The following is a 144179-nucleotide window of genomic DNA, read 5'->3' on the forward strand; positions in this document are numbered from 1 at the left end:
GCACTCCATAAGTCGCCTTCAGATGAAGCAGACAAACGTATATTCTCAACTGAAAAATGTAACATTAAGTGACAAATAAATGGAAGGTAAACCTACATGTTAGAACTTCAAGCATGGAAGAATTAACACTTGCAATTGTAAATTGCAGGCCACCAAATCCAAGTTAAGGTTTTAGGCCATGCATTGTTCTGTATTACCGTAAATGAGACAGGATATGATATGGTAATGCTTTGTGGTTATAAAGCATTTCAAGGATAACAATATGGGCATTTTTGGCTCAGCCTCAACCCAGTTTTGGAGAAGAGACATGAGTTGGTTATAAGCTTGAGAAAGCCTTCCACTTTTTTAATCTGTAGTTTTTCTGTTTGATTGCTTTGGGAACAGTAAGAACACCGGGAGGGGATATCCCTGAGGGTAATTTCCTTCTTCTTCTCAAAGTGCAGATACATCTCAAAAAATGAATATATCTATATATAATGCTTTTTCACCTTTGAGCTTCTCTTGAGATGTGATTGATGTTAGCCACACTCAAAGTAATGTAAGAGCTGATCATCTTATTTGCTGTATATGTTTTGCAGAATATTTTTCCTTCCTTTCTTAGTTTGTCCAATTGTACGTTTGACCAATTCTTAGTTTGTCCAATTAGTGTGGGGCAAAAGGACCCTCCAGGAATAGAATATTTTGGTCAAAAATGCATAAATAATTTGTTTTGTATGTAAATGGAATCAATGTTAATTTTCTAATGTATTATCATGCTGCTAAAGGTCTACACTTGTTTATTTTGTAAAAATTGTTTGATCTGCTATGCTGTACTTGTTAAGAGTTTCCATGCCTACTGAAAACTTTCAAAGGCAAACTCCTTCTGTGTGGCTGCAGCTGGAAAGGGTTGAGCATCTCTGTATACAACATGGCGTCACACAAGTTAGGCGTACAGAAAAGGAAGATAAAAAGAAGGGAGGAAGAGAGAGTGATTTCAAGGAGCCTAATGGCAAAAGATGGAGCGGAGGGTGAGGCAGGCATAGCTGACTGAAGCTGATCCTTTCATCCACAACGGCTAGCTAGTCAGCTATCATAGACTCTGTTTAGTGTTTGCACATTATCGACCGGGTGGACCTATCATTGACCGAGTTTGTGTGAAAAAACTAAAATGTGAACATATTTGCAATCGTCTATAAAAAGGCAAACTATTGGTAACACACAGTAAAATGTTCAGTGTTAAATCAACTTTCAGCCTGCAGAGTAGCCTACATATGGTCCCAATTGGAAACATTATGTACTCTGTTAGAGTAGAATTAACACTGGGCATTTTACTGTGCACCCTGTACTATTTATGTAGAAAACATGTCCCTGTTATCATCCGGAGGCTTATACCACCAATAAGATGCCTGGGTTTAAAAATAGCATTCTCTTAAATTATTGCTTTCATTGGTCACTGATTCAAGGTGCACTACTGTAACACCTACGCCTATATGGACTGTTTGATTATTTTAAGATGATCATCAGATGATAAATGTTACACAAGCATAAACATTCCAATGTTATGCCAGTAACCTAGATAAAATGCTGTAGCATCATAAAAATGTGTTTTCATATTTTATCAACAGTTGCTAGTGTTCTTCATTACTTACTATTTAAACAGCATGGACGCTGGATGGGAAAATGACAACTGCGTCGGTCTGAAACTAGTAAAGTCACTTGCGCTTGGGTTGAGAGAGAGAGAGAGCTTTTGAGGAGTTGCGCTTTGGGAAAATGTTGTGCTTATTGATTCCTATAAAGAACAATGGGTAAATGTACTGAAAAAACTCCAGACTATCCTTATTCAAATGCTCAACCTAGTGAATCATTTATTTCCAGTATATCTTTTGTTTTTCATTGCAATGAAGCTGAAACAATGCCAATGTCTATTCTCTGAACACTTGATTGAATTACATTCATTTGCATTCTGCTTTATTTTTAACTCAGTCAGTGCACAACAACAACAGAATATTTTACATCTCGTTAAATTACATTTTTTGCTATTTATTAATCTGCTAGTATGCAAAAATGATAAAGTAAATATGTATGCCATGATCCATAGCCATGTGTGCCATAGGGATTTCAGTTCTTCATAATAAAACAAATTTGTTTTGTGTTTTTCAGAAAAGACATTCAAGCAGTTGCTTGAAAAAAATACAATGAATAAATGAAAAAAAAAAGTTTATAAACAGCAGAATTGCTTATATAAATTTAAAGAAGATAAATGTTTCTATTTTATTACTGTATTTGTTTAATTTCATAGGTATACCTCTTTAGTGTTAACTAAACAAGGATAAGATACAGGCTGGTGCATTTCTTGAGCCAAAAAAAAACTCAAGTCAAACTTCAGGACTACTGTATTGTAGCAATGCTCATATAAAATGTGGTATCAAATTACTGGGGAAACTATGTTCCATTCTGTGGTATGCAGCACATATGCAACATCTGTACATGGTTGTGATGTCGTTCACAACCATGCATGATCCAGTGAAGTCTGGAGCCACCGTGGGTTCACGACATTTGGATAGGGTGCATCACGACTTCATGCATACTCCAAATGTGATGACATTACTTTGCAGCAAGCACTGCGAATAGTCGGTGTACTGTCAATATCAATATTATTGCATAGTTAATTAGCCATTAATGAACACTAAGGGCTCTACTTTCTGGCTGGGACATGGTGTGTTTTCAGCTGTCGCACTGGCAAAGTGGTGTTTTCATCAAGAATTCTGATGTGCCAGAGCAGTTAGGTAATTTCCTGACTCGTTGGGTGCCCGTGCATCGGTTTTTATGAGCGCGCACAAGAGGTAAACTACAAGGCATCACTAAGGCAATGTTTTGTGTCTAGGAGATTCAGTAACACTCCCTGCATCTGCACCCTACACCTTTTCCACCTGCAGTGTCATTATTATATAAAAATCCCCTGCCTTTCCACTGAGTCTAACACTGCTCTAATCTAGCAGTCCGCAACCTTGTCCTGGACAGCCAAAGGGTTTGCAGGTTTAAGCTATTATTCAGCACTTAATTGATGAATTAAAGCAGTTGATTACACAGTTAGCTCCCCTTGCCTGGTTTCTTGGAACTGATGTGTTTTCTGGTTTTAAGAGGAAAATAAAAGTCTGCAGATCCTGTGGCTCTCCGGGGCCACGCTTGCAGACCTCTGCTTTAATCAATGATTATTTATCTTTAGACAGAATGAGTACAGCAGGTCTGTTCCCTTCATGCTGGATCTGCTGTCTTGTTGTATGGGAACTGATTTGGAGAAGATGATGTCCATATCCTGCACAGGGGTGGCTATCCCTGATTGCCTGAGTCATTGCCATTGATGAATTGAACCATGCTGAACATAGTGTCACTGCAGCTGTGGCATTGTCAGCTGATGCTTACCAACATCTCTGGCAACCATGGACATTAATATCCCTGCCCTCCATGGCCTCTCCCATTCTACTGCCTGTCAGTGGCCTGAAAGAGCTTGTTTTGTGCATAAATGATTCAGGTTGTTGAAAAAAATCTGGCTAAGCACACATAACTCAATGAATAGCCAACCACATCAGTGAAAAGGAAATTCACTTTCAACTGCTTGAATGCCAGCCAGCAGGCAGATGGGCAGCATACTGCTATGCCTCTAGTGTGCTGCCTTTTTCAGGGATTCGTATGCGTTACTCTGGGTGAGGTTCGTAAAGAGTCACTAAGGATGCCTGTAGCCTGAGATGTAAAAAATTACACAAGGAGCCAGTGAGAATCGCAGCTATCCCATAAGTAGGAACAGACCATAAACTGCTGTCATATTATGCCCTAGATTAAATCATTTGTTTTAAACATAATTTGCCGAATTCAGTGATCACTAAAACAAATGAAAACTTCCATTTAATTGGGAGTCAAAGTTCACTACAAATGCTGATACATCTGGGCCTATGTTTTCTGGTGGTGACACAAAAGAGAATAATTGGTTTGCCTCTTTGTCGTAAAACAAGCTCTCCACAGCAAGTTATGGCTCTCCATAGCAATGCTATCCTCAGCTTTCCAAAGAAAGTTCTACCTGGAAACTCTCAACCTTCTCCACCTCTCTGGTGACTCTCCCCAACAAGAAAAAGTTCTAGAAGTAGTGCAGAGCCATACCTATTCATATCAGATCATATTCTACAGATGTGGCCTTCATTGTCATTAATAATAATGTTATTTCACGTATAATTTGTACCAATTGATAATTCCATCCAATCTTTTTTTTTTTTTTTAAATACAACAAATAATGACAAAGGCACTGTACTGTAACTATTTTACTTGAGAGTCTGAAATATAAACACAGCATGATACAATAATAAAAATCTATGAATTTTCCCCTTCACTGCTGAACTTCAGGACAGATTACTAAAAATAGTGCTTCTTGCATGCGCTGTTCTCCTTGCTCAGAAGTATACTCTTCTTCACCTTTTCAATTCCCTTTCTGTCAAGCAAAGTAATGCGTGATCACAAGGCACTGTTCTGTAGCAATATGATTAATATTTGATGATATCAGGCACGGAAATGTTTTCCGAACGGCGGTGACACGTTCTGTGACATCTCAACTGTGTCAATGAGTGTCTCTGAATCTCTCTTCAGCATGATTGTGCAGATGAGGAATGGGGTGAAGGGATTGGACTGTATGGGACTGTCATTGTCATGCTCCATTGAGCTTTACCAAGCGCACTGTCTTCAGTTGCCTAAGAAACAGAGGAATTGGACAATGAAATGTTGGGTACATGGCCATATTCAGGGATAAAAAAAATAGTAGTAGGATTTTGACATTGTCACGTTTCTAAGTACCTCTCATTGAGTACACTGGTAAGAAGAAGCAAAACAAAGGCAACAGTACTTGGTGGATGCCCTCTGACTGGAGGTGTGTTTTGGGCTAGAAATGAGCAGGCCAAGCCTGCCTAAGCCTGATGTCTCTATGGCCCAACCTGAAGCAGCCCGGGGCAGAGCAGACTACGTAATAGTCAGAGGTGGATCCCTATCCGGAAGCCAAGTTCCAATGGCTGTAGTTCTAACGGAAAAAAAAATGTGAGGAACACAGACTACTATGTGTGGCTGACACTTGTTGTTTGGTGTTCTTTCACTGTAAAATGGCACATGAACATATAGAAAAGATGCAAGAGTGGCAGGTCAGTTGAATTATCTTTTTTTTTTCTTTCTGATTTTTTTCTTTCTGATTCTTTGCGGCAGATCCATTTAGCGTCAAACCAATATGTTAATACGTGAGTTGTCCTGATTGAACTCTACTTCTCCTTCAGTTGCTGCTTCGAGCTCTTTGAACTGCAATTACAGTAGGAAACACCCCAGACTTAAGAATTTGGTGATATTATGATATTGCGATACCCATTTGTTTTCTTTTTTATTTTTTATTCAGGCAATATGCACATAATTTCACAAACAGTGACATCACATGTCAATATTTTAAGCACTCTCCTTCAAAGTTCAGGGCCTACCTGAACTGTTATTTAGGTTTGAGGTCTGGTGCATACGGTGAAATCTCCTGACAATTTCTTATGGAAAATATTGGCATCAAAATTCTGCCCCCAGGCTATGCAGTTTAAATAAAGTTCATAGCTAAACTATACAAGTCAAACATGTCACGCAGATTCTTAGAAATAAAGTTCCTTCACAGGAAATGCAAATGTCCAATATTTACATATGAATTCAGACAGCTCTTGAATAGCAATATTGTTCTTGAAAGCAATATGGCAGCTGGAGTGAAACAGTTTTTTAGGAATTTGGTGGCTGGGTTTTAGAACATTTCTGTCATTAAGAGCATTCTGGTCTCTAGAAGAGTATTTTCGCTGGTTTCTCTGATTATTAATTTAATTAAAGTCTGGAGAATAAAAACCACAGTGTGATGCGTAAGAGAAACTTGTTGTGGTCCACTAAATTAATTTGATTAGAGCCATTTTCAAAACCTGTTCTCACTTCAGGAGAACATCACTGTAGGCAGGTATATATTTTTATCTTTTTCCCCTCAGATATTGAAACATTGGGCCTCCTATATTCCTCACTAGAAATGTGCACAGATAGGCCTCTATGTGTCTTGAAGAATATATCCCCTGCCCTAAGAGAAAAAAGTGTCCTCTTGCCTGTCACCTCCCCCCCCGAAACCCTGTCAGTGATCAAAATCTCTCCCCCTCCCCAATTTCCCATCCAGGCAAGTTAAATAACATTGGTGTTAATTCCATATGAAAAGCAAAAGCTGGTTGTGGCACGTAGCCAATCACTCCTGTTTCCTAGGAGGTGATTCTGTGCAACGAGACAGTCTAATTAGACCTTAATGAACTCACCATATTATACAGCAGCTTAATCTTAGTACTTTAATTAAATAAGTAGAGGAAAATTTATGACACACTTGATATTAGTCATTGGCCTACTTTCACAAAAGTATATCTCATGTACAATTATTTGATTTTCCAGGAGTATTACTTCTCAAGTACTTAAATATTCTATAAACATATTTATTTTATGGTTGATGGCTGTACACATTTTTTTATGGTTTATTTCTAGAAGTTGAATTGTTTAAGAATATTTTGAAAAATGAACATAGTAGTAAGTATAACAGCAAGGTCATTTATGTTGGAGAACCAGTGACAATGCATAAACCATAAGTGCATAAATCACAATTTATCATATATGAGTAAAATTTCTGTTGTTTCACAATTAGGCTGCATGCCTTGGAAAGTACCTATTGGTTAAATAATAATAAAATAATATTTTATTTCTAGCAACAAACACTCTGCTCTGTAGCCACACCCACCCTTCCCCACACTGAAAGGAGTGCCACACCAAGAAACATCCCAAACACATTTTAGAATAACAAATACAGGTAGAGGTACACACATTTGAGATTGCCAGGGCATCATAGATATACCTTTTTATTTTATTATATGTTCAAGGTAGAAATCCTGCATAATATGCCTTTCAAAGAAGCTAGATTGAAACTGCTTGATCAACTGGTCTTCATGTTTTGATGAAGTCAAGTCCCTGGGGCCCAACAAAGATGACAAGGTGAGACAGGACTTCCTCATACTGAGTATAAGACAGAGGGATTTGCAGCAAGATACGTATATAAAAAAATATTCATAAGGAATTTTTTTTATTTAATTTTGTTTCTCATAACTTGCTGGCCAATTATACCGAAATCCTATTCAATTCCCCCCTGTACTGCTGAAAATTTGCTGCTATACAACCCCATCAGTCGGCGAAAGGAATGAGTTATCTACGCCTCCTATGCGTGGCTCCTCATGCCTCTGACCATGATCTCGATGTCTAACAAGGCCGCTTTGTGCGTGATAATTCTGCCCACCGAATCCTTCTACCCTCCGCGGAAGCAGCCGGCCATAGCACCATCACTACACCAACCATAGTTGGATCTGGCAGGACCTGGGCTCAAACCCAGGTCCTCAGTGTCAAACTACATTGACTCTAAAACCAATGGTGCACCACGTTTGCTGTGGTCCTTTTATTTCTATTTTATCTCTGTTTATCTTTGTGACAATAGTACCTTATTGAAAAGGTATGTTTCCAATCCATCCTTTCAATAATGACAATCCTGTTGTTTCTGCCCATTGATTGGGGATTTAAACTTACTCAGTGGCCACTTCATGAGGTGCATCTGCTCATTAACACAAGTAGCATGTCCCTCTAAATAAATCTTTTGGCAACAACTTGTTTTTGACCAAATATTAGAATAGCCAATACATGGGACTTTGACTACAGCACAGCTGTTCGTGCCATAGATAGTGTTGTTCCATGAAGTATGTTTCTCATGTGAAACGGGCCCAAAAATTTCAGTCCGCGTTTTATTACGGTTGGAATGAAAACCTACAGGACAATAGATCTCCAGCAACAGGATTAATAGATAAGTGTACAAGTGGTGAGAGTATGTGCAGTACATACAGCTGCCACCACAATTATTGGCACCCTTGACAAAAATGGACAAAAAAGCTGTATAAAATGAACAGCACAAGTACAGAGAGCAATACCACATGCTCAGAAATTGGGGAAATTTTTTACAAAATTATATAAATACAAAGTTCTCAGAAAACTGCTGCAAGTTGTTTAAATACTGTAAGTTATTTTTATAATTCATCCTTGTGAAGGTAAGGTGCACAAAGTGCTGAAAACAGGGGTGTCAATTTGAAGCATATCTTTTTTGGAAATAAAATGATTACTTCTTTTGCTTGGTCAAATTTATACAGCCTTTTGTGCTCATCATTATTTGCAGCATATCTGCAAATATTAAATACCAATACATGGGACTTTGACTACAGCACAGCTGTCATTTAGATAGTGTGTTCATAATATGTTTTTTGACCCAAAATTTCATCAGTTTTGTTACTGAATGAACCGGCTAGATTGGATTAAAGATAAGTGTACATGGTGAGTATGTGCAGTCACAGCTGCCCACAATTATTCACTGACAAAAATGACAAAAAAGCTGTATAAAATGAAAGCACAAGTACGAAGCATACCACATGTCTAGAAATGGAATTTTTACAATATATAATACAAATTTCAGAATGCCATTTGTTTTATACTGTAAGTTATTTTAATAAAATTATAAGGAAAACATTGGACCTGTTTCAGTAGTTGTGTCCCTATTGCTGATTACATACATCGAATCATGAGCTAATAAACAAGAATGGAAAGATTCTCATAGCTAAGAGATACGTTGTTATTTAAGTATGCACAACTAAAACAGTTCAATTTACTATCTTTTGAAATAAAATGATTACTTCTTTAGCATGGTCAAATTTATACAGCCTTTTGTGCTCATCATTACCAATGGTGCCAATAATAGGACACTATGTATGTGTGTGCGTGTGTGTGTGTGTGTCTGTCAGTCTGTATGCATGTATGTATAATAACCAGGACATGAAAATCCTACTGAGAAGAAAGCCATGATACATATGTCCATATATATTTAATTTTGAAATGATGATGGCAAAATTTAATTAATTGAAAGTTGCAGGTATTCCTATTTCTGGCTGCCAGTCTTTTTGAAAATAATTGCTCATCTATGAATCTTGAATGATATTTTTGTCAACAGATTGACTTCAGATAAGCAATGCTGAAGTCAATCTGTTTTCTCTAAGATGAGGCTGATAGCTGCTTAACAATTCAGATGTGAGACTGAGCATATCTGCAAATATTTCTCCACCACATAATCAGTTGACTTCTTCTAGATGAAGTCATTTAGAATTCACTGTTTCAATATTTTTTTTTTTCCAAATTGTCACTCAGTTTTGCTTCTGAAGGCGCAGATTGGTATTTAAAAACACACTGTTCTCTGACTTGTCATTGCAGTCCACACTCCACAGCTTTTCAGATAGCATAAGAACAAAACACACCTATAGAGGAAAGAAATATTACTGAACGTATATTCTCTGTCTAGAGGATACTGAATTCTCTTTGACAATTTCAGTGCCATTTGTTCCATGAAACGATTCTCTGTAATTTAAGGAAACATTATAGTTTATTCTTTCCAAGCTAGCTGAATTACATTCAGTTGAAAGGCGATGGTTAACAGATGAAAGGTTCTATAGCTAAGAGTCTATGTGTATTAAATATGCATGAAACATAAATACTATACTGTATAAAACATATATTGCACTGGGGGGGGGGGGGGGGGGTGATGGGTGCTGTTGGAAAATCCTTTACCAAAGGTGCCAATAATAGGACACTATGTGTGTGTCTGTGTGTGCGTGTGTGTGTGAAAAATATTTTTGAAAAGTTTGTCGTCCAAGACACTTGTATTAAACACTTTTTGAAAGACAAATCTTTCAGCATCTCAGGAGGATATACTACATGGTAGGCTGCATGCGTGTCTATACTGTTTGTGATTTTATTTTTATGAATAAAAGGGGAGTCCAAAAACATCCCACTCTTTTCTTCAGAAATGGCACCCTGCTGATAAGGGCTTGGGCCTGCGCCAGCTTTGGTGGTGACAGGCCTCTGTGGCAATCATCTTTCAGTCTGAGGTATCTTTCATCTTTGAGTCCAAATGGTTGGCAGCCTCTCTTGAGTTGCTCAGAAATAGACTTCTCGCCCTCAGCCATGCCGTCAGGTAACATGCTTTTTTCTCGGCCTTCAGCTCGAAATGCCTTAATGCGGGTGTGGCAAACACGCCTGCCACAGGCCACCGAAGTGGCTTTCTTTGGGGCCCTCCAGCACAGAGACACAGGGAGAAGATGTTAAAACAGTCCACATTTATTCCACGAGGGTTTGGCAAGATGGTATAGCCAAATGAGCAGATCTCAAACACTGTCATGACAGAGAAGCTCCTGATGTGGGTGGGGATGGCAGATTTAACCTGTGCGCAGTGATTACCTCACTACGCACAGGTGCAGCCACTCCTGTTCCTGGGTCCAATTAGCCTGGCCAATTATCTAATTATTAACCAATTATCCAATTGGCCAGGTCTAATTAGCTTGACCCAGGGCAGGTGTGGCTGCTTAAACCAGCCATCCCCACACCACATACCCCCAACGCCAAACTGAGGCCAGGGAGAATCCCTGGCCGAAGCCTACTCCCCCCCACCCCCCACCCCCACACTCCCAACAAAGCCAAAGACAAACAAAAAACACTCCAAACACGCTAAAAAATTTAAAAAAAAGTCAGGGTGGGTGGCCCCGGAACAGTCCAGTACATGCGGTGACCCTCCTTCGTACGACAAGGCAGCCCTTCTTCCTCCTCCCTCCTGGAGCACGGGAAGTCCTGGGCTGCTCTGCTGGCTGGTGGGGGCGTCACCGGCTTGGGCTGTTCCAGGGGCTGTGGTGGGGTGGCTGGGCTGGTGGGCTGGTGGACTGGCCTTGTGGTGCTGGGGCCCAGGAACCCTCGTGGCGGTGGTGGCCGCCAGTCGGCTCTGCTGGCAGGCGGCTGCAGGCTTATCCCCTCATGGGCTCCGGGCAAACCAACCAGGCCAAAACAAAGAACGAAAAACAACCAAACGGACGAGAAAGGAAGCAAAACGGCGCGGCCACCGCTCGTGCGCCGCCCGTGGCTGACCCGCCTTCCCGGCCAAGTCCAGCTCACGGCGCGACCACCTCTCGTGCACCGCCCGTCGCTGACCTGCCTCCTCGGCCAGGTGCAGCTCCTCAGCGTCCCAGCTGAGGATTGCCTCCTTCCCCTCCCTGGTCATCTTCCGCTCCCCATTCTTGGCCCGGAGGATCCGCCCGAAGCCCTGTCGGGAACACCTCAGCCGCCCCTCGTCCAGTGTGCTTCCTGGCTGGCCCTCCTGTGCCTCTTTGCTGTGCCGGAGGAGCCCCACGTTGGGCGCCACTGTGGCAAACACGCCTGCCACAGGCCACCGAAGTGGCTTTCTTTGGGGCCCTCCAGCACAGAGACACAGGGAGAAGATGTTAAAACAGTCCACATTTATTCCACGAGGGTTTGGCAAGATGGTATAGCCAAATGAGCAGATCTCAAACACTGTCATGACAGAGAAGCTCCTGATGTGGGTGGGGATGGCAGATTTAACCTGTGCGCAGTGATTACCTCACTACGCACAGGTGCAGCCACTCCTGTTCCTGGGTCCAATTAGCCTGGCCAATTATCTAATTATTAACCAATTATCCAATTGGCCAGGTCTAATTAGCTTGACCCAGGGCAGGTGTGGCTGCTTAAACCAGCCATCCCCACACCACAGCGGGATATAAATCCGTAGTCTCCATTTGGTGTGCTGTTGCTTTGGCCTGAATGTGTGAGCAACCAGCAATCTTGTCTGAACCAGATCTGCCTGTGTTGGCTAATACGTGACCACACAATGAAATAAAAATGTCATGAAATTTAAAGTCTGGCCATGAAATGAGAAAAGAGCTACTTGAATATGTGCTTTGGAAAAGTACCGTTATGAAATAAATTTATTGGTGTCATTTACAATAGTTATCCTGCCTCTTGCTTAGTCAGTTTTTCCCGGTAATACTGTAGCATCCGGTTTTTTTTGAGTGTATACTTTACAACATTAGAGATGAATTGGAAAGCGGATGGCCCATCACTCAATATTTAATTTGATTTTAAATAATAAATAGATGTGCTAATATGTGCCCTCGTATCATAGTCTTTTCATAAAAAGTCAATCGACTGAAAATTCAGAGTTACTTACAAGCTGGCAAACTGCAGCTAGATAACAAAGTCAGTTGACAGGTAACTAGTCTCTTGTGAATTATGTATATTTAATTCGGTTTGTTAGAAGGAGCTACAGTATGTTGTTAATATCATGATTCTTTTTCTCTTGATCACTAGATCCTTAGGGACTACAAAGACCATGCTGATTTAATTCTCTCACCTCAAAACTTTTTCTGTTAATGGGGCAATAGTGGGCAGAAGACTATATTGCACAATCTCTGCTAATCTAATCTGAAATTATTATTGTAAGTACTTTAATGACAATCATCTTGTGTTTGGCAAATTAAAATGTGTAGGGACATATTTTGATAAATAAATCAAACCACTGAGACAGGAGCCCTGTGTGTCTGCTGTTGGCAGATACATTTGGTCTAATAGGCTCACATTTTGGGGAAATGATTTAAAAAATGGCCAACCTGGGTGCACTGTAATTTTAAAAAAGGTATTGTTCTATTTCAGCAATGCAACCTTTCAGCAATGCATCCACAAACTTTCAGTTTAATCAGGGGGCCACAAAAGCTTTTATTCTGCAGTAGTCTTTGAAGATTTCTATCATACGGTTCAGAGTTTAGTTCTACTACAGAACAGCTGTCATCAGCAGCTTTTATCACTCATTTTAGCTTTTTCAGCCTTCCTTTCATTCCTCATAAAATTAATTAGGATTCAATCAACAGATGTCCTTAACTTTCACATAATAGGAAGTAAGTCAAAGTCATTGCAATGGTAGAACAAGACAAGTTCCATTGCCTACAAAGTGAGGCATTTCCACTACCAAAGGTGATAAAAGTGCAGATGAGAAGATGTTATTTTTGGAATGAATGGAGGGTTAGACCTCCTATTTCTTGTCTGAATATTTGTTTATTTATTTAAAATATCTTTTAATGATTTTCACTAATTGTTAAGATATATATTTTCTTTCTCTATGTATTTTCTTGGTCACTCAAAATATTGACATTGTCTCTTAGTTTTTATGTTGCAGGCACATCAGTGAGGGAGCATAGTTCTCTGGTTGCAATTACCAATTCAAAAGAATGACCTTTAAAACACCGAGATGTGTGGGCTATTACCTTGTTTGCAGTTTTCTATCTTGCATGAATGGAATGCATTTTTGTTAGCATTTATCTATTTATATTATTAATGTCGTAATAGTATTAGTTCTTGCATTCTTGCTTGGTTTTTTTATCTTACAAAAACGATGTAGGATTGTTTCTCAGTTAACCAAGCCTGACTGGTCTAGACATTTATTCAATACCCTTTATTTAAACTATATTAGTGTTGCCTTTCACAACCGTGAATATCCTCCCATGACTGTAAATTTGTGCTCAGTCAATAAACTACTTCACTATGAATCAGACCTTAAACCTTATCCAGTTGAATGATTGAAAACTGTTTGATGAGTTATACAGAAGGTAATGGTGTTAACAAAGATTGGTCACTGTACTATGGGAAAATTATCTTCTAGCTTCAGATCTCTGAATATTGAATCTTTCAGCCTTATCTCAGACTTGTCACTCAGTTTTTTCTCTGCTCAAGGTCATTATAATGTATGTATATATTTAACAGCAGTCTGCGCTTGTTATTCTCAAAATATTAGATAAGCAAAGGGAGCTAGCTGCTTTGCATACCAAGTATTCCCTACTTGGCATGCAATATGTTCACACAGATATTGCTGGCTTAGAGTTCTGAACTGAAATGCACTTTGAAGCAGCATAATTTTATACGTATAAAAGTGAAACTGTTCAACAGACTGCAAGTCACTAATTAGTCAGCACTCAGTGTGTAATGTATGTGTAACATCGAGGGATAGTAAATGTCAGAGGCATTTTTCAGAAAAGGCACAATTTCTCCATTCCCCCCTTTCCCTTGGATACATTTGTAAATTCCTTACGTATAAAAACAAAGCCATGAAACAAGCTTTTCCATCCCCATTCAAGAGATTTATCTGGTCTATCTGTCGGTAGGTCCTCGCATTAGGCACCATCCCTACTGTGTATGCATCAACAGTGCAGTCTGTAAGTATTTGGACAGTGACACAATTTTTTTTTTTGTTTTGGTTTTGTACTCCAGCACATTATATTTGAAATGAAACAATGAATATAGGGTTAAAGTGCGGACTCTTGAACTTGAATTTAAGGGTACATTAACATCCAATGATTTGTGTAGGAATTACGGCCCTTTATATACATAGTCCCCCATTTTAAGGGAAAATTGGACAATTAGCTGCTCAGCTATATCTTGGCCAGTTGCATGTTGTTGGACTGGTGACGACTGTTGCGATATTGTGTTCTTGTTTTATTAACCTGTTACTCTGTGAAAACTCAGTGACCAAGTTAAACCTTCTTTTTTCTTTTTCCCCTTCACAAGGCATCAGAGGCAAATAACAGAATGGGAAGCAGAAATGTTTGACCACTGCAAATATTTTTTTCAAAGCTTCTACATGCAACCCTTGGACAATAATAACTGAACCCTTTCTGAGTACGTTTTCTGTAGCTAGGAAGCACTGCTCATGCCTGTAAATGAATGTACATTCTAGAAGCACTGAGGACATTTGTGTTGTACACACAAGCAAAAATTCTAATCGCACACATTGCATAGGGAATTTCTCTCAGCAGATAAATGTATTTAGCATTTCTTGCACAGTTTAAAGTACCTGCAAGATCCAGTACAGTTTCTCCAGTAAGAAAGCAAAAACATCATTCATGAATAATTAAAAGTAAGCTTCTCTGAAAAGAAGTGTGCTGAACAGACAACAAACTAGCAGTGTGTCGAAAGCATCAACAGCCTGGCTGGTTTGCATGTAAATTTGTGTAAATGCAGTTATGTGGTATTAAATAGGGATGGGCATTTGGATGATTTTCAGCACTCAAATACCAGGGGGAATTTCAATAGAGCACTTTTTTTTGGGTGGGCGGGTTCCATGATTATTGCCATTTTTGGCAGTTCCATTATTCTCTTAATTTCCCATTTGCCATTTCTGCAATTTCCTCCTTAACATGGCCTATAGTGTGGCTTGTAGCCTATAGGCAGAGAACTGTATAGGGTTCGAGCAGTCCTTGTGTATTGAGGACTTGAGTCCTCGAGTACTCATACCCATCCTTAGTACTTAATAATAGAAAGAATATATTTCAGAATTTGAATATGAAATATATAGTCACTTGACATGTAAGAACATATATTGCAACATAGGATTTTAGTTATGTGTATCATGTTTTTTTTTTTTAATTAGTGTGAACACAGTTATGTCCCTGTATATAGGTTTGTAGCTAGTGTGATTTAATAAATAATATGGTCTCACAATGGAAATGAGAAGTGGGACCAAAAATTGTGGGAGTGAAATATTTGTATTGTAGCTGAGAGAAATAACTAGTGAAGAACAAGTGCATGCCACAAGTGTGTCACAAAAAATGTAAGTTATAAGTTTAATACATAAGTTATCCATGGGATATGTTTGGTATGCCCATCAAGCCTCATCTGTCATGTTTGCTTTAGTCCTGTACTGCTCACATCTTCCAGAGGTAAGGAATGTGCCAGCTGGACCAGACAGCACACGAATGGGGAGGATTGGAAACTGGACCAGCTGCTGATAGGCATCTCCGGAGAGCTTTTTCCCTTTGAGGTTCCTGCCTCCCAACACCTGGCTTCCTCTCTGGAGATACAGAAAAATTTATCTTCAAATAGGTTTTGGCTGTCTACCTACACGGCATGGCCTCAAGTTTCTCGGTCTTATTAACTAACTTAAATCTTCATGCACAGCATTACTCCAATCAGCATCTAATTTGACTGATTAATTAGGCTGTCTCTTAGTGTCTTGTTCCTGCATTGCATTTCATTTGAATTTAAATTGTGCTCATTTTCTGTTATCTGTCTTAAGAATGAATCTATTTAAAGTTATCTTATTATTGTGTGTATCTCATCTGTTAAGGACAAAATCAATGTTTAAATTAGACTTCCAATTAGAATAAATCTTAGTTCCCTTGATAACAACAAAAGTAACTCCAGAGAGACAGGTGTCTAAGCATTTGAGGGGGGTAAAATATTATTTTTTTTGAGGGCCTATTGATCATTGTGTGATAAAATACCTATCAATAATTACTAAACAATATTTAGTATGTGGTTTAAACAACAGGTCTTAACTTTGGATATCTTAACCTTGCTTATTATTTCTAGCTTGCAAGCTCACAGGGTAGCTGAAATCTCAAGGTCAGATTTTTTTTCAGTGTGCTGTCTCATGCTTTGAAATGAATCTACCATGAAATGATTTTCTATGGTAGTTAGTATGTTTTCACCACACACAAAATTGGATTTTAATCGTGGTAGCAAAATTAAAATACATTTTGAGGCTGTGCTCATTTACATAATTCCATTTAGTAAATGCCATGAAAAATAAACAACTTAAAGTAATTTGTAGCATTCGTAGTGAATTCTTGTATGTGACTCTAATTAGCACACCCATAAAACATACAAAAATCTGGGTTGTAAAACCCACAATTAACTTTGTTCCAAAAGGTGAAGCCTGGTTTAAATGGTAAATGGACTGCATTTATATAGCGCTTTTATCCAAAGCACTTTAAAATTGATGCCTCTCATTCACCAGAGCAGTTAGGAGTTAGGTGTCTTGCTGAGGGACGCTTTGACACACCCAGGGCGGGGTTCGAACCGGCAAACCTTCGACTGCCAGACAACCGCTCTTACCTCCTGAGCTATGTCACCATATGCTTATATTCTAAGAAACCTGAAAGAGAGAAAAATACAATTCTTTGCAGATTATCAACAAAACAATGGTTATGACACTCAAACAGCTAGCTGCTGGGAAGCAGACAACATATTACTTGATACAAATGTTACCCACCTACACAAAATGAAGTGTTGCAGAATGGCAAATACACTGAGTAACTAATTCTTTATCCAGATACTGAAACAAGTGTAACTAATTTTCATTTACTTATTTCATGTGCTATATAATTTGGTACTTAGGGATTTATATATAAACCATCTTTAGCCCTATTCACACAGAATAACATCCTGGTTGAAATGTTCAGGTGACCCCCTCCCCAGAAAGACGTACTGCACATGCACACACACCGTCATACACATACCATCTGTTATACTGTTACATGTGTGTATCCCTTGATATGATTGAAGTTGAGGTTTTTCAGGTCCACCCAGTTGATATTCTTTTCCTGTTTTTACAAAGTCTTATAAGAAGGGTTGCAAAATTATTTCACAGTAAAACTTTAGAACAACAGAAATCTACATGAATGACATTTGCATTTAAAACCTTTGTCTTTCAAAATTTGCTTCTTCTACCCACTTCTATTACGCTTTCATTTTTTCATTTTTGTTTTCTTGGAACAATAACTCTTTCAATTTTTTTACTTTCAGTCCCTTCATTGTTGTTGTTCCTTTCAATGTTTTGGCAGACTTATGCAGTGGGTCAAGCTCATGCTGACCCACAGTATAAGCTCATGAGAAGCACTACTAACAGCCACCATATACCACTCCACAAAGGCTTTTTCACAGTGCTGTGTAGATACTATCAAAATGGAAATTTCTTTACTGTTTGTGGATCTTGTTGGCTGAAAAAAACAGATTATTCTGGATTTTTAAATCCACTTTTAACAATAAATACATAAATAAATAAATAAATAAATAAACATGAAGGAGACAGGCGATTACATGAGTTACTAAAGGAAAAATACAAAGATTACTGAGCATGCATTTTCGCCAGTTGCTTCTCATTAGTTTGATTGGTGAATAGAAATTGAACATATAAAGGTGTTAATTAGTTTGCCTATGTGTGTGCGTGTGTGTGTGCATGCATGTGGTGGAGAACTCATTTTCATTTTATAACATCAATTATTTCTGAATTTGTGGTGCAAAAATATTTGACAAGCAGCTAAATGGATTACCTTGGGAATGTTGGTCAAAATGGATTTCAGAATACAACAACTGCGACAGCTTTAATTAACAGACATTTATTTTGTATTGGACCATCCATACTTGTACTTTACAGCACTTCCTTGATTACCATCAAAGTTCCTCACACAGATCATTTATCATCAAATTACTTTGCTGGTTGGATCCGTGTTGTAGAATATAGAATTTAGCATTTTTGGAATACAGCAGAATCACTGGATCTAGTCAAATGCATGGCAGTTCTTCCTTTTAGGTCTTAACGAAGCTTCTGCTTGACACAAGACCTGTCCTGTTGAAAGGTCACCATGACGATACACTCTCATACAATGTCAGTCAAATGTAACTGACACCCAAAGCCTGATTTACTTTACATTAGCACAGTAAATTCAGCACATCTCACTTCCTGCACCACTGAAATACTCCCAAGACTGTCCCATCACATCTCCAGCAGCGTGACACTGTAATAAGCACTGTAAACACAAACCTGCCGAGGCAACATTCACTAATAATTTACCACACCAGGTGAGGTTGTATGAGCAAAGAAGTTACATACCATTGTCAGCTTTTGGTCACTCTTGGACTTCCTGCTTCCAGAATTACAGTGTACCCTTCTTCCCCAGGAAAGTTACTGACTAAGTGGATGAATAAATGCTTAAAAAAGCTCTTTAAATTAACTTCCTAAACTTTGAGACAGCCACAATATGGTAGATTCACATGTGCATTATGCAAAATGAAGGGGTAAGTGCAAGGGAAAGGATGCAAGTCTCACATTCAGAATTGACCTATGTCTCAGAGGGAATTATACTTTTAAGTAATAATAAATGACATCCTAAACATGATGCCAACTTTCAGAATGAAATTACAGTTTGTTCTGTGCTAAATAAAATTATATAAATAAGAACTATTTCATAAATAAGAAATGGCTTATGAAACAGTATCATTATTAAATATCCAGTATCCATGTTTTTATATTTATTATTTTTTAGACATCATACCAACTGTCAAATTGTCTGTTTTTTTTTTTTTTTCTTCTTCATTGGTCCTGTATATTGAGCCTGTAATGCACTGACATTACCTGCCTGATCTGGGGGTCTCAGTTTATGGAAGTCAACTGTCACATGTCAAAGGTCTACATATTTTACAACAGACCATTTGGTACTCTTGTTGGCTGTTGTAAGTTGTGTCCACATGCATCTCAGGACAGGCTGTGCTCTACAGTGCACCTAAATTAGCAGATGAAAAAGTATGTATGGTGGATACCAAACACACACACATCCAACCTTGGTATTAATTAGCTGCACTTTCAGAAACATCATAATATCAAAATCCACTTCACTCAACACTTCAAACATTTATTTTTCATCTGATAGTGTTAGACTATGTCCAAGTACTCAATATTTTATGCATAATGTCTTTTAATTAAACATAATGAACAATGGTTTTAGGGGAATATAAGATGTTAATTGTTATACAGACATTAATTCAACATGTACAATTTAAAGAGTATTTACAATCAATGAAAGTCAGTATTTTCTTTTTTTTCATGTCTACCAGACAAGCTGTATTAAATATATACAAAAAATATCAACCATTAAAATTTTTCCACATCTCAATTAACCACCATTGACAATTGTGTAGGGCTTATGCAGTAATGCACAATGAATGTTAACGTCTTTAGACTTGGCAAGGCATTTGTATCCTCAGTTTATCTTGATTGTGAAGCGGAGTGCTGAGGTAAAGGAAGAGTCTTTTAAATGAAGTATTCCTTTTGGTGTTCACTCAATACGTTCTGTGAGTTGGGATCGTTGTTGAAAGGAAAATCTGGGCTATCGTCAGACTTGTCTCCCTTGGCTTCTCTGCTCTGAAAGGACTCCTTTCGTCGATAGAGAAATCTTGCTATTATTGCCAGGACGCAGAGAATGATAAATATCATGACCGCAATAACACCTGCAAATGAGATGCATGCAGTTAACAGCTCAAACACACTCACATTTTCTAAAACTTAAGTGGCATCTTGCTTAATACTTTTCACATCATTACACTTGAATTCAGAAGGCTTAATTAGTGCCGACAACATATGGAACCTGAAGATAATTTCAGAATGCACCATATGCCTTCAAAAGATCCTTCACAAAAATTTTCCTAAAAAATTCTAAATACGGTGCTACGTAAATGTCTGAAAAACATTTCTAGTTCTAGATTTTTCCAGTTTCGAAGTTAATGTACTTTGACTCTACTCCTGCATGTCTCAGAAAAGAACGTTGGCATTTATGAGAAGCAAAGCGTTCAGTGAAAACAACAAACTATATTTCAGTTATCCACTTTAATGGTGATGTGAATTTTTACATTGCAACCCCTCAGAAACCACAGATGTGGTCCTGGAATGCAGTTGCGATGGTCCCCTGCCAAACCAGTACCTGTACCTGTCTCTTGGCAACTGGTTACAGCTAAGCAAAGCTGAAGGTTAGTTTTGCTATTTGTGGTGTCAGTGGGCCACGAGGTCATGCTTTGTTCTTGGGCAAATAGCAACATGAGTGCAATTACTTGATAGTGATACTATTAAATATGATGACAACACAAAGGGTACCATACACTAAATGATTTCTCTAGTTTTCACTTCGACATTACCGTATAATTAACAAATCCTTACTGTAGAACCTGCATACAATATGTAGCTGTAGATCTGCAAAGCATTCTGGTCAAAATTTGATGGCAAGTAAAATTTACAATAAAAATTAAGGCAATTAAGGCGTTAAGGCAATAACTACACGTGTAGGCTCATGCATCTTACACCATGGGGTCAAACCAAACACCGCAAAAGCCTACTTTCTCCTTTTCTTTTTTTTTCAGTGCTAAATAAACTAAAGCTAAATAAACTAAAACAATATCAGGGATGTCCATCTGTCAAAGTTTATACTCCTTTTCCAAGATATTGTTTTTGTGTTTTTTTTTTCTTTTGGTGTCAATTTCATGTTTTCTGATCACAACCACAGAATCTGAATCTGCGCCCTCCACTAACGTAAACAAAACGTTTAAAGCCTCAATGAATATACACAGATTGTGTGTGGCACCATATTTGGCAGTGCTTAAATTTTGGCTGAGTTCTCCTTCTTATCAATTATACTCCTAGCAATTAGCTTGTAAATTGCTTTAATTTTACTGCAGTAATAATTTCAGTACTGGAATTGTTATTACATTTAACATACTGTGAAATGTATTGCCACAACCTACAAGCTAATTGCACCTAAGCACCTTCTCACAACTGATGGGAATACAACATAACCTAGTTGGTTTGCTAACTAGGGAGTGGAAAATCTCATTGAGGCATTATTACTAATAAATGCATATTTGTTAATTATGCTATTTTTCAAAATATGTACATTTATCTAAATATGTATAAATATGTTTTTATAGTTAATTGAGATGATCCGAAAAATAAAATATGATTGTTTTTTCTTTGAGAGTTTTTGGTTGTATGTGATATCTGATACTTCCCATGTGATTTCTGTCTGTCATGCTCTCCTTTCCTTTAAACAACTTGACAATAAAGGGATGTACTATGAATTTTCATGATTGCCTTAAGTAGTAAACTGACAGTGATTACACACTCATTTGACATTTGAAGCCATTCCAATCCTTTTAAGTGTGAGTGCTGCTGACATTTTACAAGCATTATACTTAGGGGTTCAAATGCAATAAAACATTAACAACAGTATTGCATTGCACAGAACACAGACTCCTTTGAGATAGCAGAACTGCATTTCTACCCCCAAAGAAGACCTGTTTCTAGTGAGAAGAAAGAATACATTTCATTAATTTTCACATTGCGCAACCCCCCCCCCATTTCCCTAAGATAGGACATAATTAAGCAGGAACACATGGGGAATATTTACATACATGTTCCAGCTGTACATTCTGGGTTGAATCTAAAGAACTTAAGATGGTTAAAGGTCTTTACTCTCTTGTTTTTTTGGTCACGGAAGTTTCTCTCTGCGTGTGTGCGCATGGAGGATTTGCCTACTTCATGCAGCCCTTAACTGAACACAGAGTCAAGTGTCTCGACTTCAGGGAACAGCCACGGGTGGGGTGGGCTTGGGTCAAGATCGCTCTGCACTTCAAAAGAGTCCCTACACCTAGAGAATTAACAATTGAAACAAAGCTGGTGGGAGGGTGGCTACCCATCAAAAGACAAGAGCCAAAAGTAAAGCCAAGACAAAAGAGTGCTGGAAAGATTTAGGAATTAAGCTGCAAAGCTTTAACTGAATATTAATAATAATATTTAACCAGATAGTGACAATTAAATGACATTTTTTCCCCCTACACAAATGGTCTGAATTTAAATCTAATCCTCTGGTGACAAGTGCGGGGATTAAACAATAATAATAAATTCAGTGCACAGCATATTGGAATTATTCACAAAGATCCAGTGTGAGTTTTTTGAGCAAAACCAACATCAGCATTTAGATTATATATTCTATTGTTATTATGACTAGGAAAGATTTAAAAAAAAAATGATTACATTAAGCATTTGACACCTTTAGTGCTGGCTTGAACAAAATATAGTCCGCAATTAAAGATGAAGGCATATGCTGAGATGGTCCAAATAATCATCTACAATGGAATGTTTGCAGGAATAAACACAATACAGTTATTCCTATCACACTGAACATATTAGATACTTCAGAATAGTTCTGCTCAGAGCTGACACATGGCACATTTAGATCTTGAGCTATATTTATTAGACTACAATGTCTTATAACTTGATATTTTCTTGCTAGCTTTTTCAAAGGCCCAGTACATAACATAGCTACCCAATCCCATACAGTTGTAACTAAGCCGCTTGGCTACTTCTTTGGTAGCTTAGTCTTCCCATGCAATTATACAGTCATGTCACCTAATCCATATGCTTTAAAATCAGTCAATATGTCATTTATTTATTTATTCAGACATTATCTTGGCTTGTGAAACCTGTTTACTGAAAGTCTGGAATACAAACTCAAAAATGTCGACAGAATGTTGATTTGCAATGCGTCGGTGTTCTCCCATAGTAATTTCTTTAAAGAAGAAAAAATTATTTTGTAACTTTGCTTGAACTAAGTGTATGGAACTTGACAGCCATTGACAGGCATACATTGTGACTAAAACCATACTGAGTACTCTAGTCAAGTGGTTTTCATACTTTATGTAGAAAATATAATCATTACTATGTCATTATCTAGCATCCCCAACTTGGCAAGTCACCTTAGACAGAACAAAAGTCTTAGATGGCTAATGCGAGCAACATTCACTTTAACATTAAGAATATTTTGAAAGGGGTAACGGACAAGGGTATGGATGCCACATTTCCCAACTGTACTGTAATTTGTCCATAGGTGTCATAAAGAGTTGAACACATTGTATAAAGCAATGATGAGACGGCCAAATACAGGCCAAAATGTCAATTAGAGTGCAACCACCCTCTCTCCAATCAGTGTGAATTCCCCCCTCCCAATTCTTCTCTGACTCTGGCAGTCACTGAATATTGGTGCCACCCACAGCGAGCATCTTAAAAAAACAAAACAAAAAACTTGAAACTTAAAAATCTGTACCACTTTTTAAAGGTCTTCTGAAAGTCAGTCATAAAGTCTTAGCCAGTGGACATATCGTTCTTGCTTTACTTTTGAGAGATCTACAGTAATTTAATACAACAACTGAGGAAAAAGCTGCCCAGCCTAGAATCATCTTATATTTTGAAACCACATCACTGTTTCTTTTGAGGGTATAACACATAACGTATGCTGATGTAATGTGATACCTGTATGTTTTTCTGCAGTTACTGGAAGGTTTGCAGTATTTGAAAAGTCAGTGAATTTGGAGTCTGAGTTAAGAATTTGCATGAACAGCAATATTGAAAAACAAAAATGAAATGGACATTCAAATAGAATTGAAGGATTCAAGGATATTCAAGAACATTCAAGAAATGTTCTGCATTTTTCTGAGAAAAGGATGCATAATTTCAGAGTCCTAGCACAATTTAAGTCAATTAACTGGTAAATTTCATTTGAACTGCAATAAAAGCTTTTGATCATAATTTAAAACATAGTTTTTATGTCCTTGGTTTGTTCAGAGTTCTGAATACATCTCATAGTGTAGAGGAACATGCAAAGCATTAAAAACCAATCTGTAAACAGATACCTGCTTTAGATGATTAAATTGGCCAATAGTTGTGTAAGTACCTTTACATTTTCTCAATAGGGGAGGGAAGTTGCTTATTATATTAAAAGAGGTTTTATTGAAAATGGAGGATATTGCTTGTTCCCAAATTTCCTAATTATTTTCAATTTCTGTAAAAAAGACTACTGTCCCTGTTACCTCCGATCAGAGCTGAGTCACTCCTGACTGCATTGACTATCGGCTCACCGGTATCTATTGTACCAGATTGATCTACAGCAAAAACAGAGAGAAAGACAGAAAAGATCAAGTCAGCATGGCCCATGGAATAGTCTATTTAATATGCAGCATCAAACATATAGATCTGTTTTCATGTAAACCAAATGTGTCAATGATAAATTTATTATGAATAATCACAGGAGGTACTTGAAGTTACTGAATTACGCAAGTGTATTCAATGAGCCTTTAGTAAGTTTGTAAAGCCATTCCGTATGAAAAAGAGGAAAATGAAATTTAAGAAAAAGATAGCAGAGTAAGACAAGGACATTGAATAGATATGAAATATCAAGAAAAGAAATCAACACTTCTAGCCAATCATCAACCATCATTCTCCCTTGTCTGGAACCTCTGCCTCTGAAGTACCACTTCTCTGTCTCCTTTGTCTAATGAAAACACACTGATAGGACAGTATTGGCACTTCTAGTTTAATGAATGAATGTGGTAATTAATACATTTGTTATTATCATTATTTAATGTTTCACATATAATTTGCAATTAGCCATTTTGTCATTTGTCATTTGTAACATGTAAATATGTAATATGTGATTTAGATTGAGAATTACATTTTATATGCACCAGTTTTGTGGTGCCATGTTATGACAAAATGTGTTAGGTGAAATTAAATTAAATTTCTTGTTTTATTCATTCTTTTTGACTACTGCATAGCAATTTATCAGAGACTATCCCAGAAAAACATGAATCTTATTTGAACAAGTCTCCTCTTACCTGAGAGTGAGTGTGTGGTCTCCACTGCGAAAGGATTGGATGGCGAGGAGGCCCCGCAATGTGATTCTCCGAGTTGCCCCTTAACAATCACAGGGCTGCTGCTAGGGTAGAGCAGGGCGGCTTTCAGAGGGGTGATGCTGTTGAACTGCACTGCTGAGAGGCAGCCACTGAAGCCCAGCGAGTTGACCCTGGCTACCTCTGGGTCCAGCTCACCACTCTCTGCAAGCACAAGGTGCAGCACAGAAGGCGCACGACATGGGGTGATAATTCCACTCATAAACAGTCGGGCTGGAGTGATATCATTAACCTCAGCTTTACTCGCCTCACCTTTCCATGGGCTAAATGTATGGCTGTTATTGTTTACAAACACAGTCAAAGAACCACTATTTCAACAGTTCAGCATTCAGGAGATTTATGTGGTACTTTGTGCGAATTTGGCCACATCCTGAATCCTTTGAAAACTTCAGAGGATACTTTCAGGAACAGCAGACAGTACATAATATCATGTGACATTCATTCTTCTGCAATTTTTGCAGAAAATCTGGACAGCCACCTCACTGACTATTGTACTTCAATAGATAAGTAAGATATTGTCCAGCATGTTCTGTACCTGCTTAATAATTTAAAAATACCGGGTATTATACTGTAGTCCAATACACATTCTCAAAGTTCAAGAATTTCCTGAAAAAATGATCTGAAATGCACATCGACACTTGTGCGCAATGTGGCAAATTAAGTTAGCCTTAGGGATGAGGAAATTCAGCTGAAAAGGCTGGATGAATGCCATGTGTTCTTTTCTCTCAATAGGCACATGCCAGGGATCTTGGCTTATTTGTGTACAAATGCTGTACTTTATCTGACCCGTGTACCTTGCCTTAGTGTGGCTACAGGTTCTCTCTCGTGTATTTTGCTACAAATGTTCACAGAAGAGCAAACCTTTGTTTCAAAGTTCTTTTTATACACAATCTTTTCTCAGATCAAGCTTTCTGAAATGAGCCAATGTCTGACATTTCAGCTTTTAAACAGTACATACATTTTGTAGTCTAGACCTCCACAGAATTTACTTGGCTCTAGCTTCATTCAGGTTAAATATTTTTACTTTTACTTTTTATATATCGTGTCTTTCATTTAATTTATTTTCCTATCCAGGTCTTTTTTCTTGATTACAATGCTAGAAAAAATATACACTAACAGTGTAAAAATATATTTTTAGATGGTAATGCAATAGTGTATAATTGAGTGAGTCTTTCTTCAAGCTTGCAACAGATCCAGAATTTCTTGCAGGATCTGTTTTGAACTGAAAAGTCAGATGTAACAAACAGGCACACTGGAAGCACAGTTTGTGTGCCATCTACATGAGTTATCGCAAGGTGCGCTTCTCACCTTAATGCATATCGTACAAATAACGTGCGGATATATTGTAGCTGATTATTTATTCCCTTTAAATTACTATGGTTCACGCAATTAATGAGGGTTAATTTTTGCACACAATTTCTCCACTTCTAAGGAGCAGGTGTAAATCAGTGGAGGCTGAAAAAAGGAGTGCTGTTGTGGGGATGACATCCTCAAACAGGCTGCAGTATTTGAAGCAAGACAGAGAAACAGGTATAGGCCTCAAAGACGCACTGAGAGAATCTGTGCATTCCCATCCCATCCTGGAACTAGTCAAGCTCCTCGCAACATCTGGCATCTTCATCAGTTCAATTTCTACCACAACTGGAATATCGCAGTCCCCATTTTGTCATACGCTGTCCATAGTGCTGGATATGCTTTTTCAGTGATCAGTGGATACATCAATTTCCCTACATCCAAAGAAGATATTCAATGCACTAAACAGGAGATTTTTGGAAATAGCTGAATTCTCCCACGTTATTGCCATAGATTGCACACTCATAACAGTTACATCAAACAAAAATTTTAAAGAAGCATGGTTCATTGGTCAACACATTAAAAAAAAGCTACACAGCATTAATGCAGTACCATGTGTTACCAGTAATGTGTGATGTATTGATTTATTTTGTCGTGCTGAAGGTGACAGAGGTTATCCTCTGCAACCCTGGATTATGACTCCGGTCATCAATCCAACAACAGTGGGCCAACACAACTATAACCAGTCCCACATCGCAGGTTACCAGGGGAGTAATTGTGCTCGTGCATCCGCAAAATGCGATTAGTAGGCAGTCACATTCACAGACTGCGTAGTTAGCTGCAGCCATGGTAAATAAAATGTTAATTTCACACAGATTGCATACGCACCAACATACCATCGCCAGGCCACTATTAGTGCGACGGGTTTTATGCACATGCATCTGACTCCGAGTATAACTGAACATCAAGAGATTGGCCCCCCGCCGATGCCTTCTCTCTCCTCATCTCCCAGGATCAGCATGCAAGCCAGACAATGAAACACTACGCTCTTGTCTTCAATCTGACCTGCTTCACTCAAAGACATCAAACACACATCCTCATTCAGAATGAGTGAGGCCTGAAGCCGTCGTAACACTGTCAGGATCTGTCAGTTTAAAATCAACACCCTTCTCCATCTGAGGAGCAGAAATGTGCCACAAAGAGACTGACAGCCAGGAAAGCACCAGCCAATCGCATATGCTCCATTGTTGTGAGTCTTGCGGATTATATTTTTGAGCAATCAGTTGACATCCTTGCTTGACACATGGAGCTCAATTTAAACTGTGCTCTGTCAGAATAGATCTAGCTTAAAATGTGAGCCAATATTACTGCCACCAACTCAACAAAAGGCTATGATATCAGAGACTACGCAAGGAACCTTACTCAACATTGGGAAACTATAATGTACCCACTTCCCAGATTTCCAAAAGTAGAACAACAACAGAGAAATAAATAAATAAATAAATAAGCACAACGGCAATAGGCATAGGAATACATTATAAACCAGATTACCTGATTTGTATTCATGGAAATAAGGATCTAAATCTTTAAATGTGTCTGATGAGTATGGCGTATGACATTATGTGTTGCATTTCATAAGCACTGCTGAGTGTGCAAAACATTTTGAAGTTCTCCAAACCATATTTTCAACTGGAATCTGCAGATGTAATATAAACCTGATATCCCCGTTTTTCATTGAATGTGGCTATAATTGAATCTTATGATACATTGATTCTCTTTTTTCAGGTTGATATAAAAAGTGAACTCTTCCACTACTGTGTATGGGTTGGATGCATTTAGGTTCTTAGGTGCAGGATGTTTTGTCTTTCCTTTCAAATTGAGAAAGATTAGTCCTTCAAAAATCTATGATCTATAAATAGCTAAAAAAATAAATAAATAAATAAAAAAGCGAAAAATTGAAAAAGGGGAAAAATACTTTAATGGTAGCTACTCAAAGAAAGCAATATTGCTTAACATATAAATCACGTCTTGACCCCATAGTTTCTCCCCTTTACAAAAAAAACACCCTCTTCACTAACATTACATGACAAAAAGTATCTGAACACCCCTTGATCTGGGGTGCTTAGTTCCAGTGAATGCAAATCTTAATGCCCCTGGCCACACAGTGAAGTCCATATAGAAATCATCTTGTTAAGAACCGTGTGGAAGAACTTGACTGGTCTGCACAGAACTCTGACCTCAACCCCATCACACACCGTTGGGATTAATTGGAAAGCCAACTGCGAGCCAGGCCTAATCACCCAATCAGTTCCCGTCCTCACTTATGCTCTTCTGGCTGAATGGAAGCAAGTCCCTGCAGCAATGCTCCAGCATCTAGTACAAAGCCTTCCCAGAAAAGTGGAGATTGCCATAGCAGCAAAGGGTGGACCAACTCCATATTAATGCCAACAATTTTGAATAAGATGTTGGAGGTCAGATGTCCACATACTTTTGGCCAAGTAGGGTACATGTTCATCAGGGGCACATAATTTATTGAATTATGATACCACTATTATCATGAAATTAAATATTTTTTGATTAAGAGCTATATAGAAATTCCAGTGGTATTATGCATGCTAAACTAAGAAGCATCACTGTGCAATCATATAGGCAGCTCGTATGGAAAGGGAGGTTATTATCATTAGTAAAAATCTGCTCAATAATTCAGAATTGCATTTTGCTAGATGCATTCATTGCTTGCTAACAAATAATTTAAGCTAATGTTATCTTAATAGCTCAGAAATAGCAGAAGCAGGACATAATACATTTATGAAACTGCAGGTTTTGCTGTCAATATAACACATCAGTTTCTATGGATGTAACACATGATGTATTGACATTAGGCTATAGTTGTTCCCATTAGAATATACAGTATAAGACTTTTCCCTCCCATCCAAGGGTTGCTGGTTTCGAGTTTCAACACGCTGTTAATACCAGCTGACATATAGTGGAATGAAGTGGAACACTGTACTTCATGCCAGATAAATGTCTCAAAGTCTATCAGGATCTGGGCATTATGCCGTAACAATGACATGAGGTCAATAGGATGCTGGAATATATAGCTAATAAGTCAATGGAGGATATAGTACAGTGCCTTTGTCAGATCACACCTCGAGTGCTGTGTATTATTCTTGACACCACACAACAAGAAAGACACAGCTGCTCTTGAAAGGGCAACTAAATTGGTTATAATTTCTGGGGGAAAAGGGTTAAGATATTCAGGGAAAACACATTTTGCATTTGGGATTTGTTTGAGGTTTTTAAATTCATTAAAGTAACACACAAGATTAAGACAAAAGTAAATGACAAAAGACTTTTAAGCGTAGTCCTTTTAGTATAACAATAGGCCACAGGCGAAAACTAGCTCAAGGAAATATTGCAGGATGTCAGGAGGTTTTCTTCTGTCAATGCATGGGACAACTTGCCAGTCTGCAGGTAAATAATGATCCTAGATTGATTGATGTCATTACGTATTATGTTCTCACATTCTACATAGTGTTAAAATCACAGAATAATTATACTTTCTTATTTTTGATGATGAAAGTTCAATTATCAGTAATGGAAAGTATAATATGTAAAGCAATGACGTTATGCTTTTTTGCCATATTTCCCTAAGCCATGGGCCTGGTCATTTCCTGTGTTCCCATTTATAGTTTCAGCCATCCTGTTTCTGCTTTTGTCTTATCTGCATTCCATTCAAGATAAGAACTCCTTCGACCCCTATTATTATAGGTAAAATATTTTATTTGAAATGCTGTCATTGCACAGCAAAAATACTGCATTGTGTATGGCTGGGAGAAAGCAACTTCATCATGAGTACTTCATTAAAGATTGATCTGCTATCTTCTACAAATAAAGATTTCATGCATTTTATATGAATTTAGAGCGAGTTCAGTCGCATTCGATAGAAAGATGACTGTTTAAGAAGAGAGGGAAAATTGGTGCTCTAAGGAATAATAAGGGTGTTTGATGTGTTAGAAAGAATTGTCAAATAAGTGAAGGCGAAGGCACTAATTTATGAGGTTTAAGGGCCTTGAGCAGAAAGTGTTGGTGATGTGGAAATCAATCTGTGGTATTGAGAAAGCATTAGTGTAACCAGTGGTACCTGCTGCAAAGATCATTTTCTATTTCCAATTCTGATGTCCCTAAATGTTTGATTATGTGCTAATTATTTTCATGCCATGCATCAAAGTGAACGATCCTTGGTAGGGGAGAGGGGGGAAATAATGGTTTGCGTATCTGTCTCAGTTCTGAAAACATTACTAGAGATAGATTGATCCTTTAAAAAAAAATGCAAACACAATGCATTTTCTGGGACATTCACTAGCAATCTGACCAAAAGTATCCAAATGTTACATTTAACCCAGAGTTTGAAGTAAAAACTAGCATGGCGGGGGGTACACCTAACAGTCTTAATAGCCTCAAAAATTAACACAAAGTGAGGCAATTCAATACAATTCAATATGATTTTCCCTATATTGGTGAAAACCTATCACGACTGCACATTATTCTCCGGTTCCCATCTAATGTCTGTTCAATCCAAACAGCTGTATCAGTCGATGTCACATGTCACCCTTCCATCAGGTACAGGTCTCTGACCTGGAAACGGGCCCGTTTTAAAAAGAGCTTTGTCCCCTCTGCTATCGAGGCACCGAACAAACTGCCTCGCTGAATGTCAGGTGTGTTATATGTATATACTGTATGTATCTATGTATTTATTACTGTATGTATCTATGTATTTATGTGTGTTATATGTATATACTGTATGTATCCATGTATTTATTATATGTGTGTTATATGTATATACTGTATGTATCTATGTATTTGTTATATGTATATACTGTATGTATCTATGTATTTATTACTGTATGTATCTATGTATTTATTATATGTGTGTTATATGTATATACTGTATGTATCTATGTATTTATTATATGTGTGTTATATGTATATACTGTATGTATCTATGTATTTATTATATGTGTGTTATATGTATATACTGTATGTATCTATGTATTTATTATATGTGTGTTATATGTATATACTGTATGTATCTATGTATTTATGTGAGGCCGCAAAGCAAAGCTGTGAAAACAAATTTCCCCTGGGGGACAATAAAGTATTGTATTGTACCCCGTATCCTAATGTTAAAGTTAAATAAATGTTAATTAATAGTCAACTGACAACAGGCCAACAACCCTACTCAGTTTAATCCTGCAGCGGGGTGTTTGCATGTTTACCTGGCTAGAAATCCCAGCAAGCTAGCATGCAATATTAAAACTATTGGATCTGTTTGTGACTAAAAGACTGCTTACAATTACATACATTTGGATGACATACGCACACAATACAGTAGCCAAAGAACACTTCCCGTAAAAAAATTATCTTGCATAAACTGTAGGCAAAACAGACTTTTGGCAATATCTCCCAAAACATTTGTGAAACTCTCTCGCCCTTAGTTGAAGACAAAGAGATGGTAATTATGTGTGAAATAAGTTGTTCAAGCTTGATGCATCTACCTAAAAAGTCAGCGTTACATTTTATCCCCCTAGGTGTCCACCGCCCTGCCCTTTATTGGCCTTGTTTTATAGGTAGACGAACTTGCAAACCTTAACATCAGACCATGTAAATATTATTAAACAAATAATTTTATTTTATTTTTACAGCTCTAGCCGTAATACAAAACAAATATTTAAATACAAGAATACCCTAAGATAATAAAATTGTCCTGCATTCATTTGTATTTGCTTCATTGAACAAACTATAATACATTTGCATTTCACAGTCATTTCATTATCACATGTGACAGTAAAATGTATGACAATGCACAGTGGATACTTATATGAACAATTCTTCAAACCATAAATATTTAAGGCAGTCCTAATGTCGCAATTTAAATTTTATTTTAACATCAGCCAAATGACAATAATTAACAATAATCAGAAATACATCCTCAAAGGTGTTGTTCAAAATGTGTTCCAGAACATTGAGATATGTACCTAGATGTGTTGAATTTCAAAGTATTCTTACTTACCATAAACTTTTCCGAGAATGACAGACTTTATTGCATTGAATTCCATGTCGGATGTCAAATTGAATTCCTCTCTCGCATACTGGTCAACCTAATTTAAAGTTTAGTAAATATGGAAATACTTAGTAGGAAAAAAAATCAACTGACACATGCTTTCAAATTATTCAAAATTTATTCTTCCACAGAGAGATTTTTAATTAAACCTGTTCTTCAAACTACTTTAAACACATCATTGCTTCACTGTTGAGCCAATGCCATTCAATTAAACAGAAAGAAGTACTAGAGTCTGGACAGATTTCCTCCTTGAGTCTACATATTCAAAATATGATTATCATGAAAGCTTAGCGTAATTGGCATGGCTATTTTATGCATGACAGTCTTGAAGAGACAACTTCTGCTTAATAAACTTTAGCCTCTTTACTAACAAGTGCATGCTATAAAGTGAAGTATTCAAATGGATACTCAACAGTTTACAGACACAATGAGCCTCATTCACAAAACGTGTACAATCACATTTGATCGTAAACTGCGCATAAGAGCATTTCAAAGAACATTTTGGCATTAATCATTTTTTTCTTATCTGTATTTGTTCATGGCTGTTTCCTTATGCAAATCACATGAATGGGACTGCGCATACAATTTACAAACGGCCAGCATTCATCATCTCAAAAGTAGTAGTAATTTAAGAAAAGTTTTGTGAATGAGGCCCAATCAGTATGACAGTAAGCCAGAGGTAATATAATGCATTACCTGAACATGGAGAATGTCCGCTTGCCTCTTAATGTTCACTTTATGGAGCTGGCCATTGGCCAGGTTTCTCATATTCATCCTGAATACCTCTGCATCTTTGTTATTCTGCAATTTGTACTTGACGTCCAAATGACCTTGAAAAAGGAAGCACCTTGCTATTATATTCAACTGTAGTTACACACTATAAATGGTTATTTTCTTGAAAACTAAAGATTATTATAGTTTCTTACAAGCATAGCTTTCAAGCTTTTCTAAAGATGAATAAAACATAGAGCTTGTCATTTTATTTCTGCCATAGGCCAAATAAAGAATTTTAAATGAAATCAAAGCATCAGAATTTTTTTTTTTTTTCAATTTAAGTAATCTCTTTGCATAACAATCATGTAAATATGCAGAAATGTATACTGTGTGTGCGAACCGCTGCTCAAATAAGATTCCATGAACAGGCACTATGGAAAGCCAATTACTATTTCTCACATTTCGTATAGAACAGGACAAAACAGCAGGCATGAAATAGCACAAAACTCTGAAATATGTCATCTGCTTTCGGTGGAGCTGTTGACCTTCAGGAAAGATTAGGGAGTCAGGAAGTCACAGGTGAATGTACTGTACAGCAGGACTTTCTAGAACAAGCTAGCTTTATATTCATTATGTTCATCACACTGTCTGTCAAAATCTGCTACTTCATTTCCTGCCACCTTTCCGAAGGGGTTGTACACCATCACAAATGATTACTGTCAGCAAATGAAGTTCAAATAAGGAAATGCAGGCCTTTTCAGGAAAAGAAAAAGAAAAACGTCTGGACTCCCACAAGGCCAAGTGCCTTTGAGGTATCTTGTATTTTAATGGCCAAAGTGCAAATAGCTGGAAAGTGTGTAGTGCCAATGTGTCGCATCTGTCAAATGTTGTATTTCTAACTACAGAACAAACAAAATTTGTGTGTGGTTTGAGTGTACTAGTGTGTGTCTGAGTCCTTATAAGAACAGATTCACAAGTAAACCAAATATAAGCCATGGTCTTCTGGAATGCACATTATGCTGTCTTAACACTTATTATTCACATGAGTTCAGATGCAGTGGCATCTGACGGTAAGCAGCATCTGCACTGAGATCCAGGATCTCAGCAGAATCCAAATTAATCAGCTTAAGCCACAGCAATTCTAACAAATCTAAGTTGCATTATCAACTCACCGTTTCTGTTGAGAAGGACTGCAAGGTACTCCCTATAGTAGGAGTTAGCATACAGGAGCAGCGCTGGAGCCTGGGATGTGCGGAAGCTAAACGCAATGTGCTCGCCTCGAAGTGTTACGTCAGAGTACATGGAGGATGACTGAACACTTGCATTTTTAGTCAGTTCATATGGCTCCTTAAAAGTGTACGCCACGGACGTCCCAGGTTTAAAGTAAGCAGACACCTCTGTAATGAAATTGTAAAAGTTATATGAAAAACAACTCACTGCATTGCTGTAATTCATGCACTGTATACCAGTTTAAAAGGCCTCGAAAATGACCCCCTACACATTCCTTATGATTGTTCCTACACATACGCAAATACATGCATGCATACACGCGCACGCGCACACACGCTTGCTCACTTGCTTGATCATTCGTTCGTTCATTCTTTCATTCTGACCTCTCACATGCCTAATTTGCCATTCCCTACATTGCTTGTGACACTCAACATGTGGCCCAGACTGAAATAGCTGACTGCTGCATACTCTTGGACATCTTTGCTCAGTATAGCACAAATCAGGATTAGTGTGACAAAGCCACCAGGCAAAAAGCTCACGGCAGAACTACCAAAAACCTTCTATTAGGTGTTCCAAAGAATGTTAAAACATTAATATTAGTTTTGCCTTGAAGTAATTATTTTAAGATTGTTCCGATTGATCGGCCACAGATCATTATTGCCCAATAACACTGAAATTGGCCAATGGTCAGCTGCGATTATGCCCTGTCAATCGAAAATAAAAAATAGTTAATTGTTTATTTGTAATTTTTTATTTGTAAGTGGTGTTTTTTTTTTTTTTTTTTTGCCTGTCAGATAAAAAATAATTGCACTTTGTTTTCCATATTCTGTGTTTCCCCTATAATTGTACAACAAACCTGGTGGGCTGCCAGGCAACAAAATGCTTTTTCATTTGGAAATAAATAATCATTTTGTTTGGGAGCCTCTGCGGGGCACTGTTCCAAAATATGAGTCAACCTCTGTGTTGTTGCCTGGGAAACTTGACACGATAAGAGTGCCATCGTTGTGTTCTATCAATGAATGTGTTCTTTGTGTTCTATGCTGCTGTCAGTCCCACTGAACTGTGGTCAGTCCCTTTACTTAACTTATCCCTGCGGAGCGAAGTTAAAGTAAGTTTCTGATATTTACTATTTTCTCGTGGAAGCTCAATCTCACTGTATGGCTCTTGTTTGCACTGTCAACCTAACATTAATGAAGTGTGTCGGTATGGTTGAATGTTGTTGTAAAATGTCTTCTTACAGTGCAGAATTCCTTAATTGTTTACATTCTGGACAGATGTGACTGTGAGCAAATCTAATGCCGTTGTCTCTCGCAGCACTTTCGACACAAGCAATGCCGGAAGGCTTGTGACAGCATATAGCTTTTTTTACGAAATGGCATTTCCCGATATAATAGTGCTGCCATGGTAACACATTTCTTGTACTTGTGGGTCCGGTACTCTTTATGGTACGAAGAAATTTTAGGACAGCGCTTCCAGCATTGCTTGTGTCGAATGTGCTGCGTTGCATTCACCTCTGCCCGGCATGTAAACTAGTCAGGTATTATTCACGGTAAGAAGAAATTTTGACCTTCTGACCTTGTGTAAACATATGGAATTCGCAAACAACTTCACACATCCACACAATAAAGCCCCAAACTTTTGCATTTCTTCCTTCTTCTTTTTCCTGCCAATTCCATTACCACAAATGATCCAGTACCACTATTAATAATTCTTCCCACTGGACATTTAGCTACATCTGCCAATGACAACATCTCGTCTTGGAACCAGCCAATCACAGGACAGTCGATACCAAGCAAAAGGATGTTGTAGAAACTTTGTGGTAGCCATCTTGGTTTTATATAGCCTGCTCACTAATAATTGCCAAAAAGATGTTGATTTTACAGCTGTATAATGTTTGTGGGAAGCTCATTTATATTTCATTTAAATGCATTCTATATCATTTCACATGCAAACCACATTTAATATCATTTCATGACTCAGACAGCTATAGACAGGAGGGGTGGGTGAATGAATAAATACAAATAGAAATTACAAACTCAGAAAAGAAAATATTGCTTATTTTAAACACTGTCGAACACTGTAAACATTATAAGACACATTACCTTTTGAGGACAGTAATCAAGAGTTAAAGCCATATGAATGTTAATTGTGGCACCACATTTAAGCATGCAATGGACCTTTTTACCTTTTTGGCAGAAGGGTCCCATAAAAGCAGACAAGCTGCAGTCGCATGAGAATCCATTGTATTTCTCCACACATCTCCCCCCATTCTGACAAAGGCTGCCATAGCTGCTGCAGTGCCCGGGGCAACCTGGTTTGACTCCAGGGGTGATTTTGGCCCGCTCTTCAAGATCCAGTGTTATCCCATTTAGTTCTAAAGAACGAATGCATCCAAGAAAGCCTTTCTGTCTTGAAGCAGTGCCTCCTGCAAGAACAAAAAGAGGCTTTTTTTCTCTCTCTCTCCTAATTATTATTCGTTTCCATGGTAAGCATGGTCCTGTGATTTATGCACCATTAACCCTCTCACAAGACCATAATTTTTTACAACCCTTTAGAGCCTGCAAAGGGCACTTTCATTACAATGCTATAAAGACACACTAGGATTCAATCAACAATAACATAAAAAAATACTAGTATAGTGTTATACAGTTTGCCATGTTAATTCCAACGATTTCTGAAATCAGCAAACTGTCTATGATGTCAAACTTGACATGATATCATGAAATCATCAGTCACAAACAAATGTTGATTCTTGCCAGTTTTTTTTTTTTCAGAATCTGACATTTTCTTTTCTATTTCTGCCAGTTTGCCACCCATTTCTCTGTCTCACAATCTAGCCCTGGCAACAAGTCAGCAGCAAGAATTCCAAAGTAGAAGTCTTTCAAAACACAACATCAATGGGTCATTGATGTTGCATGCAATTTGTGATAATAATAATAATAATAATAAGAAGAAGAATAATAATAATAAGAAGAAGAATACATTCTTCACAATAATTTCAAAAGCATTACTGAGTGGCTATGTTGGTTAAGGTTTTGAATATGAGCTGGGTCTTGTAGTCACACATTCACACAGCAAGGATACTATCTGGCTATCCATGGAGGTGGGATACAGCAGGGGCAGGGTGAGCATACATCAGGCAGGAGTCCACAGGCTGCTCTTACATTTCTACCTCCCAGTGACAAGGCAGGCTGACAGTTAGTGTCACGGAGAAATGCACCTTTTCTAGATTGGTACACTGTCCTCATTGCTGTGTGTCAATTTTCAATCAGGTTGCATTGATGACTAGTTAGCTACAAAAGTATGGCATCACATCTCTATATTAAATAAATAGCAGGCTTATTAGTAGAAAATGAAATCTAATGACATTTCAATAGTACAAAGTTATATCGCTTCCTGATTGAATATATTTAGATGGGAATAATCTCTTTTATTCGCCCGGTCAATTCTGTGAAACTATAGACAGGATAAATACAGGGAGAGTGAACCAAAATTGGAAAGAACAAATAAATTTCGACCAAATAGGCCGTTTCTCAGACATTCTGGTTTTAATGCCTAATAAAGATACATGCAAACACTATATAAACCAAATGGTAAGAAAAGAGTGTGCGATGCAGGCATTCGCTTTGCTGCAGGTGCTCAAGTCATGCATTCTAATCAGGGAAACCATCTCCTACCTACAAATAATTGGCTGTTGAGCTGCAGATGAATATGTCCATCTGTAGGAGCCTTCTGTGTCCTACTCGGCAGCCGATCCACCCGCAGCATGGCTTCCTTTACGTTCCGCTCCGCTTTCACAGAGTGCCACTGGTTGTTGTTTAGTGGCGTGGGCGCCTCCACTCTCACTTCAAAAGGCCCATTTCCCACATCATAAGAAAACACCACTTCAGATGGGGCTGCAAGTCAAAAAGATTTAGAGTCATAGGTACCTCCCACACTTTACCAGTGCAACATGAGCTGCATTTCTGCTCACTTCACAAATAAATAAATAAATAAATAAATAAATAAATAAATAAAACAACGTGATTTTTCTGTTCTGCTTAAACAAGTACCACATTTATTTCAACTTATCAAAACTTCAGGCTTTGAAATTTCAAGGGCACTGATCAGTGCAATACATGAGTATGTTTTTCAAAACAAGGCCATCATTTGGGATAATTTGACTATAAACAGTATTTTTAGATGAATAATTTAATAATGAATTATTGTTATTAATGTAATTGCTGATTTTATTATTAATTTTAAAATGTTTAATGTTTAACAGTTTTAATGCAAGTATTTCAACCAGTGTCAGAATGTACTTAAAATGTATTTAATTTAAACAAAGCAAGCCACCCAACTTGGAACAGAGCCTTTTTATTAAATCTGACTGGAAAAACAATCCAGTAATGATGATAATCTGACCACATTAATATTCAAAGCACATTCCATCTTCCCACTTATGCCACAAACCCTTGATGTCAAGTTTTTTTGTAGGACTGGCAGAGTTTATTTAGGCTAAGTAGAGAATACCAACTAAATATCACAGGTTCACAGGTTTTTCTAAATTAATTCCTTCTTACATTTTGCAAAAAATAGGCAGTTAAATAATAGTAGATGAATATAAAAAGTGCATGGACAAGATAGGCTACATATTGATTTATATAGGGGAAATGTTAAATAATGATATATTCCATAACATGGTCCCCAAACTCGCTTTAATATCTGTCCCTTTAAAAAGTTAAAGATTTTGTTTTTAGTAAACATCTCTATAGTACCCTGAACTTCAGAAGCACTCTTTTTCAGTGAGTGCTAGAATTACTAGTGTTATCACACACACAGCATGTAGCCCCATACTTTAAGGAATAACTGAGTAGCTGTCATTTCTAATCATTTCTGGGATACATTGGAACTATTATATAGAGCACAAAATAGAAGACTGATAAATTATTTTAAATAGAAATGGATGCTGCTTAAGGTGACACAGGCATATGCCTAATATACAATGCCTGACAAAGCATAGACACTTAACAATAATGCTCATGTAAAATAAAATTGACATCAATATATCAGTTAAAAAATGAAGTCTCATCCATGTGGAATGACAGTATCATTAAGCTATAAAAGTGCTGTGCAATACTGATAATACAGTACATATTAAGTCACTTCATATAAACTTCACCGGTTATCATTTACTTACAGCTGAGTTCAATCCGTATGAAATCTTTAATTCCCAGATTTTCCATGAAGACACCAGATGTTGCTGTGGTCTTGAATAAAAAGGATATGTCAGCACTCAGCTCTCCCTGGAACGTAGGGAAGTGGAGATAGGAGGTCTCCTTGTTGAAAAAGGCTGCATTCCAAAAATTCTCTAGTCAAAGAAATAGATAACATAAATAAGACATGATATATGAAATCATCAAACTGTAGTGTTTGTTTGAAGATTGCCCTCGGTTCTTATCAACCCCCCCAAAAAAAAGGAAAAAAAAGGAAACTGGATAAGCTGTATTAATTAAAAAACCTCTGATGAAAGACACAATCCTGGTTTTAAGAATGGACTATAACATACATTTGTATTATAAATGTATTACTTACTGTCACCATAGCACTGTAGATGGCCAACTTTGTAAGCTGCCTCTGATTCCGCTCTGTTTATGTCACCGAAAGATATTTCAGTGACAGGCAAATGGTCTTTAAATGACAGTGGGCCTGAATCATTTGTCCTGCGACAGAAATAATATGTATTACTAGTAGCCTGTGGTTCTCTATCATGCAACCAGTACACTGAGACCTGTGATTTCTCAAAACATTCGCAAATTACCACATTTACACATTTATTATTAAGCTGAAGTCAACACAGCAAGGAAATGTATCAGTGGTTGATAGATTTGATTCAACAGAGGGAGAAGAGAAGCTAAATATCCACAGTTGCACAAAATTGCATGCAGGCTTTTTCTATTCATCAGTCATATGGGTGAAAATGAGCAGTGCACCATTCTCTCCTGTCCGCATCACAGTTGCAGTAGTGACTGGAGTCAATGCAGCTCTCCTCCAGTCCGCAGGAGCATTTCTGAGTTCCGGGCTTTGCTCCGCCCCAGTAGGCGTGTGCCTCGCCTGTCCTGCCCACCCACCAGGTGAACGGATCACCATCTAATATAAGTACATGTTCATTCATAAACTAAATTAGACAAACCACGGCTATATGTATGTACATTATTACATATATGTATACATACATACATTTTATACAGCTACTCTTAATATAATCTGTGAACCAACATGTTTTACAATTTTCTTCCCTGGAATCTCTACAGCAGTGTAATCAATCACAACATTTGCATTGCTATAATAGAGCCCATATTGTTAAACATAAACATGCAAACACATGCACAAAAAACATCCATTTGCACATATTATTACAACAGCACATGCATATGGACACGCACATACACACTCCTACATTTTTACGCACAAAATAAAACGATTTAAGACATCATACCCATGAATTCCCTGGCTACAGTAATAATGTGCAAATGTACGGATTGCTAAATTGTACAAAAAAAAATTCAATAAGTCTTTGTAGAACTTCTACTTCCAAAGAATTAATGAATTTGCTAGAAATAGTATATAGTCTATTTAAGATGCTTACTGAAGCTCCATCTGTATAGTCCACACATGTCAAATTGGACAGGGGCTTAATAAAACTGACCTTCATTGAGAGGGGGATCAATAGTGTTAATAAAAAAGAGCTTACCTGGTGTGTTTAAGAGCCGTGACTTTTTGCAGTGGTAGGAGACTTCCTGTTCGCAGTGCTGTGCTTGGTTAATTATCGCCTGGAGCTGCTCCGTGTTAGCGGAATAGTTAAAATAAGCTAAGTGCTGATCTTTCCCACCAGATGATTTTAGTTTGGTCAGCTCCGTGTTATTGTGCTGAATCACCATCCACGTCTTTTCTGAAAAGACATTGGAAAATCATATTGCAATTGTGATTATGCCTACAAGAACTAGTGATATAAATGCAACATACCAATGAGTTACAAGGAAACAGCAAAAGGCATGAGAGGTCAATAAGAAGAATGCCCTGCAATTCCCCACAGTGTATTTAGGGGTAGTCACAAGTTCAGAGCAAGCCCCACTGATAACCCTCATCCCAAAAATCCATTTGTGATCAATTGTCCGAAAGCAGGTGGCCTATGAGGTTATATGTGGGTGTTAAAACTGAAAGGTTAACTGTGATACCAAATTCCATTTCCATCAGTCACCACCTACATTTCTGGTAAGGAAAACTAACAATACAAAGGAACCATATACACTCTTTTTTCCATGGCACGTTAACACACATCTCACATAAAATGCCTCTTGCATGACTGTGGCTTGGTGTTTCAACTGAGTTCATGTGGTTTTTTAGGGCCGATTCACCCATACTAGCTGTCAAATATTCGGCGCACTTCCTAACATGGGAATGGTCTGGATTTGACAGATCTGGAAAGACCAAATCACGATACAAGCTGATTTCCTGTCAGACAGGAAATCAACGGTTCAAACTATATTTCCTTGGCGTTCGTGTAAACAGCTGAAAACAAAAGTGTAACACCGGATTTAAAACCCTGTCTTTGGCTCTACGCAACACTACTTCACATCACGCCCTGCTGCCGCCGTATCTGAAGCGTGCAGTGTGATCAGAGAGAAATGTCTAGGGAAAAATACAAAGTGTAGGAAGGAAAGAGAAGTCCTTGGTTTGCTTATCCCTGGGAGAAGCCCAGCCTCGCCCTGTGATGAGGCTGGCTGCCTTTCATAAGTAACACCGGACTTTTCTTTGCAGAAATAGCTGTCATAACATCAATATTGTCAATATTTAACGTGCTGCAAAGGTGCTAATTTGATTGTTTTCAAAGGAGACGCTACACCAGGGATACTCAAATTTGGCTCTTGATGACAGTAGCACTGTTGGTTTTCATTCATCCCCTCTAGTCTGGACTGATTTAATTAAACCTGAGACACCAACTGAGTCTCTGACTCATCAGTGGCATTAATCGACCAATCAACTATTGGGTAGAAAAGAAAACCAGCGGTAACACTAGGCCACCATTGAGTATCCCGCATCACACCAACCAAGCAATTCCTCAAGCAGTCAAATATATTGCTGTCACCAAACTATTAGTTATGAGTGTCTGAAGTTTTGTTAGTGGCTATACTGTTAGCTTCTGCAACCGCAGCAGATGGCATGAATGTTCTGTTAATTGTTCTCCTTTGTGATGTTGTGTTCATGATGCAGCTGTGCTTTCTGAAATTAATTGAAAGTCAGAATCAGTTACTTTCTGAATTACACTGAAGCAGAGCATAACAGAAGAGAAAGAGACCATTGATGCTGACAGTGGCTGCGTTTATGGGCTGCAACAACAGCATCTGTAGTGATATAACAGGTGGCAGTGTGGAATAATGGTGAGGGAATTGGGCTTGTGAGTCCCTCTGAATTAATTTTCTTATTTATCCTTTATTTCTACAGGTTATCTCTCTGATACTAAAATCACTTCTACAAGAGGCCGCAGTCACACATGCATTTCCCTTGAATAAGACTGTCTGATCAATTTGTAAGTGCAATGTCTAAATTCCAAATATGATATAATGACAGTAACAGGTGTAGTTGAATGACTATGACATGCTTTGCACATTCATGCCAGATTTCACCAACGATAATAATGTTATGAGGCTTAATATAAAAGAAGATTTAGTGCAAGACTGACACCGATCAGTCATTAGGCCTTTGAACAGTATAGTGTAGGGACAGTACACAGTACAATAGATTGTCATGTGTGAGTGAGATAATTGCATCTCAAGTGAAGATAAGGGTGCATGGCCAAACCTAATTAGAGAATGTGGAAAGCATCCTCACACCTATACAATAACCCATTACTGTCTCCTTGCTTACTGTGACAAACACATTACCTAAATTAAAATACCTAAATTAATTTGAACACATCTTTTTGATTGGTGCTAGTGCTTGCGCTTGCATTTGCACACTTAGCACCAGGGCCTGAAGGCCTGGAACCAATCTGCATTTTTTCTTAAATTTGAATCTCAGTTTAATTCAAGTGATAATATTTATTTATTCATTCTTGTGAAGAAAAGCCAACACTTGCAGTCAAAGTTAAGAGCAAACGTTGATTGAATTGAGGCCAAGGTTTCAGTAACGCTAACTGAATTCTGTTCTACATATCAAAGAACCTTTCGAGAATGTGTAATTTACAGAGGAAATTATAGGCCTCCTTTATCTAATGAACTAATAATTTGAAGATGCTGCTGTGGTGGCACCTCATCAGAAATTCATATTATGTTAAAATGCATATCATGCCGAAATGAAACATTTTCAGCAAGCTAATCACATTCATTAAGAACAACACCCAAATGTACAGCACACAGCTCAGATAGTTAATTGGAAAGCTACCACAGAGGTTAAGGAATGACTGAGTATCCAGAGACAAGTACAGATCTTAAGCATGTGGACAGCACACGGTCAAATGGTGAATTGTTTATGTCGTGTGTGTGTAGAAGTTGTGTGTCATGAATAGGCAGGCATGATGATGCAGTGATAGTTTTCAATATGCATATGCATGCATGTAAGCTTGAAATACATTCGAAAGTGATAGCAATCAACATTTAAGGAGAAAATAATGAATGTGGACTGTTTTGAAGTTGTTGATATAATGTGCACATTTGTCAAATTTATTGTCTAAGCAATGTATTGTTGGCAGTTAAAACCAATCTGACAAGTGTTACATATGAAGGCATTAAGGATTTTTTTTTCAGATTTAATGTTGAATTCAAAATTTCATGGTCTCATAATTTCTGGAATTCATTCTTGGTATCCATGACAAAAGCATAGTCTCAGTTATTATATCTGTGATGTGTTTAAAGGCACACTTCTTGTCTGGATCTGTAGTTTTTTTTTAATCATTTTTTTTTCCTGAACATGTCCTGTATGTTACCTGCAAATATTAATGAACCAATGAAAGATGTTGATTTGTTCCTCTAATGGGCAGAAAACACAAAATACCTTTGTGTACTTGATGGAAGATAGATGGACAAACCATCACCAAATTCCATTTTTATACAGTGTCCTCCAAGATTATTCACACCCTTGATAGGAATGTGCAAAAGTAGCTGTATAAAGTCAGCCAGGCTGAACACATCGTGTTCCATTGCACAATTTTTCTATGGCAGGCTTATGTTAGAACATCTTTTAAGCCCAGGGAATGTGCATTGCTGTAAACTGGACATTTAGCATCATGTCAGTACGCATAAGGTAAGGCTTTGCTTTGACCTCAGAGCTGCTGTTTTACTGAGCGCGAGCTGATATATCTGTCAGTTTTGGCAGGGGTGGTCAAGCATGGCTGTCTTGGCTGTTGTCGGTCATGAGTCTGTACTGTGTCAGCGCGCCACAAATACAGTCAGGCATAATATTGTTGAGCAGCGCACAGAAAAGTGTCCGGCTCTAAGCATCCCGGTTGCCTCCCGTCTGCCACCCTGTGACAGTCATGGCATTTTTATAAAGCTGTTTTTCAGGTGAAGTTTCTTCATCATGCTTCCTTAGAAACGGGAACAGTTCTATGACTTGGTATGAATGTGCACATTACCGAAAAGAGTTGTTCTTGAAATTAACATTGATTGGTGAGGATTGTGCATTTTTTAGTATTTCACTTGTGAAAAAAGTATACTCAAGAAATACGAGACAATTTCTATTTTGACAAAATGTCTGTGCGCATGCACCTGAATGCATGTGTGCATACATGTGTATTTATTGTTTACAGCTCCTCTGTAAAAAAGACCTTGGTCTCAGTAGGACTACCCTGGTTAAATAAAGGTTAAATAAATAAAAAATAAATAAATGACTAAAATGTGTGAGTGTGAGAATAACCACACTATAAATCTGGTCCGGCATCACTTTACTGGCCGACTTTAAAATTACAGAATGCTTTTTTGAGGATTACTCAAAAAAAAAAGAAAACTCGTCTTTTGTCTGGCCTGCCTAACAGGCTGCTTAATCCTTATAACCAAGGGTCCTGTCGTCTCAAGAACCTGAACATCATGCCCTTCCAAAAACTGTTCAGGACTAACTAAATTAATTAAATAAATAAATAAATAAATATGTATTGCTGTATCAACAACAATTTGTGTGGAGCCCTTATGTAAATAAATGAATAATGAATTTATGAAAATATATGGGCATACAGTATGTCCACGGAAAATGTTTGCTTTAATATGCAAACATATTTTGATTAAATAATCAATTTGAAACTGCCAGTCAAGGAGTTTGTGCACCATTGAAACAGCTCAAGCTTGACTCAGCATGTTAGTGATCCATAGCCAAGTTGCCTGTCTAAGTTAATGAAATAATATGATGATATTGAACAATTAATGGTTGCAGGATAAATAGATGTGAGCCTTCAGATAATAGTATCACAGGCTGACTGCACACCAGTGCATTTCTGCTCTCAGGAATAAAATGGTTTTTTTTTTCTCCAGATTAATAAGTCATGATTTCATGAAATTAGAGGAAATTTGCAGGCAACAGATATGATTGTCATTTTTGTTTGCTTTCCAGCAGGCTCAATATGACAATTTTTTTTTCTTGATAGATTCATTCAATATGTGTTGGAATTTGATGGAGAGTTCATTACAATCTGTTATTTTTCTAACCATGATTGGCACTGTCATTGAACAAAGTGGATCTCTTTAAAAAAATGAGTCATAATTATGTACCGTGGACATGGAGAAATGTATCTTGTGCTTGGCCAAAATTGATTAAGCTTTCTTAATCTCATAGCAACATTTGCAGAGAAGCTTGTCAAGAGCGGAAAGCTAGCGGGCGGTTGGAAAAACAACTGCCACAGACGGAACAGAGGGCTCCGGTAGCCTGTGTTAATTTTCACAAAAGCAATGGTGCCTCATGAGGATGATGTCTCAAGGGAGAGTGGCAGCAGGCTTTTCCATTTCTCAAAGGATTATTTCATTGTTTGCAATGCCGGGAGGCTGTTAGGCCTGCTAATATTATAACAATTCCAGTTGTGGCATTGATACATTTCGCCCAGCAACCCACGGTCCCTCAATGTGCATGGAATGTCCAGGAATGTTCTTGTCAATGCTGTCCCATCCGCTTGGTCAGTATAATTCGAAAGAGACAAAGCGCTCTTATTCTAATGCGGATGACACCCATTTCATCTATCGCATCTGCCCCACAAACACGCTGACTTACGAGTCGTCTCTCCGATAGAAACGTGAACAATGGCCTGCGTGCGACAGCATCTGTGAGGCTCCACAGTGGAATTGACAGCGATGACATCATGTTGCCAGAAAGACATGATCATTACAGTGGACTAAAGCGCTCAACATACCTGTCATGTTGCACTTGACTAGCAGTGGGCTGAGGGGGCCACTTCCATCCAGGTCGATGTAATAAAGCCCAGATGCATTACCCTTATGTTTGTAAGCTTCGCAGGACCGCTCATAAATTGCTAGGAAACAAAACAAATAAGAAGGAAATCACAGGTATTGATATTTGATTCTTAGGAAACAATATCCATGCGGTCAAGCCGGTCCACAATTTCATGTGCATTTGAATGGTGACGTGTGTTTTAAGTACAGAATTTGATACACGTTTTTATGTTTTGCTCCTTTTTTCCATCATTCTGAAAGGTAAACACCTTTGCTATCGATACCAGACAGCGCAGATAAGTATGTGCTCTCAAGCATGTGATGTCAGCTGCTGCTTCTTATCACACCGCAGTTTATATGATGAGATGCTATCCAATCCCATCCCAGCGTGACGCTAGAATAGGCTGACCAGATGTCCTCTTTTCTTTTCTTTTTTTCCTTCCTTTTCGTACCAAAAATATCTGCCCAGGCAGTATTTGCAAATCTGAAAAATATCCAGTTAAGTTTTGCTAATTCTATAGATCTTATAAAAACAAATAGCGTTGTAATGTCTTCCAGCCCCAGTCCTCTTTATCTGAAGTTCACTATGCGTTGCCCCTCTGCTAGACCAATTGCATTGCCCTGTGGGACTGTGGGGAATTTGAATTATTAGGTACTGTGAGATATTAAGGGAGAGTGACAACTCCTGCTGGGATGAATTTATTAAATAAGCAGCCCCATTTATTTATTTATTTATTTATTTATTTTACAGAATCATCCCCAGATTTCTTCTTTGCCTGAAGTGAAATCGCATTTGTCATCTCTGTATCAGCCCCGACTGTAACATGCACATGCAGAAATAACACATCCAAATGTACGACGCTGAAACAACGGAAGCCACCTGAGGCACACTGGCTTTTCAATCAGCGAGTATGACAGAAAGCACTGAGGCATGCTCCGTCTGGAGCAGTGGAACAGCTTTCCACCAACAGCCCGTGAATGCAACACGACTGCATTATTAATGTAGAACATTATTGCATATGTGAGAGACAGGGTATTGAGAAAAAGCACGCATTCTAGCTTAAAGGTTGATGGTTTCTCCAGGGGCTGTGACTGTGTGATCCATTCAGTTACTGTTCATTCTGAGATACTCCAGTTTATGTTCTTTGGTTTTAAATGGTTTTAGGTCTCAATGGTAAATAATGTACAGGCGTATAAGCCCTTCATATTGCAGCTGTATATCCAGGCTATTATTTCTCGCCAACTCAGTGGGGGATATTGTAGAACAGATTTCTTTTCTGACGCCTTCATAATATTGTATTTTTTAACCGACAGACTAGTGTCACAGGCAAAGCGGAAATCTTTCCCATTTCTAAAAGCACTAATTTTACTGATCAAGCTCTAAGTAAAATCTAATTATGCAAAGAAAATTACTCTGTGAAGCCTTTTCTGTGTTCCTTACTCTTAGCAACTCATGTGTGAAAGTGTTAAATAGGCTAGCTATTATATTTGACTGACAACAGCTTAGTTTCATGTGAACCTTCTGCACAATTTATGATGACTGTGGACTCAGATAGGCTTTTCAGATCATTAAAAGCTCCTGCTTAATCCCTATCAGTGTTGAAGCTTTCTCAAGTGGACTGCTCGAACAGGAATTGCTGTATCAGAGGTAAGCATTTGACCTTGAATCAAATCAGTCTTTTGTTCAGTGACCTTTGTATAAGGGTTAGCTTATACACTTACAGCTGTGACATGTTGCTCCAATGTAGCCTGAGTTGGAGCAATTGCAGTAGAATGTGTTCCAGGACTGTGTGCATTTTCCTCCATGTTCGCAGTAGCTGGGAGAGCATCTGAAATGACAAGGTCGTTCATATCATTAGAAGAAAAATGTACTTACTTGTTTAAAAGCAGTTCCTGGTCATTCATACCTGGAAATTTGCTAGGCAGAAAAATGTCTTTGAATGGCCACAATATTTTTGAATGGATCCAACACTTACACAAAATTCCCTTGACCTTAAAAGGCAGTCCACCGATTGTTTCTTACCAATGAAAGAGGACTTATTTTCCTTTGTTATGAATGAATTCTAATTAACTCCCAACCTAACCACATCATCTACTACCACTGGAAACATGTGATATCATTTTTCACAAATCGTTCATAAAATTGCAGACAATTTCTTAAATGCTAAGTCCAGTTTAAATCACATACACTTTATTTCCAAATAATGGCTGTATTACACATTTAAAGATCTACTTGCAGAGGGGCTTGGTCTGGTGGAGGGAGGCGGGGCAGTCTGGAGCCACACATAATTTTTGCATGGGCACATACACCTGGGTTGTATTTAAAGGTTTGCTTTAAGCATGAGGCAGCTGGTTATAGCCTCTACCTTAAACTTGTTTATTCTTAAGCAAACATATATTTTCAGAATACTCCTGTTGCAAGAGATAATGCCAATTTCAAGTGAGACCTGGCTGAAGACATAATTTTATCAGTCCTGAAATTACCCTCATGGATTCTCAGCATGAATGGGTTTGGCTTGGTTATATATTAAAAAGACCTTCACCTAGACATCACTATGTATTGCTCGCTAATGTTAATAATAAATACTGATATATGCTCAACAGGGAAGTCATTCATGTAAAGAACATTACATATTTATATGTTAAATGAAAATACAGAAGCAAAGCCGGCGGATCATTGTGTTTGCAACACAAAATAACAAATAGCACAGGAGACAAAAGGCTCTGCATCAAATGACTGCCGTTCATACAGCTCCCACTTCTCAGACAGTTTCAAAATGGCCTTTCTGAATAGGGAGTTTAGCATCCCTAACAGAGCTTGAAATCATTCACTTTTGGCAGCGACACATGGAGACTATTGAGCTGCATCGTTGGAGCCCAGAACTGACTGCTGTTAGACGGAAAGCTTTGTTCTCCATTAATGTATCTGTTTTATTGATGCCAAGCATACGCTTTACATCAGTCGGCCATCAAAGGCCTACGCTGCCACTCTCCTCATGCCACACTGCTGCTCCCTACAATGCCCCAGTCCACAGATTTATCCCATCTATGGCAGTGGAATGCAGGGTATGAACATGTTCATACTAACAGATGCCGTATGAGATGCATAGCTTCACTAATTGAATATGAGACTCTCGATGGGGGAATCTCTGGGGTGCAGTTATTTTATCTCCAGCTTCCCTTCCACATGCTAATTCTAATGACAAGGATTACCTATCGCATCGCCAGGGTGCTATGGCCTGACCAATGCACTGCTCATTAATCCCTACTTGGGATGTTGGTGATTTACAAATTGGGGCCTTTTCTTCATTTGCACTCTTTGTAAGTCACCCTGTCTGAAAGCGTCAGTTAAATGCCTACAATTTAAATGAAAACTGTTAGCACCAATATAATAATTCCAAAAAGTGGTTGTTGGGGTTGGGTGAGAAAGATTAGAGATAAAATATGGTTTGGATTAATAACTGTTGTGTCAATGGACAGCCACAATGTAGTCTATATTCAATCTAATAGGACCCACGTTTGCCACCAGAACAGCTTGAAGTCTTCATGGCACTGATTCAAAACGTGCTGGAAACATTCCCTCATGATTTTGGTCCATGCTGACTTGGTAGCGTCATGCAGTTCCTGCTGATTTTTTGGCCACACATTCATACTGCAAAGCTCTCGTTCCACCTCATGTCCAGCCAATTCATATTTTTGGTCGTATAAAAATTAAACCTCTACACCACGTCTGTATACTTTATATATTCCGTTTCAGGCACATCATTTGGGGAACAAGCAGGTGTACCTAATAAAGTGGTCACTGAGTGTATATAACACACACACACACCTCACATTGCTGACAGGGAGAGCAAAAAATAACATTATCCATTCAACAGATTAATCAATTCTGTCACCAGGACTATATAATTAGAAAAATAATGATGCTCTGTGCCAGGACCCAGGCCTGTTTCAATGAATGATAAGAGATTGGCAGAGGTGCTTCCCACCTCCCACCTCTGAAGGTCTGAGCAAAATGACCCCGATCACAGAGGTGTAAGACATAGACATGTCATCATAGTGCAGCCAGTAACTGAGAGGCAGTCGCGGCAGGCCACAGAATGGACATCTAGCTGTTTGCAGGGCCTCCATAAATGGAATGTCACTGAGGTCCATGCTTTAAGTCGCATCAGTGGGAGATATTGGACCCAATTCTGTAGCAGCCAGCATACCACAGCTAACAGCATGGCCTCGACGATTTAAGCAGTATTATGCATGTGTCTGTTCAACACTGGAAAATAACTGTTTTGACTTAATCCAAAAAACGTGTATAATGCCAAGAAAACATTAAAATCTGGCCCAACGCCATTGCCTTGGTCTTTTTATTGTTCCTTATTTTTTAAGCCAGTGAGTAATCTTGTATATCCTCATAAGACAAAATAAAAACATCAATGCAATGGTTTCTGGTGGGTAACTGTTGAAAATGAAAAATATAAGAATGCGGAGGGAGTAGAGGGGCATATGCAAATCCCAACAGCCCAACAGTCAAGCAATAAACAGGAAGTTCAATCTGACTTGGCAGGACCTTGAAGGCCTTTCAATTTGTTCCCACCCCTTGTTAGAAATCTTAAACTTAAATATCATTATAACAAAAAGGGTACAGAATGCATCTCTAGTATTTTACAGTTGTAAATAGCATCTCCTTCTCAAAAACATTTCAGCACTGCTAGCAGATGTTGTGCTCCTTACTCCTGTCCATCCTTTGGACATCTTTTGTTGTCTTGTAGAAAGAGATGTAGAAGAAAATGTTCTCAGAGCAACATCTCTCCTGTACCGAAACAACAATCCTTGTCAAAATGAGATTCTTTTGAAGGCATTTGAAGCAAATCCCCTGACAAAGGGGGGTGGGTTGTATTAATGTCTAAACTTACGTACAAGCAAGAGGTGCTGTGCCTCCTAGCGGACAAAACATTCTACAGGCCAGTGGTAACCAACCCTGTTCCAGGAGATCTACCATACTGTAGGTTTTCTTTTCAACCCTAATTTGGCACACCTGCCTCTACCAATTAGTAGCTCAGCAAGATATCTAGCTGCTGAATGAGGTGTGCTTTATTAGGGTTGAAATGAACTGCTTGGTTACCACTTCTATAGGCCATTACCAGCTGATCCTAGAGCGCAGTTAAACACTGATATTGATAAGGTCCTTACAGATGTACATGCTAGATCTTTGATTTCTGACGATGAGTTTAAATATTTGACAAATGACAGTTCTACTAAGCCAATTTTTTTTTACATTCTTCATAAGGTACACAACTCCCTGTCTAACCCCCCTGGTCACCCATTGTGACAGGCAATAATTATTTGACAGAGCCTACAGTATGTGAAACATTTTGATTTATTTTTGTGGCCCATAGTGGAAAATTTGTCTCGCTACACAACTGGTCACCCAAAGAATACACTACTTGTTACTTTTGATGTCTCAAGCCTCTGTACTAATATCCCAGATACAGAGGGTTTGACTGCTTTAGAATACTTTTTGATTCGTGCTGATGCATCAGATCCCCCACTGAACTTTTCCTCACTAAAAACTAGAGCACAAGTATTATTTGCAGATCAATGGCACTGCTATGGGAGCAACAATGGCTCCAGATGATGCTAATTTATATTTGGGGTATCAAAGATTTATATCTCTGGAACAACATGCTTTTTCCTCCAATTTGATTTAATGGAGGAGATATATAGATGGCATTATTGTAATTTAGAAGGGCTCAACTAGCTGGAAGACTTTTTGCTATATATGAACAGTTGGCATGACTCAATTAAATCGACCTATCACATTGATCTAGTTAAAGTCAGCTTTCTTGACACACTAGTTTATTTAAAAAAAGACAGTTTAAGATAAGATTTGCTACTTTTTCAAAGAAAGAAACTGCAAAAAACAGCCGCCGGTGTGCCAAAAGATTTCATCCAGTCCCTTTGAAAAAGGGTGGCCAATTTTTACATTTACATTTTATCAGAAGCTGTCGTTCAATCTAATCATCTGTATTCCAGTTTTTTTTACAGCGTGGCTATCCTGATACCTGGTTACGCTCAGCTGTTTACAATTGCTATGAGACCCCAAAGTCAGATTTATGCACTAAACTAAAAAAAAAAAACCTTCTAAATTGTTTTCCCGTATATTTAAAACAACATATAATCCAGTGTGTCATCAAATCAGGCAGATAGTCAATGCACACTGGCATATTTTAAGCAGTGACCAGCATTTTAATAATTTGTTTGAACATTCTCCTTTAATAGTTTATTTGAGGGTGCAAAATCTTAGAGACAGACTTGTCAGAGCAGTTCTCTTTTATATGTAGGGAAAACCAAGCTCTGAACATACAATAAGAGCTCTATTTGCAGGGAAGACACCAAGTCTCCAATATTTCATAAATTCAAGGAGGATCAACATTCTCAGTCTGACTTCAAGTTTGTATGGAAAGGGTTTTGTCTCATCGAAAGGGTAGTGACCAGGATAGTAAACTATTACAAAGAGAAGTGTTTTAAATTTTTTAACGAAACACTCCCTTTCCCAATGGAATGAAAAAAGAATTGGGCTTATGTTTTCTTTAGAAATACCTCCTGTCATGTACAGGTATTGTTTTTTTCTTTACATACATGATGTTTTTGTATATAAATGGTACAGAAACTGGGAATTATGCTGTGGAGAAAGAAAAAAAAAACAAAAAACTTAAATTAGGTTTTTTTTGGGTGAGGGTACGATCTCTTGCAGCTTTTCACATTTATTGGGGCCTCTGTGTGTCAATTGCCTTATTAATGAGCAGTTGGCTTAACTGAGGACCAACAGGTCATTATTTAACTAATCTGAGAACTGGCATGTTCCTTTAAAAAAAAGTGCTCGTGACTTTCCAGGTGAGACCACTGAGGAAAGCTATAAACTGAAACATTCGCAGCTCCTTTTAATAAACTGAACACTTTATTCTTTTTTCCCCAGGTTATTCTGCAAATAAACTGCTGCTGAAGCAAATCTTGACTTTGGTCTTTTTTTAAAACAGTGTGTGAACAGCATGTTCTACTATTTTGAATTTTCTCCTGCTCCACACACCTGTCGCTCAAGATAGTGTTACTGTATGTTCATCAAGTGTAACAATTTCTATCCTTATTTTAAATGTTGAAAATGTAAATAAGCACAACAGCCAAGTCACGTCATCCTTATTTTATACTGCCATAAATGATAATTCATTCAACAATTTAGAATTTGTATTTACCATTAGGATGACCAATAAAATGAGCCCTCCAAGCTGAACGCCTGTATTATACAGTACATGCTTCACTCCATGCTCCACTTCTTCAAAATCACAGCTGAATATGACACAAGCGTCACCTGTTTAAGTGTGCCTGACAACCAAAGATATGCTACCTAATGGGTGAAATGACTTTCCTTGAACAAGAGTGCTTTAATCTCCAACCGCAGACTCTGCTGGATTACAAAGACACTGTAGCTGTACTGTACCAAACAGGGCAGAGTATACTTTGTATCCCTATTCATAAAGGAAAAAAATCCCCCAAAAATTGAGGATGGGATTTAGCCAATCTTCCTACTACAGGCCAGCTTATAACATATTGAAATTTGGCACTTCTGCAACTGTGAAATATAGGACATACGACAACTTGTAAAAGTTTTCAGCTGATTTGTAAAGTTTATGAATACGCAGTTAATGTGACTTGGATTAATGTCTTATAATCTCAATGCATAGGTGCATTTCTGAGAAGTAAATCTTCTCACATCCACGAGAGCAATGGTAATGTTTAGGTCTCATTTTACTAGCCTTCATAATTCATAAATTTAAGAACATTTTCCATAACAAGAGCTGTGAGACTTTCTTTTTTTTTAATTTTTTTTTTTACAATGAACAATAACTATAGCTATGTTTCCCATAGAAATTATGCTTGTTGTGAGGAAAAGTTATCACATAGTTTGAGCTGGCCCAAACCGTTATCGCAAGAATGACCACCTTTTTATTGCAGCCACTAAGAAAAAGTTATTAGTTTCTCTTAAGGTGCATTTAGGCCGCTTATCATTTGTGCCTTTACAAATTGTATATACATTTGTTTTCTCATTCCGTTCATGATCAGTCTCATCTTGCATCTCTTCTAAACCAATGCCTCATGTGGGTGTACAAGAACGTCATTAACAAACTATCCTGTGCAATAAATGTAATCATATTTTCATGGTGATATATGAAATCAAATGATATAATATTAAGCCTATGCTATCCAGGTGGGAATTTATCTTAGTTCTCATGATTCCTCATGACAGGAAGATTTGGTGCTTGATCATTCAGAGACCATGTTGCTTTTTTTAAAGTTGTGCATCAATTTACATCCCAGAAAAACTACCTGCTTAGTGGGTAGCCAGTTATATGTGAACTATCCATTACAGACTGATTTGGAAAATAAAACATAAAATTAAAAAAAAAAAAAAAACAGGTGTATATCTGGCTTAATGAACACTACACATGGAAGATGTGACCACACAGGGCCCTTAACCAATAAAAACATTCATGTCTTTAAACTGTGCTAGATCACAACAAACAGAAACACTGAGGTTGACCGAGTCTGAAAATGCCTCACATAGTCACCAGCTTATTTCACTAGCATGAGCAAACCATTATGCTTGTATCTTTATATGTGACCTATTCTTAAATGCTGTTGATTCCAAATGATGAATTGTTGTGCAACAGCCTATTTCTTGTATTCCAATGCATTCTTTTCAACACTGTAAATATTTGCCCGACACGTCTCAATGATACAGCTTGACTGGGGTCTGTCTGACACTTCAGTACCTGGGGACCGTGTACAGTAATTGCTGTGACCAGATAATTGTAATGCTCGGGAGGCAGAGGCTTGGCATATTTTCGTTAAGCTGCAATCGATTAAAATTTAATGGCCCTTATCCTAGCATTGTCCCTAAGGGACTAATCTCTAAGAGCTCAGGTAACATGGCAGCATTACTATTGGGCAGATCATGTTCAGGAATCTTTAAAGACGTCTGAGGCAAGTACTGTACAACATATATTATGGCCCCAGCATGTACCAAAATGGATTTTAAAACCAGAATGCATCCATCATCCTTTTAATTCAAAAGGCTTAATGTCATCATCGTAATGTGTATTTATACACATGACAGGCATGTTTCTTTTTGTAATACACTCAAAAAGTAATTCAGAATAGGAAGCATTGTGAGATATTCAAGAACAGTAGCAACTAAAAATTCAATGCATCTACAGTGTATTATACAGACAATACTTTTTTGTTTTTAAAATTAAAATAAATAAATAAATACTCTGTGCAACCTTTAAGATAGATTATACTGGGAATTACAAGAAAATATGCAGACAATCCTTTATTTTCAATATCACAAGGGTCATTGTTGAAGTTTAATTTACATCCTTTACATTTAATTCAAACACCAGTGACTTATTTATTTTTTATTTTTTGGTTTTCTGAGGGATCCCATGCTTAACAGTATACAATGATCACACCTTAGAGGTATGTGTACACATTTCAGAATGACCTTCCTTATCTATAACATAGGCCCAAAGCTGTTGAAATGGTCACACCCTACAGGTATGTGTACACATTTCAGAATGACCTTCCTTATCTATAACATAGGCCCAAAGCTGTTGAAACATGCGAAAGCATCTACTAACAATGTCATTTTCCTGCCAGATTCTAGATGACTGATTGGCCTTTCAAATTCAATAATTGGTCATAAAATGTACCAAATTTAACAAGTTTTGGAGCAGTAGAACCTAGCCACCAAAATGAGCAGTGCATATCAGGGAGTAGCAAAAAATTTTAGCAAAACTGTTTGTGTGTGAAAAAAAAAAATGTTCCGCATTTTCCAAGAATACATCAAGGAGCTCATGTTTATGGACACTGAAATTAAAATTACATGAAGGGAGATTCAAGCACATCGGTTGCCAGATGCAAAATTGCAGAGTAGCCAGTGCAGAGTATGCAGCGCTTTAGGATGCTTTTTTCTCAGAACGGCTCCGTTAATATAACAGTTAGTCGGCAGCTGTGCCATACATTTATATATTTTTATTCCAAATGCTTTCTGCACAACCACTGAATCACCTTCCAGGGGGTAGCTGCTCCTATGGAAAGTCTGCTGCTTGAAATTGGCAGTTTATCCAATTTACAAAGAACTGGGAGTTTAACCATTTACAAAATGCCTATGTGGATGGATTAGAACACGCCCTAGGAGAAAATTGTTCTGGGATCATTATATGTGAACAAATAATGAAACATCCACCATGCGAGTATGTTGCTCACATATCATTTATAAACTAAGCGCATTCACAAAAGTTTGTTCAATTCAGTGGCTGTCAACATCATGTTTTGTTTTATATTAACAAGGTTTTATCTCCTGTTGTATCTCTCTTATCCCACTTCGGAATACTGAATGTAATTTGCAGTCCTGTCCCATCACTGTGGCATCCTCTGTAAATTGAAGAACAGTGCAGACCAGTATGTGCGCTTCTTTTCCCTTTGCAACCCACCACCAGGCTGTGCAATCATAGCAGCAGACATCACTTATGCAGACAGAGCAGATAGAATAGAAGACTGCAGTAGGCAATGAATTCCTAGTCTCCTGAAACCCACCCAACCTGGGAGATGATATGGCAAATTGTGTATCTACACGGCTGCCGGCCAGACGGTGCAGCTTTGTTCAGGATTAAATTTCGGATGTTGGAGCACATTACTGCACAAAGGTCTGGAGCAGGGGTGCATTGACTCCAGTCCCAGAAGGCCGTTGTGTATGCTGGTATTCGGTGTTTCAGCACTTAACTGCTTAATTTAAGTCAAAGTTTGACCAAAGAGTCCACATACATTGTTTCAAGGCCTAAATTGCCTCCTGATTGATAGGAAACCACAGAATCTGCAGACACTGAGACCCTCCAAGACTGGAGTTGTTCACCCTGATGTAGTGCTTTCATAAGCCACTCGACAGCCCAGTGAAACTATGTTTTCTGAAAATTTCTTGATAAAATTAAGGATGAAGTACACCGCAGTTAGATTGAACAGAAGCTACAGTCTCTTTGATCTGAAGCATAGCCCACTAATGCAGGTTATCTGTGATCACGATACAATGGATACCTTGTCCAGAACAAGATGGGAAAACAACACCAAAAAAAATAAATAATAATACCCTAAAATCCACAGACAATTTGAAACACACCAGCACTGTGAGATGTAACAAATCTCATACAGGGGTGGTCTCACAATGTTATTTTCAAAGTATGGCTTCCACTGAACAATAACTCTAAATTTCATATGCTCCACTGCCTGTGTTTTCTGCTGATTTGTCTTCTGTGTGATTTGCCTGACCACAGTAATCTTATCTGCTTTTTTTCCACTGTCGCCCTCGGTAGATAAATTGCGTTTTCAAAAGGTACATCTCTCTCCCACAAGTTTCCTCAAAGTAACGAAGTTCAGAGGGAAAAATTACTTTTAAGACACAAGTAGAAGTCAAGAACCATCAAGCGCTCAGCTCACAGCTCATTCATCCTGTCATTAATGCAAAAAGAACTCTGTTAAATACTTGGTAATTGCAGCAATGTAACAGTAACATCAGAATAATGACTATTTTGTCAATATTTAATCAGACATTTTAAGATAAGCAGGCACTGGTTGTGCTTGGCAGTTTTACAGCTCTGTTGCCACTTGATTGAAGAGCAATTGTTGCTTTACTTTTTGATTCTGAGTAGGGAGCTTTACCACTCAGAGGGAAATTCAGGTCACTGCAAGTAAACATTGCTAACTTACTACAATTACCACATTATTACTCCTTTATTCTCAGCAGTGGAGGAAAATAAATGCACTCATATTTTAGAGGCAAATTACACCTTTTAAATATATAAATACTATATACAACAATAATAAATGCACACACAAACACATACATTATCTGACAGACACCACAGATTAAACAAATTGCAAATATATGAAACACTGTATATGGAAACTCAAGATTCAGACTACTTACCTATCAATGATCCCACATAAGTCCATTTGCAAGTCACTGAAATTACCCATGATTCTCTGTTGCACCTTGATTAAGTCCACAGCAATATTGTCGACATATATTAGCTGCATACATCCTTGAAAACTGTTGAATGGGTTTCTACAATTTTGGTTATTTTTGTTTTCAGGACAACCTGTAAATGCCAAAAATAAAAATAAGCCTTCAATATGGCATAAGAAATACATTCATGAACTCAATACAATATTTTTTTGTTCATGTAATGCAGCATGTAGGATATAAATCACATGCTGTACATACACAAGAATAAATGGCACAGCAGGGGTGGTGTGTGTAGAAAGCTGAGGGCTGTTAACCAGCCCTGAAGTGCGATATATTCTTGTATATAGGCCGTCCATTTAGAGCTACCAGCTGTCCTTCCTTTATTATATACAGTTAAAAGCTATAAACTGCACAGTAAATCTCTTAGAGTTGATTTTACATTGAACATTTTGCGGTTTGGAATTGTTCTTGCAGCTATTTACGGCAGAAATCTTTGTATAATGTGTTGAAGTGAAGGACACACAGCAGTACTTAAATATTCTGTCAGACCAAGCAAATTACCAATCTCTTGAAGCTACAGTATGTGGTCAGCACCCTATAATTGTACCGTGCAACCCACATGCGACAATCAGCATCCATCCTTGACAACTTTAATCTTGAAAGAAATATACCGTTGTGCATTCAAATAAATGGAGCTGAGAGAATGGATGCTTTTTTTTCATACATACTGCATACAGTGTTATCGAAGTTACAGTATAGTACTCAAAGTAGTACACAAGAAATAGAGTAAGAACATGGTACAGCATTTACAGTAGCTGCAATAGCTATAGTATTGTAGTACTTCAGTCGTGTCTGTACATAATAAATTTAAGAATTTATTAATAAACTGAGTAAATCAACTTATTTAAAAGTATTTGGAAATTTGGATAGGATTTGAATATACCCTAGTCTTTCATCATTACATCTGGGTTATTTCTTCATCTGGAATGCTTACAAGTAGGTTACACTGTATATATATCCATTTGACACCATTTATCCATTTGTTTTATTACATGGCAGCTGAGACCACTTAAACCCACTGTTTTACTATCTCCAGATGCATGCATACTCACATATTCATATTATCACAGCTCCAAGCTCATGCCATTATCGAGTTTGCTATATATTTTCTGCTGAACATTAGGTTAGGGTGCTATAATTGGAACTTGAATTGGCCTATTTTGTGTACTTTCAAGTGTCACCTAATGGGGACATTGCAGCAACCCTGCTAACATTTGACACATTTAGTCACAAGCAGGGTGTAAATCCAGGGGACAAGTCTGCCTATGTATGATGCAAAAGACTAAGTTTCAAGTATACAGTAAGTTTCAAAGTATCTTTTAAGGCAATGAATTATGATCAAAATCAATCATGATCAGGAATTGTAGTATATCACATTAATTTAGATGATTTTTCTCCCATTTTCATTGTACAGTGAAAAACTATAGCACAAGGAAAAAAAATAAAATAATGAAAAGTGACAGATGACAGCATCTACAGTATATGCAAAAAGATCCCATCTGAACCCTCTTACCCAAATGCAGAGATAAACGCATTTCAAGTTACTTCTTTTCAATAGAACCTGCCCGTTATTTTGTTAACTCTATAGACCTTGAAAAGGCTACATTAATTGCATTAAACTCCTGTTATTTAATCACGTATTTACAATTCAAGATACATTGTTTAAATTGAAAATACTAATTTGATTAGTACAGAGGAAAAAAAAAAAATTAGATAACTGTCCCAATACTTTTGCATTTAACTGTATTAAATGGTGTTCAACATTGTCCCATGCCAACATACAACATTCATTGTCACAAGGATGCATCATTGTCCAAATGAACACTCTTGCCCTCTCAATAAATTTGTAGGATTTATACAAAAGACTACAATAATGGTATTCCTGCTGAACAATACACACAGTGCCCAATAGCTGTCCACTAATGGCCCACTGTCAGCACAGCTGTTGGTCTGCCAACATTTTGCAAATCAGCACTGCAGCAGACTGCTAGCAGGCAATCGAGATGGGGCTCATCCATTAAGAGCAGGCTCTGCTCTGTTCTCTGCTGAATGGTCCTGTATCTAGGAGACTGCTGGAGTACCAATTTTCAAAACACTGGCTGTGGCCGGTGGCTGTCCAAGGGTTCTTACTTGCTTCGTTCTATGTATTATTTTATTATTATTTTATGACCATTCAAAGCGAGTAATGTAGACCTGTCTGAAAATGTGAGATTGAGGTCAAAGGTATAAGTCTATACCAAGATGTTTGAGACATGAATCTGATGCTAAATGACTCCACAGCCCTTAGAAAGTCATAGAGGTGGAAAAATAGAAAACTGCTTTCTCTACATTAGCTTCATTTTGAGATGGCTTATTACAGTGTCTGTTCTCTCCTTGGCCTTGGGAGGACTCATACAGTATGTTGTACATTCGCTGTAGCGAAATGACTGTGGGAAACCTTCAGGATACAAAATAATTAGACATCAGTGCTTTGACCATATTCAATCTTGTATGATGAATAGTACAAATCCTTACCTCCAAAAAATAAATTGTTGCCAGAAGCAACATGGAAAGGTGAACTTGCATGTGCAGCAGACCCTGCCTCTTTGTCCACGGTTAAGCTTACACGTCCTCTCTTTGCATTTAGTTCCAGAGAATGCCATTGTCCGTCATTTAAGCCAGACCCTGAGAAGATTGAAATGTACGTTTTTAAAGATGGAGAAAATCCCACAGAACTACACATTCTATCAAAATTGACTCTTGCATGACATTTTTTACTTCTGATGTGGCCATAAATGACAGTGATGTTTTATTTCGAAGAATACAAAATGTCAAGGAACAAATGCAGTCTCATTTTTAATATGTACCAAGTTATTAAAAAAGGATATGCTTGCAGATGAATTCCTCCCACTTGTTCCCTATGTCACAATTATAACAATACACTGAAGTATTCACCTTAATGAGATACATTGGCTGCTACACACACTTTGAGCCGAATACATTTCAAATATCTGGGTAAAATAATTTCTCATAAATTTTGAAATGAGAAGCATGTGGATGATATTACCTGTTGTAGCATCGGCCAAAATTCTCCCAGCCTTAGAAATTTGTAATTTGACTTTGCCCTCACTGAGGTAAAGCCACAAGCTTCCTGCATGCTGATGCATTTCAGTAGTCATCAGAAGACCTGCTTTGTTCCAAGTCCTGAAATGCAGGCTGACTGACAAACTCTCCTTCTGAAGAGGCCCTGGCAACTGCAGGTAGCTCTCAGAGCCTAGGAATGTCACTGGAACGTCAGCAGGCTCAGAGCAAGCAAATGTAACATTTCCCTGAAAGTACACATATTAATTATTTCCAATAAACAGGTGCATTGAGTACAAATTTGTCTTGACAGCTCATGGAGGTGAGGGTGTGGGGTAGGAGTGGTAGGTGTTCTCACTAGCTAACGGATATCCTGAAGAAGGACAATTAATATCACAGTAATGACATTAATCAACCTTGTGGAAATGAGATCCACATGGCCATGCCTCATTTGAATGTAATGCTGTTGTGAGCACCAAATCGGGTAAAATCTGAACTAATGACTATGGCCATGTGTCAGTAACTGTACCATCTGTACCAAGCTGAAGTATACACTACACCTCGCTTATACAATTAGGTCTTAATTGTAAAGGCCAGAGTCACTCAAGTGGTTTAAACATCATGTGCAAAGGTACGACTGCTGTAACCTACCTTGGTTGAACCTGTGACCTTCTTCTCAATGAGTTAAGCATGCACTTAGCTAATAGACACTACCAATCCAGTGAATGTCAATAGAACTGTTTTGATTTCAATTATCTTTGCTCACCTCTTTCATTGAATGGTCCCTATCATATATCTAGGACATCAGTGTCTACTATAATTTCAGAGAATATGATATTCAGAAAACACAAAAACCTTGTGAAATGTTAAAAAAAAATGTATGTGTTTTTGACTCTCACCCATCATTTTTGAGACCTTTCCAGACTGAAACCTCTAATTAAGGAAGTGCTGATGCATATCTTGAATTGAATTATTCATGCTCATTATGAACTAAAAGGAAGAATAATTATAAGGCAACCAAAATGAAAGTCTTCATTTGTACTGCAACTGATTGTGGACTTCACTAGAACAGAACCAAGGAATTCTGACATTTTGTCAGTGCAGTGCAGCACAGTGCCATTTTCAAACTGGTGCTTCAAACCGAAGTGATTATCTGTGCAGTAAAGGTCAAATATTTCATACATTTTTGGAAGGTCAAGAACCCATAAAGTCAGCTAAACTGAATACCTGTGATAAAATAGAAACTATAATAAAAAAGCTATTAGAGAAGCGGTTTAAAGACTGCTTTTCTCACTATTTTTATCTTTGTCTTTTAAGGTCTACTTGTACCAATAAAGTGACTTCCACTGATAGCAGGTGACTTATTGATTACCAACTTTAAAAACGTGTGCTGTGGAAAAAAAAAAAAAGTCACTAATTATATGTGTTATTTTTTACTCTGAACAGGATATATCTTCGTATTTAAAGACAAAAGAATAACTGCATCACTTTAGAAACAGCTAGCAATCTGAGCTCAGAGTTGTTCAATCTCAATGTGCTTTTGAAATGAAAAATAGTTTGGTTAAATAAATTAGTTTCCAAATACTATGATTTTAATCTGAGAAAAAAATACAATAAAGACATTGTTTTTTTGCAAATAGTAAAAAGATACTTCTCTCAAAATTAGTACACTGGCTGTGATGTATACATGGCATATGACCTAATCTCCAATGTGCCTTTCTAACCTTTTCTGCCACCAGCTCATGCAGTTCTGTTGTCCTGGCAGTATATGCCGAGGGTATAGCCATGCAATATAGTGTTGGAATTTGTACTCCATTTCATTGCAGTGAAAGTTTAAAATATTTAATGAAGCTAATATTATTTGCTTACCTATGGAAGATACTACAAACACATCAACCTCAGAGTTATGACCAATCAAAGGCGGTATTAAACTTAAAGTGGCAAATGCACTTATAGCCAAATATTTAACTGAGCAGCATGGACTGGGCACTGTTTGAATGGACTCCTGAATATTTTTCCCACAAGACTTCTTGGGTAAATGGCTAAAATATACAGGTCTGCTGGGCTACTCATCTCATTAAGGCACCGGGGGGCTTGGCTGTAGAGCCTGGTATCAAATCCAGACAGTTTGAGGCAAGAATCCCCACATGCAGTTGGACGTGCTGTAATTTGCCACTATCCTATTGCCACAATTGTGCCTTGACTGTGAAATCAGGGTGCAATGTTTAGAAGGTCGATCAGAAAAGGATAGGATGCCTTTGAATTGCATTATATATGCGCATCAGTCTAAGGAAATAACTACCTAGCATAAAGAAAACAGCACAGTGGAAGAATTCACTGGTCAGCAAAAAATGAAAAGGGTTTTTCACTTGAGGTCTAACTATAGATCACTTTGACAAAAATAGTTATTTTGAAAACATACCGAGGCTGTTACGTGGTGCTTGAGTTTTGCAAGATCTATCACATTGACATCATTATAGAGCAAGTTCTCCAGGCACCCATGGAAGTTTCTCTTAGAAAATGTTCTTGATTTCCCATGGCCTGGGACGCCTCCAAAGCTAAGCTTAGGAAATAAGATTATTGCAAAGTTAAATTTCACAACACATCCTTTTTAACATAATAAATGTGCTAAATGTTTAGAATCGTTTTACATTTTTAATAAAATGCCAGTAAATGTAGTATACATTATTTTAAAGTGACTGTAAAGGTACATTTGTGAAAAATTGTATGGGGTTACTATGGTAATGTATTAAGCATCAACAACAGTATGAGGAATCAATTGTATTGCAATATCGACTCATCAGCCTAAACCTTTTCATATGTGTGGACTGAATGGGTGGAGTTCAATTTATTACTGGACTCTGAGCTATTGGGTCCAGGTCCTTCATGATGTCATGAAGGACCTGATATAACAACCAATAAATGTTTTAGTCTTATTGCATATCTCCTCCCATAGTTTGAGGCAAATTGAAGTATTCTCTCCCGCTAAAACAGCCTCTTTGAGTCTGAACTTTACGATAGAGAATCGTTGTCCACTTTAGCAACATAGATAGAATATTCTGCCCTCTTCACAAATTAATTTGTATGAGTTCACAGATAGCAAACAGCACTGAAGTTCAGGTACTTTGTCTGAGGTGTGTTTGTTCAGCCACGTGTTTGTTTACTTGTGGGTGGGACCGTTTTGTAGGAGTTCAGTGGGGAGGTGGGCTAGCGGGCCACTCCCAACCATGGCCATTCAATCCTGAGGTATTTTACCCCCCAATACAGATTTTATGCCTGATTTGAAATGTGTGTTATAATAGTTATTGACATTATTTTGAATAGATATTTTGTGGATGTGGATGTGTAATGGATCCATCCCTCTTGGATAATTTATGGTTATTTAAACTATTTTCAGCCACTTTACAATCACTTTAAATAATGTACTGTTGAGACACCCATATATAAAATCAAAACAGTATATTAAACCTTAATGGATTTTATGACTGTAGCAACCTTGACCTTATTTGCTTATGTTTAAGTTAAACAGACATCATGTGGTTTACATCAAGTGGATGATGTCACGATGATGTGGATGTGTATTTTATTATACTGTAGATTCTTCATCAACTGTATTTAAAGTAGGATTAAACAATTAAAAATATATATTTTTTAAAATCATTTTAAATATCCTATCCCAATTATAGCATAGATATTCCACTAAGATCATTCTGAAATGTAGTTTCATGACATTGATGCCATGAAAAGACTAATTTTGGTACAGCTACATTAAGTAATTTTGACAACTTAATTTGCCTACTTTAAGCAGTGTATTAGCATTCAATCTTTACAATAACTGAAGACAATAAATCGCGGATCAAGAGTTCACCAGTTGACTGAAGTAAACAGAAAACAGGAGAGCAAATGTTTACCTCTTGACCCATTTATAGACTCTGTGTGTGAGACAGAAAAATGTCATAGCAATATAAATGAACGCATTACAAATTATACTAAACTGGACAACACACCTCATTATCAATATCAGAGTGACTGAAGTCTCCATTTATTTCAAACTGACGTGTGCTCTTGTCCACAGTGAAGTTAATGTGTCTGTGAACTCGTTCAATAACCACAGAGTGCCAGTGTTGGTCATCAAGCAGGCTTCCCAGTGTCACCACGTTTTGGTTCTCCGGAAACATGGACCTTGTTTTGCCTGCAAGAATATACATTAAAATGGTAAGAATACCATTATGGCAATTTTATGGACATGACTGGATTTGCATGCAAACATTTCACTGAATTACCCAGTGCAACATACCTACAGGCAAAGATAATACAGCAGGAGAGAACATGATAGACAATATTTTGATCTCAGTGTAGGCATTGTTACATCAGCAAGCTACAGTAGTGTGTAAATCAGTTGTACAGTATTTCTTTGCAACTAAGCATTTACACCAGGGAATAGTGGCATTTCATCAGCCACCAGAATCCTTACAAATATCAAAAAAGACAGCTGATACTAAGACATTGCACAAGCACCCAGCTCACTAACCACAAAATGCAAACCGATGATTGAAGAGAGTCCTGCGTCATTTTCATTTTAAGTTATAAGAAGAGTCTCTTCTACCCAGACATCAGTTGACAGAAAATGATGTTTGTGAGTAAAATCATGAGTCAAAAATATGGAAAACATATTAATTTAATTGTGGCGAATGGTAATGATAGCCTTTATCTTTCGCACACTAAAAAAAAGAAAACATTTAAAATATTTTTTACTCTATCAAATTTTCTGTCCTGTTCCAAGACTGGAAAACAAAATCAGGAAAGGGAGCAGCAGAGAAGTGATCCTGTGACAGAAGATGAGCACTGTGATTTTGTAGATGGAAATGGATGCATGGATGACAGCGTTTCTTGCACCCTAGTGCAAGTGCTGCCAAAAAAAAAATTCTTCCCACATTGTGTGTACATTTTCATTTGGACGATTTAATGTTTCCTCTCGTCAGATAAATTTAGAGGGCTGAGGGAAATGCTGACCAGCTGCCTGTGTTCCACATCTCTCCCACAAGAATTAAATATCAGCACTGAAAATACCCCCTCCTTGTACAGCAGTGAAATTCTCACAGCTAATATGAATTCAAAAATGATGACAGTCATGCACATGGTTGGAATATTTTTGAGAGGATATTTCCATCTGTGCTTTCATGCAGGTTTGTTACTACATTTAATAATGCATTAATCATTTATAGAAAGGTTCCCAAATGAATGGAGTATGATGTTATATAACTGCAAATTTGAATGTCAAATCTGAACATAAATAAATTGTTTGCTTTACATAAATTCCAGATAAAACATACTAATGATTTCCATGGTTTGTCTCTAACTGGGAATCTTCCTGTTTCGTGAATACTGACTTTTTAAATGCAAAACATGCCTTACCAGACAGTGTAAGGTGTCCTTCTGTAGAACCAAGGCTTGGTGAAAACCTTTTGAATCTCACTGTTTTAATAGTCTGATGACTAGTGAAAAGGCAGTGGCCATCTTTGAAATCAACTGTCACTTTCTTAAGTACTTTTTTTGTTAAAGTGCCAAATGTTTAGAATGTTTTTGGCATTTCCCATGGATAAATGCCACAGATATTAACTTGTATAGGGTGACGCAAAAAAGCACTTTCAACGTTCAGTTGAAAGCCTAAAATTGAATACACTTTGAACACAAGGGGTACTCATCCTCATAATGTCCCCTTCCGCTAATTTCACTCTAAAACCATTGTTAGGTCAAAAAACAAATCACTTTGGGCCTATTAGTAAATGAAAGCTATTATGAAGCGTATGAAATAAGTTCCATTTGTCTTTTTTTTTCCAATATAGTGCTTCAGAGAAGTATTCAATTAAGTCAAATTATCATGATATAATAATGGATGCAATTCACTAAAAAACTGATTGGTGAACACATCGGTGGCATTTTTGTGAAAATGTGATCTGCACATCAGAATTCTAGAAATCTTACATTTCCCCATCACAAAAAAAGAGATAAAGAATAAAACCTTACTGCAACCTGTATGTGATGTTTGAACATATTAGATCAAGATCTAGAATGAGATTTTATAAGGGAATTTAAGGAAATTGATTTAAGGAAGACATCAACCTTTCAAGTGCATGTAATGAGGTTGTAAATGACGATGCATTGTTAGTTAGTTGGCTTAATATATACAATTGATAAACAAACCATTGTGAATCATTTCACATAAGCTGTATTCCACTTGCTAATTGTGATGGGCATTATTTACTTCTCTCTCATGGAAATCATTTGTTCACAACGGACACTAAAATATAAATACACGTCTCAATGGAAGCATGGTGTTGTAGCTAAATGCACCCATTTATCACTGCGTAGTGGGCTCATTGCTGCTTTCTCTCTGGGGCTCTGTAATTGTAGATGAACCATAGGGACGTTCAAGCATTCACTGGAGCACTGGAGCATCCCGGCTCCGATACTGCATCAAGAGTATACTGAAGATCTGGATTATGAAGCACTTGGCTCATTGTGTGCATTAACTAAAGATGACAAACAATTAAGTACAGTTGCATACCCTAAATTATTTCAGCCACATGTGTATTGCTCCAAATTATCAGAAGTGGCAGTACTACTGCCCATAGTTCAACAGTGAGAGCGAAATGCTTTCATATCTCTTTACACATTGGAAATCAAGGGCATGGCCTGATGGCTGGACTAGGTTAATGCAGCCAGCATTTCTGTCAAGCGAAAACATTTTTTTTTTTTGTTAAATGTACTGTATCCTCAGAGCTGTATTTTCACTTCAAGGGGCTACAGTCAAAATGATCTATGCAGCTGAATCTAAGATGGTTGCCTGCTACCCCCACCCCCTTTCATTAGGTATGCTACACATTTAGGTATCTACTGTTGGCTCTCAAAATGCAGTTATAAAATGTGTACAGCTGACCCCCCAGCTCGTACATTCACATAAATAATTTAGTGATCCCACATGAGAAATTCAGCATTGGAAGTGGTCCCAACACCCCTTGAAGGTACCTGCAAATCCATGCAGAGCACGAAAGAGTGTAAAAAGGAGGAGAGAGCAGTACCTGTTTTGATATGAAGTAAGAGCTTTCCTTTGTGTAGCTCAAGTGTCAGGCTGTGTCCTCCATGTCCTTCGCCATGCATGATAATTCCAGAGTTCTGCAGTGCTTTGAACTGCATGGATATCACATCTTTGGCTGTTTGACTTGAATTTTGACTGAACCTGTAGAGCAATGAGCTGCTGCCATCAAAACTTGCCACATCAGACTCTGCAAACAACATATTACAAGTAAAAACTCTATAAGGCATTTAAAGGTTTCCATTTTATGCAAAACAAGATTTATGGTGATGCATGACACAACAACTATGAATATGTATTCATGAGCATATGTTATTGCATAGAATCCACGCATTTATCTTCTCTATATCCCTCTCACCTAGTCAAGGAATTTCAAGAACGGGTTAATCATTCCAATGGTAAAATAACATTCACGCAACACAGGCTTGCACTTGTGGAAGAGAGATGTAAGTGTACAATAACACATTGGGCTCATTTCTGACAAAAACCCTGCACAGACAGGAAGACTCAGGGCATCACAAGCACAGAAACTGGGTCATTAGAAGTTGGGCTGGACCAGTCATACCTATGATCAAGTATGAAACTATTATGAAAGCATATTATTAAAATATGCTTCCATCATAGCTTCACATGTGATAATTGTGCATCCCATTATCAGTATCAAGGACATTATCAAATCTCCATTGCAAATTGTCTAATGTTAAATGAAAAGTTATGCCTTAGCCTTCATGGCATCAATCATGTTGAAAAGACATTATACCTCAATTGTCAGACAGGATGACATGTAATTTCTAAGTCAGACATGTCACAATATGGCATAATTACTCCGTTTTTAAATTTCAACACCTCACACACACACACCTTTGGACACTGTCTGACAACTTTAGCCTAATAACTGAGTCTGAAGTAAAGATGCTATTTCCGTTCTCAGATTAATTTTTAATTGCTTTTGGCTGTTCCAGTGCTGCACTGCTCATATATACTGTAGCTTGTTGGTTAGCCAGCTAAATAGGCAATTTGTGGCATCTTGCGTCACCTGAATTAGCAAATGAGTAACACAATGTTCCAAATAACATGTGCAGGCTACCCTTTGTTTGGCTAGTCACATAACATAGCTAACAACTAAAAATACATTTTGGAAGCAAACTACCAGTTTTAACTTCTGTCATGGGCTGACACACAGGGTTAGGACCCAGGTGCAGATATCACTCAGGAAGGCTGAGGAAGTGAGCAATAATTATTTTCTGGTAAAACAAAACAGAGAACAAGGAAACACCAGAAGTAAAAAATAAAAAAATAAAAAAATAAAACCTAGATATGGGGGACTAGTAGCGAGAAGAACATATGAAGGCCAAACACTGAACTGAACAAAACCAGTAGCTTACACACAGTATACTGTGAGACACATGCAGACAATCACTGAATATGCCAGACGTGCGGTGTAGAATCAATTATCCAATAACAACAAGCAATAACACACACAAGACAGGGAAAATCAAAGGAACAGTGTGAAAACCAAAACAGGGCATTAGTGGTCAGGAGCTGGTGCCACAACAGCTTTACCACTGACAGAAATAATGCAAAAGATGCTCTCTAACAATTTGCCCTGTTTACAGTTTTAGCTACATGTTACTGCACATATCCATTGCTGTTAAAAGACATGAGGGTATTGAACCCAGACAAAAAATTGAAGTAGTATTGAACTGAAAACCAACATGTCATCTCACTCTAAAATGTGCATCGGACTCTCAGTTGTAGACTGAGGAACGATGCCTTTTCAAATGAGTTACTAAATCATTTTGCATACGAATTTAGGATTGATGGCGTTCTGTCTGATAAATGAAGGTTAACTCCTTTTCAGTTTAAGGACAAATCTGAATTGGACTGCAATGCATGACATATGCTGTGTAGGCTGAAGAATGATAACTTTTCAGCTGAAGTATGGCGATTAACAACCGAGACTATGACAAATTCACATCTTTAAAAGAAACACTTCATAGTCAGTGTAATAATGCATTAAGGTTATTATGGTCAATTAAACCTGGGAGTACCTAGTGGGAATATTGCCACTAAGCACTGTTTAAACAAATGGAAAACAAGGATATGTGAAATGACCACTCATTTCAATAGATTGCAAAAGACGTCCTGATAGGTCAGCAAGTGGCACACCTTCATTTCATTATGATCTTACACCCTGCCCAGCGCATCAGGTGAATTAGTACCATTCAAATACACACACCATTTTCACAAATCTTTTTGTTTTTCACTAGCCTTTTACCAACTGTTTGCATCCTTAAAATAAAACAGGACCAATAATGTTATGTACACAGCAGGAAGTCCCCGACAGCTTAAATATCATCTTTTCAAAAATATTCTGGGTAAACCCTCGAGTTTTTAAGGGATTAAACAGTATTTAGTTATGGTTTTTTAAAAAATATATATATATATATATGCATAATGCATATCCAGCAGTGTAGTGCTAATGATAGACACCTCCGAGTGCAATCCTGAGGATAATAAATTATGTCAGAGCATTTCAAAGCTAGAAAGCATTCCAAAAGCATATATTAAGTGAAAGATTTTAAATCCCGGAGAAACATTTTTGGCTTACATTAGGAATCTGTCTCCATTATTTATGTTAAGCGGCATGATTATATACACAGTATAGCTCCCCAAAGTAAAAACTGAAGCACAACAGGATGACTAAAGTCTCATTTTCATTCAATGTGTGCTGTGCTTAAACATTTGTGAACCTCCCATACGATCCAAACCTTCCAAAAAATGACAAAAGCAATGTGGCCATTTGTCTGCCTTTTTTTTTTTTTTTTGACATATTGGGTGTCTGCCTTTAAGCCTCTCATTAACTCTTCTTTACAAACCAACTGCATTTGCAAATTTGCAGACCCAAAAAAATATGTATTGTTTTAAAAAGAAGCCACTAAGGATTGATAATATGCAGGATCACAACGGGAGCACCCCTCAAAGACTGATACGCTCTCTGTACTTACTGTATAGGCATCCGTAGACCTCTAGCCTCATTCCTACCCTTCCATTTGAGTTCCATTCCAGAGGAAGGACACGTAGGAACCGAGCTATTACAGGCTGCTGCAGTTTGTGCTGGACGACACTGTCAGCATTTGTGTTCCCTGAAAATGCCTGGGGGGAAAAAAGAAGCATCTTTGAGGTAATCTGAAAGCAAACACAACCATGTTACTGAATAAACTAAGATATGCCTTTTCAATTCATGTATTTTAGGAAAATTTACACTTAGCAAAGCAGATGTAAGACACAATTTAGAATGGAATGATATCAGTTGACACATTTTTGATTGGATAGAACTACTTCCAGTGAGAAACTGAATATCGTGACTGTTGTATACCTTTCAAATATGTACATTTGGAATTGATTGTAGAATATGCTGAGTTTATTCAACTCTAGCTCTAAATGTGAGATTCACTATTACATTAAATATAAACACAGCCATTTCACAGCCCTATAACCGCAAGCATCATATTTTGACAATTTTATCTGGTAAGACACAAAAGTGCGGGACGTTGGGTCAGTTCTCCGGTTTGCAGTTTTGATTAGTCAGAACTGATTGACTAGCCTAATCAGTCAAATTAGCACTTTTGATTATATAATATTCTTAAACTATAATTATACAAGCATCAGGGTTTCTGCTAATAATCAGCCATGGTACTGTGCCACGACAAGACTTAAGAGCGTCACGGTAACATAATCCCCTCAAAATCAAATAATAATGATATCCATTATTGTCGCTGTAGCTAGTGTTCTTACATTATACATAGCTACACACATTTTTGACTTATATAATAAATAAAAATTAAAAAAAATCTATTCTTCAATTAGAAGTATAAACAGAAAATCATAATTGTATTAGCCCTTGATAAATAATGGAAGCAATCAGTGTGATAAAAACATACATCCAATCATCATACAATCCTGCTTATTTTCTTACAGAAATTGTAACAGTTTTATAGAGCAAACCTGCTTGCAGTCTGTTTTCATTAGCCTAATTCTCTCAGCATAAGGTTCCAAAGGAGCTAGATATATGAAGTGCAACTGAGTATCTGCATCTTCATAGTCTCATTGTAGAACCAGGCCCGGGCAGTTTAAAAAGATTGCACTACTCAGCAGATCAGGCATCGGTATAGGCCAAAGTTCTTTGCATGGATTCTGCACAAAGAAATGTGGATCGGAGCATTCCTAATGTTAGCGATTTTTAAATAAGTTAGCGCACGTCATCCATTTTTTTCATATTTTCTCAGGTATTATGACAAGGAATAAGGTGTGTTCAAGATGTGCTGACTCTTGGGCAATAAAGTCAATCACAATACAGGCTATGAAAACCTAAAATACTGGCTGTAAATTTAATATCCTGATGTACTGATGTTACTCGTAGTGCAGAGTCAAACCTAAGTATTGATTATTTAATACTGATCACTATTAAAAAGGACAAATTCAGTAGTTAATGTTTGATTTTGTACTTATCTGTCCTCTAAAATTCAGAATAGTAATTAAAGGTATTTGCTTCAACCACTATAACTGTTTGGTGATAAAGGTCCAGAATAAATATTGGTAAACAATTGTTGCAAGTCATTATATAGCTAACATTGGAATTGAACAGTAAAAATAAATAAATAAAAAAGCATGTCCAGTATAGTGCCTAAAGGGTTCAAAAATACTTGTGCCCACTACAAGGAAAATATGACTTTTTTCATGGGTGAATGACTTAAGAGGATTAAGATAAAAACCTGAAAATGCAAAACCAGTTCTCTGCCTGCCTACTAAAATGAATAAATCCACAGCACTCTTGGGCACTCCACATTTCAAGGATTTAAAAGGAAATGTGTACTGTCATATTTATTTAATTTACACCTTAAACCAAAAACGAATCTGGGCGTGTGTGTGCTTCCGCATGCATGTATGATTGTTTTGTGTCTGAGTATTTGCGGATGTCAATTTTGAGACCCTTTTTCCAAATGGATTTATGGTTTGTGTTAAGGTAGGTGTTTTTCTTTAAATCCTTTGGTATAATTTGTCTTCTGTTAAAATGTAAATAGCTGAAGTGAAACAGAAGTTTTAGTATGATATTAAAGAATGAACTTAAAATCCTCTTAAATTGCATTGTGATAATACACACAAAGTATATTTACTAAAATGCAGCTTAAATTAAGCACAGGTTTTGGTGTTCTTTTGAGGAATATGTTACCTCTAAAATACACTGGTGTTAAATATGCTGAATGTCACTGACTAAAATACAGCTTATAAATACACTGGGTTTAACATTTCTAAAATAGTACTAGAGTTCAACTAATAAGTACATACAGTAACGCACTTAATAAATATACTTTATCATATTTAGAAATATCCTCAAACAGTACACTTTTACACTAACATAGAGCTTAAAGGTCCAGGAAAATGAGATCTGTGAATTCTTTGCTGATGTGTTGTTTTAATACTTTTTTGCATTCATAAACAGCTGAGAAATATTTAAAAATGATTCTAGCAACAACCAAAATAAAAAGTAAACAAGTCTGTCATGTCGTACTTTATGAAATGCCTTTTGCAAATATATGTATATAATATAATAAGCCTTGTTATAATCAAAACACTTGGTAGCTCCTTCAAAAAATACCAGAAGGTTTGTCAGGCATGACCTTCCCTTGCGAAAACCATGCTGGCTATCCCTTAGGATGTTGTTATTTTCAAGAAACACTTCTAACTTGTCTCTAATGATAGTTAAACTGACAGGTCTGTAGTTTCCTGGATCAGTACAGTGGCCTTTCTTATATATTGGTATTATATTACTTTGCTTACAGTCCTCAGGTATTTATCCAGCTTCTAAAAACTGTCTAAAAATACCTGCCAGTGGTTTAAAGATGATCTCACCAAACTCTTTGAGTTCCCTAGGGTATATGCTACCAGGGCCTGCTCTCTTATTTGTCTTTAGTTTATGTAATTCATCCAGTACTTCTTCATCCTCTATCTCAATATCTGCTAAGATATTCCAAGTACTGAATATGCCTTCCACTCTATTAGTAACCTCTTCTCTAGTCAAACTCTCAATGAAGTAACTAGTTAAGGCATCAGCAATACCTTTATTCTTATAAAGCAATGCTCCTTCTTCATTCCTGATTCAACTGATATCCTCTTTTACTTTTCTTTTCCTACCACAGTGTTAAAATAAATGTTTATGATTACTTTTTTCCTCATGGGTATTTTGCCTTTCAAAGAGCCTCTTGGCTTCCTGTAGTTCTTTTTTAACCTTAGCACGCATGTTACAATATTCAGCCTTATTACTCTCAGTAATGTCTCATTGTGAAATGTTTCCAATACGAAGGCTCACTTCCCTCAACATCCACTTAAATTGTGCCAACTAAAAAATTTTCCCTGCTGTATGTATCCATGTCTGACTTACAGTCAACATCAAAATCTGGAACAGAGTCTTTGTCAGTTTTCCCACACTGAACCTACTTACTTGCTGGGGTGAAATATTATAGCAGCCTTATTTAAATTTATGTTTTAAGGAGACTCAAATCCAAAAGAAAAATACCATGCTATGGCAAAATGTCACACTTTTGGCATGCCTATTAAAATTCTGTACTCACCCAAATACTGTCCTCTTGCCAATACTGTTTCCAGTTTCTGCCTGTATCACTGAACATTAGGAGATAACTGGTCACCCAGTCTGAGCTCCCATATCTCCCCTGTGTGGCAATGGCTGTTACCTCAGTCCTTTCTCCCAGATCAATTTCAAGCCATTGATATTTGTCAGACTCCAATGGTGACCAGCCCCCAGCACCTTATGCACATATTAAAGAAACAAAATGCATTGCAAAAAGTTGACCAGCTGGAAATGTACAATAAATAAAAAACAGCTTGGCATTTTGAGTGACAAGGTGTAGGCGAAACGGCTTATAGAAGATTCCTTATGGAGACTGCTTATAGAGCTTGTATTGATTTATTACAGCTTTGAGTGCAATAAATGAATACATACATGAATAATTGGTTAGTAGGTCTAAAGAAAATGAAGTAAGAAGTGTTCGGCCTCTGGGAATATTATGATCTTGACGGCTTAATTTCTCAGTTTATTATGCTTATTTTCCTCACAGTCTGGTATCATATCTGAACCATGCTGGTGCCAATTGTGGCCGGCAGACCTGCAGGACAGTGAAAAATGTAGTGGGAATCACCTAGGCAATAGAAACAGTAATATGGTCTGATAGTGATAGTCTTTTATTCTTTTTCCTACATCTGGATGGGTTTGCATTTGGAGAAAGCCAAAGGAAGCCTTCAACCCACAATGTCTGTTGCCACCTGTAACAAATCATCATGATGTGCAATGATGTGAGCAGCTATCTCATGGAAGTTATTTGGTCCAGTGATTGTTCTGCATGGTCATTTAATGGCAAAGGAATATGAAACCATTTTCAAGAACAGATGTACCCTATGGTGCAAAAAAACTGTTCCCATAGGATGTCCCCATATTCCATCATAACTCCCTACACACACTGCAAAACAAATTCAAGAGTGGTTTCACAAACACCGGGATGAAATGAGCATTGAGTACAAAGTACATTTCTACTCCTTCAGCTTTCCTTCTTGAAAAATGGTCCGACATCTCACTATACACAGTTTATAGCTTGTATGACAGCATTCCAAGAAGGATTGAAGCTGCTCTAAGGATTAAGTGAAGGGTGGCCCTGCTTCTTATTAGTCACTTGGTATTTGTATTTTGTTAGCTGCTTCCATTATTTTCTCCAACATAATAACATTCTTTTTTTTTTAACTAAAATTTATAACTCATGTACCAACCTTTTTTTCTGTCAGTGCTATGCTATACAACTCAATATAAGAGAAGGATACACAGAGGAAAATACTTGCAACAAAGTACAACAAAACATTTTTTGGTGACAACTTTGTGGTCTGTAGGTCCAGTCACACTTTTTTGTCTTATTGTGGTTTCTTGGAAACATGCTGATCTACATGGTAATTATGTGGGAACAAGTCAACAAAAGTCAAGAAATCTAATCAGGTGATATTCTGTTCCACAGGTTACAGATATGTATCTACATATACATCTGCTCTCAGTTTAATTTAATACCTCTTTTGTAGATTGATGTTAGATTCCAGTTAGTAAAATAATTAAATGTATCAGTGCAAAAACACGTATTTACAAACTATACCTAGAATATATAAATTGTCTTCTCTTTGATTCTGTAAGAGATACATGATTGTGTATTTTTCCACTATTTCACAAAGAACATATCCCAAGTGAATTACAAATAAGCAAAATACTTTTTCTTTTCCTTTTTTATTGACAGTTCATAATCGGAGCTGACAATTTGTTGTTTTTAAACAAAAATTGTTAATTTATCGGCAGATACAGATCATTGGCCGATACATCGGTGCATCCCTACTTAGCGTATTTTACAAATAAATTCACAGTTGAGACAGAATTTCCAAAATATTGTTTATTAAGGGAAGGTTAGACTATGTTAAACAAGTATTTTCTGTCACTTCCTCCCAAATTCTCATTATTGCCGTTATTGATGTTCAATGGAAACAGAAACCAGGATGTATTCCTGAAACTACTGAGTTTCCTGATAGTTCTGGGTACGAGATGGTTTCTGAGATGTTTTGTGCAATGGAACGGTGGTTATAGAGGCTTACTGCAATTGTACAGTAACTCAGGCTGCCAGTTACCTTGAAAAAAGGCAAATCTATCAGAATATGTGTGTCAAAGTGTAAAGGAGGATTACTACTTCCTTTTAAAAATGGCGACATATGCAGATGGGTGACAAATTAAATGTAAAACCTAAATAAATGAGTGGAGAAACATAATGAATGCAGATGCTTCCATACAGGTGCACTGCGTGATACAATTAAACAATTAACATCCTATCCTGGTCTGTGGCATGTATAAAAATGATGAGCAGGCCCAGTTGGCCTCAATTTTGGATCAAGATGGCAAAAAAAAAGATCTAAGTGACTTTGAAAAAAGGGTTCATTATTGGGGCACAGATGGCAGCAGCTTCAGTCACAAAGACTGCTCAACTGGCTAGTGTTTCAATAGGAACAGTAACTAAGTGACATCTGTATTTAGATTTATGGGAAAGAACTGTCAGTAAACAGTGTCAGAAATGGTGGTCAGAAAAAAACACAGATTTGATGACTGTGATGCCCATGCATTAGTGTGATATGTAAAGAAAAGCAGAAGAGCAACTCTTCCTCAGGTGACTAGAACAGCAAGAACAGTCTGTCAAAAACGACATAGTGAAGGATATTATAGTAGGGCTGCAGTGCATAAACCCCTCATTACAAAGACAAATGCACAATTAAGCATTCAGTGGTGCAAAATCCATAGGCTCTGGTATACAGAGATGTGGAAAAAAGCGATATGGTCAGATGAGTCATCTTTTACCATATTCTCAACAAGTGGGCAAGAGCACGTGTGGCATACACCAAGAGAACAGACCTGAATGCTTGACCCCTACAGTGAGGGGTACAGAGGCACTGTTATGCTGTGTAAATCAACACAAAGTTATTCTGAGTGACTACTTTTATCCAATGATGAAACATTTTCGATCCTGATGGGAGTGATCTCTTCCAGGATGACAATGCACCCATGCACAGGACACGAGGGGTCACTGAATGGTTTGATGAGTATGAAAGCGATGTGAATCATATGCTATGGCCTTCGTAGTTTTTAGATCCCAACCCAATTGAACACCAATGGGAGATTCTTGACCAACGTATTAGACAGCGCTCTCTAACACCATCATCAAAACACCAAATAAGGGAATATCTTTTGGAAGAATGGTGTTCCATCCCTCCAGTAGAGTTCCAGAGGCTTGTAGAATGTAGGCGCACTGAAGCTGTTCTGGTGGCTCGTGGTGGCCCAACACCTTACTAAGAAACTTTGGTTTTTCATTTGTCATCCGTTTGCAGACACCTTGCCGTGACTTACCTTCACGCTAATAAACCTCTCCATTTTTTGTTTTTTTTTGTTTTTAAAATGGTGAAAAGGATAGCTTATCCGGCTCTGTGTACTGCAAGTTTAATTATGCACCAGATAATGAAATTCTTTCAAACCCCAACTAAAAAAAACAATGTTACTGGGAATAAAATTTTTCTAATGTATTTATTTACTTATTTATTTCTTGCTCAGCTATACTTTAATACTGGCAAATCCACTGGTATGAGATTGCTAAGCACAGCAAAAACATCACGACTACAAGGGTGTCCAGTATATTAATTAATATACAATTTAACATTGGGTTGTGTTGTAATATATAAGACAAGTAAGGATTAATTACACTGTTCATTGGTCCCAAAGAACATATGTTTGCTAACTGGGCCAAAGAACAGATCAAGGCTAGCGGGAGAGCCCATAAATTGCCGTACTCACTCTCATTTATGTCAAAATGCAAATACATTTTGCCAGTTTATCATGAAGCAATGAAGAGTGCCTGCATTTTATCAGAAGAAAAAAATCCTTGTCAATTGCATATCCCTCAGTTAAATGGAAATTGCACCACCATCCTTAGCTTTCAGCAAGAATGCAAAGTCGTACTAAAGTTGTTTTGTGCAACCCCTGTACAACACAATATGTGAAGTATTAAAATGACCATAAACAATAACAAAGGCATAAAGTGATTTTGAATTTTCATATGGAAGGAAAGAAGCAGAGGGTCAGATGCACGTCTCAGATGCTGCCAATCACATAGGAAGTGTCTTTCTCTGTGACAGCCTCAGAAGAAACGAGATGTAAAATATGGTAATGTTCATGTGAAGCAAGCGACTGCTGAGTCAGACTAAAGAGATTTGTTGGAGCCAGAGAGACTGTGACAGCTGGATGAACATCTGAGGTGTAGCCACAGTTCACTTCAGCACATACACAATTTAGGAACACGGGTTGCAATCAAAAGCAAATTAATGAATTACACATATTTTAATCTAAAAAACACGCCTCAGCAATATACTCAGAATTTTAAACAGGACCAAGGACACACTGAAATTTAATTCAACAATGTAATAAAAAAATTAAAAAAACAGTTTACACAGCAGCCACTTTATTAGGTACATCTATCTAGTACAGGGTCAGACCCCCCCTTTGACGCCAGAACAGCCTGAATTATTTGCAGTATGGATTCAACAAAGTGCTATAAACATTCCTTAGGGATTTTGGTCCATGTTAATATATTTTAATCTGACATTGTTAAACAGTAAAATTAAAAATAATCAATGTGGGTGCCGGCCTACATCCGAAATTAATTGTATATACAACAAACATTTATTTAATTGATTTTTCTTATAAAATAGACAGCCTAATTTAGCCCACAGGGCAGTATTAAAAATGAGCTACTAATGAAACATTGCTTTGACACAGGGAGCAAATGCTTTGACCTTTGCTTAGAAAAAAGATAGAGGCTAAGTAGAAATGCAGTCTAATGAACTACTACAACGTAAAGGGCACCCAAAGACTTTCTTGCCTAATCAGTCTTAATTCCTCATTGGGAATTGCAGGTCACAATACAGTCCATCCACACAACAGCTTTTTAATAGTTATGAAAAATATGAGCCACATTAATGCCCATTTTAGTTGTCATTGTGAAAGGATAATATAATCGGGATGTGTTTGCTTTCCCATGATTTTCTACTAAACCAGTTATCTCAAGCACTGACTAACATTGTGCAGACAATTCGCATTAATTACAGACCACTTGTACATGGCAGGCCACCATAGATGCGTGGCCCATTCATTTGTGCATGTAAACAGGCAGAGATGTGAAATGCATCTTTGATAAAAACCATATGCTAATGCTCTTCTCATAACTTCAGGGAATTTTATCTCAAGATCCTCCTGCTTCCTTTCTAGTCCCAAAGCATGAAAAGATAACTTCTTTATTACAAATAGAGCCATTAGAGGGTTTGTGTCCTTCAGTATCAATGCCTCTAAAAAAACGAAAACACTCACCCCTCATGCTCACCCTCCTCTGAGTCACGTTCACAATTAACACCTCTGTTCAAACAAGGCATAATGAAGTGCCTGTCCCTGTCCTCATGTGACCCTGCAATGAACTCACTGCTGATCAATTAGGCACCAGTTTTGGGCAAGAACTCCCCCCTTTGAGAAGCAAATGGAAAATCTGATTTAAAATGCTTCGAACATTAAAGTGGCTGTTAATGTTTGATTGGCAGCTTTGATACAATGAGCCAATCAAATTATCGGGTACCCAAAATCAAATGTGGTTCCTGGGAATGCACGTAGGATTCCGACACATCATTGACTTTGTGAGCATAAAACTCACTGAAAACTTAACAACTTTGCTCTGAGGGTGAGAACACTAGTCTGTCCGACCAGACAAGTTCTTTAAGGACCTCGCGGACCTCGTGGTGCGCCCCAACCCACACCTCGCCTGATCATCGAGACAGAATTGGCGTGCCATAGTCAGTGAAATAAACCAAGCTGGTTTATTTCCCATTGACAGCTGTTTTGAACAACAAGTACAGACTTTTACTCCAATATCTCCCTTGCAGCCAGACCCAGGAGGAGATCTGTGCACATCCAAAGTCTTGCCTGGAACCCCGTCCTGACCCCAAATTCAAAGAAGATTCCCAGCAGTCCACACACCTGCAGTGACCTTGGAACTGAATTCAGGACTGGCCTCCCCTTTTATTGCCATTAAGTATTGAAACACATTTTATTTAACACTGTCATCTGACTGCTGTTTGGTGTGTTTTGTTTTGCTATGCATGTGTTGGTCTGCATAGGAAATTCCCTGACCTTGTTGTTTTACCGTTGGTAAAACTTCACATCATGGAACAGATTAAACAAACTACAGTAACCACGTAATATAGAGTAGCATCATTCTAACCCATAACAAATTAACCTTCTTTAAATGGCAGTACTGTTAACCTCTATGTTTAGCCGTCGCAGAATTATAATTTCCTTGATTAAGAATAGTATACAGTAATCATTATTGTTTTCATTTAAGCTATTCAAGTTGGGCTCTACAGACGTACAGAATTCTGTTTGCTGAACTTAATTTATTCTGAATAAACCTGACCAAACCTCACTACAATATAGAGTTGAGTGTCATTTGTAGATCCTTTGCTATCAATTTGGGACAAGCTGCGCTTTAACCACATGTAAATTGTTTGATTACAAATATTAAATTGTTGAGTACACAACCAAATCAAGTTTAAATTCATATTTGTCCCAAACATTATGGAGCTCACCGTAGTTCCCTCATTTTAGGGGAAGATTACAATTTCCTGCACTCTACTATTAAATAAGTGGGAATGGTAGATTGCATGTCTTTGGAAAGATTAAATTCCTGTGGAGAACAGATGTAATGAACTGGTGATTTTCTCATCAATAATTCACATTATATCCACCTACCAGCTATGAAGGACCAGAATAATTTAAGCCAATGAGCCTCTTGACAAAAATGTCTACTAATAAAGATATGGATTATGTGGCATTTCATTAACAAAAACATTGAATTATCTGGCAGAATGTAACGATCATAAGAAGGTAATCAAATGTGAAAAATGTGAAAAAATCAGATGGGTTGGCTGTCTAAGCCACCAATTCGTGTAAACATGACAAAACTCTTCAAGGAGAATGAACACATGACAGAAACTATAATTAGGAAACATATCTGATTAGATTATTATAGTAGGCTATTTACTTTAAAATTATAGTATATTATCAGAAATGGTATTTATAGCCACTTACTTTAAATACTGGGCCATCAAGCACTGATATTTTCACCGATTAGAAAATACAATGCTTTTTATATTCTGTTATAAACATTTGCTATGAGGAATTGACTGACGCAACAGTATTTTTATTGTTGGGATGGAGACATTGACTACCTCATGTTTACACTTACTTAACTCTTACTAAATGCTAAATGCTTACTCACAAAGTATATTAAAAAAATCTAATATTGATCACAATGGGCGACGAAGAAAGAACTGCGTTTCTCAGGTATCTCCCAAAATAGGACACTTTATTCCAAGATGGTTGCTTTACATTGCAGACAATTTAAAGTACTTTAACTACTTTTTTAAGTACTTAAACATTTTTAATTTTTTTAATTCAAAGTACCATTTTTAACTGTAAAAGTCCTATTTTCTCTATAATGAGTACCAACCTTCAACCTTTTGTATAGACTGCTTTCTTACTACTTCAGCTTCAGTTATGCTTGCAAAAAAAAAGTCAGAATTTTCTATGCTAATTTTTTAGGGGTGTCCACAACACAGTAATGGTGTAACGTAGCTAAACCAAAATCGGTAGTTGGCGAGTTGGCAATTATAGTCCACTTGCAAAATGGCACTGAGGTTTTGAAAGAGTGGAGATATCAAGGTTCAAAAATCGCAGTTTCACATGGGAGAGCTGAACAGTTGAGCAGAGCTACCTGTGCTCGGAGTAGTATATTTACTGTGCATTTACAAAGGGACTCACCCCATGGTGTGTCATGATGTTTCAGATTAAACCGAATACTAATCTTAATATCAAAGCACTGTATGAATATTACAAAACCGTCAATACTCCCGTTTGTTAAAATAATGGATTGCAAAACTGCATAAACCACTGTTCCCACAGAGTCACTTTGCCATGAAATACATTTACCCTGCATCACAAAGAGCCTCCATAGATACAGTATGTAGAAAGAACAGACATTACAATATTGAAAGCAAATGATAAGAAATTATTATTTTATACATTTGCCAATATCCTAGAGTGTATCTATGACCATATTGAGCATTGTCTTTTACTCTTGGGATCCACAACAAAATGTGAATTATTCCATGCATTTAAATATCTCTGTATGAAAAATCACCTTCCTGAGTCAAGGTGATTTGCTCCACAAATGCATCGGGTGCATGGAGCTTTGCAAAACCAAATCATTAACATTTATCAAAATTAGCATTTCTGGTTCACCTGCTAACTAGCAAGATTGATCAGTCTGCTCTTACATCATACTTATGTTTCCTAATTTCCTAATACACACACACACACACACACATATGCACGTGCGCGCACACACACACACACACACACACACATACACACAAAGAGCATTGAAAGTGAACCTTTTCCAATGTTGTAATCATGCACCATGTCATTTCTGACATCCTGCAATTTGGAGATACAGCAAAGAGAACCTCTCAAAAAGTAAAGCACTCTAACAGGCCATGTAATTATGCATCCAAATGCATCTTTAATTATTTCAGGTGATTTGAATCATAAGCTCCTCTTTGCAGGGGGATTTCCATGGTGACAGTAAGAGAGGTAAGACAGAAAACAAATGTAGAGGTTTTATCTTTATGTCATATATCTGGTAGTTGTTCATTAGCACAGAGGTTATTATTCAACTCTCTGCTGAAAATTAATTTCAGATAACATACCTGAAATGTGGATTTCTGAGTCAAAATCAAGTGTGGAACATTGTCTCTACTGATTTATGCTGAAATGAATGAACTGCCTTTATGTTCATATCAATCTGATAGATGCCATCTTGCTAATGCTCAACTGTCAAAATTGTCAAAATGCATAGTACATATTTTAGCACATTTGCAGTGTAAAATATATGCAGTTGATTTTATTTGGCAAGGGGCTGAGTAAAAACCAAATAAGTTTTAGTGTTTTTAGGAGATTTCATGCATATTCCAAAATGCACAATCTTGCATACTCAACCACCACCGAGAAAGCTGCATAGAAATGCTTTCAGCAGTCCCTAGACATATTTGAGCCAATTGACAAATTAATGCCGCGATATCGACTTACCATCTCTCCTGTTTAGTTTAGCAAATCCAGGGCTATGAGTACTGGACAGCTGGGACGAGCTGTTGAATGACGTCTGAGGCAGGGCAGAGACCAGCGGACCATCACAATTATCTGTTAGATGAGAAACAAAATATGGTTCAATAATAAACTGAAAAAGAATAAAATCTTTATTTCCCTTAGGGAAGAATGCATTTTTAGTTTTCAAGTTTTGGAATACAAACTAATTCATGATACATACGCATATTCAATGCATCTAATCCTGTCATTTACTAGTAGTCTAGACAGTACCCAGCACTGTTCCAAGTCTGGACCTGAACAACCCAAAGGTCTCTACTGCATGACCTGACATGCCATTTCACTCATTGACAATATATAGTTACAATGTATATCTTTTTTTTTTTTGTAATGTGAGGAATTTATCTGTAACACTGATCGCCTGACAATATTCAATCAGGAAAAATATTTTGTAATTCACCTTGTTAATTTCTTTTATGAACGTAAAAACTTCAATTAAACCACCCCATCCCCCTGAGTTTCTTTTTGCTAAACCTGAATAGATTAAGTATTAATCCCTTGTTCATGACTCTTACATTTCATATCTGGAAAAATTTAGTTTCCTCTTCGTTTTTTTTTTTTTACTTTTACAGAGCTCCTTAAAGCTATAGTTTGGTGCAAAAAATGATGCCCAATATTATTTATGATCTGAAAAAATGATTGCATAACATCATTATAACCTTTTACACAGACAACTTCTCCAAGGGGTGAGAGCAGCCGAGTAAACAATAAAACTACTCAACCACCACTGCACATCAAAAGATCCGGGGTAACTTGTTTCGACTCTGCAAGTGACACTTGTTTATTTCAAAGAGTAAGGTAATACAAGCCATTTTTTGCTGAATTTGACTGACTCTGTTTCTATATGTACTGTAATATGCCTGGAAGTTGCCTGACTGGCCCAGCAGCTGGCAAGTGTGATTGCTCAAAAGGGAACAATCTGACAGATCTTAAATTGACTGATAATTTCAAGCGAGCGAGTTTGCATTGAAAAAATATAAGAAAAAAAGAAAAACAAACAAACAAAAAAGGCACATTATCTTCCTTAACCGGCATCCAAAGGACATTTCTGGAACAAACCATATTTAAAATGCTGGCTACTGTTGAAAAACACTGCAGTTTTCTGAAAAAGATGTTTGTGACCACATGGATTATGGCTAGGTTGGCAGGCCATACTCCTTGGAGCATGGCAGAACAGAGGGGTAGGATCTCTTTTATTTCTTGTTAGTTTGCAGCAATTTTTCATAATGCCATGGTAAAATCATAGTACTACAATTGTGCTATTCCATATGTAGCTCAGACATTAAGTTCTAAAATGATATTGTACATATTGCAGTATTTTTGTCTCTTGCTACACCATGCATATCTCTGTATTATGAACCCTGGTGGGTAGAAGTGTGGTTTTGAAGGTATTGTGCTGTATTTTGTGGAGGCAGGCTGGAAGCACTGGTTGAAATACCAGAGTAGCAGTGCACAGTAAAATGTCCAGTGTTAAATCAACTCTTACAGAGCGCATATGGTGCCTATTGGACTCATTTGTACTTTGTTAGAGTTGAAGTAACACTGGACATTATACTTTGTACCTACAGCAGGCAAAACAGCAGGTTCTGCAACAGTAGCTGAGTGGAGGGGCTGATGAGGAATGTATACGTACTTTGGATACGTATACATTCTGGGCTCTGAAGAGCTCTGAAAACTATTATTGACGCAGTAACTGAGTTTCAATGATAAGTGGTTGAAGTTAAAGACATTATCTACAGTATAGACCAAAAATCTCTTCTGCGTGTCACAGATTTGGCCTCTTTAGGAGAGTAGCGAGATGGAAGCCACTTCTGAGAAAGGCCAACTTTATCACACTTTAGCTGTGTAACAGCAGTTTTGCAACAGAACCACAGAACTTCGGGGAGATATATAAAATGAGAAGCCAAACAATATCTATGAGCACACATAATAAAAATGCTGATGAGATGGGCAAAGTAAACCAATAAAGTAAAATTTCACACCTCATACACTTTTATGTGTGTTAGAAAAAGAAGTGCTTTGGAATGTAATGAAAAACATATGCTAAATCAGGAAGGTGCATGTTGTTTCATAATGAAAAATACTGCCCAGTGGACTGAGTATCTTTAACCTTTTTGCATTTGAAACAGTAAAATTCCCCAGAACCTTTTTGACCTGGGAAATTAATTACAAAATTTAACAATTGATTAGCCACAGCTTAGAGTCCACCACAAAGACCTCATCAGAACAAGTGAAGCATTACCAGAGAGAATCAAGAGGGTACTTATTAGCAGGCCATCTTATCAAACAGGAAAACAAGTGCACATTAGGGGTGTCAAATCCATTAAAAATGTAATTTGTTTGTATCTGTAAGTTGGCAATTGGTGGTTCTGCACTGTGTCCTTACAAACATATGTCCATTATGGTTATAATTTAATTGTTACTGTCATTGTTATTGATGGTAGTGCTTCATGCTAAAGTTGTTATAGTAATAGCAATGTGTTAGTGAAGCTTTGCAATTCTGTATTGCATGTATTATCTGCTACAGTTTTAACATTCTAAATGTAAATTTAATTTTATCCAAATGAACAATAAATAATATTATTTTTCACTTTGCACATTTGTTATTACTCATTGCATTGTATTAGTCATTATATATAGGCCGAAGTTGCTAGAAATTTTGTATATGAGAGAAAATGCCAGTTATCTGGCCTAAATGAACACTGGACCCTCATCAAAGCTGACATCCCTATTGATAAGGGGACAGTGTTCATAATTTTTTTTTAAAGCAGCACTGCAAACAAGGCGGCCCCATCCGTGAGCCTTCTAAGTGCTGACTAGCTCTATCTGCAGTGCTTCTAGTCTGTGAAGGACGTAGTGAAGTGGATGGAGTTCATTGCCACTTACAATAGTATTGAACACTGAAACCCCCCACCCCCTCTCTTATTCGGTCCTTCTCTCTCACATACACACACTCACTCTGCCCCTCCTGTTTTTTGACTTTTGGATCTTGATGGAGCAGGGTCTGCTTTTGCCATGTCATAAAAGACAAGGCATCAGCGACACTGAATGGTGAATAGCAGTCCGCAGACATGAAGGCAGCTTCTGACAACCCAGCTCAACTTAAAATGCTTCTAGCACTGTTAATGAATAAATACATCTGTCACTTTATGGAAAACTGCATTAAAACATGCTAGTATTGTGTGCAGGACATGACCATTGTTTTTGTAGGCTGCTCCTTTGTATGTTTATTTCCAGTTTGTATCATCGGAAAGTGTGCTGGTTTCAGTTTAAAGCTCACTGTTTGTCACTACTTCTTTTCAGTAGTAACATAGGGCTTCCATGATGTACAAAAAAATGAAAATAAGAGAAAATCTTGTGAATATAATTGATCAACACTGGGAAGAAAATACTTATGTATTCAGTGCATTCTCTGTAGACTTCCAAACAGCTATTTGGGTTCAGAAGGTTTACTGCAGTGTTTGACAGTGTTAATGTATTTACTAAATAAATAAATAAAGAAAATAGAGGAATATTTCCCCTGCAGTATTATGTTTGACCTACTGTTGGCCATTATATGTATAGTTCCAAAGGATACCATGTTTGTTATTGTGTAGACTGTATAATTTCAGAAATTATTAACTGGAACTGAAAGTAAGGGTAAACCTTCTGGAGATGACCAATGAACCTGCAATGACATGGTACAAGGTTATGTTTTAGTTTAAGAAAGGTTTGACTGGCAAGGAATACACTTAGATTTGTTATTTTTTTTTATTTTTTTTTTTATTCTTTTAGTCTGAACATGAGGTAGGCACTGCACAATTTTTATTCCTGGCTAAGATAAACACCATGCCCAAAAGAATAAAGACATCACCCTGTATTACTTGACCATGGAGAAAGAAAAAAAAACAATGCTGCAGAGGCATTTCAGGGATCTGTGCATAAATACATTAGGGACTGAACCCTTAAAAGAAACCTATAACATCTTGCGCCATTTCATGAGGTAATTTTAAGAGAATAAGCTGTAAATGACATTCCTTATCTGTACCTGTGACTTGCTAAGTGTTAGCAGGAATGTGGTTTCTTCATTTAAGGAGTACATTGTCCTGTCACTTCTTGTAGTTCTTGGTGGAACACCGAATACCAGTGAAAGCAGCACCTTGGAGTTCAGTAAATTCTTCCAAAGGTTGTTATTTCTCCTTAACCCAGGTTCAGACAACCCCCGTATAATTATTTCCCTCCATCAGCATACAAAGATCAACATGTGCACCTGGATTTTAAAAAACACGTATAATTTATATGTTATGGTGGCAGCTGTTATTAACAAAAAGCTATTTATGTCGGACTATAACTACAAAGTATTTACATAGGATATATTGTAAATGAAAAGTGAGTTCCTTCAATATGGGTTTCAAGTGAAAAGACAAATCAAAATGGTCCAAATCAAATGTTTTCTCATTATATTCTATGCATTTATAGTTGCCTGTTTGCTTTAATTTACTCCCAAAATTCAGTGAAATGTGCAGTCAGCATTGTACACAAGAGAACTACAGGATTAATGCATAAATTCATGATCTACTAAATAAAATAATTTGAATAAAGTAATTTCATAGTCATGAAGTAAAATCCAAAGTTATAATTGTATTGTTTATAGAGGAAGTTCTTCATCTGGCCCAAGAATCACAATAATGTGGTTCAAATGTTAGTTATTAAATAAAATAGGAAAAAATACAATATGGAAGCATGAAATGAAAAATGAGTCAACCTGAAATAATTTGAATAGAATAATTTCATAAAATGATGAAGTAAACTCCAAAGCTGTAAATGTGTTGTTTACACTGTAAGTTTGTACTCTGACACCACAATAACCATAATGTGGTTCAAATGTTTGTTATTTAATAAAATAAGGGAAAAAATACAAATAGAAGCGTGCAATGAAAAATGAGTCAACCTGCAAAAATTGGACAGCAACCAAGTGTACTCATCAATCCAATGACCGTGATTGGACGATAATTCTTATGGTAATGAGTGGCTTAAAACCACTTTGGTGGAACACAGGGTGGAATGGATGTTGGATAATCTGTGTATGTTTTCAAGAAGCATTTCCTGTCAGTAAGCCAATCTGCCCTCAACTATTTTTCACTGAGAAATCTCTCTTCATATTGTGGTAAGCGCACACACTCTAACTATATACATATATATATATATATATATATATGTATTTTTTATTTTTTTTGTATGTATGTATGTATGTATTTTATCTTGTAGCATCATGCCTCTACCTTCTAATATGGTCCATTTGAATGCACTACACCTCTTCCTTCTTCAGAAATATTATAATAATATGTCACACAATATATTCACCTCATGTATCCACAAATCAGATACTTTATATGTCACTACGCTCCAACAAAGATGTCTGGCCAAGAAATCACATTTTTTTCCTGCTACACATTATTCCCCTGGGGTGTTTAGGAATGAAATTCTATTCATTCTCACTACCAGGAAATCACATTGTTGAAGTTTTTTTCAGTATATAGTATAGAATGTAGCACTTTACTCCTACCCAATCAATACATTGGAAAACGTACAGAATGAGGTTCTTATGTAACTGAAAAATTCAGTAGTAGATAGATGTCTCTGCACACTTCAGAATTGAATAAATGGTCTGTATTCTTTACGCTGGTCCATGAGAGCTGGGATTATACCACATATACCTTCTGAAGGGCTGTGAATCTTAAGATATACTTTAGCTTAAGGCTCTCTATTTCAATAAGGATTTTGAGCTTTCCTTAGTTTAATTTCTTTTGAAACATGAATTTATGGATCTGCAGTATGACTATTGCTCAACCAGTGGCAGACATGGTCTTGTTTTCTGTTGATATTTTAAACTTCATTTGTACAAATAAATGTAACAGGAACTGTTGTTTCCTTTAGCAGTGAAGTTTAATACATCATAACTGCGGCAGTGTTTTCATTTCAAACTTTCACACCAAATGCATACCGCAGCTGTTTCAGTTGGATATTCTGCTAGGTTTTTCAAGCCTGATCCTTTGGTTCCTTTTTTTTTAATAGTCAAAAATAGTAATGGGATTTTGCATGCATTATTGAACTTAATAGTTTAAATCATGGGGGGTTGATACTGGCCATGTGCCAACAGAAGGCTTTGTCTTTTATAATTATAATTTGTATTTAGTAAGATTCATTTAAAATAATGCAATTATTGAAATCAAAGCAGTCTCAAAGAAAGTATTTGTTAAGGTACATACATTCATTTTGTCAAAGCCATTGTTCACGTTAAAAAAAAGTAGTTGCAGATTTCATTTCCCTTTTCTGTTCTATCCCAGCACTACAGCATCTCAGATAGTTTAGGCATACGGTGTTGAGGAGATTAGCCAGCTTTTCTTTCTCTTTGAATACCTACAGCATTTCTATAGAAAATGGAAATCAATATCATGGCTGGTTGCATACATATCCACACTGAGTACTTTACATTAATAAAGGCATGGAGTGAAATAGAAAGGTGATTTGTAATTTCAATCATCGACATTACCTGAGTAGTCATAATTAGTACTATTTTAATGACTACTGTCACTAATGAAAAACCAAGCCTAATTATAAGTGTTCATTAAACACAGCAAGGCTGTCTATTTTTAAGAAGTACTTTTGCCTGCAATTCAGTCCTCCTGAAAGAAATACAGCTATAGCCTTCCCAGTAGGCTGTGGCCTATCATCCCATTTTAGGTATATGGAACCATCTAAATGAGTTAGTTATTTAATACAAATCAATACCAAACTATGGTTTTTGACGCACGATGGCTTTAAACATAATTGCAGGAAACATCAGGAGCTAATAAGTGCATTATATTATAATCGGCATCATTTTCCAATCTTCCTTCTTCATGTAGTCTCTCAAAAATGAGAGGTAATAACAGCACAAAAATCATTATTTTTCCTCCTCATCTAATGACAAGACCCATATGTTTTTGGGAAATTACCTTACTCATTTATATAGTAATGCCTTTTGAAGGACCATATGCAGTACCAGAGGATTTATATTCTACACATTTTAAGGAATGGAAAGGCAAAGAAATGTGTTCAAATTAGAAGAATATAAAGGCTAATGTAAACGTAATCTTCAAAAAGCATAATGCCATTCAATATACAGATGCATGTTTTCCCTGTTACCCAGTCATTTATGAAGAAGTTTTACTCTACACCATGGAATAACTTGGCAGTTGTTCGATATGATATCAACCCCTTGAAAATGAATTTATTTCCACATAGTATTGAGCTGAGATCAAATGTTAACTAGGTCACAAATTCATACCCACCAAGCAGCAAATGGCACATATTGTGCTAGCCAAACATCTTGATGCCTGAAAGAACTGACCTAGTTTCTTATTACATGTCAGTTTGACTAAATCTTCCATGTATGCCGAATGTCTGCATCCAGTTGACTTTTAGGCTAATTGGGACACTCATTTGTATATTCAGTTTGATAAATAGTTAGGCTATGTTTCAGAAAAATCACCTTAAAAAAATAAAAAAATTTAAAAAAACCATTCCACAATGAAGTGTGATATATCCAGGTGAATGACATGATTGAACATTTTTGTAAAAGTTTTATGAGAAACGACTTGTTGTTACTTAAATAAAGGGCGTTTTTTCCTTTGGCATTTGGCATTTATGTGTCTTCTGTGCAGACAGGATCAGTCATGCTCAAAAAAAAACCTGAGGAGTGAACAGCGAATGCAGCAATTGAAAATGAAGCATAAATCCATTCTTTGTACCAAAGCGAGCTCTGCAAATTGAAGTTGCACAGAATGAAGGTTACTTCATTCACTGTGCTAACACAAAAATCCTATGCCAAATAACTTTTTTCATCCTCCCAACCCACATAGACTGACTCTCATCGATTGCCTGCTGTCGTGATAATAACATTTAAATAATGATGAAATATTAACCAATTTAAAACTCTTGCAGGCCTTGACCATCTTACCTCAACATCCTGATTTCACATTATGCTGGTATGAGTAACTAACCAGTGCTTGAATGGTCAGAATAATATCAAGAATACTAATACTGAGTAATCCACTACACTGTCAATGGCACCGGTATTGTCGGAAACCTCAATATGTCGTGATGTTTGAGTACTAGAATAAAACAGTATTATGGATTGCCATGAAAAAAAAAAATATATATTTTGTTCTTTCCAGATGATATGTCTGAAATGATACTATGGCCTTTAAAATGGTATACAGTAGCAGAGAACCATTTTACATTGCACTGAAGCTTTCCTGTTTGCACTGGGTAGCTGGCTAGCAGATTTAGAACATTTTTTTTCAATATATGTTTAGAGACGTAATTACTTCTTTATTACTTAATACAATTTTGGTTAGCGTAATGAGTAATACTTCAAAGCAACCAGTTGTCAACTAGTTCTCCTCAACATTCCATAGATACACTAATCTGACCCCATTTGACAAATCTAATCCCCCATATTAAATGTGGATTACAGCCTAAGATTCATTTGAGATAGTAGCATGTCCATGCATTGGTTAAATGTGGTTATTAGATTGGGACAATTAAAATTTCACACATTCTAATAATAAATATTATATCAATGACAGACTCATGTAAGAGTTTTACATTTCAGAACATCTCCATACACCATGAACTATAAATTCAAAAACATATTTTTTGTTTCTCAGAAAGTATCATTAAACAATGAGTCCCTACCAGCTTCCAACACTTGATGGCCAAATATGTCAGGATCCATGCATATTTTACTAGTTGAAAACTGGTACTGAAATTAGTCATGGCAGCAAATAGATAATAAATACACAAATAGCAAACTGTAAGGTGGGAGTCCATTTTTTTGTCATTAACATTTGTTCATGGAAAAATGCAAGTTTTTTTTTCTTTCTTCTACAAGCATAGATTGCTGAATTGAGAGATCACCTAAAATACAGCTCAATTTAGTGAGCAAATTTTGGTAATCGGCAAATTTTAGTAATTGTGGAACTTAGCAAAGCTTGTACTGAACTGAATAATGCAAAACAACTGCAATTATTCAATTCCAATGAAATGTATGAAGCTGTAAATTAAGCTGTTATTCTTTTATGCCGCATACTGGGCTATTTTGAAATGTCAGTTGCCTGCCCCTGAATGGAAAACAAATCAGCATCCTTGTTTGTTTCAAAGATGGCAACATAACAATGAGCCAGACTACATGAATCAATGTAATCTCTGAGCGCTTTAGTCAAAAGTGTAGACTGCACTGGGTTAGTCTGACTTTAAAATGCTTTACCTTTGAAATATATATATATATATATATATTACTTATTTATTTTATTTTTTTCTAGAAGGCTAGTCAATGTGTCATACTATCCTCTTCGCAGTATAGTGGCTACAAACTGTACAGTGAAGGTAGAGCCACTGCCATTCACTCATCTTGACACTACAGTCAGTGAAATAAGGTTTGACTAAGAATGGGAGAAAGTACAGTAAACTATATCATACACAACAGCAGTAGACAGGTAGAATGCAATATAACAGTTCACTTGGCCATACTGGAGCATTGTCCCTTAGGTATCATTCTAATTAATGATCGTCTCAAAGGCAGCTTCATAAATCTCTGTGGTAATCTAGTTCTTTTGAATTCTGGACCTTGTGGAAGCTTGTGGCAAAATGTAATAGATATGGAGCTTTTCAAAACATTTTGTAAAATCAAGATAGTGACATACTAGTGCATTTATCTAGTCTACGTATTCTGTGACATTGCTTTCATGCAACCTTGAAAATCTTTTTGTCATGGCATTGTACAGGCCACATAATAAAGTCTTATTATAATATTCAACATTAATAGCTGAATTCAGTGTGCCATATACAAAAGCTGATGGATTTGAGGTGCTGGCAGGCTGATGGTTCTTGGTTCTGTTATGTGATGAGGTTCAGTGACAGGACAGGGTCAAATTATGAGCCGCTTGATTACTTCCTGTAGGTTATGATGGGAGAAATTGGTGTGAATGGGGTCTGCATTTCTGACAGAAAATCACAGAACAGTCAACAGCATCTAATGAGGGGGTCTGGCATCGATGATTCAAACAGTGGTCTGCCCTGTCATGCCAAGCTTAAGGCAAGCTCATCCCACATCCACACCTTCTGAAGACAGATAGCCGCGAAGATTAGAAGAAATCACCCACTGAGAGAGCAGCTGTTCACAGTGCAGACCCACCTCGACAGCGGACCAGCTGGGAGAAGCCAGTCTGCAGTCCGGGCTCAGTGATAACCAGCCAATTAAAGAGTCTAACCCTACATAATAAAAAAAGGCCACTTCTCTCCTTATGGACACTAGTTGCAGATATACCCAGCGGAATACCACTATCAGGAGAAGCCCCGATTCTGCCCTCTCATGTCTGCGCCCACTTGATTTGACACCTTTTAGAGGTGTCAGACCAAGCCACAAAAACCAGGACCATCCTTTTATAGATAGCACACCGGCGGGGGCGAGCAGCCTGTAAGAATAAACAGCCTCAGTTCGGGGAACTTTTAGGTTAAGGTGAACTATAAATTCTCAAGAGGGCGGGATTTATAGTGCTAGGACCCATCCACTGAGATGAAAATAATGTATACTCAGTCACTGAAGACAAGACAGAACCCAGACCGTATATTTGTATGAAAATTCATTGCATTTCATTGTGCTATTGTCATTGTTCTCCAAGCCTTCTGTCTGCCCTAGATAGGGTCGGTGTTTAGCCACTACATGTAAAATACAGTAAACAATACATATAAAATGTATGGTAAATTTTGTGCTCATAAGCATCCATTTCTGTTAAATAATGCATCTTGCTTAGTACATGCCTAAAAATCTGTCCATGAATTGGAAAAGCCATTTTAATTCACAGATGGGGGGAAATGCTGGTAAATATAGAACTGGTAATAAACATTGAAAGATCATTCTGATTAGCATCTTCTTCTAGAATACATGTTTTAAATAAGCCCACAAATGGATCACATATAATGAGATGGACCACACACTGCATTTTGTTTGATCATGACATGGTTGCACATTGAGCTATATTCGCTCTTGTTTTAAGTTAACCAGCAGATTTACATTTACTGGAAGACCAAATGATTAACTATAAATTTGACACTTGCTGTTCAGCGCACCTGAATAATCATTAGGTACTGCTCAGTCTCACCAGACGATCGATTCAGAAGCCAAAGAGGTAGATTTAGGTTCTGTCTTTCCTTTTGCAGCTGACACTTTCAACCTGCAGTCTCACCCTCATAAACTGAGTGCAGAGCGGTGGAGACGCAAAGCAGTTTGGCTGCCGAACCCTGTAAATCAGGGGGAAATAAATAAATAAATGAACTGCCAGCCCAAGAGTGCAGAAATAAAACCTGATAATGGGAAAGGGCCTAGACCACAAACCACTTCCCATCACTGCGGTGCCACCCACTGACACCGATCCCCGGGTGAAGCACCTCAGCAATGTCTTGGAACAGCACAGTGACAAATCTTTAAAATATGTCCTTGCTGGCGTGAAGGAAAATCAGTCTTTTTGACAGTTAGTGATAAAGAACTACACATTTTGCAGATTACCTGACTTAAACTGAGAAGAAGGGGGAGGAGGCAGTGGAAATATGGTTTAGGGTTTGCTGTTATGTTTTCTATTTCGTATATCCACTGTCCTTTTTAACTGAGTGTAATTAAACTGGGACAAAACCTTTTTTTGCAAGCTGAGTTTGAATTCCAAATAGGTCAATTTCTTTGCTTGAATCAATTGGTCCAGACATAAAATAGTAAAGTAGTGTAGAATAATAATAGTTAGGAAACTGAGCTTGTAACTCAATGGTTGTGGGTTTAGATGTACCCTTAAGCAAGGTACTTAATCTGCAATGCTTCAGTAAATATCCAGCTGTATAAATTGATTGTACATAAAATGTAATCAGTGTAAGTTGCTCTGGATAAGAGCATCTGCTAAATGCCTAAATGTAATGTAAATTCTCATGTTGCGTAACTACCAGCCTTGACCAATCTCAGTTCTGCTCCCAGATGTGCATTAATCCTTTTCTCTGAAATGGAGTGGATATACTGTATCTGCACCACTAGTGCACCAGAGCATATGACATTGGGTCATAATGGCCATTGCTGACATAGGAAGCTACTCATGTCTCCCTGTATGTACTCTTTTGGCACTGAATCTTTCCCCTGGATAGCTTTACCCAACAAAATTAAACAGACTAGGCGACCGATTTCAGGCTTATAACAACTAAGTCTCATTTGAAAATTTGGACTGTCAAGATGTCCATGAGCTTTGGGAATTGATTTAAATGTGGGTTTTGAATCCTTACAATAATAAAGGCCCAGAATATGACTCCTAAAGCACAAATAACAATGTTGGTAGAGGAAAGGTATTATTGTTACCCCCCTCATTAAAATCAGGGGGCAGAGAAAATGCCAAGCTATTCAGTGGAAATGTCAATTACAAACCAAGCCAACCTAATGGGCATTGGATGAAAACTCAAAAAGAAAGGTACACAGAATTAATGAACGACCACAAGAAACAAAGACAATACGAAGTATCCCAAACTCTCAGAATGGCTTACTGGATGATCCAGAAGAGTAGATATAGGCAGATTGTAAGGTTTTACTTTAAATATCAGCACTGTTATCCTTTCTTACCCAGGAATAAAAGAAAGGTTTGGAAATCCAAGACAAGATATGTGAGCTAACACTCCAAATAAGCAATTCCAACACAGCCTGTAAGTGGGAGACCAGTGTTTCTTATACCATTAAACAATAAGAATTACTTCACAAATCAGGAGCATGGCTACTCCACAGGTTCCACAGGGATCGGTGCTGGGTCCACTGCTCGTCCTCATTTATATAAATGACCTTGACACTGACACTAGTTAAATTTGCAGATGATACAAAACTGGGAGGTTTAGCCAACAGTTTGGTATCTACTAAAGTAATCCAAAAAGATTTAAACAGAATTCAGAAGTGGGCAGAAACCTGGCAAATGACATTCAATATAACTAAATTTAAAGTTCTACATGAAGGGAATAAAAACATAGGGCAGGATTACTTCATGGGTGGTACAAAATTAGAATGTGCAAATGTAGAAAAAGACTTGGGAGTAATAGTTGATCAAAGCCTATCAGGGTCTGGTCAATGTGCTGTAGCAGTAAAAAAAAGCCGACAGGATGCTGGGATACATAGCCAGGTGTATTGATTATAAATCTAACGAGATCATACTCACCCTGTACAATACCCTTGCCAGACCACACTTAAGAGTATTGTGTGCAGTTCTGGGGACCGTACTACAAGAAAGATATAGAGGCACTGGAAAAGGTCCAAAGATGGGCAACCAGATTGATTCCGGGTATAAAAGATAAGTGTTTTGGAAAGGCTTGAAATGCTTGGACTGTTCAAGCTTAGTAAAAGGAGACTTAGGGGAGATTTGATTGAGGCTTTTAAATATAATAAAGGGATTAACAAAGTGAACTACAGGAAATTATTCAAGTTGAGTTTGGTTGGCAGAACGAGGGGGCATAAATGGAAACTGGCAAAGGGTAAATTTCACACAGACATTAGGAAATATTTGTTCACAGAGAGTGATCAATGTGTGGAATAGCTTGCCTGGATATGTAGTGGAGGCAGAAACACTGGGGGTATTCAAGGCCCGGCTTGATAAAGTGTTAGATACTATTTCGCTTTTAGATAAACTAAGCATTAAGTACAGTTTAATGGTAGGAATAGACGACCAGTGTTGGGCTGAATGGCCTGTTCTCATCTTATATTATGTTTCATGTTATGTTATGTCATGTTATACTCAATATGGACCTGGCCCTTGCATTGTGCATGCTTTATTCTGGGGCTTTGTGCTGCATTGCCAAGCACTTGCAGTCACATTCTCAAGTCAAAGCTTTTGAATGTGACTGGCATCTTCAGTGCACACTCAATCAAAAAACTGAGAGCATACTTTTGATGGCCAATGAAAAGGATTCTGAAGAAATATTCTGAGGAAATCCACTGTAATACTCTGAGAAAATAATTTTCTTTTTTGATTACTGGTTTATCAAATCATAAATAGAATAGCCATAACTCCAGTATAACCAGTAACATTAGAGATATTAAGTTGACTTGCTAAGGGTTATCACCAATAAATTATTATCCAGTAATCATGCTTCACATTTCAATTTATCTATTGTTAAATGCATTTACAAAACATTGTTGCTTTTGGTTGTTTTTGTTTTTATTAATTTGAAATACAAGTATTATTTATTTTATATTGTTAAATAAATAAATAAATAAATAAATAAATAAATAAGTATTTTATTTTATTTTGGTATAAATAAATAAATTATATCTGCTATATAGACATTCCAGATACAGCAAGAATGTTTTATCTGGGAAACTATTATATACAATTTTTTAGAGCAATTCTAGTCATAATTCAGCGTCTAAATGTTTAATCTGTGCTTTTTTTTTGGGATTATTTCCAAAATTGTGTCCAATGTTTCCTATTCCAAGGGAGACCCATGCATTTGCTTGCATCTATGTATGGAAATTCAGGAGACCCACAGTTCTGCTCAGGCTGTCTGTAGTAATTGGGCTGTCTGTAGTCAATCAAACATAATATCTCATCAGCCTGAATGTGCTATTGGTAGCCTAATTTATACCAGTTTTAGTCCAAAACATTAGTATCAGTGTACTTGACATGTAAAAAAATAACCAGTAATACATGGTGATAGAAGTGCTCAACGTTTTAATTGTCAATTGCATAAGTGTTCCATTTAAAATGATTGCTATGTCCATGGCTACAAGTGTCTAGTTAATGGCCCACAATATTGCATCTCACAGTGCTGATCACAAAAATTATTATAACACATGTGTGGTCTAATAGCCTGTATATGGTGTTATTATGCTGCCAGTTATTGAGAACATGTGCGTGTGTTCAAATTCATCCCACCCCCCCCCCCCCAAACATCTCTGTGGTATCGTCAAATTTTCCTCTTTGCTCTTGGATGTTCAGTGTAAAACACTGCCAAAAGTCCTAAACCAATGAATGTAGGTTCTGGGTTTGACCAATGGAATTGTTGGGCCTACTGCATCCCTGCATTTTCATTGGTTGGAGAAAGGCGGAGAAGCTGGTTCAGTATGTTTTTGCATTCAATATTTCCATTGGAATTTTTAATTTTAATATTATGACACATAATCATGAGTTAGCTATCCCGTGATTATGTGTCATAAAATGAAAAGTAAAATTTCCAATGGACGTCGAACGGGGAAAAAAACTTCTTGAACCAGTGGCATCTACCAATGAGAATGTAGAGGAGCAGTAGGCCAAACAATTTCATTGGTCAAACCCTCAACTTACTCTCATTGGTTTAGGACTTTTGGGAGTGTTTTGCACAGGAAATCCGAGAACAAGGAGAGAGAACAGAGTAAAAACAAAGACATTTGCAGGAGAGTATGGGATTAATTTGAACACACACGTACTCCAAGAGAACAGCAAATTTGGGCATGAGCAGAGTATATTTAAGAGCATGCATACATTTGTGTGAGAGCCTGGCAAATTTGAGAGTGAACCTATATTTTCTGTGTGAAGGAATCATGCTCTCGCCATTTACTCGCCATTCTATCTACAAAGAGCTACAAAAAAGTACAGTCGTACGTCTTTTGGACGCTGGTATGTCTTCTAAGGATGTCGTCTAGACATTAGACACAAGAAAGTTAAGACGGGTCTTGGTCTTTGCTTTTGCAAACTATACACAGCTTTATTCGCCATTTTTGCAACAACCAGTAGATTTACTCTATCATGTCTCTAAAACAGGTGAAGTGTAATACGTTAAAATAGAGCCTAGAGTGTCAGCCTTTTTTTTCAACCCAGAAAGCCTGCTGTCTGCAGCTCCCATTCTTAGTATGCAGTGAATTTTGTGGCGCATATGGATGTCTCAGCAGTAGGTTTGAAGATGGCCCCCATCACAGATTGTACAAGGACAGCAAACATCTCGACTTGTACCTTGGCTGTAGGAGTTAGCCAACCACAAGATCAAGCACTCTGTGACAGAGCAAGGCAGGCTGGCAGGGAGACTGCGTGACTGAGGTACTGAGATGGTTCCCTCTAAGGTCAGGCTCAGTGAAATTGCACACAGGAACACTTCTTGTTTGAGGTGCAGCTCAAGGCCACAATCCTACCATTATGATTTTTTTTTTTTTTTTCATGTGCTAGTGTGAGGGACTAAGTACTGAGTGAACTAGGCAGTGCCATCTGGAGAAGGCTGTGTAAAAGGATGAAGGTTTTTCCTAAGGTGACTATTATCCTGCCATTTTGCGCCATTAGAGGAATGCAAATAAATAAGTAAACAAATAAATAAATAAAATAAAATCTGCATTCTACATACTTGTTAAATTGCCAAATGAGAGATATCTACATAAACATAATCATATGAGGTAGAACAAGGATAAATGGGAGGTCAACCTACTGAATTTGTACCACAGAGTTTGTCTTGGAAGATCCACTTGGAATCATGCAATGTACAAATGGGGGTTGTTGTTTAAACTGACTATTCACCATAAATGCATTGTTAATTATGAGAAAAAGGGTGATTATTAGAAATTTAAACAGATGATTACAAATGCAGGCTATTTAGCTGCTGCTATTTCAAACTAAAGAGATTTGACTGTCTTCAATGACAAAATTAGAAAAAGCACATACTGTCCGATAAGACAAATATATAGCTTTGGAATACCAGCTTCCATGCATACCTTCATTTGGGATGTCCAGATAAATGATGCATATGTGCATATTTGCACATATTAAACAGTCATTTTAATTAGTAATTGGACCTCTTATAAAAAAATAAATTATAACCCCAGCACTGATGATAGGCAGTTGGTAAGGCTAGATGAGGTCCTGTGTGATTTATTGACCTCAGAGAAAAGCTTCCAAGACAGTTTGCATAGTGATATATAGCATCCACATATACCAGACTCTTAGGCTATTTGCCTCAGGATAGCTAGCCAGCAGGGAGAAGTTTCTGACTGAGGATATCAGACAGATTGAGGAGAAACTCATTGCTACTCCATTACAGGAATTGCTTTCCATCAGTGTGAAATCTGAAGAACTGAATTTAACTCTCAGCTGTTGAGTAGGAGACAATAAATGCCGGATTGATGCACATTTAATTTCCAGCATTGCCACGAGATAACATTACAAAGTCAATTTAGCTAAATACTTCAGAGGAAAGAGTGTCCCCCCCGCCCCCCCCAGCACACTCACATCATTTCCTGATGACCTTGATTTTCTGCTCTGAGTGTCATATCAAGACACTGATCAAGTTTTTCCCATTTAGATTCAGTTTTTTTCTAAAACAAATATAAAAATACAAAGATGTTAGCTGCCAATCAGGCTGTGAGTTTACTGTTATAAAATACTGTGGTAATGAGCCCCGTTGAGCTTCCTCAAAAAAAAAGCTACAGTACATTTATATTTCATTTGACAGCATTAGCTGATATAGTATGTTCACTGTTTAACTTCAAGCACAAAATCATTAAATGCTAAAAGAAGGTTGTGCTCCTATTGATTAATTTAGCTACTACATTTTTCTTCCTTTAAATATTATATATTTGACAAAATAATATACACAATAACCAGTATTTGTCACTGACTGTTTTTGGACCCACTGTGGATGCCATGCTGCACAACACAAATTATATCCCTTTTATCTTTATATTATGATACTGCATTTTATACAGTACAAACGTTATACACATTATAGTGTTGACAACCCAGTGACTGGGATTCAATCAGTATTTAACTTAGACTAAATATTAAAGGCAATGCCTTTTTTCACAATTGTAGTCTGGTGAGTTTAGCAATCACTAAAAGTTTAACCCTTACATTTACTTCTAAGCCAAAATAAATAAAAAAAAACAAATGTTGACTGAATACAACCCAATACCAGTTTAAAAAAAAAAAAGATCACAGATTTCATACCAGACTTTTGTATGTTCTATAAAGTCCACAGTGCCCTGTTGCACAGCTGAAAGAGTGTGTGGGGGGGGGGGGGGGTGCTTTAAAAAAAAAAGTATATTCACATGAAAATGGCACGTAAATTTTGTGCAATGTAAATACCCCACACATTTTTAGAATTCCAGCTTGTTATATCATGGTCACTTGATTTCCATGTTGTGAAATTACCAAATTTGTTTTTATCAAGATCATGAAATTAACATCACCCGATCTTTGCATCATCCGGTAAAATCAATTCCGTCAAGTTTGCAAGATATTATATAAATTAGAATGGAATAAATCCCTCCTTAACATGTAGCTGTTTGTCTATGAATAATAGCAGAGAATATGATTGATCAGTGCATCCATTCATATTTTGACCACAGTTTAACACAGGCAGAATCAAACTATAAAAAGGTTTCCACATTAGCTTTGCTCATGTTAGAAACTGGCCAGCCTGCACCTATTCAAGGTCATACACCTAAGTGAACCCCAGTCTGCCTCAGTTTCTGTCAGCAGAAAGAATGGAGGAGAGCACTCCTCCCTCTCCAACAAAATTTGATGAACGGCTTAAGCTACTGAGGTAAGTCAGGAAGTGTGATTTACAAAATTTGGACCAAAAGTTTTTGAAACGATGTTTTTAAGAAATCTGTCTTGTGTGTGCGAAACACCATAACCACTCACAGCATCTGTCCTTCTGCTCATGACGTTCCGTATAGCAATTTTCACCTTCAGCACGGTAACAACTTGCATCAAATATGGCACCGTTTTTTTTCTTTAATCAGTGCATTAAAATACAAACAAACGACTCATAAAACATTTCATGTGTGGTGATTTACTTTTTTTTTTTTTTTTTTCTTTAATGTGATAGATTAATCGAGCATAGAATGTCCTCCAGCCACAGGACAATTTCCCCCTCCATTTTGCCACTCCATAGCAAAGAGGCACGGACACAAGAAATAGCATGTTTTTTTTTCTGCATTGGAGGTTTCATCTGCAAATGGGCCAGTCAAGGGAATAAATGGCTGGGCCAAATTTTTGTCCCAGTCCAGCCATGCTTGGGATCACCACATGGCCATGGTATTCAAATGCGTGTCACACTTTCAGGGCATAATTAGAGGGAAAACTGAACCAGATTTAAACTGTATGAATCTGTGTGCTCGTTTGATCTCTCTTATTGTTTCCCCATTTACTGCTTTGCAGTCCCATTTTAATTAATGTTCCTAATTTGTTCACTTAAATTTGCTATTAAATATTCATTTGTTTACCTGTTTTTTTTATTTATTTTATATTTCATATAATCAATTGTATTCTCATACAATTTTTATACAGAGTAAATTTTAGTAGAATATCAACTTGGTTGTCTTATGTCTTATTTCTTACTCATGTTTACTGTATATAAATAATTTTACACAAAAATGTGTATTAGATAAACAGCTCTTATTTAGCTAAAGCCATTTAAACTGTTGTATGACAACAATTTAGCATCCATTGTATGTATGTCCAAGGTTATACTAGTAAACTATATACTATACTAGTATTCCCCTTTTTTAAGGTCATGGAGATTTGTTACATAAGAACATGGGACTAACATTATATATTCTTAGGAAATAAAGCTTGCTATCACAAACGTGAAAACCAATTTCTGCTCACAAAGATTTGTCAAATATGGTTGGCTAAATGTAACAATGCATTAATCAGCTCACAGGAATTGAGATAACAGGCATTCACACATTTTTAAGGTAAGCAAACACTTTTCATTAACTTCCAGAGTTATTGCTTCTAGATAAGTACTTTTAACATATGGCCAGTACAGGAAATTGAAACCCTGTTATCATGCCACTTTGTTTTGTTTTAAACTGCTAACATTGGCTAGTAACTGTAGCTATGCATCTCACAGTTGATAAATATGAATGCAATATTATCACAGCTGTCCTGATAGATTTACGGAGTCACCGTTTAGTACAATATGCTGTTGAAATATTTAATGTGTTTTAGGCTGTGTTTTTACTGTTGTAAGTGTAATACTGTCACTCTTGACAATAAATTAGGGGAAACAAATGATTGAATAAAATACATATTTGTATTGTGGACATAAACTGACGCTTTCCTCCCACAGTCCAAAGACATACTGGTCGGGTTAATTGGACAGCCTAAATGTCCCCTAGGAAAGAACGAGTGAGTGAACGCTGTGCGTGTGTCCTGTGATGGATTGCCGACCTGCCTCTCGCCCCAATGCATGCTGGGATAGCACCCCCACCCCATGACCACAAATAAGTACATACAGATAATCGATGGATTGATGGATGGAGTTTTTGCTCCCTCAAAAGTTTTGGGTGCACTGTGCCCCTAAGTGCGCTCCTCACTTGTGCAAATAAAGTTGTGCAAACTTTAAAAAATGTATTTGGTGCCCAAGATGGGCCTGAATATATCCAGTTCCCACCCTAATTTGGAATATCCAGTTAATATTTGTAGCCATGTTCATGCACGACCCCTCACTGCTGATTCGGGAGAGTGAAGACAACCGTGATTCTAGATTGCTTTATCAGGAAGAACTATTTTATTTTATTTATTTCTATAGAAGGCACGTTTGACAGTCAAGCCAGGGTGTGACAGCCACTATTTAGTGCTGTACTGTCTTGGCTCAACCTCATACAAATCCTCCAAAGAGCTAAACATCTCTAAACCTTGTTTATTTTAGAAGGAAGGAAGGAAGGAGGTTAAAGCAAGGCCCAGTCTTGGATGAGGGACAATCATCTATAGGACAGTGACAGCATTGTGTGTTGCCAAATAGTGTCTGTCAAACCTTGGGCTTTGACATAAGTGCTTTGAACTTCTATTATTCATAGCTTGAGTGAACGAAGAAAAGCCATTATCACAATGAGATGGCTGGCTGTGTTTATCTCTTAATTGCATTTGTTTATTATGGTACACCAGCCAAAGGGCTAAATCAAAAATAATTCACCTGTAGAAATATTGCTGCATTCGAATAGTTAAGAAGTGCAAATAAGAAGATAAAACTGGAAGTAGGTGTAGTCAATTGTCACATAAATACATGATAGTGTATTTAAAGGCAAAGGTATGCCATTGCTTTGAATAGTTTGTGGAACTTTGTCAAGCCACTGTTGTGTGAAACATTTAATAGTTTATGCAGAATATATTTGAAGTTCCAAATATAGTTTACTGGGGAATGTCTAATTAAAACCTGAGATATTTGAAGTTCCAAATATAGTTTACTGGGGAATGTCTAACTAAAACGTGAGACCTAAAATGTGCAGTGCAGTGTCCAGGATCTGGAATCTAATTTTGACCATGCTAGTGCCAACCGTGATAAAGTTTGATAAAGTGGCACACATTTTGCCCAAGTCACCAAAGGAAGGAGGCAGTGATGCTGAGCATCATAGAGCTGCAATGCAAAGGCTATGCTCAGGTGCTCAGCTGACAAACTGCAGAGTGAAAAAGAAGCACTTTCTGTACTAGTAGATAACTGTAAAATGTGTGCTAGTTAGCAAGGTGGGCAAGCTAGCTCTGAAATGATAGCTAAATATTTTTTAGCTATAGCTAGGTAGCTGTTCCACTATTGTAGAGAGTTACAGATATATTACATCCTTTATATAGAAAGAGAGTGAGAGATAGTGTCCATGATATCCCTAAGAACAGGATTTCAGAAATGACGGCAGGTTTACGCGAAGGCCTTTGCTACCCACAGTGTACACAAACCTCTGGAACATCTGACCAAAAATCAAACCAAAATGAACAAAATAATAACAGAAGCTACTCAAGGGCTACATGTGACACCACAAATCCAAACATTTCATGATCATTCATTTGTAAGGATTCAATATTTAAGCTCTAAATGAAAGAAGAACAAACAGCTTAAGAACAGAGAATTTTTAGTATTCAGTACACCGTGGTGATTAACAACCACTTCTACTGTATGAAGACACTGTATATGAATTCACTGGAATCAGGTGGACCATAAACATCGCCCAATAACTGCATCAACATTTTATGAGCCACTTTTTTTCCACAGACTATTTATTCAGTAGGAGCTATAAGATATATTATTGGGGTTCAAGCAAATACAATATCATGCCTGCAAAGCAGAGGGTACTGACGGAGAAACCATTCTTATAAATTCAAAACAGGTAGTGTGTGAGAATAAGTGGGAAGAAGCCGTTTCAATTGTCATTGCACTGAACAGATAGAGAGTAGTCTCAAGAAGTAATTCTGGTATTATAATAGCATTTTGTATGATTCAGTATTAAAAGAAGGTGGTACTGAAGATTTATTCACATCAGTTTATGAACTATGCATCATGTATTGCTCTTTGTATGCTGTATGCGCAACACAGTTTACACGTCTGCTCCTAAATATCTTTATGGATAAAAATACACAATATTTTAACATTACTCAATATAAATGTATATTGTTATTTATAATAAAGTTAAAATTCAGCACAATGCTCCACCTTGAAGATAATGTAGCGCCATCTCTGCATGCTTTACATCCGTTGTTAAACGTGACTCCTCTCATGTTTATTCACCTCATGAGATTTAAAGGCCACAATTAAACATTATACAACAGAATGTAATCCTTATTTCTCATACAGAAATATATTTCCTCTACCGAAGATATATATATAATTTCTTTTTATTTTTTAAAAATAAATTCCATTTATTTTTGGAAGATAATTATGTCCGTTTGAGGTTTTGAACCATTCTGAAGAATAGAGCCGTGAGATACAGGCTGGGTGAGTTATATGCTAGTGGAGTACAATTTAATGTCACTTCTGTGTTTAAATATTGCACTCCACATGAATAAATCTGACTCACAATATTCGGATTCCAGTTTGGGGGAAATCTCAACTCACACCTTTGTATAACCTTGACTTCCTAAGACTCCCATTCATGGGTGGCCTTCTCTGACATGAATTTTTATAAATGGCAGTAAAGAAGAATTATAAGGGTGATTTATTCCTCATTTTCCCCTTCCTTCACTCCAGCTCTTTGAGACAGTACCAGCTCATGAATCATAATAGACAGTGGGGTTTGCTGAAAATATACAATGCGTTTACAACAAATTGATTTTCTTCAGTGGGTTTATGTTCTTTGCAATACAAACAACCACCTCATTGAAAACTAATAAATTCTGATGGGACAGAGGTATGCTGCATGTAAAATACTGAGTCATGTGAAATATGTCATTTTTAATCTGACCATATTTTATACTTGCATCACTCCCCTTTTCTATCATATGCAGGGTTGTACATTAAACAAATATATGCATTAAATATCTCAACACAAGACCAGATACAAATATTTTTATCAGCTGTCCCCTATTTCCCAACCTATGTGAACTAAAAAGAAAATACTGAAGGGTGCTTTCCATGATTTCTTCTACTGCTGTTATATGCCGAAATTGATTCTGTCACCAAGGTGATTCAGCACAGCTGCTTGATATTGGAGCCACACATTTGTAAAGGAGGTGAGAGCTACTGTACACACAAGATCCAGTGCAATAGTGTAAGTTCTAATAAAACCAAAATCACAGAAAGGTCAACCATGTAAAATTTCCCAATGTCACAAGCTGTTGTGTTCAAACCAGCAATACTGATAGTCACATTATTTCACTGACTGAAAGCCCAATTAGACCTCCTGAAATCCAGTGTGGAGAGTTTCTGCTTCAATTTATGTAGGTTGATTTCTGTTATACATTATCAAACAAAGGGGTTTGAACGTGCATGCCAGCCACATACCCAATTTCCCAACCACTACACAATACTAACCCCATACATACACGTCAGTAAGTCATAAACACTCAAGGCCAGATTTACTATAAAGTCGCAATATCGATGTGGGATTAAATAAACTGTTGCTATGGGATTACATCACTCTGCGACTTTCCTTTTGATGCATAGTTAAATGTGTTCATGTATATATATATATATATATATATATATATATACCTGGAGTGAACACGCTAAAACAGGGTGGAGATTATGTAAATGATGCCAATAAAGTAGTCCGTCTAATTTACTAAAATACACATTAATTGTGACTCCTCTCTTTGTATGAGAAATAGAAATCCTGAAAGTAGGCAGTAATTTGTCTGCGCTGATATAGCCTATAGCTCACACTTAGGAAGTTGGAGATGGGTGTTGGGCAGTATGCACATCCTCAAATCACTTTCCATTGTGGGCTGCATGGGGTGGAGATGAACGAATGCATCCTATGATGCATAACACTGTGGAAAGGAGACAGGATGTAAAATGCGTTTCACACGTTTCTACTTATCACTTCTAATTTATTTTCAGATATAATATGAAATTATCTTTTTAAGGACGGAAGACTTCTATTACTATTAAGTGATCAGCTAGAAGTTAGCATAAAAACGCAGTTCTGAATTTTAACAATTTAACCAGTCCTGTGTATGCATTCAGTAGGGTACATATAATTAAATATAATGAACTGCTAACACGGTTTTTACCTCCAGATGCTCCGTGGCCGACGCCCATCAAAAGTTATTTTGAGTTTATTAATTTAATCCCTACGATTTGCTTATTTTGCAGGGATTTTTCCACCTGTTGTTTCATGTTCACCTGTATTAAAATAGTCTCCTTAGTTGGACCATCACCTGTGTCTTTTGCCCTTGTAGGGTTTTTCTTTTGTACGCCGATCAACAGCATGCCATCTTTATATCCTCTACTGTTGGTTTTATCATAAAGAATTAATTTTGTACGTGATGTCACTCCAAATGTTTGTCATCCTTGTCCTCCCCGATGTTGTATTCCTATGCTGTAATACAGTGCGAAACTGTAGCTACCTTGTTGACCATTACCTACATTTCCTGATCTGTCAATTAATGTTTCCCTTTCATGTGGTTCCTGCACTACTTATCATCTTTAATATTAGCTACGTAAGATAGATATGACTAACAAAAGAGGGCATGGCAACCAAACAATGGTTTTAATGGCGGTTTCAAGAGGAACTGGAATTGGGGCTATCATGCTGTAATCTTCAAAACAATATTGATTGTATTTGAGAGAACTTGTAATGAGAAAAATACAGGAAAAAAACAGGTGGGCACTGTGTTTCACTGGCTGGCGTGAAGAGAAGGGACTGAGAGACATTGATTTCAAATCAATAACAAAGAAACAACTCAATGACACCCTCAGAGATTTCAACCGAACTGTCTGAACAGCATGGTGTCAACAGCTGTTTCCATTCCAGTCTGAACAGGAATATCGGTGACAACGTCAGTATCACAAATGCATGATATACACACAGTTTCATTACTTTAAATGTCCATTCAATCATATTTCATAATTGTACTCTCATTTTTCAAAGGCAGCCTTTCCACTATTATTGCACAGCTGAACATTCAATTAGCTTTCGCAAAGAAGATTGCATTTTGTGGAAGTATGCTGGTTTAAAATCATCAAAAGGACAGCACCTCATTTAAATCAAAGTACAAAAAAGTATTTGCTTGCCCTAGCATGCATATCCTATTTAAATTACAAACTAGTAAAGTGACTAGGAATTGTCACTTTTAAAACACAGATGTTGGTCCATCCCAGAGTTAAGTGATGGTTGGACAGTCCCCAAAAGGCATGCCACTAAGTGCCACTTGATTTGCTTTCGCATAGATTATGGTAGGGTGTTTATTCCCATTTATTTTCATTTTACAGCATTTTTACATAAATTCTATGTCTCGTGTATAAGGCTCCCTTAGCAAAGCTAACACATAAATGCATTAACATTTTCTTCAGTATTACAACTATGCTTGCCCCAGTCTTAGTCCATGTATGGTGCTCTCCTTTGGAGAGATTTGTGAAATTCATGGGACATCATGCATGTAATGGGGCATAGTGAATCGTGATCCCCCTCTTGATTTTTTTTTTCTTGATATAGTCCACTCTGATGCTGTCGCCCATGGACCAGAGACTATTTTCCACACTACAGGCCGCAGAGGACTGAAGAAAAGTTTATCACTGATTTGAGAAGGGTTGCATTTATCTTTGACAACAGTGAGTAGTTGACAGGTGTGACCAAAGGAACTCTTGCTGATTAAACTCATACCTGAGGAGACAAGGGCATGTGTCTGCTGTCTCCACTGCTGTGGACCTAAGATCATGGTCAGCGGATGAAAACCCAGGATCAAACCTGTCTTGGCAAGGGTCTGTACCACACATGCAAGCTGCATTTTTTCCCCCATGAAATTATTAATGATATTCCAGGTCAATACTTTGGTAATTGAAACTATCTCCTTCTTCATCCTACTATCACAATTACTTGAAACCCAAAAAGAGCAAGTGCTCTGCCACACTCAATTCAAGATGCATCCAAAATGGTAAAAAAAAAGTAAGTGCACCACCACAAAGTAATTAACATATTTAAAGCAGTGCTACATCATAAAACATTTTAAATCACAATACAGTCTATTTCCATATTAACATTTTACTTTATACTTCCATCTCTTCAAACGTATTAATTTTCTACTGAATTGAACTCTATATGAATATCTCAGGATGTAACCATTGTTACATAAGAGTACAAGCACCATATAGAGTGCAGTCCATAAATTTGGACAGTGACATCATTTTTGTTGTTTTGGCTCTGTACTCTAGCACATTGGATTTGAAATGAAACAATTGATAGGAGGTTAAAGTGCTAACTGTCAGCTTTAATTTAATGGTGATCCATCAAGAAATTGCAGCCCTTTTTAAACAGTAATTGGACAAATGGCTGCTCAACAGTTTCTTGGCCAACTATGTGTTGTTGCATCATTAGTTCACATACAAGAAAGCAAAAAAAGGGTTTAGAGTTGATTCTAGGAGTGGAATTTGCATTTGGAGTCTGTTGCTGTTGTCTCTGAACATGAAGACCAAAGTGTCAATGCCAGTAAAGCAGGCCATCGTGAGGTGGAAAAATCTGAATAAATCATTCAGAGACATAACCAAAACATTCGGTATGAAAAATCACCTGTTTGTTACTAATAAGCAAGAGTACACTGAATAGCTCAGTGATAACAATCAACCTGATGGGCCACAGAAGACCACTGTAGTGGATGATCGAAACATACTTTCAATAGTGAAGAAAAACCCAATTTTAACTGTCGAAAATATCAGGAACACTCTCCATGTTGTTGTTTTGGATGTGTCAAAGACTAAAAAAAAAAGAGAGAAAACCTCACCAGTATATCCTCAGTGGGTACACTGCAAGATACACACCCTGAACCCCTGGTAATCCTCAAGAACAGAAGAGCCAGGATGGAGTTTGTTAAAAAAAGAGTTTCTAGGACAAATTCATATGGACAGATGATATGAGTATTAGCCTGTACCAAAGTCATGGAAAGAGAAAAGTATGGTGAAAGAAAGGAACTGCTCATCATTCAAAGCACCCCCTCTTATCTGTGAATCACGGTGCAGGTAGAGTGTTATGGCTTGGGTGTGTATGGCTAGCACTAGAACTAACTCACTTGTCCTCATTGATGATGTGACTGCTGACAAGAGCAGCAGGATGAATTCTGAAGTGTACATAACTCAGTTGATGGTCCTTCACCTAGCAGCAGAATATGACCCCAAGATGCTAAAGAAACCAAGGGGTTTTTGCCGGTCAAAAAGTGGAATGTCCTTGACTGGCCAAGTCAATCACCCAACCTGAATCCAACTGTGTTGGATTTGTTTCACTTACTGAAGACGAAGACTAAAGGCTAAATCCCCTAAAACTACCAGGAACAGAAGATGGCTGCAGGACAGGCCTGACAGAGCAGCACCACAGAAAACTGGAGCACCTGTTTATATCTATGGGTTGCAGATTTAAGTCGGCCCTCAAATGCAAAGGATAGGCAAACAAGTAGTAAATATGACAACTTTATTGAAGATCAGGTTAATTTGTATAATTCTATTTGTTTCCCTAAAATCGGCAGAATATTTATTAAATGGGCTGCAATTCCTACATGGATCACTGGATATGGATGTAAATACCCTTAAATTAAAGCTGACAGCCTACAACTTGAACCTCATATTCACCATTATATCAGATCTAATTTTCCTGAGTACAGAGCCAAAAAAAAACCAGTGTCACTGTCCAAATACTTACAGACTGCACTGTATATATACGCAATTATGAACTGTATATGCACTTTATGAATATGAATCATGGCAGTGGTGTTGATGACATGGAAATTAAAAGAAGCAGTCACTAAAAGGTAGTGGACAGGTCGTCAAAGGAACAGGACTGGGTGTTTTTAACTAGATACTCACTATTCACTCCACTGGAATTTCACACGAGTTAGAAGTGACTTGATTTCATGAGTATATACAACACTCCTACACTCTCCCTGCTACTGCATCCATGTACAACATGGGGAAAATATAACTATGATCACTGCACACTTTTTAGTAGCATCCATTGCGTCAACTGCCACATCACCATTTTATTAAGAGTGATTAACAGAAGTGTAATCCAATACAAAGATTAGAGGATGAATGAACACGAGACTGTTATGTTGTATTGTATTTTATGGGCTACGTGATGTTATCATAAGTGAATACAAAATGTCCAAGCTGTTTATTGCTCCAATTAAATCTCTTAATAGGCCACAAATATATGTGTTATCAAACCTAGGAAGCTGCTGAATGCTTGACTAATTAAAATGGAGGGCTGAACTTCCCATGGAGTACAGACATTTTTCATTTTAATTTCATTACAAGTGGGACCTGACATGCTTCTCTCTTCTCTCTTCCCATGTTATGATCAACTGATCAGTCTTTACTATAAATGCAATAAACACAAGCAGATTATCAGGTTTTAGCAAGGAATCAATTGACTTATTTCCCTTAACACTGCCTTTTTTATTTATTCAAGCTAGAAATCAAGAAATCATGTTTATGCATCCAATAATACTGGCACACCAACACCATTGTGCTGAAAAGACTTGCATACTTATACTTGTTGATACTTAGACCACAATTAAAATTAGACATTAACACTGTTAACACCTGCAATATACAGTTATGTAAACATTTGATTGCAGGTCCATATCCATATTCAATGCAAAAACTGTTATGCTATGAGTAAGCAACAAGTTGTATTGTTTAATCACACTGCTCTACATGAAACAACAAGGGCATAATTTTGTCTTTCTTAATGTGATGCAAGTTAAGCTGTCTAACAATAATCGATGCAATTGCTATTGACTCAAAACAAATCATTTTCAGATATGTGGTTCATTGTAAGTTCTTTAGGGATATGTTATACCACTATGAGTTCAAGTTCACTATTGCTTTCAAATGGTAAATCAACTTAATGTATACGGCTTATCTAGTGTCATAACATATATATTTGGTGTTTACACACTGAGAGCAAGAATATACCTGTATTCACCGGTTTTGACTGATTTGTCTAATTTTGTGTTTTATGTCACTATGCTCTCACAAGAAAGCTGCATACCTGTCACAAGAAGGCCATTTCTCCCTCCAATTCAAAACTGACAATTGTGGCTCTCAAGTCTCTGTTGTGCCACCCACACCATCACAAGGAGCACTACAACTGAAGTGTATGTACACCTCGTACGCAGAGACTATTTTAAGCCTTTTTTATATGCTGAGCGGGTGTGATCAATTTGGCCCCTCAGTTACAGTCAGCTAATGATATCACCACAGCTCAAGCCTGTGACTTCAAGATTCAGCAATACAAGGGTGTGAAAGTATTGGATGTTGTCGCCATTGGTGTTGTAACATCGTTGGGAGTCCCCAGTACATACAAAGCCTGTCTTGACAACAGATTTTCTAATCCTACCTGCAGACCTGTGAATAGTTTAAACATCTTATGCAATTCTGAAATGTTTTCTATTTATTCACATGTATAAATGAACAAGATAATTACTGAATCTGACTCTGATGAGCTTACAAACCCCACCCTTTGCCAAAGGAGCAACATTAACATGTATGTATATGCAAGACCAAAAAATTTTAGGATATGGGACATACACTCCTTTACACAAAAAATGTATTGACATACTTGCTCTGCTCAAGTTAACCACACTACAGCATCAGTCATGTTACATGTTTCATCTATCTATGAAGATCCTGTTAAACGTTTGTCCTGGTTAATGCATTAGTTGTGCCGTATTCACCAAGCAGACATCCTAAAATTACTTGTTGATTTTCACTTGGAAAATTGGGAAGTATTGAGAAGTATTTCACACTGTGCTTGCGCAGTATATGATGGCAACATGGTTATTCTGCTCTAAATACTGTCAATCTTGAAATGTGCATTTACCAAGGTTATAAACATCTTTATCAGTTCCACTAAAAGCAAGTAGAGAAAAGTTTATTAATAGAACATTTGCTTTGCTAATGAGCATCGTCATGGGCCTATCACAACTATACAGCTGAACATATCAACTAAATTGCCAGCTAGCAAGCAACAATCGTTTTATTTGGCTCAGGGCTGAAAATTATTAATGTTAGAATTAAGCTATATTGAGGTCAATGTATTGCTTATTATAAATGTATTTTGAAAAAAGCAAGGTATCAAACTGTTCTGTAGTTTCCCTCTTTGATGAGTGCATTCATCATCAGTGACAAGGTATAAAAAAAATTAAAAAAACCTAGCAGAAATGCATCATCCATCTGTGGCTTCATCTTAAAATCTCTTGGTTAATTGAAACGCTATACCGTTCAGTTATGTGGGCATGGGCATCACTTTTCTAAATGTCATGAGAATGAACACCTGAGTGAATTAATTTAATGTTAACATACCTTTAGATTTGTACGAGCACACATGTTTTCTAAGATTACATTGCATTAACTGTCACAGAGATGTGAGTCTAGTTCAATTTTACAAAATATATTTTTTTTAATTGACAATATTTACCTTATAAACAAAAAAATTTAGCATTGTCTGACCCCACCCTGGAATGCATGCATTTTAAAAGGTTTCCTTCTGAATTAGTTTAGTGATGGTCTGACATCCCACTTTGGCTCTCTACTATAAACGTACTGAGAACCAGGGGCTTAAAAGAGTCAAATTACAATGCTGAGGCATCTCTTTTTCATCTTCACCAACCTTCAGTCTCACCGCATGCATTCCCATTATTGAACAAGTGGCGTAAATCTGAACTGACAAATAGAGTATTAATATAGACATTTTACATGAGGGGCATTATTTTAGCTCCTGTAGTCAGGAATGGCTTCAGCTCTATCACGTTTTTTTTTTTTTTCTTTGTCCACTTAAGTGTCTACTAAATATTATCTGCAAAAGGTTACTGAAAATTGATTTGGCAATAATACTGAATCACGTTATCATTGTTTAATCAAACTGTGCACCACTACAAGGCATCACCAAGTAAATAAACCAATACAAGACGAGTAGGATATTTATTCAGAGGGGGGAAAAAAATGTTTGTTTTTTTTAAGAATATATAAATATACAGCAGAAAGTAGCAATATGTTCCTACATAGTTTTGGAAAACACCCAGTGGATTGAAATAAATAAAAGTATACGTGCTGTAAATTTCTAGGTTATAGTGCTATTTTTGTTGCCGCTTTGTATTTGTGTTACTGTAATAGACAGTGCTTTTTTATCCTTCTATAGAAAACATCTTTGTGTAGTCAAGCCAACTGGATAATCGTATAGCCTAACTTTACCCTTTAGTCGACCGTGCTCCTTCTACTTGCACTTAGTAAACATTCGTGCTTTAACGTTTACATAGCAGGCAGAACTGGATATCTCGTTAGCACTGTAGCATATGCGGCTGAAATGCTACACAGTTCGGAGGTTGATGGCGCTTATTGAAACTGCACTTACCTTTTCTTTGGAAGAGTATAACAAAGTGCAATTTAAAAGCCATAAACACCCATTTCAACGGATGAAGTACTTAATAGTAGCCTACATAAAACTATGGTGGCACTTTGCGCAACCTAGATGACGAATCCATTATTGCCCTCAAAGTATCCTAATCATACGGATCATATATTATATCGAATGACGAAACAAGGCTAATATACTTGATACACGCATGATGGTGTGCTTATCGAAAAGCATAATCTATCCATGCTTTGAGCAAGATATACTTGCGCATTCTGTTTTACAGAATGCGTATGTTCTATGCATACAAGTAGGCTAATCTCTTTTCGATACACCGCGAGAATGAGCTGCTTTGTAGTACAGTAGCTCCATAGTTCATGCAGGCAGCTCACAGAAGAAAGTACCAAACATATTCAGCTTGCGACAATACTATACCATCCACAATTGATATTTGAAATATTTTGGTCAAAAATATCAAATCGTCTGTACCACCGCGTCAAGGACACGATCAACTAATAGCCTGTAAAACGTGAGGAAGATCAGGCACATGCCAAAATATCACTTTAGTCTGGGGATATTTTTTTCTGAGGTGCTCCAAAAGATCCAAATGATTTAAACCCTTACAACAACAATTTAAAAAGGGAGAAAGTGATTACATACGCGCATTAAGTTTATTTTGATATGCGTTTTGTTTACATTTATAAATGCGCACGAATTTCATTCAAAGTAATTGATCATCAGTGGTGTGCAATATAACAAATAACAGTCGCTCAGTGTAAACGCATTAGTCCCATAAATTAGCATTATAAATACAACAAAGTTACCAATACAAAACTTATTCTACATTATGGTAATAATGTCGCATGCGTGGTTCCACAGAATCAGTTCCTTAAACAACACATTTTCAAGTTCTGATGAAATCATCATTTGCACAATAGATCTTATACCCACCTTTACCAATTGCCCCACTCAGGCAACAAAGAAGCGTTGCCATCAATGCCAACATTCCGGTATGCGTTTTAATACCAAAATCCATGCTGTGAAATGCCGTCAGAAGTGTGCCTTTCCTCTCTCACACTGTTGTGGAACGTGCGTGTCTCTGCTGTCTTTCTTTCAGTGCAGCTCTTTCACGCCATCCTGCTACCAAGCGTATTTAAATATATTCAGCATGTTATCCTCAGACACACCTACTACAGTCCTGCCTCAACCGAAACACACAGCCGATGTGCCCGTTTGTCAGATGACCATGGGAAAGGCAGCTTTCCAGTCCGAAACGGAACACACAGCTCGAGAGTGTCAGGCGATGGCGACTAAAGGCAAGAGCTCAACACCTAGAGGATTGTAAAGATAACTTTTTTCTTAATCCCGTGTTTTAATAATACAAAATCCCCGAACTTGATGCTTCTCACCAGTTCATGTTAAGGCAGTATTGATACAGTAGGCTAATTTGGCACGTCTGATGTGAACCCTCTCCCCCCACCAGAACAGGTTAACACCGAGCTTTTGTGCACTACATTATATTTATTGAATAGATGTTTGCAGAGATGAAAGACCTGGGGCAGTAATGTATTTATGTTTAAGAATTATGTGCATAAACATCAGTCTTTAAGTCCAAAAACGCAAGCCGCTACAGATATCTTGTCCATACAGTCATACCTTGTAAAGACACATACAAGGAGATATGCTGCGTTCACTGAGACCATGTCTTTTACCTGCTGGAGACAGTTAGCAATGATCACAGCCAAAAGAATCAATGTAAAAACCAAGTGTGTGCGTGCGTGAGTGGCGTGTGTGTGTGTGTGTGTGTGTACAGTCTATAGTGACACTTTGACACTTTAAGCTTGAGAAACTCATAGAATAATTAACCTTTCGAACCCAAAGGTCAGGAAGACAATTGCTGTGCTAGTATAGTTATTCTTTTGTATTAGGTGGCTAAGCACCAGATACAAGGGCATCCAGTTTATTTATTTATTTATTTATTATTTTGTCTGTTTGTTTGTTTTCTCTCAGGACCCAAATCCAAAGGTGCATGGATTCAAAGATATGTAGGCACCCTACTGCTTTTGTTTGGATTATTAAGGGACAAGCTCCATAGGCGCCCCATTGTTTTTGTTAAGATTATTTATTTTGAAGCCACTTTGGAAGAAGAAAAAAAATAAATAAATAAACAACCACACACCTTAGATGGTACAGTATAATTAAAGGTTTAGATGGGGATGTGGAAGTATAGCAACAAATGAACATTGTTTAGATTGTTTTCATGTTGAAACCTTCATATCTTTTTAAAAATTTATTTATTTATTTATTTATTTATTTATTTATTGCCAGTAGCTGCAGTCACTAGTGTATACAGGCCCCTCTCTTCACAAGGACCACACGTCTTGTGGGCCTATAAATTGCATTTTACACCCAGGTTTGCTGTATTCTTTTAAATTCTTTAACAGCATTTTCACATATACTAGGATACTAATTGTTAGCTAAAGAAAAGTTTGTATGTCCAAAACATGGTTTTGTCTGCTAGACCACTTATCACATGCTGTATAGTATATTCATGTAACTTTCCCAACTGTCTATACTGTAGACTGCATGAATGAATGTATTGTATATATTTCACTTACCACAAATATGTATATTGGAAATACTGTCAAGCAGATATAATTTTTTTTGTTAGCACATTTAATAAACAAATTAGCAATTTTAACCAATCATATATTTTTTTCAACAGGGCTAGTGAAAGGCAGACATTCCAGGAATAAAGATATAGGTACCGCCTTACTTTACATGGACACACCATTGACTTATATAAAAATGTTTCCTTTTCACACGCAGAAAAGGTGAAACATTGAGTAAATAATAATAATTGAGAGAAAGTGAACTACTAGTTCATGTGAATTACCACCAATGTGTTACACCTATCTGTGTGATGCATGGCGGCCTCTTTTTTAGCCTGAACATATACAAATGGAGGGTTATTTGGTGGCCAGGTTAGGAATTTTACCAGGACACAGGCATGTTCCGTCTCCTCTTAGGAATAAGTGCCATGGGATCTTGGATAATAAAAACACTGAGTCAGGACCTCTGTTTAATGCTTCACCAGAAAGACAGCATTTGCTACAGAATAAAGAACTAGGACATTTTGGGAGGGAAGATTGTCCCCTATTGTCCCCTACTGGCCAATTGACACCATTTCAAGTACCAATTTAATTTTCCTAGGAGGTCTCCCATCCAAGTCCTAACCAAATTCATACTTTAGTTTGATTGGCTTCAGCCATTCAACAGCACAGTTCATGGTAGAAAGGCTACTGGCTATACCACTCTACAGCTGTTTCTAAATTAATTTTTAAGCATTGACTAAATTTAAACACATTCAGGGATTTAATTTTGGTTACTGCTGCACACATTATTTTAGACAAAGACAAGTCTATTGCTTTCCCTCTGCTAGAATTCTCTAATCTAATCCGTTCAGTTAATGGAATAATTTTCTGGATTACATCAATTGCAATTATGATTTGCCTCTCTTTATCTAGTGACTCACTGCTTAATCATAACTAATTACCTTAACATGTGTTCAACTGGAGTGGCTATAAAAGTTGTGGGAAATTCAATTGGCAATATCACCTATTGTAGTTGGAATATGCTATTTGCCATAATTGGGCAAAGGTTTAGATTTGTACAACTCACAATTCATGTATTTTTGGATGTTTTGTAATTGAATATGAGGCTTCCATTTAAACTTATTGTTCTAATAGTGGCAGAAAAAAATAAGAATGAAAATCTTAATGAAAAAATATTAATTTGGTGTTCCTCTTCTGGCTACACAAAGCAATCATGTTCAAATGGTTCAAATTCAATATAATTTACAGTCATTACTTTACATGATCTTTCATATGAAAACAATGACCAGTTTACCAAAATAACGTGAAAACATATTCTCAGGTACACCTTCTAGTTATTATTATTTTTTTAATTTAATGAAAAATGTCATTATGGGAAGTATGCACATCAGTCTGGATTGAACAAGCAGTCATTAGAGAGTTTACAGCTACAATCCAGGTTTTGTTTTTATTTCCCATGGCAGAATATCAACAGCGATATGCAGCCTTTCGTATGAAAATGTGGAAGACGGAATTGGCAAAAAAATATACGTTAATGAGAACGTGATAATAGAATGAGGGTGCCTGCTCATAGATTATTGGTCTGTTTATAACACCAGCGATATTGTTTTTGATGCCTTCTGTTGATTTTAGATAAACTGCCTCCAGATGCTGAAGGATAGTCTAATTAATACACAGTTATTTATGTCCCTTCACACATATCCCCACAGTTGCTTTGATTTTCTGCTATGCAAAATTCAAACACCTTCTTTTCCTCTCCACAAAGGATCTGCACCTGAGCACATACATTAAGACCAGGATTAGCACAGCTATCCTGCCTCCCAGTTGTGAGACAAACTGTGTTTGTGTTCTGTGACACAAATGAAAAGGCACAGATGCAGACAAATGCACTGACAAACTTATAAGTAGGCTGGATATTAACATAGGGTAAAAGCATGGCTTGCGCTGCAGGTGCTGGTTGAGCCCCAGTAGTGTCACTGCTGCACAAATCTATTTGTATTGAATCAAAGCAGGCCTATCTGCTGGTGGGAAGAAATGGCTACAGGGAGCGAGCGCTGTCACAGGGAGGTTTTTGACTGAGCACCTGTGGGTGACAGCCACAGAATGTGACCAAGCCACTCTGTGCATGAAAGGGGACACTGTTGCGGAAAGGGCACATCCAGACTGTAAGTGTGTGTGTGCGTGTGTGTGCGTGTGTGTTTGTGTGTGTGTGTGTGTGTGTGTCTGTGTGTGTCTGTCTGTCTGTGTCTCTCTGTCTCTCTCCCTCCCTCCCTGCTAAAGATGTACTGAGAATTATATGGAGAGCAGCGGTCAATATTAGGCCAAAATAAGCTTTCCAGTTCCAGTATCATCTCCTGTGTTAAAGTGAGGAATTATATCTCACTGTCTTTAGAGTAAGGCCAAGAATTGACGTCAAATACACGATCATCAAAAGCAGCTAACCTAGCCATTTCATTCGCGTTGACAGAGAAGTAAAGCTATGTGTCATCAGCATAAAAATGAAGAGATATTTTAAGAAATGACATGGCCAAGCAGAAATTTTATACATAGAAAACAGAACTGCCCCAAGAATAGACCCCTGCAATGGGGGCGGGCGAGGAAACACCACCAGTGAAGACTAAGAACAGTCTGCTGGCGAGATAATAACAAAACCACTTCAGGGCAGCAGCTTTAATGTCAACCCATGTCTCTTAGGCAGTCAAGTAACCATAACAATATCAAAAGAAGCACCGAGATCAAGTAAAGGCAGCACTGAGATCAACTTAAAGCAGTACTGAGCAAGCACCCCTTCTTACATTTAAATGGAGATTGTTAGTTACTTTAAGAAAATAAATTTCGGTGCTATGCATTTCGTGAAAATCAGATTGGAATTTTCCCGATTATTTGTATTCATAAATGCCAATTGACACCACCTTTTCAAGTACCTTTGAAAGAAATTGCAACTTTGAGGTTGGCCTTTATTTGTTTTGGAATGGATTAGGTTTCTTCAAGAGAGGGTGAACAATGGCATATTTAAAGCAAGAAGAAACAGAGCCTGTCATCAGAGAGCTGTTAATAATTGAGAGGATATCAGGGTAAACATTTTCCATAACCTCCCTTAGGAGTCTAGTACGGAGAATGTCCCTAGGATTTCAACAATATTTAGCTACATTTATAAAGTAAAGTTATTGTCTTCAAGAGACCACCACAATGCATTGAGATGAAACAATTTTTTTTTTTTTTATATTCATTGAAGGGTGGCATATTTGCAAGTGCCTGAATTGGGGGGGAGAGGGGGGAATATAGCCTATACTAAAGGAATTACACATTGTAAGGGGTCAGTTTATTTTCAGACGTGTACTCCAGCTTGTGTTCAGGGTTCATTCTTCATGGTGTATTATTTCGGAGATCATTTATTAGGCGTATATGGCCCTGATTCAACTGCACAAAGGTGTTGATTACACACCTCATGCTGTACTGTGTCCAGTCAACCTCAGGTGGTCACTGTGTCGTGAAACAAATAAAAGTGAAAATTTGTCTTTGACCAATTAGCTGTCTACTTTGTAATGTACGGTGGCCCAGAGGTGCAATCCTCCTTATTAAAAGACAAATCCTCCTTCTTAAAAGAAATCCTAATGCTCATTAACCCTGCTTTTTGTACATATACAGTGAGCACCATAAAGTTTGGGACAAATACATATTTTCTATTGATTTGGCTTTGTACTTGACAATTTTAGATTAGTAATAAAACAATTCACATGTGAATTCACATGTTCATATTTTATTTAAGGGAATTTTCACACGTTTTGGTTTCACCATATAAAAATTACAACACAGTCACCCCATTTCAGCGTGTCATAATGTTGGGGACAAATGCCATAGCAGGTATTTCTAATTAGTCAAGTGAGTTAAATTGCTTCGTTAGTGCAGGTATTAGAAAGCTTGCAGTATCTAGTTTTGATTCTAGCCTTTCGATTGCCTTTGGAGTCTGTTATTGGCATTTGCCAACATGAGGACCAGAGTAAGGATGGTGATTTTCAATGATTTCACAGATCAAGTGATCATGTAATGTGCTCTATTCCAAATCGATTCAATGGGGAAGAATCTATTTTTAGAATGCTTTTTGGCCAGGCGGTCCCACTTGTTGTAAAGAAAATGCATGCATGCATAACAATGCATATCAGTACCCAAGTATAAGAAGAAAGAGTCAGCAGGGCTCTCTTTCTTCTTAATGATGTTCCAAACAGTTGCTTTTGGTTAGCGTAAGGTTTGGCCTATGTCTCTGTCTGTTTTTTTTTTTCTAATTTCTCAGCCTCATAATGGCTACTTATTGACTTTCATTGACACAACTGTGGTCCTCATTTCGGCAAATGCCAATAACAGACTCCAAAGGCAATCGAAAGGCTAGAATCAAAGGTAGATACTGCAAAACTAGTGTTGAAAAACAACTCACGCCCAAGACATTTTGATGCAGGAAAAACCCTGGACTGGGGCTGTGTGCCATCATGGATACCATGTCCATTTGAATAATAAAACCAGAACACAGGCACAGAAAACAGGTGAAGTGGCTGTTGTGGACAACAATATGTACACTCAGTTGGAGTTGAAAGATGCGGTTACACATAGGAAAAAGGTAGCTGATGCACAGCACCAACTCACACTGTAAAGATTATACAATCTGTTCCCCAAACAACAACCCTGTATTGAAGTATAACAGACTGCTGGGACTCTTTCAACCTAGTCATTTGAATCTATAAAGAAGGCTACCTATATCCACAAAGGGACATCACAATATGTTTCAAATTCATCATCTACTTTAAGAGGCAAGCAAGAAAACTGTTCCAAGTATTGCAACTTTCAATTCATTCGAATTTGTGCAGTCAAATGCTTGATGAAACATATGTGTATATTATGAAATCACAGTTGACTTTACTTAAATAAACATGGGCTTACATTAAATTAAGGAAAGTGTTTTTATGCTATATTAAACAGTCATTTCTCTAGCATTATCAATTTTCTGAAGGCAAAATGCATACAAGTAATAATTCCTCATTTAAAGACCTCTTTACTTCCAGTGAAAAAAAGAACTGCATTTTATAGAACCTTTTAGAGTGCAGTTTTGTAAATGTCATTGTAGATATTTATTTATATATTCATTATTTTATTCATTTTTGCATTTGAGCATTTATTGAAAATGTGAACACGTGTAAAATCTTCGCCCACACAGTAATTTCCACCAGATCCGAATGTCACAGATTTTCATTATCCTGATAAAAATGAACAGATGACAAAGAAATGTGCTCCCTTAGCCTCAGATGGATTAAAATATGAAAGAAGAAAACTACAAAAAACATGGCAAACAACAATAAGGAAAATACATTTGCATAAAGGTGAACCTACAGCATAAAATCCAGGGCATAAAAACATTATTCAAGCCAGATGTATCTACAAAAGACCTTGGCCAATAACTGAATTCGAGATCATAATAATGCACAGACACACACACTTTTATATCAGTATAAATTGGATAAACCTACAGTGGTGCGTACTGTAACTGTGCAAGAGTTACTGTGTGAGAACGGGAGGAAAGAAAGCATGAAATTCCAAAGTTTCAAAAGAGTGATTTATGTAATACCTACACCCTGCTGTGTTGCTTGCTCACCAGCTATCCTTGTTGCTAAAACCACATTTGTTGTTCTGCCAGATTCCCAGATGGTTATTTTCCATGGCAACTTCCTATTAAAAAATACAAGTAAATAAAGAATGTTTGAAGAGAAACTGAATTATTTCTGACAAAGCTCAAAGCATGTTTTTGACTTGTAACTATAACTTTTTCCTAATAATACCTTCTCTTATTTCACATAGTTACATGTTTTGTTGATCCATATTTTTACAGGAAAATAGGATGGATGCAAAGTTACAGCAATGCAGGCAAAGATTGAATTTTTATTTATTTATTTATTATTTATTTATTTATTTATTTATTTATTTTTTATTTATTTTTATTTATTTTATTTTTTTGGGGGGGTTATAGAAATATTACAAAAAATATAGCATGATGAGAAAAAAATTATTTCATATAATAAAGATATGAATTTCATGATGTGATTAGAATATACCGATCAGTAATCTATAGTATTTTCCTCTTAAAATTCACCAGGAATGCTCATTTCAGCTGTTTAAAAAAAATATATATTTTGGATGGGGGGGGGGGGGGTCATGCCCAGTCCCCCCTACCGGGTTGCAGTTCTTGGGGCAAATGCATTGCAACCCCCTGATATCCAAACTAAAGTTAAGCTCTTGAATGCTCTCAAAATGTGGATACACAGCATTAAGTTATTACCAAGACCTCAAGAGCTGCATGCACTCAAAATCTGAATGCGTTTCAAACTGAATTCAACATGAATTATATATCATACCATGTATACACACTGTCCAAGGACAGAGAGTCTCTCTACCATTTGGATAAATCATCTCATGCTGTAATTAGCAAAATTTTACCCTAATGATGACCTCACATATATGTTAATAATCACAGTTTGGCATACCTTGACTATAAATGCAATCCATATATGTTTTCTTGACTATATTCTACATGCAATGAGTGCCCATTTGCTTTTCTTAAATGTCACTATGTCTTACGATTCATCTTTTAAATGTCACACATTGACATCTCATTTAAATGAGCCTTAAAAAATTAGAATTCATGTATAACTACCTTCATATTTTATGAGCCTTTAAGTCGCAATCCTAAAATATTTGGCATTTTGTGGTCGAAATTGAATTAAATGTCTCACTCAAAATAGGGATGGCCTGAACACTGTCTCACATTCCATGAATTTGTCCTAACTGACTAATAATCAAAATCAATTATTTATTTCTCCACAAACAGATTGGTAAGTTCAGAAACCACGGACAATAACTTGCCAAACTGAGGCTGTAAAAATGTAATGTCTAAAATAAAAGTTAAAGATCATAGCTGATTGAATACAGGCCACTGTCTTTCAAATGAGATGTTAAACTAAGGTCCTGGCTCACTATGGTCATTAAAGACCCGATGGCATTTATCACACAGTGCAGGGGGTTCTCCAGTGTGCCAATGAAATTCCCAGCCTAGCACTTTCATTCTGGCTGTCTTTTCAACAACCTTTTTTAAAAATTGGTCTTCACTGCAGGTGAGGCGTAATAAGTATGGTGACTACCTGCCACATATATCACCTAGGTGGCTGCTACACATTCGCAGTAGTGGAGGAGGTTTTCCTCCTTCTTTGTGAAGTGCACGGTGATGCTTAGAGAAAAGATATGATATAAATGCAATTATTCAGTGTCATTATTGCAACATAATAAGTATTGCAGATCAGCCACAGTTCCACCAATAGGCTCACAGTCTCACCCAGAATAAACACTTCTACTGTAGATGTTCTTTTGGCTGAAATATGTATTCCTATATATGCATAAAGAAGATTTTATTTGTAACAGAAGAGATATTATGTTTCTGGCAGGTGTGTGCTAATATTCATTACATTCCTGGCTTGTGGCCACTAAAAGTAATTGAAATGAATTGTTAACAATTTTTTAATCGTTTAAAAATTTAACATGATGATAAATTTTGATATCCTTTATGAATGAATGTTCCCACCATCAGGACCTTTGAACAGAACCTCTTTAGTTATACAAGACAAGCATACACAAAATATGACATGACGTGTGTGTGCGTTCATGTGTGTGCATGTGTGTGCGTACTGGGGGGCAGCAAGAAAACACTTTTGACATTTCCAAGAACACCATCATTTTCTAACCACTCTATCTAGCTTTGTCACAGGAGACACTAACTAAAATTAATGTTTAATCACATTTAGTGATTTATAAAAGTACTAATGCCCTTCTGATATATTGTCAAGCCTTTGTACCCAGGCAGAGTGCGCTTTGCAAGTTGGAAGCGAAGATGTCCTTTCCCTCAAAAGAGGAGCAGAGATCAAAGTGCTCTCACTGGGATACAGCAGAGGAAACAACAGGATGTAAATCATCCATGTCAAAAACAACAGTATCACTGTACTGTATATTTACTGTTTTACTGTACTCGGAACGACAGTGTAATCCTACCCAGCAGAGGCTGAGAGCTATTGTATGAGTGTCACATTTTGAAAAGTAACCCCCATACAGCATTTACAGCATAATAAATTTGTGGTCGACAATTCATGGTTCAAAAAAAGGACAACAAAAAGTTAGTGGTTATTTATGGGAGTTCTTTGCATTTCAAGGAGGCAGTTGAATTACATACCTATGCAGCACCAGGATAAAGCTTTTCATTTGCATTGGGCAACTCTGATGCAGAAGAAAGCCACAGACGTTGTACAGCTCGGTGGGGGGCACACGCCAGAAACATGAAATACATAATGCAAATCTATGCCTATTACCTTTCAGGCAACCATGTCATACATGCAGACTTTATATTCAGCTAACCACACCACAGCTTTTAGAGGGCTGTGTTCATACTAAGTCTTTTTTTTTTGGTCATTCATTTTAAAACCCTTTATTCCCATTTAAAACCCAGGGCTTTTTGTAAGAATCCTGCCTCGTCTTAAGTAAACCTATTATCTCCAAAATTGTATACTGTAAAGACATAGTTCAGAGCTTGAAATAAAGTGCCCATTTGTGGCAAATGACCAAATCATCCTATGGGAGTCTCACTCCATAAACACACAGAATATATTTATTCGGGAAAACAACAAAGAAATACAAAAAAAGTTTTGTATTTTCTTTATTCTATAGTGATTATATGTACTTCCTGGCTGAACAAAGCAGTAAAATTTGACATGCAAAGGTGGGTCCAAGTACCCCAAAACCTCCTAAATGGCACCAAACCTCTCCTAATTGAAATATTGTGTATATATTTTTTCCCAGCCGTATTCCACTTCCAGAAGCTAATTTCATTGAGGGTGGTACCCTCTGGTATCCCACAAAGCAACTATTCTTTATTTACATTCTCTCTTTTTGTCTAAGCTTTGTATTTCACTCAAACTTTCGCTGTAATTTTGGAAAGCTTCTATGTACAAAATGCGTTCACAATGGTTAGTTATCACACAAACTATATTCACTTAGAAACAATCAAACCACTTACTTTTACCTTCCTGAGTGCTCTGACCTGCAGCCAGTGGCCAGACTTCAGTACATCAGGCTTGTAGGAAGCAAACCTGATCAGGAGACCACAAGGAGGAAAATTACAAAAATATATAATCAAATCATAAACAATTAAAAATAATACAGTGCCCTTTATCACTACTGCAGTGTGATAGACAAACAAATCTCCGATAAACAATTGATAAAGTGTGCGATAAGCTTCCATTCATGTGCTACACAAAAACGCAAAATTAAAGTAAGTCTGTACACAGTAGAATAGCAAAGTTGTAGTTTCAGCTAGAAGGAAGCCGTAAGCTTATGTATGTCAATTATATATAGAAAAACAAAAGAGTATTCAAAATATGGCCTACTCCTTATTTCTAAGCCTACTGAATAATAAAACTATATATTTTGCAAATGTATTTAGATGCTCACTGTTATAAATTTGGATGAAGACCTTTATTGAACATGCCCTCTGCTGTTGAGTCAAAGCTGTTTTCATTGTCCTCCTCAGAAATATTCACTCAGGCAAGTGATTTCTTCCAAGGCCACCTAAAACAACTACCCTTTTAGGCATAAAGTCTCAATAACTTTTTCTGCTGGTGCGTACTGTAAGTTTTCAGCATGCTTAGCAATAAAGTTATGGTTTGTTTACGCGGGAGAAACAATGTGTGTCCTTGTATGTAAGCCTAACATCCTATACGGTGTTAGAAATGTATTGTGCATAACTTATACTTTCGGGTCCCATTGGCTATACTGAAGGACTGCTTGGCCAGTGCTGGTCAGAGAAGCTTGTAGGTGGGCTCATCTTGTTCCAAGGATTCTATGCAAATTGGAGTCAATATTCCAGCGTACGCAATACTTTTAAAACATGCACTTATAATTCCCCTGAGAACTTCTAAGTAAACAGTGGACATTCTATCAATGTTTCTCTGAGTTAGCACATTTTTGTGACTAAAAATCATTGGATTTTGTTAGTTGGATCCTTCTCATGATAAGAATACCAATTTTACTGTGACTTGTGTCAAGTGTGGATCTCCAAAATACAGACAAGGTGAGGACCCCCCAAGCCCGTTTTGTGTCCACACATGTCACAAAATAAGGGGCAGTCGTCGCGAAAGCATTGGTATCATAAAATAGTTTATGGAGATAGAACTGTGAGTTTCCATGCTTTCAAACGGTGTATTGTGTGACTGATTGAAAATTTCACCGTAAAAAAATTATGATTACAAATAAACCCGCTCAGAATGTGGGCCAGGGGTTAAAATGAGGTGACTCATTTTAATAAATTTTCCCTTGTGTCCAGGATACAAGCTGTAACGATGTTAATTTGACAACATCTCACTTCTTCACCTTCAATGTCACAAACTATGATGTAGGTGATCATTCCGAAGATTATTGAAGAAGGGAAAAACAGTAAGCGAATAGAGCTTTTATGGATTATTTCTTCCCTTTATTTCAATAAAATTATGTTTTTAATGTTGTGAATTACACAATAAGACAACTTCCTCTATTTAGCTGGTGTATTTTATTTTTTTGCAATATCTTGTGCTTACCCTGTAAGTAATATTGTACTACCGCCATTATAATTATATTATTTTAGATTATTAGATTATTTTTTAGACTCTCTCTCTCACACACACACACACACACATACTATTATAAGATTATATTTTTAATGACATGGGATTTTCTTGGTATGGGTCAGACAAACCTGAATTATGAATACTTGAAAATTGACATAAATGTGATGACATAAATATGTGGAGCAATTGTATGCTGATGGGTGGGTGTTTTCTATTGAATTTGGTACCACTGTTAATCTAACAAACTGTCAAAACTGGGCCCAGGAAAGGTACATACCTATAATCATATTTAAAGCACTCAAGCTTCCACCATTATCAGAGGCATCATGCCTATTTAGTGTGGGGAGGCAAGTTGCTCCCCAGATTTGAGAGGAAATCAGACAAACATAGCACATTATGGGACAACTGAAAACTCCAGTGCAATAACTATGCTGGAGGACTATCCATGCACAGCCAAATTATAAAAGCTTGTGCTGACAAAGGCGGTATCGTGCTGCAGCAAAGAGAGGAGCTTTTCTGCCCTCAAGTGCGTTAAGAACAGGCTTGCAACTCGAGCCAACAAAGGCCGACTGGCTGTGGAAGCAAAGAGGTCCCAGTCAACAGACCTTAAATGTGGTGGTGGTGGTGGAGGAGGAGGAGGAGGAGGAGGAGAAGGAGAAGGAGAAGGAGAAGAAGAAATGACAATTGATCTGTGACTTAACAGTGTTCTGAGCTGTTCAGAGTAATTTATCTGATACAGTTTAACTCCAAGGGTGAAAGATAGTGTAACATGGCAAACTGCTTTTTTGATTTGCATAACTACAATTATTCACTAATTTGTTCAAAGATGGGCTAATTTAAATTCCTCCCAAGACTAATCATGGATTTAATTTCTCCTTTCACTGTACAGTATAATTAATGCCTGGACTGTGTTCCTGAAACACACAACACATTCTGCAATCTTTTTGCATTATTAATAACCCTGCAAATGAGATCTGACAGTGACACTTACCTTGTAGAGTTAGTAACTCAAAATAAGATGTTTAAATGATTATGGTTAATGACAATTAGAAATGAATTGAAGGCTGTCTGTACGATTAAAAGCCTGCTGGAATATTACAAGTCCATCCTAACAATTTGTGTTTGTCTACTGACCATCTGAAGACTGAAACAAATGCTTTTTATTTGTACCGTATTTGGTATTTTTATTTTGAGTAAATTTAAAGTATGAGACAGTGAAGACTATGATATTACTGTAGAACATCTGAAATAACATCAATAAAAGTGCCTAGTAACCTTGTTATGTATATGTATATATATATATATATATATATATATATATATATATATATATACATATATATAACGAATATTAATTATTATTGCTTTTACAAGACTTAGTGCAAACAGTTAATTTCAGCATACTCTCACAAACTCCAAAATCGGGTTACGCGTATGTCATTTGGAATTTACGTAGTCTCCAAAAGTATTAGCTTGCTCTTGAATTTGAATGAGTTCAGCAAAACAGAAGATCATAGCAATTGACCTGAATACATTATAAATGCTTCAGTTCCCATCAATACACTCTTTATGCTTTGCAAGTGTGCCAGTTATGAAAAAAAAAAAAACTAAAGCTGAATATCACCATTTGTGCACCACTATTTATTTATTTATTTATTTATTTTCTTTTCTTAAAAAGAAAATGGCATGTAGCCCAGACTTGTTACCTCATGCAAATCACAATGTTTTGTCTCATTAAGTTGCATCCAAATCAACCATATGGAGTTTTAATGGGAATTGCAGTCCACAGGCATGTGAGAATTTCACTGAGACTATTCAATGGAACTTCCTAGTTACAGATCTTCACAATTCAGCATTTCAAAGAGTCTCCTTTTGGACCCACAGTTCCTTAAGAGCATATTAGAGCCCTTAAAGTCCCCAGTCTATAAATCAGTGCTTTTCAAACACTTTTTTTTTTTGTGAGTAAAGTTGTTAAGTTGCTCCTTGAAGATCATGTTAATTCCTTTTTTTAATTTTTACTGGATTTCTGAGAAATAAATCTACAAATCATACACTATATGCACAACACCATTGATTCTTGGCAGGCACTAATGAAATGCACTTTCAAAGAGACCACCTTTCACTGCATTACAATAAAACTGTATATGTGCATTAAAAGATGGTCCACCCCAGATAATTTTCATATACTGTGTAACTGGGATCCCATGCACTGTGTTTTCAAGTGTATGTGGGAAATGAGTTTGATTTATGCAAATACATATCAGCAGTAGCATAACCTCAACTTTGATATGTCATTACCATGCACACCCATAATCCTTTGCTTGAATTATATAAGCATAAAGTTATGTATCATCATAAAGTACTTCATACTCACATTGCTTTTAGTATGTAAAATGCAGAAAAAATGTTGTTGTGGTACCCTGGGCTTGGAAAACTGCTTGAAGGTTTGGTAAAGAAGTCAGGTGAGTGTTCATACTCCCATTGATGGAAATTAGGTATACATATAATTGCTCTTACACTAATCACCTGATATGGATGTAAATACCTTCAAATTAAAGCTGATAGTCTGCACTTTAACCTCATATTCATTGATTGTGTCACTGCCAAAATACTTAAGCACTGCACTGTGTGTGTGTGTGCGTGCGTGCGTGCGGGTATGTACCAATTCTTCTACAATGTTACCCCTGCATTTATTTTGCAGATGCTTTTATGAAGAGCAACATAATGTTAAGTTTGGATTCTGAAAATAAGTGTGGGGAAAATTACATTTTAAAAAGTCAATGTTTTTATTATATGTAAATTGTCATATTTACACTAGACAGTTGAGACACCTGCAAAAGTATACTATTTAGGTTATAGCTCCACATGGATCAATAGCACATTTGATTAACCTTGTATTTATGTACATGTATTAATACCAAATGAGAAGATCGGTATCTGTACATTATGTTGCAGTTAGTTAATATTATGTGTGTTGTAAAGTAATATATTGACATTTTAAAAGGATACATTATTATGGGTATGACTGAGGCATATAAAGGCATGTATTCCAGGCATGACATTTTCCAGGGATTTGGAAGTGGTGTATCTGTAGACTGAACTCCCCAGTGCTTGGATGGGCCAAATAATGTGCTGTGTATGTTTTTTTTTCAAGGTCTTGAAATATGATCTTTGACTTTCTTTATATTTTGCGTAACCCCAAAAGACCACCATTCCATGAACAGGTCCCAAAAGTAAAACCAGCAGCCAAACTACAAAAGGATTCTTCTTTCTGGTTCAATGAAAGTAAATTGATTTTGAAAAGTTTGCTTTCTTCCAAAATCTTTTGTTATTATTAAGGATGGAAAAGGAACTCCCACATGACCTCTGTTTGCAGCTCAATTCATTTTCTGACCTACTTTTACCTTGGGCTAAAAGAGGGTTTTATTTATTTTATGGCCATTTTGAAGAACATGGTTTTCACCAGGGGTGTAATTATTTACCACTGACATAGAGAGAAAAATCATTTAATGTGAAATTATGATCAAAAAATAGAGCAATTTGTGTTCAGCAAAAACTAAGTGCTCCTAAAATCAAAGGATGACAAAAAAACAGCATTGAATGTTTCATCTGGAGCAATGTAAAATTGCAAGTCAGACCAGCAAGAAAATGACTACACTGGCCCTTAAAGGAGAAACATTAAAGATCACATTTATAAAGCACATTGCTGTTTTATAGGTTTCGAAACTACATTTCCAAAGAAATGTACAGAATTTCTAATCAAGCTTTTGAATTAAAGGCATCATCGTAATGAATGGGGAAAAAAATGCAAAAATGTCTCTCATATTTTTCTACCAATTTGGAACATTCATTTGTGGTTTTTAACCAATCTCATCACTTAAAAAAAAAAATGTACAGAATTTCTAATCAAGCTTTTGAATTAAAGGCATCATCGTAATGAATGGGGAAAAAAATGCAAAAATGTCTCTCATATTTTTCTACCAATTTGGAACATTCATTTGTGGTTTTTAACCAATCTCATCACTTAAAAAAAAAAAAAAAACAATTATGGATTGAAGATTGCCCTCTACTTTGGACCATTATCAGCCCTTAATATTAAAAATAGCCTAGCTGTTTACAAGTTTAGCTGTATGTACTATATCCCAAGACCTGAGATGTTATAGGTAATCATATAAAATCAATTTATGCACCTTTTACATTTTATATTAGTGGTGTTTTCATTGAAATACATATTCAGTCATTGTGTAAAATATTACATTTCTAACATTTATTATATATATATATTTACATATAACATCACATATGTTTTTTTAATTTTTTTATTCTGAGGACATTACCAACAGGAACTAAATAATGGTTTCATTATTCATCAAGGACTAATAAAATTGTGATGCACTGTTTATGCTTCTTATTCAAGAATACATTATATTTTAGTGATATATGTAAGGCCATCAATTTGTATCCACCATCTGGCCTGCAGGGATTTACAGTGAACTTGTATTTCAGTGGTTATCCCCCAGTGGTCCCCATAGGCACTCCAACAATACAGTCAAGAGAATCATACAGTTGAGTATTTATAAAAAAACATGCTTTTGGTATGGAAAGCATGTCTTTGAGGCAGTGGTCCTCACTCCTGGTCTTGGAGAGCCACAGGGTCTGCTGGCTTTTGTTGTTCCTCGGCACGGCAATTGATCAGTTAAAACAGCTGATTACACAGTTAACTCAGGTCACTGGTTTCTTCGGTCTGAATTGGTTGCTGATCTTCATGAAAAACAAAAACAAGCAGATCCGTGACTCTCCAGGACCAGGATTGAGTATCACTGCAGTAAAATGAACAATGCATCCATATAAACCAGCGGTGTCCAATCTTACCCAAAAATGACCAGTTTGGGTGCAGGTTTTTATTTTATACCAGTAGCAAGACATCTGATTCTACTTCAGGTCTTGATTACAGCTGATGATTGATTAGTTGAATTAGTTGTTTTTGTGCAAGTTAAAAGTGATATAACGGCTTTCATTTTTTAATTTGGGCATTTTCCACTGCTTCTAGCAAAACCTAACATGCCCCTGTACAAAACTTAAAAATACTGCCGCATGTGTGTTCCTCGTAAACATTGCTGTCGATCATCATCTATGCTACATTAGTGGAAATTATTTAATTAACTTAGATATAGTGCAACAAGCATAATTATTTGAGAAGGGGCTTGACAAAGAGGATATCATGACCTCTAGCTGGCAGGACACTGAAGCACCATACAAGAAAACAAGAGGAGACAAACTGGTGGCCCTATATGTAAATCAAGAAAGTGTGTAGGTGCTTATAATGAAAGAGCACTAGCAGTAGCAAAATAAATGGGTAGAATGGCAGATTTAATCAATTAATAGTTAGTTTTAGGTGTTAATTGTCCATATATTTGCATATTGAGTTTTAGAAACCCACATTTGTTTATATTTGAATGGAATAAAGGGTGTGACAAAGAATAGAGAAATGCTTAACTTCTGGTGGACAACGCAGATATTCACACAGCTTCATATTTTGTACAAGCATTCCTGAAATGTGTTTAAATTTTTGGTTTGTAATGTCCATCAGGCTTGATTCTTCTTCTTAATTTTTTCACCAATTTCTCATGCTAAAAAATGCACAAAATCATGGCTGTTAAGTTGTTATACATGTGACCTAGGCAAATGGCACTCTAGTTGGCACTGCAGCACCACCCGCAAAATTACAACATTGAAAAAAACATAACGCCCATCCTGGTCCATGTACAAGCACAAAATGTCTTCCACATCTCTACCTCCTCATCCCGAACAAATAACATGCACCATATTGGGTTTTCCGCTATTTCACATAACTTTTTTGCACATCTCCCACAATGTGTGTCTGATTCTCACCAAATTCGGCATGCGTGATCAACAGCACGTCGATGTGTTAGATTGGGAATAACATTTTGATATGTCTAAAGTTGGCCACAGGACTGTAATTTGAAAAAAATGGCTGATCATGCCCAAAATATGCGTTTGGCCACAAATTTATGTTGATTGCAATGATACTTCAAGGGATGATAGAGGCACTATGATGCTTTTTGCAAAATACTAATTTGCATAGGCTCCATGAGGACAAATTGTACAACATTTGACTGAAACCCTCAGAAAGCTACCGTACCACTCCAAAATTGCAATAATTTACATAGCTGGTAAGCCACTAACATAGAAGATTCTGTGTGTCCACACAATTGAAATTATTATTTTTTTTTTTGGCATTTTGAAGATGTTTTTAGCCAAAGTGACTTACAAATTGTACATTTAACAAGGTAACACACACACACACACACACACACAATATAAGTTTTTTGGAATGGGAATTACTGAAGGCACAAGTGACATTTTTTTCATTTAACAGGAAGTCTAAGCTCAGACATCTAAGTTCACAGAAAACACAATGAGACATGATTCAGTGCCCAGAGGGGCCATTGCAGACTGTGGCTGTCTATTAATACCTAAGTGCGTATTCGGGTGGTAGTGTATATCATGTGCTGAAAACCCTCATCTATAACTATCACTAATACTTTTCTACGGATTTTTACCAGATTTTATTGCACCTTTGTCTGACACTTCCAGTAACCAACAAACTTCATAGGGCCAAGTCATCCCCCAAAGAGCATGAAAGGATGGACTTCTATTTATGTCTAGCCAATCAGCACTGATCCCTGCCCTCACGACGGGGGTCGAATGTGCAGTGTTGTGAGCTGTTGCAGCTCTGAGCTCTGAAACACTTCCTCTGTTCCTGACAAGGACAGATTCTTAGGCTCTGGAAAAAAGGCAGTCCTCACTCTTTTGATGAACCTTGCATCATGAGAGACTTTCTATAGTAGGCTGGGGCTAGCCTTTGCAACAAGGCAAAACTCATAACAGAAGATTCAAGCCTGAGGTTGGGAAAAAACCTATTTTGCAATGAGCTATGGCAGTTTGAGCTAAGGAAACCAGAAATGGCAGCATGTACCATCTTTCATGATTAAGTGTAAAAGATAGGAACACTGTAATGTCATGCAAACTTACTTGAGGACAAAGGACAAGTACTTGCTCATGTATAAAATAGTGATTTTCAAATTGTGAAGAGAATGTCTAATCACAAAAGGCAATGCACATATACTTTATTACATAGGTTACATAGGTCTTTGTTCTAAACTTTGTCATCCGCTGCATGGTCTGCATAATAACATGTCTTTAGTGTGACTGTATTCCCAATATAGCATGACCTCTCACACAGTATTGCTTTACAGCAAACCATTTAAGGGGTGCAGATTGCAGAATGCTCCCTGCCAAGAATATGATTACAGCAGAATTCACAAACTCACAACACAGGAGAGGGCTATTGGTAAAATATCTGAAAAGTGCTTTCACTGTTTGAACTCACACTATGAGGGCAAACAGACCCATATTCAACTGCTGTGGGTACTGGCTATGAAGACATGCAATATTTGTATAACCCCAATCCCCAATGCACAAGGTGATATTGCTAATGTAGGCCAAGTAGCATCACAACAATTAATATACTACTGAAGATAATCTGGCAATTTGTTTAAATGAGATCATTGAGATGGTATAATCACAGGGGATTGACAACATATGGACAAAATGTAACAAAAGAAGAAATAAAAATATAAAAGGTGACAAAATTTAGACAGCCAAACTACCATTTATGAAGAAATGAATAAAGTTGATGATAGATTGACAGACTATTCAAAATAGCACAATATTTGCATCTCCAAGACTAAAATGCCAAGCCTTCTCTAACAGCTGTTTTCTAGAAATAAAACCTTCTAATAAAATGTATTTTATGTGCAAGTAACTGAATTGGGCATTCTTCCAAAAAGGGACAGCAATGGGTAGAACCGTTCAGCCTTTAAATGATATAATAGGGTTATTTGTTTCTTCACTCTTATTTGTTACCTTCACTCTTTTCCTCCCAATTTGGAAGGCCCTGTCATATCTTTCACCAGTTCCCTTTTTTCTGGAAACCAAATTTAATTATTTATTTGGGAACAGTATAAAACTATGACAATGCTATGAGCAAAATATGAGTTACCAATAGTTCATTTAATTTATAGTTACTGAATGGATTTGAGATGTCACAAGTTTCATCCAACCAATCTCTTTTTAATGAATAATTTAAATTCTTACCTGCCAGGCCACAAACTTACAACAGAAGAGCCTCAGAGCGGTAATGGATATTTACATGTCTGGATAAATTGTTTGCACAGACCAGTAGATGGTCAGCCCTTGTTCTTATTGTCTGATTATGAGGAAGAAATGGCTGTCAGATCTGACAGACAGTTTACTAAAAGGAATAACCGACATCACGCGATTAGGTCGGTTTGAGGGGCTTACAAACGGAATCTGGCTTTGGAAGGAAATTGTGTCTGCAGGCACAGATGAAATCATCAGATTGAACCAGGATGGTTTTACACGTTTAAGTTTGACCCAGAATTGGACAGGTGCTACTGGCGATGACCCTAGTTGTCAGTGGTGCATGTGTAAGGATAATTTTGTCTAAAAATGCAACTGTTTTTTCTTTTTTTTTTCTTGAAAAAAACAAAAAAAAAAACAATCCTGCAAAGGATTTCTGGCTGTTTATATTCTAGCCCACCTAGCAATTTGCAATAGCAGGATTTGGGTGGGGGGACTACAGTTAAGTCACAAGATAATACAGTCAGTGTGCATTTGTACTTTTGAAATGATTCTGTATATCTGCAGTTGTTCTTGGGAATAAATCATAACACTATCTATCTATAATCTATCATACTAGTGGAATTTATTTACAACATTTTAATGATCAATTATTCAATTTTTATTTCAACAGTTAAAAGTTCTGTTTGCCAACAAACTCTGTTTTGGAATTATCAAAGTTCAGCTTTACACATCTGGTTCACATTGCACCAAAATGAGCTGAATTAGCTTTCTGTACACTAGAGCAATTAATATTATGCAAAAGCATAGATCACGAGTTTGGCCTCAGGCCAATTTTATTTCAAGTTACTAGTTGGTGGGCAGAACATAGGTGTTCAATTAATAAGCCTATCAGTGTTGCTCAAATATCTGCAGGCCTACATAAGGAAATAAAATAAATTAAATCTGATAAAATCACCGATGTCTGTTGAATTATCATTGCATGTCTCTTGATTTGTGGAAATTCTAGGGAATATGGTTGTCAGGCTACCCGGTAGTGTTGAGGAAGCTAGTGTGAAAATGTAGTTAATTAATCTACCAATTATTCAACTCTGTTGAAGCTACAGCACAGCTACTAATAAGAGAAAAGTAATTAACTAAACTAAAGCTGCTTATTAAAAGTTAGTTAACTCCATTGAAGCTACTTTAAAAAAAATGATGTCAACCTATGGGCCATGGGGCAGACAATAGCTAATGTTACTGTTTTTACTGACTCAGGCAGTCATTAAATAACATAAAAACATCATTAAAAATTCATGTTAACCATTCATTTAGCTACACATTTTTTTTTTTAAGTTGATTTTTGGGGAGAAATGGTCAAGATGAGTTCTCACGAACATATGTTGGTCAGTTTTAATAATGAATGACCTAACTTTAGCTAATCAAACAATTGCTCGCTAATAAATTAATGTATCCAGAGCAACAAACTGACCAAAAATAGTCAATTCATTCCTTTGCTAGAAGTGCACTGAAAATCACACTCCATGAAGACACAGCTTGTTTATTAAAATGTTAAAAAACGGTGCCTTGCATTATCAAATAACAGCCCGCCATTTGCACAGAAAGAATGAGGAGAGATACAGATATGGACCCAGACTCCTCTTGCGTGGCGTTATTTAGTCTAAGGACCTTTCAGTACTGTTGAAGGAAAAGAATACTGGCTGGAAGCACGCACTGTGCACATTGATTGTAACGCACCTCAGAATTTTACCTATTTATTTTTATTTTATTTTATTTGGGGGGCGGGGGGATTTAGTGGGCCAAAAATAGATAGAGAGGGTGGGGTGGTGGAGGGAAGGATGTTTCATAAGAAGCTCCTGCATTTAATATGAAACCAAATACACTTTTTTACATTACATTACATTACATTATAGGCATTTAGCTGACGCTCTTATCCAGAGCGACTTACAACAGTGTAACCAAACTCAGGATCAAGTCCACTTAAGTCCATTGAACAAAATGCAGATAAAAAGCCTTTACTATGGTAGCATACAGTAAGGAGAAACAAGATAGTCTGAACCAAAAAATTTGTTTTTTTTTTTTTTTTTTAATAGTTATGGGAGGGGGTTTAGGGAAGAGGAGAGAGGTACACAGAGAAGAGGTGGGTCTTGAGTTTCCGTTTGAAGGTGCTCAGACACTCTGCTGTTCTGACCTCCACTGGAAGATCGTTCCACCATCGTGGGGCCAGAACTGCAAAGAGTCGAGACCTTGTTGCTGCTCGTGTAGGGGGAGGAATCAGCCGCCCTGTAGTAGCCGATCGGAGCGATCTGGCCGGCTTGTAGGGTCTGATCATCTTCTGGAGATAACCAGGAGCTGACCCCTTGACTGCTTGGAAAGCAAGCACCAGTGTCTTAAACCGGATGCGAGCTTGCACTGGTAGCCAGTGGAGGGAGATGAGGAGGGGAGTGACGTGGGAGTCACGAGGAAGGTTGTAAACCAGACGTGCTGCTGCATTCTGGATGAGCTGAAGGGGTCTGGTGGCTGATGCTGGGAGGCCAGCCAGGAGGGAGTTGCAGTAGTCCAGACGTGACAGTATCATGGCCTGGACCAGGAGCTGTGTGGAATAATTGGTGAGGAGTGGTCTTATTCTGCGGATATTGTACAGGATGAACCTGCACGACCGGGTGGTTGCCGCGATATTCTCAGAGAGTGCCAGCCTGTTGTCCAGCACAACTCCAAGATTTCGGGCACTCTGCGAAGGGTGTAGGGGAGTGTCTCCTAAAGAAATGGGCAGATGAGAAGTGGGAGAGGTAAGAGAAGGAATATGGAGAAGTTCCGTTTTGCTTGTGTTGAGCTTGAGCTGGTGTTTAGTTATCCAGCTCTGGATGTCACTCAGGCAGGCGGATATGCGATCGGAGACCTGAGTGTCTGTGGGAGAGAAAGAGTTGAAAAGTTGAATATCATCTGCATAGAGATGATATGACATGCCATGGGCGGCAATAACAGGGCCAAGGGACCTAGTATACAGAGAAAAGAGGAGGGGACCAAGGACAGAGCCCTGAGGGACCCCAGTTGTGAGGGGACGAGGAGCTGATACTGCACCGGCCCAGGCAACCTGGAAGGAGCGGCCGGAGAGATAGGACGCAATCCAGTTGAGGGCTGGTCCGAAAATTCCCAATTCTGTCAGGGAAGACAGAAGTGTAGGATGGTCAACAGTGTCGAAGGCAGCTGAGAGGTCAAGAAGAATTAGGACAGATGAACGGGATACTGCGTGTGCTGCGTGGAGAGACTCAGTGACGGAGAGCAGGGCAGTCTCCGTCGAGTGACCGGGTCTGAAACCAGACTGCTGAGGGTCTTGGAGGTTATGCTTAGAAAGAAAAGAGGAAAGTTGGTTCGACGCAGCACGTTCGAGAGTTTTAGATAGGAATGGAAGAAGGGATACCGGTCTGTAGTTCTGGGTGAGGCAGGGGTCCAGTGTTGGTTTCTTCAGAATGGGGGTGATGTGGGCTCTTTTGAAAGATGACGGAAGGTGCCAGAAGTCAGGAGGAGTTAATCAGGTGGGCGATGAAGGGGATGATCTCTGGTGAGATCAGCTGGAGGAGGGTAGAGGGGAGGGGATCAAGGGCACAGGTGGTGGGACGGTGGGAGAGCAAGAGTTGGGAGACATCAGGGAGAGAGAGTGGGGAGAAGGTGGAGAATGTGGGGAGGGTCATAGAGGGGATGGGGGGAGGGAAGGGTGGGGAGTCGGGAGGGTCAAGGGAGCTGCGGATGAGTGTGACCTTTGCTTCGAAGAAGGCTGCGAAGTCTTCAGCAGTAAGGGAGGTCTGAGTTGGGGGTGAGGGTTTACTGAGGAGAGAGGAGAAAATTGAAAACAGTTGCCTGGGGTTAGCAATAGATTTGTGTATTTTAGAGTGGTAGTATGTTGCCTTGGCAGTGGCAACTGCTGAGGAGAAGGAGTTCAGTAGGGACTGGTAGGCAGAGAGGTCCGTTGGCATTCTTTTGTTCCCCTAATATAAATGAAATGGCATTCTCTCCACACTATGACACAGGTCTGGTTGTTTTCAGTTTCCAAAATAGAGGGAAGAAGTACTAATGAAACACAAATATGAAGGAAATTGAGTCTGGTGGTTCTGCAGAATTGTTCATTTTTGGGAAAACTGTACTGAAGTCCACTGGTGATTGTGTCACTTCTGCAACCATAGTCAACTCCCTTTTGTGCTCTGGCTTTGAAGATGGTCTCATTGACAGGGTGCCCTATGATTCACATACACAGATTCAGGGATTTAATTGAGCAACGACAAGGCACCACACAGTCCTTTTCAGCACAGTTGGGTGGCCCCCCTGACTGTGTGGGGCCTGTTTTAATTGAAACAGTTGAAACATAGCAAAGTCGGCTTCTGTCTTTGCCTGTAAGAACATTAAGGGGCACTCCCCATTGCTTTTATATGAGATTGGCAACCATTTAGTTATAACATATGATACCTCCATGCAAAAATGTTCCAGCTAATTCTGCTAATATGTTTTGAGTTTATGAACAAGTATATTTCATTCTGGGGAAACGTGAAATGTCAGACTGGTCTGGAGACCAGTGACAATTTGGTTGTATATGCGTGGGTGTACATTACGGCCGCAGCAAATGGATGAAATAAACTTTGACTCACAGGGAAATCAAGCATGGATTCATTTTTTATGTCTCAAAAAAAAAAAATTAATAACTTTTAGTTCAAAACCTTGTAGTTTAGTATTACTCATAATGCTATGCAGTATGACGTGTGAGGAATGTGGTAAAGAAGTACAAATTAAACTTTCAAGGCAAGAATTAATTCCCATCTGCAGGGGTGGAAAGTAACAAATTAGAACTACTCACATTACAGTACTCAAGTACTTATAATTAATAGTGTGTACTTTTACTTGAGTACATTTTTGAACAAAGTATTTCGCTTTTGATAATAAATAAATAAATAAATAAATAAATAAATAACCTGGACAAGAATTCAGATCACCGCAAAATTTACCTGCCACTCCTGTAAGACTTTTAAAGTTTTCCTGTAGCAATTCTGTCCCCATTCAGTTATGTGCTGGCACATGGAGAGCAGGTTCATTAATACTTTATTTCCATTGTTTGGTACACAATACCAGCCCTGCCATGAGAAACATAATACAATTTGAATAGATCACAAGAGGAGTCAGTAAGTACTGCTATTTTAATTGTTTTTCTTTTAGAGGCTTAAGATATAGTCAACTGAGAGGTTTGTCATTATAAACTTCCTCCAGACACTCTTTGTAAAGCTATCGCTGATCTGGGCAATGGCCAACCAAAGGTTTCGATTTGAAATAGCCATCAGGGGTTTGCTGAGAGGTGTGAGGCTGAGTCTTTGTCAATTCTAACAAATTATTCAGCTTGCAGAGGATCTCAAAGGTTTTGGTTTTTCTACTACATTTATACGTTTCATTTTATAAATGTGCCACACTCACATCAGTATAATTCAATTGTTTATACCCTTTATGTTTTCTTCCCTTTTTCTCCCCAATTTGAATTGCACAATCACATCCATATATCAAAACTATTTAAACAATAAGGTCGCAAGTTGGTGCACACTCATAGGAAGT

The 144179-nt window shown here is 37.3% G+C and overlaps 1 protein-coding gene across 4 annotated transcripts; it reads right to left on the minus strand.

Moving 5' to 3' along the window:
- Positions 1 to 18125: 18125 nt before the first annotated feature.
- Positions 18126 to 118373, minus strand: cntnap3 (contactin associated protein family member 3). 4 transcript variants are annotated; one of them, XM_064308276.1, is made up of 24 exons: positions 118055 to 118372; positions 85201 to 85311; positions 76004 to 76197; positions 72380 to 72527; positions 69358 to 69561; positions 66283 to 66467; positions 64698 to 64838; positions 62262 to 62523; positions 61730 to 61879; positions 59117 to 59288; positions 48805 to 48911; positions 47043 to 47162; positions 41406 to 41603; positions 40645 to 40801; positions 40247 to 40374; positions 39852 to 40022; positions 38350 to 38568; positions 36858 to 37097; positions 34615 to 34839; positions 33425 to 33558; positions 32678 to 32765; positions 25237 to 25455; positions 24433 to 24504; positions 18126 to 20028 (listed from the first exon to the last, which is right to left on the minus strand). In XM_064308276.1, exons 1-24 carry the CDS (start codon positions 118137 to 118139, stop codon positions 19832 to 19834), a joined length of 3927 nt encoding a protein of 1308 aa, XP_064164346.1. In that variant the 5' UTR covers positions 118140 to 118372; the 3' UTR covers positions 18126 to 19831. The 4 variants fall into 4 exon arrangements, with proteins under 4 accessions (XP_064164346.1, XP_064164347.1, XP_064164348.1 ...); XM_064308277.1 differs by lacking the exon at positions 24433 to 24504 and having other exon boundaries at positions 118055 to 118373; XM_064308278.1 differs by lacking the exons at positions 76004 to 76197; positions 85201 to 85311; positions 118055 to 118372 and having other exon boundaries at positions 69358 to 69515; positions 72380 to 72496.
- Between the last annotated feature and the right edge of the window lie 25806 nt (positions 118374 to 144179).

Source organism: Anguilla rostrata, chromosome 14, assembly GCF_018555375.3.
Source record: "Anguilla rostrata isolate EN2019 chromosome 14, ASM1855537v3, whole genome shotgun sequence".
Lineage (NCBI taxonomy): Eukaryota > Metazoa > Chordata > Actinopteri > Anguilliformes > Anguillidae > Anguilla > Anguilla rostrata.

Excerpts from the sequence above, each read along its gene's own strand:
- cntnap3 (XM_064308276.1), bottom strand. The coding sequence starts at position 118,139 with ATGGATTTTGGTATTAAAACGCATACCGGAATGTTGGCATTGATGGCA. Across the intron at positions 64,839-66,282 it reads ACTCTGATATTGATAATGAG|CTTAGCTTTGGAGGCGTCCC; the intron begins GTGTGTTGTCCA and ends TTATTTCCTAAG. Across the intron at positions 48,912-59,116 it reads TTATGTGGGATCATTGATAG|ATGCTCTCCCAGCTACTGCG; the intron begins GTAAGTAGTCTG and ends TTGTCATTTCAG.